Source organism: Balaenoptera musculus, chromosome 9 (assembly GCF_009873245.2).
Source record: "Balaenoptera musculus isolate JJ_BM4_2016_0621 chromosome 9, mBalMus1.pri.v3, whole genome shotgun sequence".
NCBI classification, from domain to species: Eukaryota; Metazoa; Chordata; class Mammalia; order Artiodactyla; family Balaenopteridae; genus Balaenoptera; species Balaenoptera musculus.
Genome location: NC_045793.1, coordinates 23,136,296 through 23,280,474, shown reverse-complemented (window position 1 = coordinate 23,280,474; position 144,179 = coordinate 23,136,296). Strand labels below are relative to the sequence as shown.

Here is a 144,179-nt window from a genome sequence, read left to right as displayed (position 1 = left end):
CGTTTCCACTTCAGGACCCCTGAGATGGCTGTTCCCTCTTCCTGGAATGCCCTTCCCCTGGGTCCTCATGACCAACTCCCTCCTTCCTGCATTTATTCAAATGTCCTGCCTTCAGAGGCCTTCCCTGACTACCTTGTTTTAAAAGATACGCCACTTACTTTCATGTCCTTACCTTGCTTTCGGTTTTTTTTTGCTTTGTAATTTTTTTAGATTTTTATTTTGGAAATGTTCAAATATGCTGAAAATTTGAGAAAATAGTACAATGACCACCCAAATACCCACCATCCAGATTTAACAACTGTTAAAATTTGCCATATTTGTTTTACTTGCATGTAGGCATGTGTGTACCTTTTTTTTTTTTTTGCTAAATTTTTGAAAATAACCTTCAAACACCATGACACTTCAACCCTACATACTTCTTCAGCATGCATAACCTGCAAATAAGGACATTTTCCTTTACAACCATAGCATTAGCACACATACAAAAATGAGCAATGATTCCCTAATGTCATCTAATTTCCAGTCCACAATCAGATGTTTTTAACTGTCCCCTCTACGGCTTTTTTTTTTTTTTGAGCCAGAATCCACTGAAGATTCACCTAATGTATTTTGATTTTATATCTCTTTAGTCAGAGGACAGTTGGGGAATTACATTTATATTTATAGTTCTTTGGGTCTCGGCCCTCCTACATCCTTTCCCTCACCCCTACACCTATCACTGTGCTATATACACAAGAGGCAGTTAATAAATAATTGATAAAGACTAACTGGAAAGTCCTACTCCTCCATATAAAAACTTGTACACGAATGTTTATAAGCACCATTATTCATGATGCCAAGTGGAAACAACCCAAATGTCCATCAACTGATGAATGGATAAATAAAATGTGGTGTAACCATACAGTGAGATATTATTTAGCAGTGAAGAGAAATGAAATATTGATTCACCCTGGATGAACCTTGAAAATATTATGCAAAGAGAAATAAGCCAGTCACAAAAGACCACATTGTATGATTTCTTTTATGTCAAATGTCCAGAATAGAACTATGTATAGAGACAGAAAGTAAATTGGTAGTTGCCTAGGGCTGGGGGAATAGGCAGAATTGGGGGGCGGGGGGTGACCACTGAGGGGCACAGGTGTCTCTTCAAGGTGATGAAAATGTTCTAAAATTGTGGTGATGGTTGCACAACTCTGTGAATATACTAAAAAACACTGAATTGTGCACTTAGAGTGGATTGTATGGTATATTAATTCTGGCTCAATAAAGGTATTATTAAAAAAAAAAAAAAGTCCTACTCTTCCTTGTTGCTCCGAGTCACAGCAGGAACAACTGTTGACCAAACATCCTCTTCCCTCCTCTCCCATCTTCTCCCATCCTCTGTTCTCTCCTCTCCTTGAAGAGCCACAACTTTTCTTTTCACTAAATGTCCTACTTTACCCTCTCTGGGGCAGACACCCCATTTTGCCCCAACAAATATGGAGCTAGCCCTTTCCTACAGCTTGTGGGGCTGCGGCACGTCCAGGTCCCCTTCAAGGGCAGACGCAGCTGCCCATCTGCGGCCACCTGCTGGAGTCACAGGCAGGCTTGCCAGGCCCCATGTGTACCCAGCACTTCTATTTTATGGGTGTCACGTGGTTGGAATGGCTACTTGTTTCTGGTGCAGCTTTCCTGCTGCCCTGTGAGTAGGAGTTGTCTTATTCCTCTTTGTATTTTCTGTGCCTAAAACAGACATTTGCTCTTAAAAAAGGCAGAATGTGTGGAGTCAAGGCTTCCACGCTCAGCTCCCCGATCTGGCTCTCTGGGAAGGGAGGGAGAGGCTCTGGCCCTAAGGCAGATGGCCTCAAAATCAGGGGTTCTGAATTCCAATCCCAGCTGTCATGGGGCACCTGGGGAACTCATCTGCTCGGCCCCAATAGACTGTGGGGAAAACTGCCTATTACCAGGAAGGTTACACATAAGTTACTTTACATTGAGTCAGGACCTTTAAAAATTTTTGGTTAAGTCTGAAAAGACTTAGCCATTTTTTTCTTATTCCTATCAATGCCTGCCAAGTCTCTTTTGCTATGCAGGAGGAGAAATGAAGAAGTTGCATTAGGGGAAAGTGAGATGTATGAATTTGCTTAGTTGAGCAAAGAAAAAGAAAAAAGTGAGAAAATGGGACTCCTGTTTCCTTTTCCTTTCTAAATATCCCTCCTCTGACTTTCTCCCAATGTCTCAGGAGGCAGTTTGGTTTTCCCCAGGGCGCTCTGGCTGTCTTGGCCTTACTCCAGTGGTCAAATGGCAAAGGGTCCAGGAAATGTGCCCTCAGCTGACTGGCCCGCAATGGCGGAAGGTGGGGAGGGATGTTACCAAACTCTACCATGATAGCTTTGATTCAATCACATTCTTTTTGGTTAAAATGAACATTTCAAAATATGTACATATATCAAATCACTATGTTGTACATCTGAAGCGAATATAATGCTATGTCAATTATAACTCAGTTTTAAACAGTACACATTGATATATACATACATAAAGTAATAAAAAGATATGCATCAACTTTTTTTTTTTAAAATGAATGTGCCCATTTTGGGGTGTCACCCAGGGAAATACATATTGTGATTTAACCCTTAGAACTAACAAATCTCAGGAGTTTGTTTTTTTTTTTTTTTAATTATTTAATTATTTATTTATTTATTGATGGCTGTGTTGGGTCTTCGTTTCTGTGCGAGGGCTTTCTCTAGTTGTGGCAAGTGGGGGCCACTCTTCATCGCGGTGAGCGGGCCTCTCACTATCGCGGCCTCTCTTGTTGTGGAGCACAGGCTCCAGACGCTCAGGCTCAGCAACTGCGGCTCACGGGCCCAGCTGCTCCGCGGCATGTGGGATCTTCCCAGACCAGGGCTCGAACCCGTGTCTCCTGCATTGGCAGACAGATTCTCAACCACTGCGCCACCAGGGAAGCCCAGCATATTTTTTTTGATTTAAAAGTTTTGTACTTCAAAGGACATATCAAGAAAGCGAAAGGACAACCCAGAGAGCGGAGAAAGTATTTGCAAACATATCTGACATAAACACTATCCAGAATATATAAAGAATTCTTACAATTCAACAATACATAGACAAATAACCCAATTTAAGAATGGGAAAATGATTTTTTTAAACTTTTTATTTTATACTGGAGTATAGTTGATTAACAATGTTGTGTTAGTTTCAGGTGTACAGCTAAAAATGGGAAAATGATTTGAACAGAAATTTCTCCATGGCCACCTGAAGAGATGCTCAACATTATTTGTCATTAGGAAAAATGCAAATCAAAACCACAGTGCAGTATCACTTCTCACACACTTGGATGGCTATCATCAAAAAGACAGGCAATAAATGTTGGTGAGGATATGTAGAAATTAGAAGCCTCAGAGATTGCCGGTTGGAAAGTAAAATGGTACAACCACTTGGAAGACAGTCTGGCAGTTCCTCAAAAAGCTCAACGTGTAGTTAATGTATGACCCAGAAATTCCATTTTTAGGTATGTACCCATGAGAAATTAAAACACAAAAAGCTTGTATATGCATGTTCATAGCAGCATTATTCATAAGAGCCAAAAAGTGTAAACAACCTAAAGGTCCATTAATTGATGAGCGGAAAAATAAATGTGACATATCCATACAGTGGACTATTAATCAGCCATAAAAAAGGACTGAAGTTCTGATACATGCCACAACATGGATGAACCTTGAAAACAGGCTGAACAAAAGAGGCCAGTCACAACAGGCCACATATTGTATGATTCCACTCATATGAAACGTACAGAATAGGCAAATTCACAGAGAAAGAAAGTCGGTTAGTGATTTCCTGGGGGAAATGGGAAATGGGAAATGGAAAGTGACTGCTAATGGTTATGGGATTTCTTTTGGGGATAATGGTAATGTTCTAAAATTAATCGTGCTGCTGGTTGCAAAATCTTGTGAATGATCTAAAACCACTGAACTGTATATTTTAAAAGAATTAATTTTAGGGGCTTCCCTGGTGGAGCAGTGGTTAAGAATCCGTCTGCCAGTGCAGGGGACATGGGTTCGAGCCCTGGTCCGGGAAGATCCCACATGCTGTGGAGCAACTAAGCCTGTGCGCCACAACTACTGAGCCCGTGTGCCACAACTACTGAAGCCTGCGCACCTAGAGCCCGTGCTCTGCAACAAGAGAAGCCACTGCAATGAGAAGCCTGCGCACTGCAACCAAGAGTAGCCCCTGCTTGCTGCAACTAGAGAAAGCCCGCATGCAGCAACAAAGAACCAAAGCAGCCAAAAAATAAACAAATAAATAAACAAACAAACAAAAAAAGTCTCCCAACATCATTAAAAAATAGAATTAATTTTAAAGTACGTGAATTATATCTAAAAAAATAATAAAACCATATATAGCTTGAGATAAGTAAGTTAAAATTGATGCTGCTCCATCCCACATGCCGCGGAGCAACTAAGCCCGTGCGCCACAACTACTGAGCCTGCGCTCTAGAGCCCGCGAGCCACAACTACTTAAGCTCGCGTGCCTAGAGCCCGTGCTCTGCAATAAGAGAAGCCACCGCAGTGAGAAGCCCGTGCACCGCAGCGAAGAGTAGCCCCCGCTCGCCGCAGCTAGAGAAAGCTCGCGCGCAGCAACGAAGACACAACACACATAAAAAAATAAAACTGATGTTGTTCCAATGCCATGTTTTTGGCTGTCGGGTCAGCGATTAGACCAATGGTCCAGGCTTCTCTGGGGTTGCAGGCCCAGCTCAAATTTGCAAGGCCTTTGAGCCCTTGCAGACGGTTGCATCATTTCATCATGAGGAGAGAGCACATCCTTTTTTTCAACCAGCGCTTACCAAAGTTGCAGTCAAAAGACATCTGACTGCCCAGAGCATCAAGGGCCTGAGCAATTTCAGAATCAAAGACAGTTTTTTCCTAAGTTACTGTCTGGACCCAGTTTATATACCTTCCTAGATTGGCTAAGCCCCACCTTTTCTTCAGTCTCATCTTGCCTCGTCTTGCCCTGCCTCCCAGCTAGAGAGGTGCTGGCTTCTTTCTGCGGCCCTGCAGTCACAGCTGCTGTCCTTGTGCTGTCCTGTCAGGTGTGACCTCAACTGTCCCAAGGGAGCCAGGGCACAGCATCCAAGTCCAACCCAACTGGTCTCCAGGAACCTCTGGCTTCCCAGCAGCTGCTCAGAGGGGCTCACACGACCCAGACATGGGGAGTTAACCCCCAGGGGGTAAACTTTGACCAAAAAGGGAGATGAGACTGGGAGAGGCTGGCAGTTGCTCACTCTGCTTCTTTCTCTCCAACTGACTCTTCCAATCCCTGGAGACATCCCAAGTGAGTGAGTGAGCAGCTTTGTGTATTTTCTTGTGGGCCCGTAGCCAGTTTGATAATGCACAACCTTGTGTTTGCTTCCCCTCCTTCCCGGCCTCACCTCTTTTCCTAACTCTTGCTGCTCTGGGCTTGCAACCTCTCCACAGAAACATTAACCCTTAGGCTTTGTCCCAAGCTCTGTTTTCCAGGAAGCCTAGTCAAACTCTGCATTGACTTGAGGGTAAAGTGTTTATAAACCCTCAAAGGCTCTTTGGGCTGTTTTCATCACCCTGCATTCCTACCTTGCCCCATTAAATAGAAACTTCTGCTGGCTTCTCTGGGAGGGAATGGTACTGGAAAAATAACTTGAATTCTCGAGACCTCCTGCACTCCATGGGGTAAGCAGCCAGTCTTGGCAGGAAAGATGGGGGTGTTTGCCCTGCAGTAATCCAGCTGCTTTGCTGAAGACTGTGTGGGTAAGTTTAAATCTGGGTAGAAAAAATAGGAAGCCCGTTTGGATGTAGGTACCAGCCACATTTTCCAATCCAGCTTTATCAGAAATAAAGCTATGTTTTCATCTCAATTTTTCTCATTTCTCGGCCTTGTTCTCATTTGGTTCAGAACCTGTCGTGGTTGGAAAGGATATTCCTATGAATATTACAGTAATGATAATGAGCCCTCATACTCCCCCCATGTTAGAGTAAACATCTAGAGACCACCCGGGCTCTCTCCAGCAGAATCCAGGCATAGCAAGGAGACAGGGACTTCAGCATCATATTACAATGTCCTTGGGACTTCCCTGGTAGTCCAGTGGGTAAGACTCTGCGTTTCCAATGCAGGGGGCACGGGTTTGATCCCTGGTCTGGGAACTAGATCCCACACACATGCCACAGCTAAGAGTCCCCATGCCGCGGCTAAACATGCTGCAACGAAGATCCCGTGTGCTGCAACGAAGACCCAGCGCAGCCAAAACAAATACATAACTAAATATTTTTTAAAATAAAATGTCCTTGTTTTGCTTTGGGCATAAATTTAAAATGTGCTCACAATACTTAAGACATATAGTTTAGGTCTTTGCTGTGTCGCTGACAGACATGACTTCCATTTATTAATTCTAGGTGTTTTTGTTTTTTAGTGGCTGGCTCCAAGTGTCAGATTGGGGGTTCCCAATAGTGTGCCAACATGTGGGTTACAGGTGTGTGGAGGAGATGAACCCTCACAGCCCTGGAGTAGCTGGCGCCTGGTGACAGCGTCCAGCCTCACACAATCAGTTTATCCTTCATGTCACATAAATATTACAGTTTACCGTGATGTGTGCCATGATGTGAAAAAGTCTGGCAAGCACTGAGATACATCACGCTTTAATAAGGGCTGTTTTGCCTTTCCTGAAGTGGCCTGCTAATTGGAAATGTTTGGGAATTATTGATGGAAGAAGCAGGTCAGAGGAATATGTGTTGAATGAATCTGAGAGTCAGTGAGACAAAATGAAGACAACTTGTGTCTTCTTGTGGTCCCTTCTGGGGAAATAAACCCGATTTACCTGCACGGGGAGATCATTTGGCAAAGGGCAACAAGGGAGAATGAGAGGACATGCTAGAGGAAGGACAGCAGGGTGTCCAGAGTGTCCCCCTCAGACCTTTCTACTCCAGCCCCTAAGAGATCTTTCTTCCTTCCCTTCATTATTTGCATCTCCTTGACGTATAAGTAACTCTGTCTCCCTTGAAGTTAGTGGTAGACTTTCTGGTCCCCTGAGGCCAGTTTCCTTTTCCTCCCACCTCTAAATAGAATATCCCAGTTTCCCCAGGAGGCCCCAGTCCTCACCTTCCTCCTCCTGCCCTCAGTTGTTGGCTGTGCCTTTCTTTGAAGCCCTGTTCATCCCTGGGCTATTTGAATTTTGAACTCCTGAAAAGGAAACTTTCTGATATTCACTGGCACTGATTAAAGACAGGAAACACTCTTGTACTGTGGAAGGATCCTAGTATGTGCTACATTGTCTAAACTGTCTCCTGGCCCAGGATTTTTGACCAGTACGAAAACAGGGGATAAACCTCCTACATCCCTTACCCAGGAGCTTCTGAAACACACTAAAGGTCTCAGAACCACGGGCCTGGCCTCTTCCTACCAATGAGGCTGGTTACCAATGATTACCAGTTGGGTACAACACTTCACCCAGCCCAGACTCAGCCAGGGTTTATCTATCATCCTTGACATTTCCCTTGTTCCATTCCTGATTTCTAGGTTACCCAAAATTAGCAAATACTCCTTCCCTACCTTGAGAGGGAGGAAAAGGAGCACAGTCAGTAGCTGTTGGGAATGCCTGTCTTTAGCACAGGGAAGGTGCCAGGCAAAGTCCCCAGAGCCACCTCTGCTTCTCCCACCCCAGAGACTTCATTGCCCTGCCTCAGCTACCCTCCCTCACCCCTACCCCTCCCCTTCCCTCTCCCCCTCCCCTTCCCTCTCCCCCTCCCCTTCCCTCTCCCCCTCCCCTTTCCTCTCCCCCTTCGCCTGCTAGTCACAGAGCTATTTGCCCCGCCCCTGCAGTGTCTGGAGTCACCTGCTCTCCTCCCTGGGAGGGCAGCCAAGACCTGGGGATTGCTATTTTCAGGGAGTGCCAGGAGGCCCCTCAAAACTTACTGAACCAAATGCTCACCCGCACCTTGCCAGCCCTTAGTTCCTTAAATGGAAACAAAGGGAAGAGGGAGCAAGCAGGAAAATAGAGGAAAAACTTAGAATTCAGAACTCAACCTCAGCTGCTTATAGGCCTGAAATTACTGTTTTTCATTTGTAATAACCCTTTTCTGATTTTAAAAGTGATTTCTTCCCAGTGGGAAAAGCTTAGAACGTGTGAAAAAAAGTAACAGTCATCCGTAATCTGACTTCCCAGAGCAAGCTGCCTTAATATTTAGCATATTTTTGTTTTTATGTTCACATATTTTTACACAGTTGAAGCATCTTGTATATATGAGTTTGTATCAACTTTTTTTCACTTACTACATCATGAGTACCGGCTCCTATTGTTTTTAGCTGTTGCAAACTATTCCACCATAAGGATGTGTTTAACTGTTGATAGGTTCATGGATACGCATATCCCTTGTTGTTGTTGTTGTTATAATTAACACTGCATGCTTGTGCATACAACTAATTTTTAAGAATTTCTTAGGTTATATTTCAAATAAAGTGGAACTCCTGGGCAAAACTCTGTAAGATTCTTGATTTTCAGAAAGGTTGGACAGCCATCTGCCAGAATACTTAAATAAATAATTGACACCCCCTTCCATCCCAAATGAGCTTAATTTTGTTCATTAACAGTTTGCCTCTGTAGGACGTTGAGGGAAGAAAGATATCCTCTGAGATCTACAGGATGTTGTGTTCGAGCTGAATATGTCTTTGGCCGTAGCTGGAGAATACAGCTGGTGTGACAAAGGCAAGGCCCTGGTCAGTACCAGGAGACTAGAATATTTGTGGAATGTCAAAGTTCATGATTGTCGTTGTGGAATTAATTGACTGATGTCCAGCTCTCTCACAGTACTACAAGCTTCATGAGGGTGAAAACCAGATCTCTCTTACAATACATTCCTGGTGCCCAGCAGAGTCACTGGCGTATATAATCAAGTGCTCAATAATGATTTGGTTTTTTAAAAAATATCTTTTATTTTATTTTTTTCTATTTGTATTTATTTATTTATTTAACATCTTTATTGGAGTATAATTGCTTTACAATGGTGTGTTAGTTTCTGCTTTATAACAAAGTGAATCAGTTATACATATACATATGTTCCCATATCTCTTCCCTCTTGCATCTCCCTCCCTCCCACCCTCCCTATCCCACCCCTCTAGGTGGTCACAAAGCACCGAGCTGATCTCCCTGTGCTATGCGGCTGCTTCCCACTAGCTATCTATTTTACGTTTGGTAGTGTATATATGTCCATGCCACTCTCTCACTTTGTCACTGCTTACCCTTCCCCCTCCCCATATCCTCAAGTCCATTCTCTACTAGGTCTGTGTCTTTATTCCCGTCTCGCCCCTAGGTACTTCATGACCTTTTTTTTTTTTTTTTTTGATTCCATATATATGTGTTAACATACGGTATTTGTTTTCCTCTTTCTGACTTACTTCACTCTGTACAACAGACTCTAGGTCCATCCACCTCACTACAAATAACTCAGTTTTGTTCCTTTTTATGGCTGAATAATATTCCATTGTATATATGTGCCACATCTTCTTTATCCATTCATCTGTTGGTGGACACTTAGGTTGCTTCCATGTCCTGGCTATTGTAAATAGAGCTGCAATGAACATTTTGGTACATGACTCTTTTTGAATTATGGTTTTCCCAGGTTATATGCCCAGTAGTGGGATTGCTGGGTCGTATGGTAGTTCTATTTTTAGTTTTTTAGGGAACCTCCATACTGTTCTCCATAGTGGCTGTATCAATTAACATTCCCACCAACAGTGCAAGAGGGTTCCCTTTTCTCCATACCCTCTCCAGCATTTATTGTTTGTAGATTTTTTGATGATGGCCATTCTGACTGGTGTGAGATGATATCTCATTGTAGTTTTGATTTGCATTTCTCTAATGATTAATGATGTTGAGCATTCTTTCATGTGTTTGTTGTCAATCTGTATATCTTCTTTGGAGAAATGTCTGTTTAGGTCTTCTGACCATTTTTGGATTGCGTTGTTTGTTTTTTTGATATTGAACTGCATGAGTTGCTTGTATGCTTTGGAGATTAATCCTTTGTCAGTTGCTTCATTTGCAAATATTTTCTCCCATTCTGAGGGTTGTCTTTTTGTCTTGTTTATGGTTTCCTTTGCCGTGTAAAAGCTTTTAAGTTTCATTAGGTCCCATTTGTTTATTTTTATTTTTCTTTCCATTTCTCTAGGAGGTGGGTCAAAAAGGATCTTGCTGTGATTTATGTCATAGAGTGTTCTGCCTGTGTTTTCCTCTAAGAGTTTGATGGTGTCTGGCCTTACATTTAGGTCTTTAATCAATTTTGAGTTTATTTTTGTGTATGGTGTTAGGGAGTGTTCTAATTTCATTCTTTTACATGTAGCTGTCCTGTTTTCCCAGCACCACTTATTGAAGAAGCTGTCTTTTCTCCACTGTATATGCTTGCCTCCTTTATCAAAGATAAGGTGACCATATGTGCGTGGGTTTATCTCTGGGCTTTCTCTCCTGTTCCATTGTTCTATATTTCTGTTTTTGTGCCAGTACCATACTGTCTTGATTACTGTAGCTTCGTAGTATCATCTGAAGTCAGGGAGCCTGATTCCTCCAGCTCCATTTTTCTTTCTCAGGATTGCTTTGGCTATTCGGGGTCTTTTGTGTTTCCATACAAATTGTGAAATTTTTTGTTCTAGTTCTGTGAAAAATGCCATTGGTAGTTTGATAGGGATTGCATTGAATCTGTAGATTGCTTTGGGTAGTAGAGTCATTTTCACAATGTTGATTCTTCCAATCCAAGAACATGGTATATCTCTCCATCTATTTGTATCATCTTTAATTTCTTTCATCAGTGTCTTATAATTTTCTGCATACACGTCTTTTGTCTCCTTAGGTAGGCTTATTCCTAGATATTTTATTCTTTTTGTTGCAATGGTAAATGGGAGTGTTTTCTTAATTTCACTTTCAGATTTTTCATCATTAGTGTATAGGAATGCAAGAGATTTCTGTGCATTAATTTTGTATCCTGCTACTTTACCAAATTCATTGATTAGCTCTAGTAGTTTTCTGGTAGCATCTTTAGGATTCTCTATGTATAGTATTATGTCATCTACAAACAGTGACAGCTTTACTTCTTCTTTTCCGATTTGGATTCCTTTTATTTCTTTTTCTTCTTTGATTGTTGTGGCTAAAACTTCCAAAACTCTGTTGAATAATAGTGGTGAGAGTGGGCAACCTTGTCTTGTTCCTGATCTTTGTGGAAATGGTTTCAGTTTTTCACCATTGAGGACGATGTTGGCTGTGGGTTTGTCATATATGGCCTTTATTATGTTGAGGAAAGTTCCCTCTATGCCTACTTTCTGGAGGGTTTTTATCATAAATGGGTGTTGAATTTTGTCAAAAGCTTTCTCTGCATCTATTGAGATGATCATATGGTTTTTCTCCTTCAATTTGTTAATATGGTGTATCACATTGATTGATTTGCGTATATTGAAGAATCCTTGCATTCCTGGGATAAACCCCACTTGATCATGGTGTATGATCCTTTTAATGTGCTGTTGGATTCTGTTTGCTAGTATTTTGCTGAGGATTTTTGCATCTATGTTCATCAGTGATATTGGCCTGTAGTTTTCTTTTTTTGCAACATCTTTGTCTGGTTTTGGTATCAGGGTGATGGTGGACTCGTAGAATGAGTTTGGAAGTGTTCCTCCCTCTGCTGTAGTTTGGAAGAGTTTGAGAAGGATAGATGTTAGCTCTTCTCTAAATGTTTGATAGAATTCGCCTGTGAAGCCATCTGGTCCTGAGCTTTTGTTTGTTGGAAGATTTTTTTTTTTTTTAATTAATTAATTTATTTATGGCTGTGTTGGGTCTTCGTTTCTGTGCGAGGGCTTTCTCTAGTTGTGGCAAGCGGGGGCCACTCCTCATCACGGTGCGCAGGCCTCTCATTATCGCGGCCTCTCTTGTTGCGGAGCACAGGCTCCAGACGCGCAGGCTCAGTAGTTGTGGCTCACGGGCCCAGTTGCTCCGCGGCATGTGGGATCTTCCCAGACCAGGACTCGAACCCGTGTCCCCTGCATTGGCAGGCAGATTCTCAACCACTGCGCCACCAGGGAAGCCCTGTTGGAAGATTTTTAATCACAGTTTCAATTTCAGTGCTTGTGATTGGTTTTTTTTTTTTTAACATTTATTTATTTATTTAATTTATTTTGGCTGCACCAGGTCTTAGTTGTGGCACGTGGGATCTTTAGTTGCAGCATGAGGACTCCTAGTTGCGGCATTTGAACTCTTAGTTCTGGCATGCATGTGGGATCTAGTTCCTGGACCAGGGATCAAACTCAGGTCCCCTGCATTGGGAGTGCGGAGTCTTACTGGACCACCAGGGAAGTCCCAAGTGTTCAATAGTGATTTGTTAATCGGTGCTTAGACGGAGTTCTTTACCTCCTTTTTTTTATTTCACCAGGCCCCTTTCTCCAGTTCCATCTCAGGTGGCCATTGCCCACGTTCATGTGGAGAATTTTTCTCCCGGACTTCCTTGCCATCTAAGGAAGCCCTTGGGGATTCCTGTGGCAGAGCGGCATTCAATCCTCCAATATTCCCATCCTCTTTCCATTTCCCCATTCTGCTCTGTGCCCTCCTCATTGGATTCTGTGTGTGGCAGATACATAGTGTGCTGGTTTCCCATGTTGCCCCTCCTGTGGGGAGGCCTCCACTTGCCCCTACTGGTGCTCATCTTCCCCCTGCCCAAGTCACTATGGTAGGACAACCTCACGTCTAACCTGAGTGTGGCTGCTTTAGCATCAAGAGGGGAGTATTTCCGATTATGGTCAGAGGGCTTGCTTCCCACTGCATTCCAGCTGTATACCAGATCAGTAATTAAGTCGGGGAAAAAAAGAAAAGAATCTATAAATGTGTTTGGTATGACTTGTTTTGGAGAAATAAGTGTTTGTTAGTTATTAGATACCTTACTCTCAAACCCTGCTGTGTTTTGATTGGTATCCCTTGAGCTCCCACACACAGATCTCTGGAATTAAATTCCTCTCACTGAGGGATAACAATCTGTCTGTTACTGAGATAACTAAGTGCCTTTCCGAGCCCTTCTCTGTTTCTAGGGGAAGGGAAGGAGATCTTGAGTCACAAGTACTAAGAAGAGTGTGCCAAGGAGCCCTCCTTTGGCTGCATGCCTTCTGGAATGGAATAACCCTACTTGCCGTGGTCATTTGGGCTAATAATGTTCATTTTCAGCACAGGTGGAAACATTTCATCCCATGGCACCTCGGTTTCTGGGGCAGTGCTGATTCAGCTGTTTATTATTTGGTCAGTTTTACTAACACCCTGAAGCCAAGGTTTTGATGGAGCAAGCCCAAAACAAAACAAAGCACGACAAAAACAAGACAAGCCCCCCCCCCAACACACACACTTACACAAACAAATGAACAAACAAAAGGCCTGCCCAACCACATGAATGGTCTTCCAATGCTTTCCTCAGGTGAAAATATTCTCAAGTCTGTATTTGCTAAATTATTAACACCTTGGCTCTTAACTGCCTGGACTCAGGAAGGTCAAGTCTATTGACTGACCATGGAATTGATGTTCACAAGTTGGCAAAGACTTGGCCACATATGATAGAAAATTCCAGTACAAACATTCTGCCTCATTCAAACTTGTCCCCAGTCTAGAAGACAAGCTGCTGTCACACTCTGAAAAGCAGGAGTTCTGTGTTGGTAAAAGGGACTGCCAAGCAGGCCTTGGTATTTAATCCTTGTAACATGGCTGGTAAGTACAATATTGTACTGAGTTCTGAATTCCACAGGCAATTCGTTTATTCATCCAACATTTATTAAGCACTCATCTTAAAAATACAAAGGTTTGTAATATGGGGTATCTCTCCTCAAGACCGGCCTAAGGCTATTTATTAGGGAGACTGAAACATACATAATTACAGTACAGGTGAACGTTCTTTTTCTTTTTTTCTTTTTCTTTTTTTCTTTTTCTTTTTGGTTAGGGTGAGATGTAAATGTGCGACATGAAGCAGAGTAATCTATTAAGAATCAGCTTTTGCTGCTGTGGACGCCATAGGAGGGAATGGAAGGCATTTTTCCCCTTTCAGGATGGTGAGCAGGCCTCTATTCAGAGTCCTGAGAAATCTTTACCTCCAGAAGGTGATAACAGGAGGGGGTGAGGGTCATTTGCGTAATTGCCTATCAGTGAAATTAGATTTTATTATCTAAGAAAGGGGTGGGAGGTTCAGGGGGTAGGAAAGGGGCAGCAGCCAGACCCCAGGAGAGTCTCAAGGACTAGGAAGAAGAACTGGGTTGGGAGAGCTTTTGGAGCCTAGGGGAGGCGGGGAGATGCTGTGGAGCCGGCCTCCATGGGGGAAATCCTTAAGCTCTGAGCAGGGAGCTGGACCAGGAGGCTGCAGGATCCATGGGACAACAATGACAAAGAGGCGGTCGCGAACGGGTCCTGAAGCAACACAGCCAACCAGGGCCTCTTCCGACTGGAGGACGGGGAGCCTGGGGGACCCCTTCTAAGCACTCCAGGGTTGACTGATGATCCAAGGGAGTGGAATCCATCTCTGGAACAACTGGTGTTGAACTTCTCTCCAATCTAGGTGGGTGGGCTTGAGGTGGTTCTAGTTAATGTCAAGATCATGTTTTAAGTAATATAATTGGTGTCCTCGTTGTTGTTGAACAGTTCATACCTGCTACATGTGTGGGAGGCTTAGTCTGGACACCTACCCCAAAGTGAGGACTTCAGGGAGGGCTTCCTGGAGGAGGAGGTCCTTTAGTAGAGACCTAAGAACAGATAAGTGAGCCAGGTTAAGGCATGATTTGGGGCATGGGAAGAGGTATTCAGGGAAGAAGGAGGAGAAGAAGCACAATTAAAGTGCAGGAGGGGGGGAGGGATAAATTGGGAGATTGGGATTGACATATACATACTACTATATATAAAACAGATAACTAATGGGGACCTACTGTATAGCACAGGGAACTCTACTCAATACTCTGTAATGACCTGTATGGGAAAAGAATCCAAAAAAGAGTGGATACATGTGTATGTATAACTGATTCACTTTGCTGTACAGCAGAAACTAACACAACGTTGTAAATCATGTACACTCCAATAAACATTAATTTAAAAAATATATATACACATTAAAAAAGGGTTGGTGGGGCAGGAGGGAGACCTAAAGAGCACAGCGTGTTAGATGAATTCCTGATAGTTTAATGCGGCTGGAGTACAAGGAAGGAGGAGAGAGGAGGTTCCACATCCCATATTCCAGCATCTGCATGTAGGTCAGGTGACCTCAGGACTGCTCCCATAAGAGTATCTCAAAATTCACTATGAGCTCTCTCTGTGAACTCAGACCCAAACCCTGACAGTCATTCTTTGTTGAATGAAGAAGGGTAAGAAAGTCCTCTGGACTTTTCCACCCTGGAAAATCCCAGCCCTGAAGCCAGGTGAGGTCTGCCCATGTATCTCTGCTTCCGTCCCTCATTCTCCCTGTCTCTCTGTCTCTGTCTCTTTTAGGCTCCAGCCAAACAGTAGACAAGCTGGTACGGCTTTGGATCACTAGCAAGCTGAGAAAATAGGCAAACAGACACTCTGGACAGAGTCAGGAGCTAAGTCACACAGGGTAACCATATAATCTTATCTATTTAGAACCCCTTTATCTATCTGTAGAACTCTTGCCTTTCCAGTGCCCCAGATAATAATCACAATATCTCACATTGTATAGGATTTTTCACACTTTACAAAGGGCTTTTACAAGTGTTTCCATATTTAATTTTCACAGGAATCCTGTAAAAAAAAAGGCAGGACAGGTGTTATTTATTCTAATTTTTTAGAGGCGAGAAAGTGGATTGCCCACCACATAGAGTGAGTGGGAGAGCTGATCTGAACCTCTGTCTTCTCACTGCACACCACCCCTGCTCAGCAAGGCAAGCAAGGCCATGACCCAGATTTCCATCCACTTAGATGTCGAGATTCCCATAGAGAGATGACTGTGTACCAGGCTCTTGAAATGTATTTAATTTAGACATATTACCTGTGTTCAAGGAGTTTCCAATCTAGTGATGACCAATCAAAGGAAGACAGGTCGTTATATGGTTTTAGAAACATGCGTAGAAATGGTTTTAGAAACATTCTGAAGTAGAATGTGACAGGGTCAAAAATATTAGAGCACTGGTATTTGCAACCCTACTCTTCTCCCATGCTCAATCTAAGAGCCTGAGTACTAGGAGCTGAATGTTTGTGTCCACCCCAAATTCATGTTGAAAACCTAACCCCCAATGTGATGGTGTTTGGAGGTGGGACCATTGGGTGGTAACTAGGTTTAGATGAGGTCATGAGAGTAAAGCCCCCATGCTGGGATTAGTGCCCTTATAAGAAGATAAAGAGACCAGAGCCTTTTCTCCCCATCATGTGAGGACACAGCAAGAAGGGGACCAGGAAGAGGGCCCTCACCGACACCTAATATGCCAGTGCCTTGATCTTGGACTTCCCAGCCTCCAAAACTGTGAGAATGAATGTAGTTTAAACCACTTAGTCTATGGTATCTTTTTTTTTTTTTTTTTGGCTGCGTTGGGTGTTCGTTGCTGCGCACAGGCTTTCTCTAGTTGCGGTGAGTGGGGGCTACTCTTCATTGCGGTGCACGGGCTCTAGGCACACGGGCTTCAGTAGCTGTGGCACACAAGCTCAGTAGTTGTGGCTCATGGGCTCTAGAGCGCAGGCTCAGTAGTTGTGGCCCACGGGCTTTGTTGCTCCGAGGCATGTGGGATCTTCCTGGACCAGGGCTCAAACCCGTGTCCCCTGCATTGGCAGGCGGATTCTTAACCACTGCGTCACCAGGGAAGTCCAGTCTATGGTATCTTGTTATAGCAACCTGAGCTGACTAAGACACCCAACCTCTTCAGTTGTGTGGGATGGAGCTCAAGGGCTGGAAGAAGCTTGGAGAAGGCATGGAATGAGGGGAGGAGAGGGAGGTGATGGGGGGAGGGGCAGTATCTGCCACAGGGAAGCACCAAAGGTAGAAGCAATAGAAGCAGAGACTTAATAGTTAGCGGGGGGTGGCATGAGAGCAATGCTCATTTCCATCTCCCAAACTTGACGGGAGAACCTGATTTAAGTGCCGCTATAACCTCCTTCCAGGTCCTGTGTGTGTGTGTGTGTGTGTGTGTGTGTGTGTGTGTGTGTGTGTGTGAAATTCTTGGGGGCAGGGGAGGTGGTAGAGTAAAGCTTTCCAAGGTGGAACTTCTACCCAAGCATCAGAAACATCCCCACTATGGGCCTGAGGAAGGCAAGGGAATCCACATACAGGTTTCAAGACCAGCTAGAGGGAGAGTAAATTAGAGCCGCGGCCACTCCCACTGCTACCCTCTACACCTGCTCCTTCCTTTCCTTTCTCCAGAGGGCTGAGAGAAACTCATCCTTTGGGCTCTTCACCCAGGCTGCAGGACTGTTACTGAAGAAAAGGGTCACAGAAAGGAGAGGCACTCAGGTAATTTGGAAGGATAAGAGGAAGTGCTATGAGTTGACTGAACAGAAAAAACTCAAAGGTTGGGGTAGATTTTGAAGGATAAGATACAGAATCACAATCCCTCCTGGGCAGAGACCACAGTTCCAGGTTCAGACATCAGCTTGAGTGAAGGATCTGAAGGACATCAAAACCATCCGTGGTTATATTGATGGAGCACATAACTTATAACATCTTTGCTGAACACGTAGAATAGATTGAAGTGGGGGGGGTGTGTGTGTGCAAAGGTGAAGACTTTTCTCTTGAACTCCAGGTCCGCATTTCCAACTGCCTGTTAGAAATCTCCAGACAACATGCTCAAAACCTCATCCAACATCTTCCTCCCAAGCCTGCTCCTTCTCCAGGGTCCCCTGTGTGTGTTCTAGCACCCTTCTCTTCCCACTCACCCAGGTTAGATGCCTCTTCTCTCTGCCTCACCCTCACCTCAGCAGTTATCAAGTGCCACGGATCCCACCTGGAGAATGTCTCTCATGCCACACCCACTCTCCTGCTAGCCTGGGTTAGGTCTTCCTTACCTATTGGTTGGATCTCGCCGATTAGAGCAGGTGCCTAACTGACCCCTCTTCTTCCAAGCTCCCCTCTAATCTAACCTTTACACTGCTACCGAGCTTACTCTCTTCTTAAATATGGGGTGCCCATCCCTTGGGTCAAAAGCCCCATGAAACTCCTGGATATCTACTAGAACCCCATTCACAATTGGAGACATGTATAGATACTTCTGGTGGGTTTGGGAGTGGGGGGACAGAAGGCCCTCATCACAAAAGAAAGACCATTCCCCCATGGGATAAGGAACCCAGTGCAGTAGCCTTGATGTTTTATCAGAGCCCAACCATGGCAGGAAGTGGTGATCCTATGAGCCACGTGGAACCAACTTCCAGAAAACAATGGATCATGTTACCTCCCTGCTTAATAAACATACACTGGCTCCCATCACCTATGGGATAAAACCCCAACTCCCTAGCTCAGTGTACATACAAGGTCATTTGCAGTCTGTTCCCACCTGTCTTCCCAGCTTCGCTCCCATTTTTGCCACCCACTCTCATTCCAGTCTCCCTGCACTCGCCTCCGTGCTCTGAACAGGTCACGACCTTTGACAACAGCTTCCACGTGCCCATACATTCCTCCATCTCGAACGCCCTCCTTTCCATATTTCTCTGGCAAACACCTGCTCCTCCTTCACATGATCTTTTCCTCTACAAAGCTTTCCCTGACTCTCAGGCCCGGGTTCACCTAGGCCTTGGCTCATTGTTCAGCACCAACTATAGTCTACTATAATTTATGTGTTTACTCGTTGACGTCTACACTTGGTATATTTGAAGGACCCACCCTTCCATGTGGGTCTGGGAGGACACCTGTTCTCACAGGCACTGAGGGAGCCATAATTCGTTCTTCTTTTTTAAATTGAAGTATAGTTGATTTACAATGTTGTGTTAGTTTCTTGTGTACAACAAAGTGATTCAATTATATATATATATATTCTTTTTCATTATGGTTTATTACAAGATATTGAATATAGTTCCCTGTGCTTTGCAGTAGGACCTTGTTGTTTATCCATTCTATATTTAATAGTTTGTATCTGCTAACCCCAAACTCTTTTTTTAAAAAATTTATTTATTTTATTTATTTATCTTTGGCTGCATTGGGTCTTTGTTGCTGTGCGCGAGATTTCTGAGTTGCGGCAAGCGGGGGCTCGTCTTCATTGTGGTGCACGGGCTTCTCATTGCGGTGGCTTCTCTTGTTGTGGAGCATGGGCTCTAGGCACACAGGCTTCAGTAGTTGTGGCACGCAGGCTCAGTAGTTGTGGCTCCCGGGCTTAGTTGCTACGCGGCATGTGGGATCTTCCCGGACCAGGGCTTGAACCCATGTCCCCTGCATTGGCAGGTGGATTCTTAACCACTGCGCCACCAGGGAAACCCTTAATCCCAAACTCTTAATCTATCCCTCTCCCTACCCTTTTCCCCTTTGGTAACCATAAGTTTGTTTTCTATGTCTGTGAGTCGGTTTCTGTTTTGTAAATAAGTTCATTTGTATCATATTTTAGATTCCAAATGTAAGTGATATCATATTTGTCTTTCTCTTTCTAACTTCACGTAGTATGATAATCTCTAGGTCCATCCATGTTGTTGCAAATGGCATTATTTGCACATATATATGTGGTATATATATATATATATATACATGTGCCACATGTTCTTTATCCATTCATCTGTCGGTGGACATTTAGGTTGCTTCCATGTCTTAGCTATTGTAAATAGTGCTGCTGTGAACATTGGGGTGCATGTATCTTTTTGAATTAGAGTTTCTAAGAAGCCATATTTCGGACAAGACTCTGCTACCCGTGCCCACAATTAATTGGACTGGAGCTGCATACTGAACAATCCATAAGCTGCCCAGCAACTTGTGACTGGCAGCTGCCTCAAAAAGGTAAACTGAGCCGCTCTGATTTCTTTGTTGGAAATTGGAAGTTGGAAAATTGAGAGACTGAGGCAGTTAGCGGCAGGGACAGAGATGAGACATGAAGACTGCGCCAAGAACTGCTGTCATGCAGAGCAGCTGTGGAGTGGGAGGGCCACTGGGGTCATGTTCAAGCTGGGACTCTGCAAAGGTGCAGGGCACTGGGCTGCGGGTGCGGCAAGAAAGGGCAGGCTGGCCGAGACCCAGGGATGCCATGAGATCTAGGAGAAAAAAAAAAGGGCTCCGTCAGTTTCTGGCCTGGTCCAGTTTCTCCTGGGTTCCTCTTTCAGCAACACCCCACCTTTTCTCTCTCTTGAAAGAATCTCTGTCTCTTGTAACCAAAAGAACCTGGAACATTCTGCTCCTGCAGACTGTGAGAGCATCAGTTTTTTCTGCAGCACTGCACTGGAGTAGCTGTTATGATCCGGCAAGTTTTCTGTCTTGCTGGGCTGTCCCTTTCCTGGTCTTTTGGCTAGGGAGAGCAGGGCATGCTGGGGCTTTTTTTGTCTGTGCCCATTCACGGCTCTGGTTGCTGGCTCCTTTAGCTCCGCCTCTGGGGTACAGGAGGCAACAGAAAACCCAGGGAGCACATGAGCGTGTCCTTCTTGGAGGCCTGACGTCCCCAACCGGCTGGGCTTCTTCCCTCTACCTTTCAAAGTCTTCTTAAATTTCTCTTTATTTAATGTCCAGGCCTTTTAGTTATAGTGGTGGGAGGATAGGGAAAAGTTTGTCTACTCCATCTTTACAGAAGCAGAAGTTCCTTAACGAACAATTTTACAAAATGACCACCAATGCACCTTCCACCCCACCTAATGAAGGGCACACCACCAATGCCTTTGTGCTCCTTTTCCTCCAACCAGTGGGAACCTCTTCCCTCCACTTTCTTTAGTTTCCCATATATGTATGTATTTATGTGTAAACATTACTTGATTGTTTTTGAACTTTATATTAGAACCATTGGAATCATGCTGTATTTTCAGACTAGTTTTATCACTCAATCGTGTTGTAAGTTTCACTCATGTTGATGAGTGCAGCTATCATTCATTCATTTTACTGATGTATAGTAATCTTGAATATACCACCATTTACAGAGGTCTTCTATTTTGGATGTCCTTTGCATGGTTGCCAGTTTTGCACTCCTACCAACAATGCCACCACGAGCATCCTTGCACCCATCTTCTGGTGCAAGCACATGAGTTTCTCTGGGTAGGTACCTAGGAGTGAGATTGCTGGGCCACGGGATATGGGCCTGCCCAACTTGACGAGGTAAGGTTAATTCCAAAGTGGCTGTATCAATGTGCCAGTGGGACTTTACCTTTTTGACTCTATTTATGACTGCTTTATGCTCACTGTTTAAGAATGAGAATATAAAAACATATTATTAAGTGAAAAAAGAAAAATAGTAGATAAAGCAGGCAGACAGATAATCCTGGACATCCCTTCCAGCCTGACATCCGGTGAGACCATACATTTTCCCTGATGCTGGAGGCACACTCCTGAGTTCTGAGAGACTGGGATCTGCTCTCTACACTCTCCCCGCCTCTCCCTGCCCGGGCAGAAGTGATGTGAATGAGTTGGAGGGGGATGTGGACAGTTGGCATGTGAAATTTACTTTCTCCGAGGACCTACACACACGTTTCTCAAAGTATATGCCTTTTTCTTCATGAAACTGCAAATTCTCCCCCTGAAGGAAAGCTCAAAGCTCCAGGTACTTGCTCACCAGGACCCTTGGACTGGCTTCCATTTGGAGTTTTCCCATCCTTCTTGGAAGAGAACACCTGCCTCTTTGTTCCAGGGCTTTCTGCTCTTGTGACATTGTTGTGGAAGCCGCCAGACTGGTGTCCACCCTGGTGAGGACTCAGGCACATGGAGACGCCTGACCACCTTCATTAAACCCCCCTTTCAGGTAGGTAGACTGAGGCAGAGAGGGAGGAGAGGAGGGAAGGGAAGGTCTTGTTGGAGGTAGTATAGTGCTACTTCTTTCTGACGCTGGAATACAGCCAGCTTGCTTCTACCTCCAGGCCTTTGCAGTTCCACTGCCTGGAATGTTTTGAGCCCCAGTGTTTGCTTGTTGGCTCCTTCCTGTCAATCGGGGATCAGCTGAAACATCATCTCAGAGAGGCCTTGCCTGACCTCCTGGTCCAACCCTGTCAACTTCACCCCACCTCCACCGCTCTTCAGCCTGCATTTATTTTCTGCAGAGCACTTCATAGCAGGCACTGTTAGCTGCCTCCCCAAAGCCCATTTCCCCTTCTGCCTTGCCCACAGAGCTCTAATTTTGTTCAGGTGATGATTCCTACCCCCCCCCACCCCATTCATCTCAGGAGTGAATCCTAATTCATCTAAGGTGTTTGCAGTCCCATTGCCAGTGCTTGGTTTGGGACTAAACACAGGATGACATTCTGGCCAATGAAATGTGAGGGGACTCTATTGGGGGGCTGCTGGAAAAGGCTTTATTTTTCTGCAGAGGAGATACATGGCATGGAACGGTGCCTCTTTCCTTCCAGGGAGAGTGTTGTCCTGTCTGAGTTTGATGCCTGGAACTTTACCAGCCAACTTACAACCAAGTGAGGAGCTGAGGGCCAGGCAGAGGATGGCAGAGTAGAAGGATGGAAGGAATGAAGGGGATGAAGCCACTGAGCCCCTGAATTTCTCAAGCCCGGAGCCGTCTGACCTCAGGAGTTCTTATTGGGCAAGAGTATTAGTCTGTCAGGGCTGCCATTACAAAGTAGCACAGATTGGGTGGCTTAAACAACAGAAATTTATTTGCTCACACTTCTGGAGGCTTGAAGCCTGAGATCAAAGTGTCAGCAGGGTTGCTTCCTTCTTAGGCCTCTCTCCTTGACTTGCAGATGATGTCTTCTCCCTGTGTTCTCACATGGTCTTCCCTCTGCACTTGTCTGTGTCCTAACCTCCTCTTCTGATAGGGACACCAGTCACATTGGATCAGGGCCCACCCTAAAGACCTCATTTTAACTCAGTCACCTCTTTAAAGGCCCTGTCTCCAAATATAGTCACATTCTGAGGTACTGGGGGTTAGGACCTCAACATAAGGATTTGGGGCAGGGGCCAATTCAGTCCATAACAGTAAGGTAAGAAATCACCCTTATCATTTAAGCCTGGTCAGTTGGGATCTTCTGTTACTTGTGCTGGAGATCAACCTGATTCAACTGCAGCCTGACATTATCTTATTTACTTATTTGCTCATTTATTGACTGTCTCTCTCACTAGGATGTCGGCTTCATGAGGGTAGGGACCTGGTCTGGCCTGTTCAATGCTGGACCCCTAGTGCCTAGAATCATGTCTGGCTTACAATAGCTGCTCAAGCAATACTTCTTGTATAAATGAACCAGATCAGGCCACCTCTCCTGACTCTGTTACTCTTGCTAATAACCCTCATGTTTTATATTTAAAAAGCAGAGTCTGATATGCAGAAAATGCCAATCCTAGGCAGTTAGGAAGTTCTTCATGTTGGGGATCTGGTGTCTGCATAATTTCAACAGAAAACTTCACTTTTTAGAGAGGCAGAAATTACTGTGTGGCTCCAGTCCGAGCCTCAGGGGTTTCGAGTTTCAATCAAACAAGGAAGTGAGGATCAAAGGGAATCTGACTGATGAGGGCACTGACTCTGAGTCTGGTGTGAATCAGGATCACCTGGAACTTTGTTTAAATAATTCAGACACCTGCCTCCACCACAGAGACTCTGATTTAATGGGTTTAACATGGGGCCCAGGCATCTGGATTGTTAACAAGCCGCCCAGGTGATTTTAACAAGCCACCCAGGTGATTTTAACAAGCCACCTGTGTTTTGAGAACCAAGTGACTAGAGCCTGCAGGAGGAATCTGAACTGAGGAAGGCGGGGAAGGGCCAGATTCAGCTGCTCTGAGGCCTGGACCTGTGAGGGGCAGAGGCTTGGGAGACTGTGGCCACCTCTCTGTTTGGGTATAGTTGGGCCAGATCAAGCATGAAGAGCAAGCAGTCACCGCAAGTCAAGACCTGTGCCCTCCAAGAGGCAGCTGGACATTTGACCTTCCACCCTGTACTGTGATCTTTATGTTTTTTGATTTCTGGTCATTTCTGGGGAAGAGACAGACATGGCCTGAGTTGCGGTAAGTTCTGCTGTGCCTTGGGAGTATGTTCAGGACTGGAGATAATCCAACCTACTGTAAGTGTCTAAAAATAGAACCAAGCCAGTGAGAAGCCAGCTGGTTAGGGATCCAGAGGCCCTCCGGGGTGGTGGAGAGGCCCCTGAGGCATTGCAGCTCTCTGGGAGCCACAGCCTTCTTTCTAGCTCTGCCCCTGGCAGCTCCCACCGTGGCAGGTAGCTATACCACCTGACCCCAAAACAAAGCCACTCTTCTTCGGAGCAGCTAGTCAGGCCGGCAGGCTGCAGGGTTCAGCCTCGCTGCCACGATGGGTCAGTTGGGCCCCAGTGGGCCTTGAGAGCCTGCCCTGGCCACCTGGAGGGCCCTATTTTAAATCGTGATGGGATGGTCCCCTTGGAACAGCTGAAGCAAGTGCTTAAAATAGAGGGCCCTGTTTCCTGCTCCCACCCCACCCCTGGCTCACCCTGCTTCCAGCCCCCCACTGCTGTCCACCTGCCAGAGAGCAGACAACTGACTGCACCTAGGCAGAAGGGGAGACATCACAGTGAAAGTACCCAAGATGAAGGGAGCTTAAACAGATGTGTATGTCAGGACACAGAGCTCTTGGAAGTGTGTGTGTGTGTGTGTGTGTGTGTGTGTGTGTGTGCACTTTATCCTGGAATAAGTTTGTACTGAGCATGTACCATATTGATAGCTCCATGCTAGGAACAGTGAGACCCAAAGAGCATGCCTGGTCCCTGCTCCCGAAGAACATCATTGGAAATCACTCATTCACTTACTGAGCCTGACCGTGTGCCAAGCACTGTTCTCAATGCCATACAATGTCCTAACTCATTTCATTTTCACAACTATCTTATGCAATGGTTACAAGGCAGTCCCAAATTTTTTAAAAATTTTATTTATTTTTGGCTGTGCTGGGTCTTCATTGCTGTGCACGGGCTTTCTCTAGTTGAGGCGAGCAGGGGCTACTCTTCGTTGCAGTGCACAGGCTTCTCACTGCGGTGGCTTCTCTTGTTGTGGAGCATGGGCTCTAGGGTGCGTGGGCTTCAGTAGTTGTGGCACGTGGGCTCAGTAGTTGTGGCTCGCGGGCTGTAGAGCGCCAGCTCAGTAGTTGTGGCCCATGGGCTTAGTTGCTCCGTGGCATGTGGGATCGTCTCCAACCAGGGATTGAACCCGTGTCCCCTGAATTGGCAGGCAGATTCTTAACCACTGAGCCACCAGGGAAGCCCGGTCCCAATTATTATTATTCCTATTCTAAAGATGATGCTGGGGCAGAGAGAGGCTAAGCTATTTGCCTTAGGTCTCAACTAGCAAGGGACTGAGCTGAGATCTGAATCTGGCACCTGAGGCTGGGCCACCACCCTGGCACTAAACTGTCCTTAATGTGCTTGGCACAGACTGGGGGCTGGGAAGATGCGGCTTAAGGCCCCTTCCTCCTCCTGGGAGCTCATAACAACGAAATAATGAGATTGTTTTTGACACAAAAATAGAGCCATAGGCACTCAAGTTTAAAAGGAACTCAAAGGTTGTGGAGTGAACAACCCAGCCATTCTCCGGAACTTCACATCCAAATAACTGTCGCCCTTTTCACCTTTGGAGGGCTGAACAGTGATGCCATTGTGGCTCCAAACATTCTTGGCTTTCCAGCTTTGGAGATGCTTCCAGAGGCAGTTTTTGAGCATGACAAGAATCAGTCACCAGAGAGTTACATTTAAAACACATTTTTTTTCTACCCACAATGTTATTACCTACTTTATCACACAAATTATTTGCCAGACGTAACTCTTAATGCCTTTTAACTACTTCTGAAAGTCAGATCTGCTGTAAACCATTTAAGCCTTTGCCACCACTGAGGTTATTCAAAAGGATACACCAGAGGCTCTAAAAGCTATTTCATGGGAAAAGCTAGAAAAAACAAAACAAAACAAAACAAAACCAACCAACCCTTCTGAGCAGCGGCAGCTTTGTTAGAGGTGGGTGGGAGGGGGCTCATCTCCTGTTGGGGCGGTTGGAAGAGAGCTGATGTCTCAATTCTGCATGTTGGTTAGAAAGTCAATCTCACAGCCTTATGGTCATCTTTTGTCCAGTAGGTTGTCTGCTCTGGAGGGCACATGTCCGTTTTGCCAACTATTGTATTTCCAGCACCTAGCACAATGCCTGACGCCCAGTAGATGCTCAATAAATGCTTGTTAAATGAATGAATGAAATGATACACCAAGTAATAATAGGAGCTGTAACCAGTAAAGGAAGATTGTAGGCAGTGTATGTCTGTGGGGTATCCTCAGAATTTGGAGATGGTTACCTTCCCAGAGAAATGAAAATGAACACATTCGCCAGACGCAAAAGTATTTCCCTTCGAAATGGGTTGTGTTGCTGATGAAGACTTGGGAAACCCTCAAGGCCATTCAAAGGTGTCAGATCTAGAACTAAAAGGGCTTATAAGTGAATTAATGGTTTTGTAAACTTGGCTAAAGACAGACTGTCCTATCAGGATGTAGGTGTGGGGAAATCTACCTGCAATTTGGAAAAAAGGAAGTTGAAGGGCAAAAAAACTAGTTGGTGTGATCTCTAGTGACAGGTCCCAGGGAGAGGGTGCCCTGAGCAATATAACTAGCAGCAAAAGCCATCCCTGCAGAGGGTGATGGAACCCTAAGCAACCAGTCCCTAATGCCACCAGTGGTTAAATGCTCCTGACCCCTGATCTCTGATTCCACATGGTAAGGAATTTTTAGACAACAGATTGTTTTTCTAGGAGGCTTTCCGAGAATGTGCGTCTGAAGATCTAGTTGATCAGTTTCTAGGGAATTGACTTAACGAGTCAATTTTCCTGAGCCTGATCAACCCCAGAGGCACTGACAATGTCATACTTTTGGATCTGTGTGGTCCAGCCTTGGATGACCGTGATCTCCAAACCACTCTCTTTGACATCTATTAAGCTTTAACAAAGGCAGTAATATGAGAGATGATAATAATAGCTTACAACTATTAAACACTTATATATGCCAAGTATTGTTCTAAGCACTTTGTGGGGGGGTTAAATTGTGGTAAAATATACATAACATAAAATTTTCCGGGACTTCCCTGGTGGCGCAGTGGTTAAGAATCCATCTGCCAGTGCAGGGGACGTGGGTTCGAGCCCTGGTCCAGGAAGATCCCACATGCCACGGAGCAACTAAGCCCGAGCACCACAACTACTGAGCCTGCACTCTAGAGCCCGCAAGCCACAACTACTGAGCCCGCGTGCCACAGCTACTGAAGCCCACGCACCTAGAGCCCATGCTCTGCAACAAGAGAAGCCACTGCGATGAGAAGCCCGTGCACTGCAATGAAGAGTAGCCCCCGCTCGCCCCAACTAGAGGAAGCCCGCGCGCAGCAACAAAGACCCAATGCAGCCAAAAATAAATAAATAAAATAAATTTATAAAAAGAAATAAATAAAGGACATCATTGAGACTATTGACAAAATTAGGATATGGACTGTAGGTTAAATAAAAGTATTGCATCAATGTAAACTTTCCTGAATTTGATAACTGGACCGTGGCTATGTAAGAGAATATCCTTGCTCTTAGGAAATACACTGAAGAAGTACAGGTCTAATGTATAAAGGGACACAAGACATGTAGTTCACTCTAGTATAGTTCAGAAAACAAGTGTGTGTGTACACACACACACACACACAATATTAAAAACTGGTGACTCTGGGGAAAGTATATGGGTGTTTTCTGTACTAATATTGCAACTTTTCTCTAAGTAATATTATCACAAAATAAAGTTAAAACAACAACCACCACCTGACTCGAGCTGGCTTAAACAATGAGGTCGTTTACCATCTCATGTGACAGCAGGTCTTGGGGCAGGGCAAGCTGCAGGTTAGTGGTCCAGGGACCCCTCCACATCAGAGCATTTCGTTTCTTTTTATCTCTCTGGTCTACAGTCTTCAGCACGGACTTCATCCTCAGGCAGCCACAAATGGTCCCAGCAACTGTAGGGATCACATGCAGACCCGAGCTCTGTGAAGGAAGGAGGGAGCCAGTTGCCTCCCGCTGCTCTCTTTTGCTTGGATGCTGTTCCCTCCTTTCTACTCAAACACCTTTTGCTCCGGCACTTAACTCTCTCCCTTTTGTAGCAGCACTTTTCATCGTCAGTTTTTCCACCCCTACTGGATCATTCCTATCAGCATAAAGACATTCGGTAATGTCTTAATCTTGCAACAAAAAACAAGCAGAGTCCTCTTCTGGCTACCGCTCCAATTCTCTTTACAGCAAAACCCCATCATGGTGTTACCTATGCCTGTCTCCGTTTCTCACCTCCCCCCATCGGTCTTCCTAATCCTTTCCAGTCAGGACTTTGCCCCCATCACTCTGCTTGCCTAGGCCATGGCCAATTCTCAGTCCTCATCTTATTCAAATGGTCAGGAGCATTCGATATTGTTGATCATTCCCTCCTTAAGACTCCTTCATCACCTGTCTTTCAGGACACACCCTCTTCATGTCTGTGTCCGTCCATCTCTTATCTTCTTGACTTTTAAATATCAGAGTTCCCAGGGCTTGATTCCTTAATTCTTCTAGGTGTCTTCCTCCAGGCCCATGATTAAATACTAAGTGTATTCAGATGACCTCCAAGTTTACATCATCTTGTAAGAAGTTTCCAGCTCTTCCTGGAGTTCCAGACTCATATGCCGAACTGTTTTCTTTTTTTATTGTTATGGAAAAATGCAAATATATAGAAAAGTAAGGAGAACAGAATGGTGAACCCCATGGTCCTAAGTGCTCTCATGCTGTCTCACCATGGATTTCTAATGAGCATCTCAAAGTTATCTAGGGTCAAATTAAAACTCTTGACTCCCCCTCAGATATGCTCCTTTCTCAGTCTTCTCCTCTCTGAGCTCAGACCCAAACTCTGATTGTCATCTTTGTTGAATGAAGGGTAAACAAGGCCCAGACCATAAAGATCCTCAGATACCCACCTTGCAAAATCCCAGCCCTGAAGCCAGCAAGGGCTGCACATTCAGCTCTGCCCACAGGGTAAGTACACACCCTCAATAGATATGAGGCTGTAGAGCCCTTACCTTCCAATGCTGGGAGGTAGATACACAAGCCAACCCCTGGATCCAAGAAAAGCTGAGTCCTTTTAGGAAGGAAGAAAGGGAAATGTGTTCTGGGTGGATGACGACTAGTCCACTATCCTGGAAAACTAAGGGGAAATATGCGCATCCCCAGCACCCCCTCCCCCATAAAACAAAATAAGAACAAAAGGCAAAACAACAGTTATAGTTTTTATATCTATCTATATCTATAGATATATAGATATATACATACATATACATACATACATACATACATACATACTGGGATAAGTCTTTCCTCACCTGTAAAACAACATTCCTGTAGTATCTTAACTCACTTAATTCTCATAATACTGTGATAAAGGTAACAGCATAATTAATATCTAAGTTTTATAGATGTGGAAACTGAAGTTCAGCGAGGCAAAATGACCTGTTTACTGTTGCAAAGCTAATAGGGGAAGAATTGGAACTAAACCCCCAGAGTCTGCGACTTCACATCCGTTGCTACGTTCCCCCATACCCCAAAGATACACCATGTACTGCTGGGCAGGTTGTTCACCATACAAACAGCTCATACTCTGCTAGAAAGACTTCATATGGACCAGCAGTAGCCCTGATCATATGCTGTATTACAACTAAAAAAACATTTTGTGTATACATAAAGCTTTGTTTTACAAGGAGTTTTCAAAAAGATCTTTTTGTTTAATTCCCTGTTGTAGAGTTGTAATGCAATCAGTACAAAGTAAAATACATATAGTAGAAAGAGGACAGGGCTCTGAGTTGGATAGACCCTGGTTGGAGTCTTTATGCCCTTAACTGACTCTGCAATTCTCACTTTTCTCATCTGTAAAAGGAAGGTGAGACTAATATATGCTTACCTAATTCTATGAAGTTCTTGTAGGGTCAGATGACATAATTGTATGGGTTAGGGTTTTGTGAATGGTAAAGTTCATTGCAAGGTTAGTTACCCTTATTTTAATTAAAACAAACAAACAAACAAAAACCCAAGCACTTGCACATCAGTTCTCTCATTTACCTGTGCCATTTTGAAACTATTAAATGAGACGGTGAGGAGCTATAGAAGTGCATGTTGTGTCAAATTTTTCCTAATGTTATCAAAGTCAGGCTGCATACTTGGTGGTGCACATGGTTCCCCTCTTCATTTCTCAGCCTAAACATAGCCCTGAATTTCCCCTTTCCAGCCCTTGGGTAATTTCCCCTCCCACTTCTTAGACCAGTCTGACTTCTTCTCATCAGGAGGAGGGCAAATCACGTCTTCCAGACCCCTTTCAAAGTAGCTTCTTCCAGGGACCAGAATGGGACCCCTCAACCCCACACCAGGGTTGCAATACAAAGTTCTGCCTTCAAACACCTACAGCAACTATAAACGTTCATTTATGCAAAAAATCCTTCCTGAGCGCTTTCTCTGTGCCAATCACTGGGAATATAGCACTGGGGAAGATCCACGTGGCAGAGGGTAGATGAAGCAGCTGAGAATTTCTGTGAGATCAGCGTGATCTTATGCATGGTTTCACATCTTTCAACACTCAACGCGTGCCTCGTCTTGTTTGTTCCTCCTACCATTATGTAATGTTGTGCCCTGCTGAAACTCAGTCCTGAGATTTTCAGAGCCCAGGGGAACAATCCGAACCAATTTCTCATTGGAAAGCTGTTCTTGTATACATTGAGGGCATCCAGTTTTTTGTTTCAGGAAAAAGCACTAAAATCAATCTTGTAGATACAGAAACATAAAGAACAGCTTCTTCTGAAATGGAGCTCTTTGTGTGTCCTGGCTCTAAGAAGCGACAACAGCCTTGGGGTGCCAAAGGAAGAGGGCAGAGGGAGGATCTCGGTGGAGAGAAGGAGGGTGGACCAGGTAGGTGTCCCCTCCCCATCAGACCCCTGGTCTCGGATTAGGCCCTCATGGTCGAGGGGTAAGAGCCAGAAGCTAACCAAACCGACAACAAAGGGCTTTGAGGCTGGACCGTGCACTGCAGCTTTGGGGTGCACTGACAACGCTGGCACTGAATTGGGGAGGGGGTTATCATCCCCACAAAGACAGGGAACTCAACTTCTTGGGGTGCCCGAAGCATGGCAGCTTCGGCTCCCTCAAGTGGCTTAGGGGTCTGTGAGGTTGGCCAGTGGGAGCCGAAGCCAGAGACAAAGATCTTGACGGAAGATGCCCCGTGACAGACTGGCTTGTGGACACGTGTGAAGCACCCCTTTGGGACTCCCCAAAAGATCTGAGGATCCTGGGTGGCACTAATTTCCAGCTTGGGCAGTCGAGGGGGCAAAAATCAGAATTTTCTCAAAGGCTTGTCTTACTTGCCTAGGATGGGCCCCAAACCCGGGCTTTGTGAGCTGTTCCGCAGAGCTGGTGTCAGTTCTGGCATTCAGGGCAGTCTGTTGGCCTCTGCTGCTTGCTTCTGGCTCAGCAGGCAGCAACTCTGAGGCCCGCACGGCCTGGGAGCCCAAATATCTTGTTCCTCAGTTGGCAGGCAGGGCACTGACTGCAGGCCTGCAGGCATCCCAGAAGGTGCAGGGAAAGAGTGTCCTCTGCCCAGGTCACCACCTCTTTTGCTTCTTTCTTTCAACCCATAGCCCCAGGGCTGCTCGGTCTTGTTTCTCAGGGCTTTCTCCCTGGTCCTTGACTTTCCACCCCCATCTCTCACTTCTGCTCTTTTCCTGTTCTTGACACAGCTGTCCCCCAGCTGCTGTCCCCTGTCCCCTCCCATGGTAGCACTTCCCATGCCCAAATTAAGTCCTTATTTTTTATCTTCATTTTTTTAACAAACTTGCAACTAGTAGATATAAAAATTCTGGAGATCTAATGCACAGTGTAATGATTATAGTCAACAATACTGTATTATATACTTCAAAATTGCTGAGAGACTAGATCTTAATTATTCTCACCACAAAAAAAAAAAAAGCCAAGAAATGATAATTAGATAATTATGTGAAGTGATCGAGGTGTTAGCAAACTCAAAGGTGGTAATTGTATTGCAATATATAAATGTATCAAATCGACACATTCTACTGCTTAAACTTACACAATGTTATGTCAATTATATATCAATTTTAAAAGTACATTGGTTTTGATGAAGTTGATAATTATTGACTAAGATTTGGTAGAAATATAGTATGAAGAAAAGAAAAAATATACAGATCAAATTTTTCTGAGGATTAAGACATATTTCATAATTCTCTAATTCTTTAATTCTTAAGAATTCATGGGGCTTCCTTGGTGGCTCAGTGGTTAAGAATCCACCTGCCAATGCAGGGGACACGGGTTCGAGCCCTGGTCCAGGAAGATCCCACATGCTGCGGAGCAACTAAGCCCGTGCGCCACAACTACTGTGCCACGACTACTGAAGCCCGCACTCATAGAGCCCGTGCTCCACAACAAGGGAAGCCACCACAGTAAGAAGCCTGCGCACCACAACGAAGAGTAGCCCCCGCTCGTCGCAACTAGGGAAAGCCCGCGCACAGCAACAAAGACCCAACGCAGCCAAAAATAAATAAATAAAATAAACAAATTTATTTTAAAAAATTCATAATTCTTTAGAAGAGTCAATATAGATTAAAATTTTGGACATATCAGAGAGAAGAAATAGAAAAGTTATTTAATGAGATATCAGAGGAACTCAAGGATCTATGTGGAGGAGATAGTTTTGAACAACAGAATAACAATATTTGAACCTGAGTTGGACAAGAGAAGTGGGTTTCAGTGTAGGATACAAGTCTCAATTTGAAAAAGAAATGGAATGTGCACACACACTGCAGACGCACCCACACATAGAATGGGGAGAGGAGGAGTTTAAAGTATATTCTACACAGCCCTTAGCATTTCAAATGTTTAATTACAGTTTTAATTTGTATATAGTTTTAATTATCTAAAAAGCTATAATAAAAACAATATTACAAAAAATTTAAAATATCAAAAGACATGTCAAGGTATGTTCCCCAATTTAAATCTGCTGGAGAAAATTGCTGCAGTACTATGTGCTACTGATTTAATTTTTTGGGGAGGACACCTTGTAATAAAATCTCTCTGCATACCTTTGTTAAATTGAAGTGTATTCTGAGATTGCAAGTTGAATTGTTAATAAAAAAAATAAAACAGCTATCATTTGAAGCTAAAAAAGAAAAAAAGAAAAAGAAGTGGAGGTTGGTGTTGGTTTGGTATTTATCTATCTATATGTATACATATATATTTATTTATGGGAAAGGGTACAATGACCTGATGCATCTGGGGTCCCATATATAGCTATAGCGACACTTCTTTTAACATGCACAAACATGTATGAACTTTTCTCAAGATTCAGGAAATATAACAGGATAACCACAACAGCACAAAGAGTATTAAATAAATTTGAGTCAATTGACAATGTTACCCATCCCCCAAAGACATGGGACTATGAAAGAAATGGTAAGAATGTCATATCATGGCTAGAAAATTCCTTTGTGTACATTACTCTGAGCCAGATGTATTACCTTTCCCAAGGTCCTGAGGCCAAAGTCTCTGGGAACAATTTTTATTTTTAGTTGTTGACTCAATTTTGTTTCCTTTGGACATAAACTGTTATTGACTCCAACTCTAATTTTGAGTAGACAACTCCAGACCCAGTTTCTTAAATCATAGATGTCCTGTTTGGCATCTGATCTTTAAAAAGCTCGTGAGTGAGCCATGAGTTCAGTGCTTGTTCTATGGTGATATATGTAGAATAAGAGACTCAGCTGCTTTTTTTTAAAAAAGAAAATTCTATTTGAAATAAAAAACAAAACAGAAACAGTTCACCTGTTTCTCCCATCCCCCAAGCCCCACCTCTGGCAACCACCAATCTGTTCTCTATGTCTATGAACTTCGTTTTTTAAATTTTATTTATTTATTTATTTATATTCCACATATAAGAGTGATAATATGGTATTTGTCTTTCTGTCTGACTTATTTCACTTAGCATAAGGCCCTCAAGATCCATCCATGTTGTCACAAATGACAAGATTTCATTATTTTTAATGGCTGAATAAGATTCTATTTTATATATATCCATTCATCCATCTATGGACACAGGTTGTTTCCATATCTTGACTATTGTAAACAATGCTGCAATGAACATGGGGGTGCATATACCTTTTCAAATTAGTGTTTGTTTTCTTTGGATAAATACCCAGAAGTGGAATTTCTGGATAATATAGTAGTCCTATTTTTTATTTTTTGAGGAAACTCCGTACTAATTTCCATATTTTCCATAGTGGCTGCACCAATTTACATTCTCACCAACAGTGCACAAGGGTTCCCTTTTCTCCACATCCTTGTCATCACTTGCTATTTCTTGTCTTTTTTTTTTTAAATTTTATTTTATTTATTTATTTATGGCTGGGTCTTCGTTTCTGTGTGAGGGCTTTCTCTAGTTGCGGCAAGTGGGGGCCACTCTTCATCGCGGTGCGCGGGCCTCTCACTATCGCGGCCTCTCTTGTTGCAGAGCACAGGCTCCAGAAGCGCAGGCTCAGTAATTGTGGCTCACGGGCCAAGTTGCTCCGTGGCATGTGGGATCTTCCCAGACCAGGGCTCGAACCCGTGTCCCCTGCATTGGCAGGCAGATTCTCAACCACTGCGCCACCAGGGAAGCCCCTATTTCTTGTCTTTTTGATGATGGCCATTCTGACAGGTGTGAGGTGATACCTCACTGTGGTTTTGGTTTGCATTTCCCTGATGATTAATGATGTTGAGCATCTTTTCATGTACGTGTTGGCCATCTGTATGTCTTCTTTGGAAAAATGTCTATTCAGATCTACTGGCTATTTTTTAATTGGATTATTTGGTTTTTTGCTATTGAGTTGTATAGGTTCTTTATATGTTTTAAATATTAATCCCTTATCAGATATATGATTTGCAAATATTCTCTCCCATTCAGTAGATTGCCTTGGATGAATCTTGACTAAGTTGATGGTATTCAAGCTTGAGTTCTATCCTTGAGCTCCTTAGATGTCCTGTTTGAACTCACATAGATGATCCCACTGCATTCCAAGACTTCGCATATCCCTTTACCTTCAGGAAGTTGGCCTCTCTCTCTCATACCTTTGTTCTAACTGAAGGATTCACTTACACCCTTAACCTTTAAGGTTTTCATCCCAGAGAAGTTGACAAGGGAGGTGTAGTGTTTTAAAAGATGTCCTCAAATTGTGTGACATTTCTCTCTTTGAAAGGGGGGGGATCCTTGTCTTTGGATTTGAGTTGACCTTCATGACTTGCTTGTAGCCAATACAATACAGAGGAAGTGATTCTGTGTAATTTCTGAGGCTGGTTCGGAAAAGACCATGCAGCTTCCACTTGGTGTTCATGGCAAGCTTGCTCTGGGGAAGGCCACAATATTCTTTATAAGGCTGTCGAAAAGGTCAGGGCTGGGAGTCTCCCTAGGCTGGGAGGTTAACCAGAAAGCCAGTTATTAGGAGACTGAGGTCCTGTTCTAGCCCGCCAGGTCAGAACTAGGTCTTCCCCCTCCCTCCTGCCTCTCCCTTCCCTCAGGGGACAGTCTGTCAGCCTCACTTCCTGCCAAACTAGAAAGCTGAGGGGCAATGGGTAGCAATGGAAATGCTGAGGCTTTAAGTGCTCATGGATTGCACAGCAGGGGGTGCCACCACCAATCCTCCAGTTTCTTGGGGAGAAGGAGCCCAGCAATAGCCACAGCTGTGGGGAGCGAGCCTGACGCAATCCCCATCTCAGGTCCCCCAGGGCCCAGGGAAGCTGACCTCTTGACCAGTGCTTTGTTTTATGGGGTTTTTAGCTCTCCTTCCTGGAGGAGAGCCGCATACCTAGGCCCATGGGATTACTGCCTTCACGCATTATTTCCTGTGACTCCTGTCCCATCCATAGGTGTCTTCGCTAGGCCTTTTCAAGTTTCCCTTCACCAGCTGTACCACAGATGGTCCCCACCATGGAGATCACCTCAGGGCTGTAAACTTCTTCCTCCTGGTCCCACAGAAGGGGCCCACACCTTTTCTCCTCTGTCATGTCCTTCTTGTCTCCCTCACCCTTTGAGTCAGAGAGAGAACAGGGGACTTTCATTCTCATTTATTATACCTTTTGAAAAAGTATTATCTACTTCTATTGTAATTAAATTTGTGTGTGTGTGTGTGAAATATAGCTCCTATTTTCTTCCTCATTTTACTTTGCAAAAACCCCAGATTGAGCTAGTGGGAGGTGACTCAGATCACTGCGGATCTGTGGGGTTGGCCTGGGGAGTGCTGGGGCTTGGCAAGAGTGCCTGCCTGCCCCGCTCCCCCCACCAGGGCCAGTGGAACACAGAAGTGGCTCAGTGGTGTAAAGGGTGGCATGCAGGGAGGAGGAAGCTGCCGCCCCATCCGTTTTCTACTTTTTGGTTTCATGTCTGATCCCTGGAAGTGATTTTCCAAAGGCTCTGAGGCCTCAGGTCTGGTTCTGCTCATCCCAGGAAGGGTCCTGGGGCCTTTGGCCTGTTGTCAAGGACCCTCTAGGCTCTTCACTCAGTTTGGAGCTGTGTCTCTGAGGCCAAACTGCCTTGACTTGCTTTCTGAAGGGAGAACAAGCAGAAAGTGCTGGCACTCGCCAGTGCAGGAGGCAGAAGGTGACCCAGCCTCCCGGCAGCCTGCTGGTCCAGCTCCAGGCCCAGGTGGCTACAGGCTACAGGATGGATGACTCAGGTAAGCTGCGCTGGACCAACAAGCCAGTATTCTTACCCCAGCACGGTGATGACTGTAATTAGCTCTCCTGTTGTCATTGCACCACCACTTTCTGAGGGTGGGCTTGCCAGGCCCGGAGCCAGGACCCGAGGAGACTGGCAGGAATGTGGTTTTCTTGGTCTGTGTCTTCTTGCCCAAGATGCTTCCTGATGCTTCTTGAGCTGGGCTTGGAGCTGAGTCACCAGCATCTGCATTGTCTGATGATGTCACCGAGGCTGCTAGGCTAAGAGCCCTACTCAGAGCAAGGACCGTGTGGTGCAGAGGCTCCGGTATGTCTCGTCCTCTTGACCCCAACACCTGTTGTTTCAGTGCTCTCTTCCCTCAGGAGACCCAAGAGACCAGGCGAACTGGAGAAACTTGGCCAGAGAGAGCATCGAGCTGAAGCCAATAGGGTGGCTGCGTGGCCAGGTGTGCAGCTAAGGATTGTCATGCCTGCCTTATCGAAATAATATTTTTAAAAAAAGCTAGTATTTACTGAGCACTTACTACATGCCAGACACTATTCTAAGCACTTCACATATCTCACTTAATTCTCAAATGTCCCTATGACATAGCAACTAGCATTATTACCTTTTTACAGATGAGGAAACTGAAGCACGGAGTCACTGGCACAGAAGCACACAGGTAACCTGGGGGATCCAGGATTTGAACCCAGGCTACTGGATCTGGAGCCAGTGCTCTTACACCCCGTGTTACTGCCTCTTCTGCTGACAGTGGGGCTGTAGTGCAAAAGGACTGAGCATGGATCCTCAGGGTTCCAGGCCTGGTGCAGCCACAACACCCAGTGTGCGACCTTGGCCCTCACTCCCCAGCTCTGGCCTTCAAATTCCCCACTGTAGAAGCAGCAGGTGAGGCCAAGTAGTCTTTGCAACTCCTTGTTGTTTTACATAACACTGTAGAGTTGTATGGCTCTACCCCACATGGAACTAGCTCGAAGAAAATGTCCCTCTCTCCTCCTCCTCCTCTGTACCGCCCTCTGGGAAGTATTTGCTCCTGATTTTCAAGGGCAGCTTCATGGGCGTTTGATCAGGGCCTGGTGCCACTAATGGAGCAAAGCTGCTTCCCCACTCCACACCTCAGTTTCCCCACTCAATTCAGTGGAGACAATGACCTCGTTGTGCTCAGTGCTACAGTGAGTCAGGGTTAATTAGCATGAGTCACAGCCTTTGGAATCCTCACAAGGAAAGGGTCATCTCCTGAGTCCAGCTGCTCTGTGGCCTTGGTGACACACCACTCTGGCCCGTGCTTCGAAGAACATGTCCTCAAAGCTTCGTTAGTGGCTTGCCTAACTTTGTGGGTTGGCCCTGGGGTGACCCAGCCCCGAGTCCCAGTGCTGAGATGGGGTACAAAGATGCCACCTCAGAAGGGCTGCCTCATGTGTGCCAATGTGCCCTGCCAATGGCTTATCTTGCCCTGGGTTTCCTCTTGCAGCTGAATTCCCATTCAATCAGCTTCTTGTCCTTGCTACTTGTTCCCCTAATCCTGGACACAGTGTCCTAACCCTGACCTTGGAACTTTTTTCCTTCTGTGGCTCCATTTTCTCCCTTTATCTCTGTCCCTACCCATCTCAGTGCTTTCAGTCTGTCTCTCTCGCTCCACACTGTATAAGCCTACGGTAGAAATAAGGCAGCTTCAGCCTTCAAGGAAGTTTGGTTAGGAGAAGACCTGTAACAAAATAAGGACAAAGTAGGAATGATGCTAAAAATGAGAATAAGCCATTTGAAAAAGTAAGTGCTGTACTGTCCCCCACTGTTGATCTGCTAGTGATTAGCAACAAAGTGTGGAGGCCATGGGTCCTGTCTCTGCAATGTCACTCAGTAGGGAAGTCAGGTGTGGCGCATGGCAGCCACCTAGTGGCTCTGGTAGGTACTGCTGCATTACTGCTCAGCATACCTGATCTTGACTCTGTGTAGCTACTTACTCTGTGTGACTTACTCTTCCTGATGTGGCATGATAATTAGGGAGGGGAGATGGCTCCTAGTCACTTAGTATCTAAGTTGCCTTTCGCTTGACATCTCATTTCTTTGGATCTACAGAAGAAAGCTCTCACATCTGGTTTCACATCCATTTTCTTCCCATATTAGAGAAAGAGCAACTTCAAGCTCATGGAAAACCAGGGCCATGGCACAGCTGGAGAGCCTCAGAGCAAAGACATACCCAAACATGTCAACAGAAGGAAAAGGGATGATGAACAATGCTGCCCACACCTAGACTGGGAGGATGAAGGGGACAGAGTTCAAGTTGTGATCCTGCTCTGTACATATAAAAGGTTGGTGGCAGTAGAAGTGGCCATTTCTTTTTAATGTGGTTAAAAAAACACATAACAAAATGTACCATCTGAACCATTTTTGAGAGTAAGTAGTGTTAACTACATGCATATTGTTGTGCACAGATCTTTAGAACTTTTTCTTCTTGCAAAACTAAAACTCTAAACCCAATGGACAACTCTCCGTTTCCCCCTCCCTCCCAGCACCTGGTAACCACATTCCACTTTGTGTTTCTAGGAGTCCGACTCCTTTAGATACCTCTTTTAGATGTAAGTGGAACCTTGCAGTATTCGTCTTTTCTCGACTGGCTTATTTCACTTAGGAGAATGTCCTCAAGGCTCATCCATGCTGCAGCGTATGACAGGATTTCCTTCTTTTAAATTTTTATTCATGCTGAATGTTCCATTATATATTTTCCACATTTTCTTTCTTTTTTTTTTTTAATATAAATTTATTTATTTATTTTTGGGTGCGTTGGGTCTTTGTTGCTGCGCGCGGGCTTTCTCTCGTTGTGGCGAGCAGGGGCTGCTCTTCATCGTGGTGCTTGGACTTCTCATTGTGGTGGCTTCTCTTGTTGCAGAGCATGGGCTCTAGGTACGTGGGCTTCAGTAGTTGTGGCACGCGGGCTCAGTAGTTGTGGCTCGCGAGCTCTAGAGCACAGGCTCAGTAGTTGTGGCGCATGGGCTTAGTTGCTCCGCGGCATGTGGGATCTTCCCGGACCAGGGCTCGAACCTGTATCCCCTGCATTGGCAGGCGGATTCTTATCCACTGTGCCACCAGGGAAGCCCCACATTTTCTTTATCGACTCATCCTCCATGGACACTTAGGCTGCCACCTCTTTGCTACAGTGAATAATGCTGCATTGAACATGGGTGTGCACCCATTTCTTTTTTAACAGCTATGAAGATACTCAGCTCAGAAAGGATTAACTAGATTCTGCATTCGAGTGAAGGTGGATTGAAGGTGAATAGAGGAAGGGAGGAAAGGAGGGCATGTCTCCTATATTACTACAGTAAGTCCCCTACATACAAACCTTCAAGCTGCAAACTTTCAAAGATGCGAATGTACATTCGCATGTCCAATCACATAAGTTAGTTCACGTGTCTGGCGTACATTGTCACATGCGTGCATCCTCTACAAGTGGTTGTGCTTTTGTGTACTTTATTGTACAGTACTGTATAGAGTACAGTAGTACTCTTCTTTATTTCAAGCCCAGGATGTCCAGAAGCAAGTGTAAAAGCAGCAGTGATGTAGCTGGTACTGCTAAGGAGCGCCAAGCAATAACGATGGAAACATAAGTGAAAATAATTGAGAGAGTGGATCGAAGCAAAAAAATGGAATTGGAGGCCCAGAGAAAGGACAAAGAGAGACAAGAGGAAGAAGAAGTAACTGAAGAGCCAAAGAGATTCATGATGCAGGAAATGGCAAGAAGATTTTCTTTATTTGAGGAGGCACTGTTAGTTTTTGAGGCACAGGACCAGAACGTAGAATGGAACACGAAGGTTGCAGCAGCCGTTCAGAATGTAATACAGTGCTACCGTGTCATCTATGGTGAGAAAAAAAGACCTACTACCCAGATATCATTGGATTGTTTTTTTTGAGAGGGTAGATAGAATTGAATCTAGCAAGGAACCAGAACCTGTGCCATCAATGTCAGGCATGATTGAAATTGCAGCTTGCCCTCCGTCTCCTATTGCTGATGGCCCTTCAGCTCTACCATCTCCCCGCTCCTCTCCCTCCTCCAGTCAGTAACTCGTCTTGCTGTTCACTCGATGCCAGTCCCTGTATGCCAGCTGTTGTACTGCACTACTGTACTTTTCAAGGTACTGTATTGTAAGATTAAAAATGTTTTATTTTTTGTGTTTGTTTTTTATGTATTATTTGTGTGAAAAGTATTAAAAACCAATGACAGTACAGTACTATATAGCCAATTGTGTTAGTTGGGTACCTAGGCTAACTTTGTTGGACGTACGAACAAATTGGACTTACGAACACGCTCTCAGAACTGAACTCGTTCGTATGTAGGGGACTTACTCTATATGATATAGAACAGGTAGCTTTCCTGCCCAGTCTATAAACTGTGTAAAATGATATTTAGTATGAGCTAGTAAATTACGAAGAATGGTTTTTTTTTTTTTTACTTGTTTGCATAAAAACATTTACCAAAACTAGGCAATATATTTTGCAGCTTTCAAGCTAAATTCAAGCTATTAATTACTTCTATTGTTTCTCACCTACCCTATATCAAATGCATACAAAAAGTACAGGAGAAACAATAAAATATAAAAACTTTTAGATATGAATTAAGGAGGGAACAAAAAATTTACCAGAAATCTTTGCTAGGCCACAGACTACTGGTTATCGAATTATAAAGATGAAGGAAACAAAAAAATTTTCATTGCACAAACAGTATGTATGACCAAAAAATCCAAATAAAATTATATAACCCCATTTTAATAATTTGGCTTTTCATTTTCTCAAGTTTTCTTCTAGTCATGGGTATATAAATCACAGTGGAGATATATGCTCTGGCATTGTTTTTCATGTGTATTGCAAACAACTTTCCACACCAACGGAATCATTACAATTACCATTTTAATAGTTTAAATTATATTCCACCAATTTAAACTCTATGTAGTTAATCACCCTCCAACTGTTAGATGTTTAGGTTATTGTCAACTTCTTATTATAAGTAACCATGTATCGAACATCTTTCATGTATGTAACTTTCTTTTTTTTTTTTTGGCTGTGTTGGGTCTTCGTTGCTGCACGCAGGCTTTCTCTAGTTATGGCGAGTGGGGGCTACACTTCATTGCAGTGCACAGGCTTCTCATTGTGGTGGCTTCTCTTGTTGCGGAGCACGGGCTCTAGGCGCGCAGGCTTCAGCAGTTGCAGCACGTGGGCTCAGTAGTTGTGGCGCATGGGCTTAGCTGCTCTGCAGCATGTGGGATCTTCCCAGACCAGGGATCGAACCTGTGTCCCCTGCATTGGCAGGCGGATTCTTAAACACTGTGCCACCAGGGAAGTCCAACTTTCCCTCTTTTGAACTAGGTTCCTGGTTAGGAGACAGACAGTACATTGTTGGGAACAGAGGCTAAGCAGGCTAAGCACTAAGCAGTGTTGAATATGTACTTGGAGTGACAGCTCTTTGTCGTAGTAGTAAAATCAATTTTCAGAGGTTCTCCTGTTCTAGACTGTTCCTCTCTCCTCTCTCAGGTCTAAGATGCAGACTCCACCTGCAGTATTTGCCTATCACTTCAAAACGGCTCAAAATCCATCCTGCCACCCAAGATTTCTTTCTCCTCCTTTGGTTTTGTTAGGCTGGACAAGACCAGCTAGGAAATGGATGGGGAGGCTAAAAATGATTTTGCCTCTGTGACCTTGGCTTCCTCATGAGAACAGTGAGGGACCTGGAGGTAAACTTAGAATTCCTTCCAGGTCTAACATTTTATGTCCTTACTTCAACCCTTTTGAGGGCTTTTATTGACCTACCTGGGAAATAGTCCATTTTTTTTCCATATCTCATCCTAGGATATTGCTAGGTAGCTGACAGACGTAAGGACAAAAAGCTGAAAAGTATATTAAGGTGGTCTGAATCTTTGGATAATCTTCCGATACATGACCAATCTCCATGGCCTACCAGCCCTCCCCAGAGGCCCTCATACAAGTTCCCCTTTCCCTCTCTTCCTAACTGGCTTCAGCAACACGACAGTCGAGTCAACCAGAGAGGCTCTGTGGAGAGAAAAACAGTAACCACCACCAACACTTCAGCCACGAAGCAATGAGAGAAAAGAGAGCGTGGGATAAAGATAGACGGATGGTCTCTAATTAAAGGGCTCGGGTGATGCATTCGCTTCCAAGGGCATGGGTCACCCGACCCAGATAACAGCTATATAAAGCCCAAGAAAACCCAGAATAGGAATAAAACTAAAAATAGCAAGGAAAACTGAGGAGGAAGAAGTGTTTGTACTTTTGCTCTTGGTCAAGCTGTACATGCAGCTGTTTCTGTTCCAAAGATGGAAAAGGGTGCAAGGGATTTAAAAGCTGGCTCTGAAGCAGCCACAGCTGGTCTAGGAGTTTGATGAGTAAATGAGGAAAGCCCCTAAAGAGAATGTTCCCCCTGGTAAGTCTATTCAAGTTGGCTAAAATCTAAAAAGAGCCAGGTGAGAAACTCATTCTGGATACTGGTGTCCCATGAATGGTTGTAAGATATTCCTTTCTGCTGTGAGAGGCAGATCTCGACTTTATGTTCAGGAAAGGAAAATCGTAGACTCACTGTGCTGAAAGGTATTCCAAGCTGTATTATAATGGAAGGAACAGAAGGCTGGGGAACATGGGTTTAAGCGTGGCTCTGCCACATTCTAGCTGTATGACAGAGCTTGTTATTAAATGTCTTTGAGCTCCAGTCTTAACCTCTGAGAAAACATAGTCTACTTGGATGGGAAATGCAACTTTTGTGAAAACAAGACATAGAATCCTAGAGGTCTCAGTGAAGAAAAATAATACATGGAGAATCTGAAGGTTGGCAGGGCTGGCCAAACTAGGCAGTCTGAATAGCCTTGAACAGCTGGGGGTCTTCAAGGCACCACCTGCCTTGATCCCCGGGACCAAGACTGCAAAAGAAGGTTCTGACCTGGGAGGTAGAAAGGAAGGTATTGGAAATTCTATTTACCAGCGAGAGAGCCAGCAGGAGACAGTTAACACAGAGATTACACAGTATCCCCATAAGCTACCTGGTCTGGCTAGGTCCAAGTGGGAAAATTCCTTATAATGATGATTTATAATGCTATCTTTAAGATAGTAAAGTAGCAAAATTAAAAGTTTAGGCAATTTCCTTCTTTAAAAGAGTCTGCCAAAAGAAAAAAATTATTTTTCAAATAAAGAATCAAATCAGGAAAAGTGGGTTACCAGAAAGGTCAAACCAAACACTTCTAGAGGAACAACCCACAAGAAGAATGAATAAGAGCCTGGGGTTGAAGTGATGTCCTAGTGTGTGGAAGAGAACAAACACTTTGGGAAATGACGCTCATGAGCTCAATCCCATCTGTATTAGTCAGGATTCTCCAGAGAAATAGAACCAGTAGGATACATATAGATATAAAGAAAGGTTTATTATGTGAATTGGCTCAAGTGATTACAGAGGCTGAGAAGTCCCATTATCCACCATATGCAAGCTTGGAGGCCCAGGAAACCAATGGTTCAGTCCCAGTCCAACTCCAAAGGCCCAAAAACCAGGAGCTCCGATGTCCCAGGGCAGGAGAAGATGGAGGTCCCAGCTCAAGAAGAGAGCAAATTTGCCCTTCCTCAGCCTTTTTGTTCTATTCAGGCTCTCAGTGGATTGGATGATGCCCACTTGCATTGTTGAGGGTGATCTTTTTTTTTTTTTTTTTGGTCTGCATTGGGTCTTCGTTGCTGCACACGGGCTTTCTCTAGTTGCAGCGAGCGGGGGCTGCTCTTCATTGCGGTGCGAGGGCTCCTCATTTTGGTGGCTTCTCTCCTTGCGGAGCACAGGCTCTAGACACGGAGGCTTCAGTAGTTGTGGCGCATGGGTTCAGTAGTTGTGGTTCGCGGGCTCTAGAGTGCAGGCTCAGTAGTTTTGGCACATGTGCTTAGTTGCTCCACAGCATGTGGGATCTTCCTGGACCAGGGCTCGAACCCACGTCTCCTGCATTGACAGGCGGATTCTTAACCACTGTGCCACCAGGGAAGTCCAAGGGTGATCTTCTTTACTAAGTTTACCAACTCAAATGCTAATCTCTTCTGGAAACACGCTCACAGACATATCCAGAAATAATGTTTTACCAGCTATCCGGGCATATTTAACCCAGTTAAACTGACACATAAAATTAATCATCACCCCATCTGAGACCACCCATTACTATTTGAAAGTATACTCAGTCCGTCCTCATAGTATATTCACCATAAACTTGACAGGTAGTGTGGAGCCCTCAGGTACACTGTTAAACAGGCTGGCATTAAGATCCTTGTGAGATCATGAGGTTGACAGCACCACTCTATGTGGCTTTAGGTTCTATAGGTTCTGAGCATTTGAAACAATGATCCTTGACTTTAATGCAATGAACCCTCCTCTCCTGACCTCTAAAACACCATTTCTAGACAGATATTTTTACATAACTGAACTCAAAATGGTAAAAATAAAACTACTATCTTCCCTCCCCACCTGCGTTCTCTATCTTGATTGGGCAGGCCACAAACCTCAAGGCCATCCATGACTCCTCCCTTCTTCCTCACGCCCAAACTGACGTTGAAGTCACCACTGACATTTCTATCAAGGCATCCATTTTCCCTGCCATCACACCTCACTCAGACTCCTCTGTCTCCCCTACTGTGCGTTATATAGACACCAGGATTATCTTCCTGAGCCTGAACGTCATTTCCCTGCTCAAAAGCTCTTCAACGGCTTCCCTTTTCCCACAGATTCAAGACCAAAGTCCTCAGACTCCAAAGTGGCCCAACTTGTATTCTTTTATCCTTTCTCTTCTACTCAATGGAAAGCTCTAGCCACAGCAGAATACCCGCTCTTTCAAGAACATATGAAATTCTGCTCATTTGCTCAATGTTCCTTCAGCCTCAAATATCCTTCTTGTATTTAGAGTCTACCATGTGCAGGGCAGTTTTAAGTGTTGAGATGATGAACAAGACAGACAAGGTCCCTGTTCTCATGGAGCATACATCTCCAGCTCATCTCCAAGGCCCAGGCCAAATCCACACCTTCCCCCCAGTTCTCTACAATTCCACATATTCAGAAGATGAGAATTCTTTTATACTCCTGGAGTATTTAGCACTGTTTGTCTTGTGTAACATTTATGTACAAACGTTATCTTCCAGGCTGGACTATAAACATTTTTTTTTTAACTTATTTTTGGCTGTGTTGGGTCTTCGTTGCTGCGTGTGGGCTTTCTCTAGTTGCGGCGAGCGGGGGCTACTCTTTGTTGCGGTGCACGGACTTCTCATTACGGAGCACGGCCTCTAGGCTTCACTAGCTGTGGAATGTGGGCTTACTTGCTCTGTGGCATGTGGGATCTTCCCGGACCAGGGGTCGAACCCGTGTCCCCTGCATTGGCAGGTGGATTCTTAACCGCTGCACCACCAGGGAAGTCCCTGGACTATAAACTTCTTTACGGTGGAAACCAGGTGGTCACTCACCTTTGCATTATATAAGGGCTTGGACAGTGCCACACACATGGAAGAAACTTAATGTTTCTTGAGTCACATCAAGTCTATCCCAATCTGCTTCCATTTATGATTGAAAAAACACAAAACCAAAAAAAGTGTGGAACTTTGCCTATTTTAAAGAAAAGTAAAAACATTTTTTGGAGGGAGGTCAAAATCAAAAATTGTAATGGAAAGACAAAAAAAAAAAAAAACCCACATTATTATAAACTGAAACTTAGGCTTGTAGTCCATTTGAATACCTTGTGTTAATGATTCTACACTACTCCTTAAGAAATCGTGATCTAGAGGCTATGAGCTTCTAGTGAGCAGACTTCTACATAGCCACTTGTCAGCAAATGGCTTCCCACCCTGGGCCAGAAGTCTCATTCCAGAAGCTCTCATTAGAGAGCTGCCCACTAATCAGCCTCTAAGGGGACCATGGAGACTGGAGAATGAACAGTCAAGCCTTTCATTAGTGCCAAAGGCAAAAGAGCACCCCTAGAAAAATAACTTGGAAGCAGCCTCTAACAGGCTTATCCATGGATGGAGGCTTGATTTGGGAAAGATATCAACACTATTTACCCTTTTAAAAAGTCAGGATTGAAAAATGACAAATTTTAAATCTGACATATATGAGAAAAAGGGACTGTCCTTTAGACTAAAGAGATTTATGCAACCCATGATCTTGAATTGGATCCTGGTTTGGACAAATCAAATGTAAAGGACATTTTTGGAACAACTGGGAATTTTGTATATGGACTGGGTATTAGACGATATTAAGGGATTATTAGTTTTTGTTGGCTGTAGTACATAGAAAAAATGTTCTGTTTTTTAGAGATATAACCTGAAGTTTAGCATGGGTGGAATATTATATTACATATGTTCTTTAAAATACTTCAGTATAAAAGAAGTGAGTTATAAAACCAACCAACCACAGTCACTAAAAGAAAGTACGACATTCTGAAGAATAGCTAGTTTCCTTCATGGTCACTTTCTCAGTGGGTAGTCTATTTAGTTGGGGCAGGTCAGGGTCAGCTTCTCCACCATGGACACCAATGCTCTCCACCAGCAGTGAAAGAGCCTTGGGGAGCCCCACTCAGGGGAGCCTTGCATTAGAAGGCGCATGGAGAGGGGTCTCTTCTGAAGAGCCTTCCTCCCTTTGTTATAGTCTCTTATTCTGTTATTATCAAAGTGAAGAGAGAAAATTATCAGCTTACCATTCACTATAACACATCAGGAGATCTCCTGGTGATATAATGAACAATGTCTTGTCTCTGGTTTAGGAATACTTCTTTGACTAGAATCACAAATAAATTCACGGCTTTGCAGCCAATCTGAAAACTGAAATTTTGCCTTTGTTTACTGCTCCACTGTAGTTTTCTCAGTCTCAACTTCCTTTATGTCAGCCCATTAGACAAGGAGGAAAACAGTTCTCCAGCTGTAAGAATCTTAACAAATATTTTATTAACACATACTGACGTATTCCTGGGATATGAATCCTCAAAACACTGTCCCCGCTAAAGACACTAAAAATGCTCAAGTCCTGGGTCCTCCGTCGAGTTTCGTAAGGAGCCCTGGGTCCTCCGTTGAGCTTTGGAACCACGCACCCCTTTAACAGAGCCAGGGTCGCCCTACCTCTCCCAGCCCACATCCCTGTGTTGCAAACAGGTTTTCCCCTCAGTCAGATGCAGATGATGACATGCATACCTTTGCAAGGGCAGGGGCTCCTTATGATTAAACCAGAACGGAGAAAAACTTAGCATCAGCTGCTCAAAAGGGAATTCAGGCTTCATTTTTCAAAGCCACTCTTTCCACTTCTCTGCAGGAAGGGCTGGAATATCTTCAGGATGAGCATAAAGATTCCCACTGCCGGAATATTCGGAATACCTTCCTTGATTTCTCAGAGAGACTCTATAAATAGAAAAGCTCATTATTAGAGATTAAATTCTTTTATAGAGACAAAGGATGGGTAATAGCTTTAAGGCGTGGTCTGTAAATTTCTCCCACAATGATCTACATATGTCTAGCAGTGAGTAAAACCAGTTAATCTTATATTGTGCTACATATAATATACACCTAAAGCCAGACTAAAAATCAAGAAGCTTGAGTCTACTGTTAGATTACTGCTAACATACTCGGAGCCTCTAAAATACGGCTTACGTCCTCCTCCAAGCATCCGTATGTGTCCTAATCTTTGAATGTGAGGATGACACTTGTGACCCAGCATCAGTGCAGCACACATTTTGCACTGATTTCGCATCTGTGATGCTGAACTGGCCCTATTCATCATCTCTTGTGAACAAGGATTCATATTTACAAGATGCCTAGCTGGTGCTAACAGTATAATCTCAGGCCAAGGAATGAAACAAAGTTAAATGACCCTTAAGAGTTTAAACTATGACCTTGGCCTTCTCAGATTCATGATTTAGCCAGCAGAGCTAATAATAGGAAGAATCTCACTGCCACTTGATCATGCCTGTGAAGTGACCTGAGATTCTGAGAAATGGTGTTACAGGGAGACAAAACAGTTCACTAAAAGATAAAAGTTCTCAGTGAAGCAGAACACTTGGTTCTCTCTGCCTTTGAGAGTCATAGTGAAAAGCACAGGGTCTCAGTGAGAGCACAAACGTATCTAGCAAGATAATCCATAAAGTTCACTCCAATTTCTGACAGAAGATGACATTTTCACTGTTTTCTTATACTCTTTGCGGCTGAATGTCTCAATAAAATAAAGTTACAGGGGGGAGAAGTTTGAACTCTTACTTGTGACTGAGGGCAATTTAGTTAATACAGTGACACAACTGAAAGAGATTTAAGTTGAAAAATAGTATAAATTTTTTTCTAACTTCAAGATCCTTTACTGCAGAGCTTCTAAGTTTTGTACTTCCCAGTCACAGCAGCTGTGGGGAATCTTAAAAGACAAGTTGCTAAAACGGACCTTCAAAGGTCCCGCATGCCACGCAGTACGGCGCCCCCCCCCAAAATTAATTAAATTAAATTAAATTAATTAATTTATTTATTTTTGGCTGCAATGGGTCTTCGTTGCTGCATGTGGGCTTTCTCTAGTTGCGGCGAGCGGGGGCTACTCTTCGTTGCGGTGTGCGGGCTTCTCATTGCAGTGGCTTCTCTTGTTGCAGCGCACAGGCTCTAGGCATGCGGGCTTCAGTAGTTGTGGCTTGCAGGCTCAGTAGTTGTGGCGCACGGCCTTAGTTGCTCTGTGGCATGTGGGATCTTCCCAGACCAGGGCTCGAACCCGTGTTCCCTGCATTGGCAGGCAGATTCTTAACCACTGCGCCACCAGGGAAGCCCCTGAATGCACATTCTTCGGCTTCTAGCATCACTATAGCTCCCTCCAGTGGAATTCTGTGACCCTACAAAACCATGAATCTGGGAATGGTTCTGATAAACATCTGCTGGCAAGTATTATTTTACTTTGTCCTTGGAGGGAACAGAGGTCAGAAATTATTATATTTACACTAAGCAGGTTACATGGCAAATTTGGGAATGAGCCAGTAAAGGAAAGAGAATGCAGTTTTTGCGATTTCTTGATGCCCACCCTCCTCTCACTTCCGCCCTTTGCACAGAGCAAACACTTGAGTTGTTTTCTCAGCTGTCATGACAGGTTTGCATTTACCCACAAGGGTCACCAGCAGCAGTCATTACTGTGATGGCAGCTGAGGGTCAGTGCACAAGGCTGGGGCCGCGGAACACAGCAAAGTCACGTGCCCACCATGAGGAATGAAATCGAGGCCGTGGTGGCAGAGTACAGTGCTCCGTCCTGACAGCTAAGTTAACGGCCAGGCTCCAAGTGCAAGTGACAGTGACTCAGATGGAAAAAGCAGCTGCTCTGCAACACTGGCAGCAGCCTGTTATCTCTTTCTGTTTCTGTATTCCTTTTCTACTTCGAGTCATTTGAGTGGGGAAGACAAAGAATTTATCAGAATTTGGTGGAATGCCATATGCTAAACTGCAGAAAGAATGAACCAGTCCCATGCCTGTTCTCTAGGATGAACCCAGACTGAGTCTACCTTGACTTATGAAAGCTGTGGGCAGGCAGGGTGCTAATTATAGGAGCAGCCTCTTCTCCTCATCCCATAAACAAGAAGTGCTGCACATGATCGGGGCAGTGGCTTATCTCACCATGGAGTCGGCTTCAGCTGGCTGGTTAGACTCTTTGTGGGCCAAGAGGATGTTCAGCACTGCCTTCCAGCCTGGCTCTGCCGGGGTGCTGGCATCTACCTCAGTTCCACCATTCTCCCTGGTTTCTTTCCCAAATGTGATATTCACCCAAGGACACCAGTCTCGATGCTGAGAAGTGGGATCAAAGAAGCTTCGGGAAGATGTGTCCTGAGAGAGGAGGAAGAGGAATCCGTGTTAATGAAGGGCAGATACTATGTAAGTTCAGGGAGGCATTGCTATAAATTCTCAAATCCAGAATCTCACAATGCCCACATTTCTAGTTTTATGTTCTCCTTTAAACTTCGCCTATGTATTTCCCTCTCACTTTTAAAATTCTTTTACTCCCTTCGTGTTAAACCATCCCTTATCAGGTCTATCCTCTTTTCTCACTACTGTCCCTTGGGCAAGACAAATTTATTACGTTGCCAGAAGACGTCCCAAAGAAACAAATGGCAAAACCCTTAAATTTTTTTTCCCTCTGGTCACCCAACTGTCCCACCTTTAAACTTATTCTCATGGCCTCCTTGTAGCCACAGGACCAGGCTCAGCTCATGCCTGCTTCTCTGTGCTGCACGGTGAGGGCTTGGGCGCTGCTGTGCTCAGGGGCCTCCACACACGCAGGTGGACTCACCGAGCTGCTGGAAGAGCAGAGGCGAGCCCGTTTGGCTCTCCGAAGAGGACTAGATGGCACTTCCAGGCCAGTGGTGTCTCCTGTTCCCATGCTTCGGGTCACTGGGCGGGTTCTGGTGGTGGGGCTAGCGGCCTCTGGCTCAGGACGGTCGACAGGACTGGAAGAGTCCCAGCTTCGAGTTCTAGAGACAATGGGACCTGGGCTCCTTTCAGCCTGAAGGAAAGGGGAGATGATGGAAGTACCCTAATGACATTAATGACTACAGTCAGGAGAAATATTTCTAGAAGCATGTGAAAGCTAGTATTTTTAAAACTATAAGAATTTAGTTTCTGAACTGTCTGCATAACTAAACTCTTCAAAGAATATTAGATTTCTATACAAAATAATGAATTTAGCATCTCCATTGCAACTGGTGATAAAACCACTCTGTAATATTCTGATCAATGCGGTTATAAGTGAAGCTTAACCTAAGTTAATTATATAACCTAAGTTAATTTCCAACTTTTCTGCCAACAACACTTTTGGTAAGAATGCTGTTTTTAAAAAGTCCACCCTGGGACTTCCCTGGTGGTCCAGTGGTTAAGACTCCATGCTCCCAATGCAGGGGGCCCGGGTTCGATCCCTGGTCAGGGAACTAGATCCCACATGCCGCAACTAAGAGCCCGCATGCCGCAACTAAAAGATCCCACACACCTCAATGAAGATCCCGTGCGCTGCAACTAAGACCTGGCACAGCCAAATAAATAAATAAATATTTTTTAAAAAACAGAATAAAATTTGAAAAAATAAATAAAAAGTCCACCCCAAACAAGCCAACTAAGTCTATACCTGCTCTGAGCCTGGGGAAAACGAGGCATCCTGGCTCCGAGTCATCATCCTCCGAGGAGACTCAGGCACCAGAGAGAAGCGCTCTGGCCGGCACTCAGAGCCTGGGATGGGGGAGCTGGTCAGACCAAAGGAGGCATCCAGGTCGATCATGGATGACTCGATCTGCTGGAAGCCCCAGAGCCCCACCTTCCTCATACACTGTGAACATGTTATCAGGGAGAGCTGCATGGGTTCCAATGAAGAACTAGGTAGGAATACAAAAAAAAGTGCGTTTTCTCAGAGGATAACATTTTCAAGGGACTATGCATAATGATCTGTGAGTATGCTTCATCTCATCAAACAAATCTCTGCAACAGGCCAGTGGGCTGGGAACCACCTCCTCTCAGGGCCCCGTCCTCCGATGCTAGGACCCAGCTTCGTCATCTCTCACGTATTTCCTACAGAAAGATCTAGGGGTCTTAGCATGCTCTCTATAGCAAGCCTATTTTAAAGGTAAGTTTTATAAATTTCTCATGTCCCTTTTAAAGTTTTTCCGTGTAAATGAAAAGTATTGCTTAATCTACCAAAGAAAGCATATTTAAAGTAAATCAAAATTGGTCTGACACTCTTCTGTCTCAGAGGGAGTCTGTGCTGAACTGAGCAGCTGGAATGCAGACACCAACTTGGGGCCTAGAGGGTTCCAGCTGGTGCTTCCTTCCGTAGTTTTTATCAATTAAACTGATTTTTCCTTTCTAAAACTAGAAAGGAGCTTCACTGTTTATAGGAACACGAATTCCCAGCTGGGAAGTGATAGTAAAAGAAACAAAGTTCAGGCGTGTTCAAGAATTCCTGAGTTCTAATTCTGGTTTTGTTACTAATTCTTCCTATCCCTCCTCCACCCCCTTAGTTTTTCTTTGTCACTGTTTTTCTCACAGGAAACACCATGTGATCTCCAAATGCTAGGAGTAACTGCTGTGTATGGGTATATAATGTTGTCACAGTTTACGTCCCCAGGCAAATTCACTAACCTACACGCCCAGCCACACAGGGAGAGAATACAGGAAGTGACGTGGATTTGGATGATGTCTGAACCTAGTTTGGTTGCAGTTTTTCTCTCATCAGTTCGGTGATCAAGTTCATCTTCAAGCAGGTTCAGGAGAAGACTGATCTTGTCTTCTGTCAAGCACTACAAAGGAACCAAGAGAAAAGACTTAAAGTTTCAACCACCATGAAAAGTCATAGATAATGATGTACCTAGGTGGTACAAGGCAAAAATCATGAAAAAAATGACAAACACGAAGACAATTCTCTTCACTGGAGAAGACTTACTATCCAGCACAGGCTCAGGTATCACACAGAAGCTTTCTGAACTGCCCTGGATCTGCTGATTGAGAAAGGGGCAGTGTTCCTGGAACTACCACATCTTTTCTTAGTACTAACTTGTTTTCAAATTACCAATTGCATATTTTCCCTGAAACCTGTAAATTTCAAACCCAAATAATCACAACAGACTACTACTAATTTCTTGGCCTGGCAATGAATTTACTTTTGACACCACAAAAGAGCTTGCCACAGTCTTTACTTTTGTTCTAAGAATAAGAAAGCACTATGACAGGGTGAAAAAACTTTCATTGGCTAGAGACAGGAGGATATTTATAACAGGCATCAGAGGCTAACAGTTTGGTGCTAAAATCCATAATAGCTTCTCAACTTGAAGCAAAATCATAGCTTCTATTTCCTACAGTAAAGTTTGTCTTGACAGAATACCCACAGGATGATGAAATGGGACAGTAAATATTCAGTTTCAAAGTGCAGATAGGACAGAGCATTTCAAAATTTCTATTTACAAGGGAAAAGGGAGTTTATAACTTCTCCAGCACTTTCTTTGGGAAAATGGTATGCGATTAACCATATGAAGCCACATTTCAGTATCTTCTGTTAAATAGTTTAAGTAACAAATTGAGATAAAATTGAATTTACGCCACTTAAAGAATCATATCTAAAAGTTTAAATGGAACTCACTTATTTAAACCCTCAAGTCCTCTTTACGGTAGAGATTGAAAAAGGTCAGTTAAGAGACAAACAAGTAGTTCTCTTCTTAGCTATCTGCAGCCTCTTGTCATTAAAAGAAATGCTTCATGCTGGCGACAACTGAAGGCCACTGTATGCTAGCCAAGAAAAACTCACCATAGTTTTTAAGTCCTCTGGCCTCAGGGAAGGAAGCTGGAAGTCCAAGTGACAAAGGCTTTGAAAACGATCTACAAATTCACTAACAAGAACCGCAGGTTCATCCAATGGCAACATCCCAAATCGATCTGTGGAAAAAGTAAACTGGGAGATTATATTGGTACAAACTATAAAAAATAAAAAGCATGTATAGAACAACAGGGGAAATGTAAATTGATGATATTCGATGATATTAAGAAATTAACAATAACACCTAGACTTGTGATAATCAATTAAAATAATGTAACTGAAGTGCTAAAAATAGTTCCCAGTGCACAGTAAGTGTTGTGTATCACAGTTACTTCATCATTATCATCATTATTTATCACTTGTTTTTTAGGATTGTTTTAGGTATTGTTTTTAGGTTTAATCTCAATAATGTTTTATTTTCCTTAAGGGCAGAGACAATATCTCACATAATTTACAGATTTCTCATTACTCTTACCAATAGATATTTGCTATTATCAAATAATATTAATTTTCTGATGCTAAAAGATCAGTTATCAGAGTACTGATTTTTATTTCTCAACAACAAAATGATTACAGTATGGTTTTTAATATCATTTGATAGAGCTAAACTTCTAGTACTTTGGGTCTTAAAATGATTACAGTTTCTTGAGTCCCAGAATCAAATGCCCTAATATTTAAAATCCTTATCCTCTCACTCTAATACTATACTTTGGTTCCTAGAAACCCCATAATGCTATTTTCAAAAAAGAATTAATTTACTTGATGGGGGCAGGGAAATCCTTTCACAGTGTATATGTATATCAGATCATCACATTGCATACTTTAAGTATCTTATAATTTTGTCAATTATACTTCAATAAAGCTGGAAAAATAAACAATAAAAGAAAAAGAAATTACTGATTTTTTTGGATAGAGCTGTGATAGTACTTTTGTGATTATGTTTACGTTTTGGCCACACTGTGCAGCATGTGGGATCTTAGTTCCCAGACCAGGGATCAAACCCGTGCCCCCTGCATTGGGAGCATGGAGTCTTAATCACTGGACCACCAGGAAAGTCCCTGAGATTATGTTTAAAAAGCAGAGTCTCAGGAAAGGTTTCTCAGAAGAAGTCAGGTCTAAGCTGAATTGGAAAGACCAACAACAGTGTGTAAAAGTAAAGCCCTAGAGGATAGCACATGTGGGGAATTCTAAATAGTCTCACAGGGTTGGAACACAGTATTCCTGTGGGGAGACTAGTCGGAGAGAAGGTTAAAGTATAGACAGCAGCCAGACCATGATTTTATTAATGTATGTGATGAGAAACTACTGGAAGATTTTTTAAAAGAAAGAAGTGAAAGTGATATTATAGACAACATGCATTAGTTTAGAGCAGAGACTAAGGGGTCAGTCTGGATGCAAAGAAATAAGCTTAGCAGACATTAAGGTGATTTAAAGTAGTAATCCCTCTAAGATACGAGTGGCATAAGGATGGAGAGAAGGAGCATCAATGTTGAATGAAGGAACACTATCAAGCACACCAACATCTACATAATGGGAGACACAGAAGAAAAACAGGGAAAGGGGCAGAAAGAGTATCTGAAGACATAGTAACTGAAAACTTCCCAAATTTTATGAAAAACAGTAATCTATACATCTAAAAGCTCAAAATCTGTGTAAGCAGAGAAGGGAAGAGTGAATATGCTAAATAGAATCAGAGTAGGTAGGAAGTGTACCAAGTACAGGAAGGATTGATTAGCACTTGTGATGACACATAACTTGGTAAAAAGGGTGTTCAAGTTATAGTCACACACAACGATCATGTAGAAAGAGGGTTTCACAGGAGGTTCTAAAATGAATAAGCTGGTTTTCCCAAATGGAATGTTAACTAGATAAACACTATCTCTCATCTCCTAGAAGACTAAAATTTTAGATGGCCCTACTTATTATAAAGCTTCAAACATGCTACATGTGACAACATGGATTAATTTAAAAAAAGTTGACTCCCCCTACAAAAGTAGGTTGCAGAATATATACAGAATGATAACATTTATAGAAAATCTTAAAACAAATAAATAGTGCCATATATATTGCTTCTAGATACATGTAAATGTTGTAGACATAGAAACCATGTAAGCAAATCATGGACACCAAATTCAGGATAGTAGTTATTACAGGACAGGGAGGCAGGGAATGAGATTGGGGAAGACTACACAGCTGTATCTGTAATTCTTCCCGATTAACAGAAAGAAAGCAGGGTGGGGTGGTTTTGCAAGGATAGCAAAATGTTAGTATTAGGTGGGGTTGGGTGGTAGATACAGAAATGTTTCTTATATTATTATTATCTACAATTTTTTCTATACTTGAAACACTCCACAATTTTAGAAATTACTCAAAAGGTTAAAAATAAAACAAAGAGACACTTTCTGTATTCAAGGGCAACAAAATATTCCTTAAGAGTTTATCAAATTATTTAAAGTTGGGACTTCCCTGGTGGCACAGTATAAGAATCCGCCTGCCAATGCAGGGGACATGGGTTCGATCCCTGGTCTGGGAAGATCCCACATGCCACGGAGCAACTAAGCCCATGTGCCACAACTACTGAGCCTGCACTTTAGAGCCCGTGAGCCACAACTACTGAGCCCTCGTGCCACAACTCCTGAAGCCCGCGTGCCTAGATCCCGTGCTCTGCAACAAGACAAGACACCACGATGAGAAGCCTGCGCACCACAACAAAGAGTAGCCTCCGCTCACCGCAACTAGAGAACACCTGCGCACAGCAATGAAGACCAAACGCAGCCAAAAATAAACAAATAAATTTAAAAAAAATTATTTAAAGTTGTTGCAAGCAACCAAATAGGTCAAAAAACGTCATTAATTTTAAAAGATGAATCATTTTACTAGAAAAGTCAGGTAATAAAAAACTGAAATCAATGAGAAAGGTGTGGACTTTAAAAAAGTGAGGTTTAATAATAAAAAGGAAACATGTCCTGATGACCAGTGGCTTTGGTTTAACAAAACTTGGGAGAAGAAACCAGGTCCCAACACCTATCTGATCATCTTCTAATTCAGGATTTGGTCTGATTGTTACAACCCTAGGAAAGTACCAGTAAAAACCTATGAAGGGAAAAGAATGAACAGAGAAGAAATTAATCCCATCATGAAAATGTCTTCACATAAGTTTAAATATGTGTTTTACAATTAATGTAGGTGTATATTTTGTCTACTTTAAAGTATATGATATACTCAAAATAATCAGTCCTAATAAATTAGTAACTGTAATTTAAAATGTTTACAGGGATTTAATTTAGTTTGTAATTATTGGTAAATGTTAGAAGAAAATTACCTTCACAATTTTATTAGATATGCTTAATAAATGCAAGCATTAAAGTATAAATAGTTGAGGTGTTCCTTTCTCCACACAAAAGTCTCTTGAATGTTAAAAAACCAAATCAAGGGATGATATAATTGGAAGGTCATATCTGAGATGTATTTAGGAGGCAGAATGGGTAGGACCAGCTGGTGAAGATAAGGAGGGGCATCTAAGGTGACTTTCAGGTTTTTGGGTAGCATACTGGAGGGGGAGGTAAGTAACATCTACCAAGATGGAGACAACATAAGAAGTGAATAAAGTTTTAAGCATAAGATGAAGAAATCAGTTTTGTATATTTTGAGTTCTAGGTACCTGTAAGATTTTAAGTGGAAATGTTTAGAAGGTAGTTGAAAATATGAGTCAAGTTCAAAAGAGAGATCTGAATAGAAGTCAGAAGTCTTCAAGTAGGTGGTAGCTTAAGTCACAAATGGGACCAAGAAAGTAGAGTGTATTGTACAACATGGGAAATACAGCCAATATTTTGTAATAACTGTAAATGGAAAGTATCCTTTAAAAATTGTACAAAAAAATTAAAATGCAAAAAAAAAAAAAGAGAAAGAAAGAAAGAAGAGTGCATGGTAGCAAGAGTTTGCAACCACCAACATAGGCCTTAGCAGATAGAGAATCTATCTCTGCCCTGGGTGTACTGGACAGAGAAGATTCAAATACGCATAGGATTGAGTTTTGTTATACAACACAGTGAAGCAGCTAGGCCAACAGTAGGAAATCCTTGTTATACAGTCATTTTCACTTTAAAAATTCTATTTCTTAATAATTCCTTTTCTATCACCTCTTCATATATCAGTAGATGGCACTCTACGGTCACTTTCCAACTATTTTTTCCTCTTAGTGGTCACTCATGGAATATTCCTGGGCATCAGTGACCCTGGAATTAGCCTGAGCTGTCCTACTGAAATAAAAGACATACCTACATGGCGCTGATTTCTGGTCAAGCATGAAATATATGGATTAATAGTGCTGCATTGTAACCATGGGTCCAAAGAGTTTTGCCCCTGGTCTTGGTGAGCCCCCTGGCGGGCTCGGCTGTTGAGGTTGGTTACTCAGCAGGAATATGCCAACACGACCAGCAAAATAAAAGTAAATCCCACTTGAGACTACAACTTGGGCTCCCTTGTTCTGAAGCATTTTGTGCACACATCAGTGGTTTCTGATTCGGGAGAGAGTGCGTACTGCCACAGCCCTTATACGAGGACAAGAGTAACCTGCACCTGGCCTCTCCAGACCCCTTACCGTGGGGCAGTCTTTGGCTGTGACGATATCCTTACTTCAATGCTACTGATATATTGTGCTGTTTTACTGTAACAAACTGCAGATTTGTAATCACTCTCATGTGGGGTCCTGTGAGTCTTCTTTAGCAACTGAACCATATTTAACTGCCACCATTAGTGCCATTAGTGTACCAGGAAGCCTGGGTAGAACATGGGGCTGTTTGCTCTGGTGGGAAAAGCAGAGAGTCTGAAATCAGATAAAACCATGGTCATGGCTCCTCACTAGCTGGTTTTAAGACTTCTGATTCTTGGGACTTCCCTGGTGGCACAGTGGTTAAGAATCCGCCAGTCAATGCAGGGGACACAGGTTCCAGCCCTGGTCTGGGAAGATCCCACATGCCATGGAGCAGCTAAGCCCGTGCACCACAGCTACTGAGCCTGCCCTCTAGAACCTGCGAGCCACAACTACTGAGCCTGCGCGCCTAGAGCCCGTGCTCCACAACAAGAGAAGCCACCGCAGTGAGAAGACTGTGCACCACAACGCAGAGTGGCCCCCGCTTGCCACAACTAGAGAAAGCCCGTGCACAGCAACAAAGACCCAATGCAGCCATAAATAAATAAATAAATAAGTAAGTAAATAAAATAGTAAAAAAAAAAAGATCTCTGATTCTCAGTTTCCTCACCTAAAAATCAGGTTGATATCTACCTCCCAGGGCCCCTGAGAGGATTAAACGGGATAATGTATGCACGATTAAACCTTTGGCATGTCAAATGCACTTAATAAATAACACAATAAGTGAATGAATATTAGTTCTCTTGTAAAGCGCAAATAGACAGGAGGAAAAAGAAACTTCAAAGGCTAGATTTTTGCAAAAAAAAGAAAATATGAGAAACGCAATGACTGGGGGTAGGGATGAACTGGGAGATTGGGATTGACATATATACACTAATATGTATAAAATAGATAACTAATGAGAACCTGCTGTATAGCACAGGGAACTCTACCCAATGCTCTGTGGTGACCTAAATGGGAAGGAAATCCAAAAGAGGGGATATATGTATACATATAGCTGATTCACTTCGCTGTACAGCAGAAACTAACACAACATTGTAAAGCAACTATACCCCAATTAAAAACAAATAAACCAACAAGCAAAAAAACAAAACAAAAAAACCCCGCACTGACCAAGAAGAGATGGTAAATGGGAAATTTTGTAAATAAGTACCTGGAGAGGGGCTGTCTGGCCAGAAACAGAACTTCTCATGGGCAGTACACAAGGCTTTCTTCAGCTCAGCACATCGTTCCTTATCTGAAACCCACATAGGTAACAATGCCTTAAAAACAATGCCTTATATAGACTCAAAATCCAATGGCCAAAAGCCTTTAAGAGTATAGATACAACTAAGAATAAAATAACTCAGAAAAATTTTAAAGATATGAAATATTAGCAACTGAATAATCTTAATATTTTTCACAAAACAAGTTCTAAATCAAGATTCTAAAAGCAATAACAAAGGAGATATCATGTATCTTATAAGGCAGGCATTCCAAAGTGTGAGCCTTCATAAAAGTCCTGTGTCTCTTAGCCTAAGTATAAATTTCGGAACTATAAAATAAACATACTGCTGTTAGTTTCCCAGAATACACAAAGTCAGGTTCACTCTAAAGTAGCTGAGCTTTAAAAAAAAAAAAAAAAAAGTAATGACTAAAGCTAGTAATTAGGGAAGACAATCACAAATTCACCTTGTTATATACAGAAGTACACATTCTTTGATCAAACACAAGTGACTGGTCGTTTCAGAAAAACTAGTATAGATATCTTTTGAATATGGAGAAAAATGTAATTTGTACTTTATACTTACATCTGTCAAAATCAAAAGCTGGTTGTAAAGTGGCACAGAGAAAAGCTTGACAGCTGGAGCACTTCAGCATATCACATTCAACTGTGACCCAGCCATATTTTGCACAGACCAGTGGAGACAGCTCAGGGGGCTTACCTGCCCATTTCAAAGAGTATTCACGTTAAGAAAAACAACATGCATGTGCATTAAAATGAACAAGTCAGAAATGAAAACTTTAAGTCAATCTATATAGGAATAAACACATTAAGAGGAAAAGCAACAGGAAGCCGTATGTATTTTATATGTTTAAAATGTTTATTTTATTATTGGTTGTGGGGTACAGTAGAAAAACCATTCACTTTTGCTTAGTATGAAATACCAGGGATTTGAAAACACTAGTGAAAGCACTGGGATTTGCCTAAGCAGTAAGGGATGGTGAAGGTCAAACAAGCTGAAATATTTTATCACTCATCTCTGCTCTCCTATTGTATCACATCCACTTTTGCCTTCTGAAGAATAAAGTCAGTAAAATTGATAATATTCATTATTCCTCCCTGCCCCAAATTTGACTGTTATATACTAATGTGTGTGTGGTATGTGAGTTTTAAGTGAGCTGAGAGCATCAAGAGCATCTGTAAGTATGTGCATGGGAAATATGTCCTAAAATATTTATTGATCTTTAATATTCAACACTCAGCTTTTTCTATTTTACCTATAGAGCTCTTGTTTTACAGAGCACAGGAAAAAAAAAAAGGATAAAACATAAAAGATGCAGGAAAGTTCTATATTTTTACAAGGGATATAGGAACTTGAAAACATTCTAATAGCAGCAAAAGGAGGACTGAAGGCTAGAAACAGAATCTAGATATAAATGTTAAAGGAGTTTGGATTATGTAGAATAAAAGTAATAGAATCACTTAACTAGCTTAAGTTAAATAAATGATTATCATATCAAAGTGGCAATCAATTTATATCCAATGGGAACAAAAAAATAACAAAAGAAAATGATTTTAAATGCTTTATCAATATCAGGAATTAATCCAAGGAACAGCAGTAGAAGCATGGTTAAAATACTTTCCCCTTCCTGAACAATTTAGTCCTAAAGCCACCAGGTGGTGAGCAAGGCGGAGGACTAAGCCAGGAGGGTAGGGGAGGCAGCTCATCGCATGGTGTCAAAAGTCAAGTCGGGTAAAGAGGGAGTCCATACAGAGGGGGACCTACCTTGGGGTGCTGTAGCCAAGTGGGGTATAAAGAGCATCTACATGGGGCTCCCACTCACCAAATCAGGGGCAGCTGGAATCTCAAAATATATAATAGTAATGGATTATAACCCATTGAATAAAAAAGGAAATCATGAGCCCATGCTGCTACAATAAGTTACATAAAGTTTGATGAGGAATGTGGTATTTACACGGTTTCAAAGCACATCCCCACAAAACAGTTTAATTACAAAGAAGGAAAAAGCTACTTTACAATGGAAAACACCAACAGACACTCCCTTAATCAACTGATCAAAATGATGATAGCTGGTAAAGGGACAGATCAAAATCATGTGCCACCTGACAGGATGCAATGAGAACACAGCATTACTTCTGTGATATTCCTACATAACCTGAATCTAATCATAATGAAACATCAGACAAATGCAAGTTGAGATACACTCTATAAAATACTGGCCTATAAGCTTCAAAAGTATCAAGGTCATGAAATTCAAGGAAAAACTGAGGATTCTCAGCTGGATCCTTTTGCTATAAAGAACATTATTACTACAATTGATGGAATGATTATGATGTAAGGGTTATATGGTAGTAATTTATCATGTGAATTTCCCAATTTTGATGGTTTCATTGTGGTTATGTAAGAGAAAGTCCTTGTTTGTGGGAAATATTTGGGGGTAATGAGGTGTCACTTTGACAACTTACTTTCAAGTACTCACAAGGAAGTTCTTTGTAACCTGTGCAACCTTTCTATAAGTCTGTAATTGCTTTAAATTAAAAACACTCTAGCAAATAGAAAATGGCAAAAGTGATGTGATGTCAGTTGAGATCTAGCTTCTATCTTGCTCTCTCTTGCTTGCTCACTCTGACTGAAGCCCGCTGCCATGTTGTGAATTATCCCTGTGGAGAGCCCACGGAGCTCCAGCCAAAAGCGAGTATAGAACTGAAACCCTCAATCCAGCCATGAGGGAATTAATCCTGCCAACAAGCACGTGAGTGAGCTTGGAAGTGGATCCTTTCCTAGTCTAGCCCTGAGATGACTGCAGCCCTGGCCAACACCTTGATTACAGTCTGAGAGAGATCCTGAACCAAAGGACTCAGCTAAGCTGTGCCTAGATTCCTGATCCACAGAAATTGTGAGATAATAAGTGCTTGTCGTTTTAAGCCACTAAGTTTTAGGGTAAATTGTTGTGCAACCATAGATAATTTACAAAGGAAAATCTTGAAAGAGATAGGAAATGTAGTATAATGTTAAAAAACATTAGGTTTGGTGCTAAAAGCCTTACAACCAGGGGACCCCCAACCCAATCCCCAGGCCTCGGCCTGTTAGGAACTGGGCCGCACAGCAGGAGGTGAGTGGTGGAAGAGCAAGTGAAGCTTCATCTTGCTCAAATTACCGCCTGAACCACCCCCCCCATCACCCACCCCTGTCTGTGGAAAAACTGGCTTCCACGAAACGGGCCCCTGGTGCCAAAAAGGTTGGGGACCGCTGCCTTACACTGTAATTCCAGCTCTGCCATTTGCTAGCAAGTTGACCCTGGGTAAGTCACATAACCAACTTGAAACTGATAATATACATGGAAATACTATATACAAATGTTAGTTATTATTCCTTCTTCTCTCAGGCTCTTAGTTTTTTCTTCTGTAAAAAAGAAAGGTTAGATCTCAAATATCCCTTTGAGGGATGACATTTTATGATGCTAATTTTCCTAAAAAATTTCTTACCAAGTTTAATTCTAAAAATTAAAAACATCAGAGTAAGTGGTGTTACTCCTAGAAGAATAATTCCAGAAGCAGGCAGAAAGTGCAACTCACTCGAACCAAAAAGGATATAGAAAAGGTTTCCACTCTGCTAAAGAAGGCTTCTTTGCTTGTAGATTCCAATGGAGGTTCTTCTGCTTGGGGTGATCCATTAACTGACTGGAATGTGGCAGATGTGTCCTTCCTAAAATAAAGTGGCAGAACTATTGGTAATCCTTTCAAGGCATCACTTTGCCTAAACGTTTTTTATCTAGCTTCTCTGCACATTGTATCATCAATCACGCCACTCTGGATTTTAACCTTTCTAAATATCATTTCAGTCAGGTAATTTTTCTGTTTAACATTGTCAATAGTTTCACAGTACTTACTAAGCAGAATCCAAATTCTTCAGACTGGCATTCAAATCTCTACAGTTTGGCCATAACTAAATTTCAAGCAATTTCTACCTTGACCATGCTCCACTAATCCTATACTGGCAAACTATGCTACCTCACTCACTGCTCTCCAACAGTATTTTGCATAATTTTCGTAAACACAAAATAAGACTCAAGGCTTCTGTGCATTATCCAATTTGAACCACCTTAGAAATTTAACTATTTTAACAGCAGAAAATGACAATTTTGATATTTCTACCTGGATTGATCCTTGATATGCACTTCTTCCCCAAAGGAACTAATTTGAAAATTTAAATCAAAGTAAAGAATTTTAGCTATTTCATGAAAAAATTCAAGGAGAAAAAAACCAGCAAAACAATTCTTTTATATTCAGTGAAAGGCATTTCAACAGCACCTGGGAAGTGTAGACACAGGAACTGCTGAAGACAAAAGTAATTTTAATGGAAGTAAGATTACACCAACTATTATAACTCAAAATAAAGGAATTTATTCTAAGAATCCTTCTGAGAGTGACAGAGAGCCTCAGGGAGGTGTGGATCTTGGAAAAAATTCAGAGCTTCCATAAACTTGTATAGAAAAAAATGACATTTACTTTGGTAACCTCTCACTGAAATGTAGCATTTCCTTCCATTATGAATGAAGATAATTTAAAAACCCACAGTAGCATCAGCAGTACCTGTAAATTTGTCATCAATGGAAATCACAGGTATTTTGTCACCACATTATGGTTGTTGCACATGTTTTGAAATACCGTTTATGCTCTCGCTACTTCAAAATTATGGTAGATAACAGACCTATTACTAGATATTATTTAACTCTTAAGTAATGAAGCGTTTTACCGCATCACTTTTTTTCTTTTACTTCTTGATAACTGCATTCCAACGTAATTGGTATCCTTTATAATCCTATGCAATTTACTTTATGCATTTAAAAATATAATTCTGAGAAGGTGTTCATAAACTTTACCAGGCTGCCAAAGGTGTCTAGGACTAAAAAAGGTTAAGAAGTCTAAGAGAAATCAGGTGCGCACATTCAGTTAGCGGTCCTGTCTTTTTCCTTCCTCCCAAAACCTGTCTTAAGGCAAAATTGCACCCAGTGCCTCCCGAGTAGAAGATTAAAGCCGACTAAGCGAAGGAACCCGAGTCTCTTCAAGATCCCGAGTCGCAGCCATTCCCACCGCCTGAGTTACAGACCCAGGGTATCCTACCCTGGCCTGAGTCCCCCAAACCCTCTCCAAACTGCCGTCGCCAGACCCAGGGTGGACTCGCAGACTCACGCTTCGGCGCCTCCCTCTTCCGGGGCAATCCCCTCATCTATCAGCTGCCGGACTTTCTGGGGAGTCCCTTCTGGGGAGCGAACAACCGCACTACAGTTCTTTTCGACCCCCGCAGCAAACATTAGCCCCTCACTGGGCGCCGCCATCTTGGTCCGTTTCCGAGTTGCTTCCCCGCGCGTGTGAAGGCTCAGCAACTTCCGTTCTGAGCGGTTAGGATCCTCTTTTGGCTTCCCACGCGTTGGCCCAAGCAACCTGCCGGGTCTCACCGCCGGTCCCAGCCCTTCCTGGCCATTTTAGAACGAGGTAGGGACTTCCCTGGCGGTCCAGTGATTAAGACTACGCGCTTCCATTGCGGGGGGTGTGGGTTCCATCCCCTGGTCGGGGAGCTTAGATCCCGCATTCCCTGCGGCGTGGCCCAAACAAACAAAACCGAGGTAGACCCTCGCGGGAGGGCTCTGGTTAAACGCCAAGAGTAGTCGTTTCCTTTATGTACGAGCATACTTGGGTTGATAAGAGGTTTTTAGAGCGCTGTCTCTCCGAGTTCAGCAGGGCTGAGGGGCCCAATTTAGTCTTAAGGTAATTAACTGATAAGACACTCCTAAGTTTATCTTTTTACATGTGAGGGAATGGCGACCGTCACTTAAGAGTAAATAATTTAGAATCCTTAGAAACCGTGTTACGGGTGGGTTTAGAAGTCTGGCGTTTGCCGTTATCGAACACTTCTTCCCTGCTTTGTCCAAAAATTATTTATTGAGGGTGTCCTACTGACGCTGTCCTCGGCGCTGGCAATGACAGCAGTGAATAAAGGAGACGTAATTTTTAGTGGAGTTAGACATTAAACAAATACGTTTTCCTGAACTTTTGAAATTACAAGTGCTCCAAAGAAATCCCAAGGGTTAGGGTAAAGGAGGACCTAATTCAGTCTACAGATTCTCCTGAGAGCATCAGTGCTGGAGTTAAAATAGATGAGATTGTGGGAAAGAGATCTACACAGACTCTTCCAGCATCCCAAACTGGAAGGAGTTTGCCTCATATAATAAACAGAAAAAGGAGACTGATGTGACTGAGCAATGGGCAAAGATAAAAGTGGGACCACCCCACCCCCCTGCCAGCTCACTCTCTGTGGGCTCCTAACTCCAGTAGTTTTTCCCGCCCACCAGGACTTTCAACCTATTGATCTCAGCCTTTACATTGTTCCGAACAACACCACCTTTCCTTGTTTCTTCTCTCCTTAGCCAGCTTCAGTTAGTTGCCAATCATTATCATCATTCCTTTGCAAAATTTGAATATGGACAGAGAATTAGTTAATATTAAAGACTTATTTAGTTTTGTTATATGTGATAATGGCACTGTGATTATGGTTTTTAAAAGTCCTTACTGGGAATTCCCTGGTGGTCCAGGGGTTAGGACTCGGTGCTCTCACTGCTGAGGACCCAGGTTCCATACCTGGTGGTGTAACTAAGATCCCACAAGCCTCGCGTCGTGGCCAAAAAAAATCCTTACTTTTAAGAGATACGTCTTGAGGTGTTTATGGGTGAACTAGTATGATGTCTGGGATTTGCTTTAAAGTTCTGGAGGAAAAGAAAATGTGAGGAGAATAGATGAAAAAAAAATTTTTTTAATGTTTATTTACTTACTTATTTGGCTGCTCCAGGTCTTAGTCGCAGCACTCGGGATCTTTAGTTGCGGCATGCATGCAGGATCTAGTTCCCTGAATGGGGATCCAACCTGTGCCCCCTGCATTGGGAAAGTGGAGTCTTAACCATTGGACCACAGGGGAAATTCCATGATGAAAAATGTTTTTAATTGTTGGGTTTGGGTGATAGACTCATGCGGGTTCATTATATTATTCTTTCTATTATTGAGTATTTTTGACAATGTCATAATAAAAAAGCAAAATATATAACTGAAAATAATACATTCTCTAGAATGTACTCTCAATTTCTTTGGACCTTTCTTGCTTTGTAGTACTCGTTTGGCAAAACCTCAATCACAGTAGAGTTCAGCGTTCCACCACTCTGCTCCTGCACCCTGTCAGCTGAATACGGTTAAAGAAAAATGCATGGCATGCTGACTTGTCTCTCTGTATTGTCGACCTCAAGTGGGCCCTTAATTCTGCCCAGTAATCATACTACATTTCCCTAGTGTACCTCCTCTCCTACTTTCATAGATGACTTTCATATTTCTCTCCTCAAATCTTCAGTGTCTCTTCGAATCCATCCTCCCTGTCTGCTGATGTCCTTGTTTCCTATTTCACTTAAAAAATTTAAGCAATCAGAAGAAAACTTCCACAAATTACCACCACCGCATCTACCCACTAGCATGTGGAATACTGAGAATTTTTTAAGTTCCCACATTCCCATGGTAGTAGCCAGAAATCAGAGCCAGTTTTAAGTTCAGTCTATTGATAACTCACCCCAGTGAACATGCTTTTGCAAGCCCAAAGACAACCCATTGATTCTGAAAATCAGCCAATCACAGACTCACTTCAGTACACACACCTCCAAATGCCAACCAATCAACAATATTCTCACGCAAGTTATCACTTCTGCAGAGAATGTCAACACACTTAGACCTCTGAAAGGTCACCAATCCCTGAACTCCCCACTTTCTGTAAATCCAATATAAGATTAGCAGTTTGGTCTTCTCTAAACATGTGCCTGACAAGCATGACCCTCACTGCCTATAGTAAGCAATAAATGCAGCTTTGTCTTTTCATTTCATATACTGAGTGGTTGTCTTATCCTCTGATAGTACTTTACCTTTCCTCCTGTTAATATAGATCAGTGGCTCTCAAATGGGTGCAGTTTTGCCTCCCAGGGGACATTTGGCAATTTCTAGAGACATTTTTGGTTATTGCAGATGGGGTGATGGTAGACGCTGGTGTTGCTGCTAAACATCTTACAGTGCACAGGACAGCCCCTCACAACAAAGAATTAGCTCACCCAAAAATGTCAGACGTGTAGAGATTGAGAAAACTTGCTGTAGTCTGTGCTCCTACATAAGGCCAACCTTGTACACTCGGCCTAGTCCCCGCTTGCCTACTCAAGGACATTGCCCAGTGATTCTCCCCTCTACTGAACATTCACGTCGGCATTAAGATATTATTTCTCCCGTCTTCAAAATGAGACAAAACAAAAACCTTCTCTGATTGCAGTTCCTCGTCCAGATACCACTCCATTGTTCTGCTCTTCTTTACAGCAAAACTCCTTGAAAAAGATTACCTATTCTCACTGATTCCAATATCTTCCATTCTCCCCCTCATTCCCTCTGCTTCAGCTACACTGGCCTCCTTACTAGGCCTTGAATTTGACAGATGTAGTCCTGCCTTGAGACATTTGCACTCCCTGTTGCCTCTGCCTGGAAGGCTCTTCCAGACACCCACGTGACTTTCTCCCTTACCTCCTTCAATTCTTTGTGACTTCTTTATTCAAATGTCACCTTCTCAGTGAGACCTACCCACATCACTCTATAGAAACTTGCAACTCCTCCCCACCCCACACAGACACCTGGAATTCCTCTCTTCCACTTACCCTGCTCTGTTCTTCTCTATAGTGCTTATCTTCTTACAGCATATGTAATTTTCTTATTATGTTTACTTCTGTCTCTCCCCATCCCCACTAGAGTATAATCTTTATAATTTTCAGAAGAGTAGGAGTTTTTGTGGGTTTTTGTTGTTGTTGTTCATTGCTGTATTCCCATTGTTTACAACAGTGCCTGGACCAGAGTAGATACTCAATTAAGAATTGTTAAATAAATGTATGTTAACCTTCTAAAGGATTTAGACTTTATCCTAAAAGCCAAATGTAGCCATTGAAAGACTTTAAGCAACACAATAGCATGCACAGTTGTGCATTTTGGGAAAAATCACTCTGAAGACTAGGTGATGAATGGATTGGAGCCAAGAGAGGATACAGAATGACCATTAGGGTGTTGCTAAAGAAACCCCAGCAAAAGATGATGATGGGCAAAGATAGCTGCAAGTGGGCAGATTCAAGATACATTTTGGAGCTAGAAACAACAGGACGTGGTGATGGGTTATACATAGCAGGTGAGGAAATAGATTTCAAGGAGGACTCCAAGCTTTTGGCCTGAACAACTATGTATGTATATATATACATATGTGTATATATATATATATACACACACACACACACATATATATACACACACATAGATGTTTACATATTTACATACATGTGTATTTCCACACATACATATATGTGTATATTTGTGTGCATGTTTGTGTATGGCAGACATTTTGTCTTTTTTCTATAATTTCCCAGTGCCTGGACATAATAGGTGCTCAGAAAATGCCAATTTTAAGTCATGAGTCAATAAATACTTTTGAAACTTACAATTGTCAAAGAGTCACTTGGCAAATGTGATGTGGAAGAAAGAGTTTTAGAATCAGAGATGGCCCCTCTTCCCACTTCCATCACTCACCTTGTGACCTTGTGTTCGAGGGACCTCTGGTTATGCGATTAAATGGGATAACGTCTATGAAAGTGGTTGGCACGTAGCAGTAGGTTCTTGGTAAGTGCTAGTTTTCTTCCCAAGCATTTTAGTATAGGTGCTGGAGGCAGTGATGCACCACCCAGATCCCCCTTCAGGAATGAGGAACTATTTCCTCCCGCCACTGGGAGTACCACCAACAGGAAACCCTCGGCTGTCAGTTCCCTTAGGAGTTATTGACTGGAGAGGGCCATTTTGCCTGAGGTCGCCACCCCCCTTTCTCAAGGGCATCCTTCATCCAGTGATTAATCAAGACAGAGGTATAAAAGGCCTAGCCCCTTGCCCCAACTCTGGACAATGCTAAAGGGCCATTAGCTTTAGAGTTTCCAGTAGGGTCCCCTGGGGCCTTCCTTGAGACTGCATCACAGTACAGCCTCTCCACCTGCCCAATCCTGCTTCCTTCCCCTCCTTTCCATGGTCTTGGTCCCATGTGCCCTCCCCCCAAACTTTGATCATGTTAATCGCCCTCTCAGAGTCACCTTATCCATTTTGTTTGTCCCTGTGAAGCAGACAGCTCTGCTGATAGCTCCAGCTGTCAGACTGTCTTTATTGTGTTTTTTTTCAGGTGAGAATATACAAAAAATGTATGCAGATAAGCTTTTTATGCTATGTAAGACCTCTCTTCTTAAGTCAAACATACGATGTTTGCTAATATAATTCCTTCATGAAGTAGAAAAATGTATCAAACAGCAAAATTTATATTTGTAGTGAAAATTTAGTTTCTATAAAACATGATACTTAATAGGCTTTTAATTGGGCACACATTTATCAAACATTTTGAATTCTTATGGGCTACTTTTTATTGATATATAACTAAAATAACATAAAATTCACCCTTTAATAAAGTGTACCTGTCAGTGACTTTTAGGATATTCACAGGTTTGTGCAACCATTATCACTATCCGCTTACAGGACATTTCATCACTTCAAAAAGAAACCCTGTCTGTACCCATTAGCAGTCACTCTCCATTCCTCCCTTCCCCTAGCCCTTGGCAACCACTAATCTTTTAATCACTATGGATTTGCCTGTTCTGAACATTTCATATAAATGGGGTCATACAATATGTGGCTTTTTGTGTCTGGCTTCTTTCAGTGAGCATGATGTTTTCAAGGTTCATCTATGTTGTAGTATGTATTTGTACTTCATTCTTTTTTATGACTGAATAATATCGCATTGTATGGATAGATCATGTTTTGTTTATCTTTTCATCTGTTGATGGACATTTGGGTTGTTTACACTTTTGGGCTATTGTGAATAACGCTGCTATGAATGTATACAAGTATTTTGTGCAGACATATGTTTTCAGTTCTCTTACATATAAATCAAGGAGTAAAATTTCTGGGTCATATGGTAACTATGTTTTTTTTTGTTTTTTGGGTTTTTTTGACCGTGCTGTGTGGCATGTGGGATCATAGTTCCCAGACCAGGGGTTGAACCTGCGCCCCCTGGATTGGAGGTGTGGAGTCTTAACCACTGGACCACCAGGGAAGTCCAGTAACTCTATGTTTAACTCTCAAACTATTTTCCAAAGTGGCTGTACCATTTTACAATCCCATTAGCAATATATGAGTGTTCTAAACTCTCTGCATCCTCGCTGATATTTATTATTGTCTATCTTTCTGATTTTAGATATCCTAGGGAATGTGGAGTGGTATCTCAGGTGTTTGTTTTTTTTTTAATTAATTTATTTATTTTTGGCTGTGTTGGGTCTTTGTTGCTGCCCATGGGCTTTCTCTAGTTGCGGCGAGCGGCGGCTACTCTTCGTTGTTGTGCGTGGGCTTCTCATTGAGGTGGCTTCTCTTGTTGCAGAACACGGGCTCTAGGCGTGAGGGCTTCAGTAGTTGTGGCACATGGACTCAGTAGTTGTGGTGCACGGGTTCTAGAGCGCAGGCTCAGTAGTTGTGGTGCATGGGCTTAGTAGCTCCGCGGCATGTGGGATCCTCCCGGACCAGGGCTCGAACCCGTGTCCCCTGCATTGGCAGGCGGATTCTTAACCACTGTGCCACCAGGGAAGCCCCTCAGGTGGTTATGATTTGCATTTCCCTAATGACTAATGATGTTGAATGTCTTTTCATGTGCTTATTGACCATTTGTATACCTCCTTTGGAGAAATGTCTATTCAAATCCTTTGCCCATTTTTAAATTGGGGTTTTTTGTTGTTGTTGCTGAGTTTTAGGAGTTCTTTATGTATTCTTGATATTAAACCCTTATCAAATGTATGATTTGCAAATATTTTCTTCTATTCTGTAGGTTGTCTTTTCACTTTTCTGATAATGTCCTTTGATTCATAAAATTTTAAAATTTTGATGAAATCCTATTTATCTATTTTTTCTTTTGTTGCTCATGCTTTTGGTGTCATATCTGAGAATCTATTGCCAAATCCAAGATAATGAAGATTCACCTCTATGTTTTCTTCTAATAGTTTTATGGTTTTAGCATTTATGTGTAGGTCATTGATACACTGAGGACTAATTTTTATATATGGTGTGAGTTAGGTGTCTAGCTTTATTCTGGAAATCCAGTTATTGCAGCACCATTTGTTGAAGAGATTATTTCCCCATTGAATGTATTTGACACACATGTCAAAAGTTCATTGGCCATAAATGTATGGTTCCCTGCCTCTTTTTAATGAGGAATGTTGACTAGTGTTTTTAATTTCATTGTTACGTGGCAATTGTAGTTTGTGTTTATCCAAGGATGCCTTAAGTCTAGGAGACTTTGATCACGTTCCTCTTATACTAAAAGAATTAAACATGACTCTACATTTTTCTTTGAGAGAGATTTTTCAGGTCAATCTGCAACTTCACAGATGTATAAAACCACGAGCCTGACTCCGCTTACCTGCCCAGACCCCTTTGCCTTTATGTTGGTGAAATTATCCAAGGTCAAATTAAAAAGAAATTAATATCTAAAAAGTTGCCAGTGCTTAGAATCAATACCATAATCATTTCTTTATTAATTTTTTCCTAAAAGTAATATAATCATATTCTAGAACATTCTGAAAATAGAGATAAGAAGAAAAAAATTGCATAATTTCACTCTCCAACACAGTAATCATAAGCATTTTTCATCATTTCTCTCTTTCAGACTTAGTACTGATTCCATTTAAGCTAGGGAGTCTGTGAACTTGAATGGTATACTGGGTTGAATAGTGTTCCCCCTGCCCCCAAAATATATGTCCACCTGTAACTTCTGAATGTGACCTTATTTGGAAATGGAATTTTTGCAGACGTAATAAGTAAAGATGATGTCATACTAGACTTGGGTGTGCCCTCAATCCAATATGACTGGTGTCCTTATAAGAAGTGGGAAATTTGGACACAGAGATACACAGGGAGAGAGCATCGTATGGTGATGGAGGCAGAGCTTGGAGTGATGCCGCTGCAAGCCAAGGAATGCCAAGGATTGCCAGCAACCACCAGAATCTAGAAAAGGGGCTCAGAACAGATTCTCCTTCAGAGCCTCCAGAAGGAACCAATCCTGTTGATATCTTGATATTAGACTTCTAGCCTCCAGAACTGTGAGAAAATAAATTTCAGTTGTGTAAGTCACCTAGTATGTGTTATTTTGTTATGGCAGACTTAGCAAACTAATACACCAAGGAAACTAATATAGATAGGGAAAAAATACTATTATTTTAAAAAGTCCTCTAACTGAAATTCAGCATTTCCATCAGTTATAAATGTAGGCAACAAACTACAGTGGTATTAACTGTACTGTGACTTTGTCACCAGTAGAAATCCAGGTATTTTCATATCCCATTACAGTTACTGCAAATACCTTGAAATATTGTTTATGCCCTATTTTAAATTATAGTAGTTATTAGATTCCCATTTGACCTTGTCATAATATGTTAATAGGGAGGCACATGAATTACTATATCACAAATTTAATTCTTTTAATATTTTGATAGCTACATTTTAGTATAATTGGTTTCCCTGGTCAAACATTTTGTTTTATGCATTGAAAACATTATTCTGAAAAAATATCCATAGGCATCACCAGACTGAAAGAGGTTCAAAACGCCCAATTTAAGTGAAATTCACATGGAGAAACCAGAATATTGTCCTGTGAACAAATCTCTCAGGGAGATGAAAAGTCAGTGGGGCTTTTTCAACCTACTAAGCAGTGCAGTCAACAAAGGTATTCCCAGATCCACTGAGACCTTGACAAATTATATTTCTCATTTGGAGAAATTCCCCCTCCCAACCCCTACTTTTTTTTTTTTTTTTTTTTGGAAGCAAAAGATTGTTCAGGTGCTGAAGGCAACTCTAACTTTGCTTGAATTTGTTTGGAGTCCTTGGATTTCTTTAACACCTTTTTGTTTGTTTTTGCTGTGTTTATAAACTTACATTCCAAAAGAGTGTGCTGATTTGGGGCTAAGAGGCCTTCACTCTTATTGTTTCCACCAAAGGGGACAGAAAAATGGCTGCAGGTTAAAAAAAGAATGACCTGTTAAAGAATGAATACCAATGTATTTACTGTACCTAAGACATATTGTATAAAAGAACAAAAGCCATGCAGGAGCTATGAAAAAATAGAAAATACTGAAAATGAGATAAGAAGAAAAAATTGTACAGTCCCATTTTTGTAACGAACTAAGATAGAATAGCTTCAAGGGTCCGCACATGCTTATGTCAGTACATAGAAACCATCTTGAAGGATAGACTTCAAACTGTTAACAGTCTTTTGGAGTGGGGACTAGGATTGAGTGGAGGGTGAAGGGGGGAGTTTTACTTTTTACATATATTCTTCCACTTATTGAAGATTATACAAGAAGTTTGTATTTATTGTTTTTACATTTTAAGTTTAATTCAAACAGTATAGTTATCCATATACCTCTTGAGCCGTATAGCTATTTTAGGACTATTACAACTTCATATATTATTATCTTATTTTGCCTCTCTCATGTGACCAATTAGAAAGTATTTCTTAAGAATCTACTTTGTGTATAGCTGATTCACTTTGTTATATAGCAGCAACTAACACAACAATGTAAAGCAATTATACTCCAATAAAGATGTTAAAAAAAAAAGAATCTACTTTCTGTAGTAAATATCTCACATTTGTCATTTACTTTATGGTTTGCATCTATTTCTCACAACTCTAGAGGTAGTGTATTAATTAGGATTTTATTGGCTTCAGGTAACAAACCCAGTTTAACTTAAGAAGGAGAATTTGGTAGAACAGTATTTCTTAAAATTGAGTAATGTTCTTAGGGGGGGAGAGGAAACTGGATGAAGGTCGTCAAAGGTACAAACTTCCAGTTATAAGATAAATAAGTGCTAAGGATAGATAATATACAACATGACAGCTATAGTTAACACTGCCATTAGTATATATGAAACTTGTTAAGAGAGTGGATCCTAAGAGTTCTCATTACAAGGAAAAAAACTTTTTTTGTATCTATATGAGATGATGAATGTTAACTAAATTTACTGTGATAATCATTTCACCATGTATGTCAGTCAGATCATTATGCTGTACACCTTAAAGTTATACAGTGCTGTATGCCAATTATATCTCAATAAAACTGGAAAAAATAAAAATTTAAATTGAAAAAATTGAGTAATGTTCATTCCATGTTTTAATTTTGTTCATCCTCTTTCAAACAGAGAAAAAGTCCCCTCCTCAATGTTGACAAGTTATTTTTATCAAAATGTTACTTAAATGCATAAATTATTTAAAGCTCCTTATGCTTATAGTGCTTATAAAACATAAAATCAGAATACACTTGTAAATTAAATAGCCATAAACTCAAAACAGTTCACATTAACAACATTACTCTGATGAATGATGTTGCTTTGCCGAACTACAATCACCAGCGTTGGAGAAAAGTAGAAAAATATGTCCTAGTTTAGGTTCTCTATTTAATTTGCTTGCGTAATTCAGTTTCACTGGTATTAACACATGCAGAGAGTGCTTGTTCACATAAGCCTGTCACACCAAAAATACAAAATGATATTAATAATTTCAAGGCTTTGTTTACTTGTTCAGGATCATCCAACTTAATACTTCACAAATCTATGCCAGACAGCATTCCTCTAATGTCAATTTAATGAGATGTTAGTTGATATCTTCATAAAACTGTCTCGTTCCCTTGTAGTTAAGTTAGTGTTTTTTAAGTCTGCATTAAATGAGTATATAAGCCAATTATTCTGGAACTGGGAACAAGAAATAATATCTGGACTTCAGGTTCAATATTGCAGATGTTGGAAAAAATTGTCTAGTTTTAGCCCAGACTTTCTTTTAGATTATTGAAGGAAATAAGTAAACACTCAAATGACTCATTCATATAACTTTTAAAATGGTTGACCCTTATTCAATTTTCTTTATAAACTTCTACTTTTTATTGGACTTGGAACATTAAGACCACTGTGAAACTTGCTTTTGGGTTGCCTTCTGTGATGTCATGCAGTCCTTCATTTTTTAAGAGTGCACATTTAAAAAAAAAAAAAAGAGTGCACATTTATATGTTATATGGCAGCCCTTGTCCTCTTCTCATTAGCCTGCAACAACTAAAGTAATATATTACTGCATTACATTATGTCATTTTCCTGATGTCAAGTAAAAAACTAAACATTAAATAACAATAAACTAAAGTTTAATTCTGTTCAGTCTTTCAGTTACAGAACACCACTACAAGAACGTTGTCTTCATAATTGATGGTTATAAGACTGCACAGCTTAGTGCTAGAACAGTATTGCATTTAAATCATAGCCTAAACAAGAATTCCAATCTGTAGTTACATTGCTTGCAAACACGCATAATGTGACCTGATAGATCTTTAGTGCAGCAGATAGAAGATATTTGGGATCAGAGGTCTTTTCCCTGAGGCTGCTGCCTATAGGCAGGCGGACCTGTGGTGGTGGACAGCCTCTAGGATAAATCCTCAACCCAATTCACTGGAGTAATCTTTGAAAACATAAATCTGATCATGTCACCTCTCTGCTTAAAGACTTCAATGGCTTCTCGCTCCATTAGGATTCAATCTAAGCTCCTTGATGAGGCTTACCTTTCCAATGTCATCTCAAGCAGAATTGTTTAATTCCTTCCCCACTCCAGAATAAAATCTTAGTTTCACCTTTGCAAAGCCCAAGGTCATTTTTCCAAACCTCAACAGCAAATTCAGGCCTTTACGTCCAGACTACACAAAGAAACATGAAAGCTTTGAAATTCGTTTTGTTTTGTTTTAAGCAGTGGTAGGAGAAAGACAAGGAGTTGCCTTCACAATTAGCAGATTCATTTCTGAAACAGGGCTCATGTTACTGGGCTTCTGGGAACCTAAAACTATGCTAAACATATTAGTTGCCTGCTCTACCGTTGATCAAATACCTGCCTGAGAATCATGACAGGGGAGCTTAAGGGCGGTAGAGTCCACCCATTCTTCCCTGGCAGGCCCTTCCAACTTGAATACCTATAGGCAACATGTTTTAAGACCTCCCAGGTCTGGGCTTCCCTGGTGGCGCAGTGGTTAAGAATTTGCCTGCCAATGCAAGGGACACGGGTTCGAGCCCTGGCCTGGGAAGATCCCACATGTGTGGAGCAACTAAGCCCGTGCACCACAAATACTGAGCCTGAGCTCTAGAGCCCGCAAGCCACAACTGCTGAAACCACGTGCCACAACTACTGAAGCCTGCACTCGTAGAGCCCGTGCTCCACAACAAGAGAAGCCACGGCAATGAGAAGCCCGCACATCGTAACGAAGAGTAGCCCCCGCTCACCGCAACTACAGAAAGCCTGCGCACAGCAAAGAAGACCCAACACAGCCAAAAATAAATAAATAAATAAATATATTAAAAAAAAAAAATCCAAAACCTTCTCGGTCCTTTTCTCATGCTCATATTTTTATTCTTCTTTTTCCACTGTATTTCATTTAAGAAATTCTGGTCACCAGTCATGAGTATGGAATGTAGAGTGTGGGGGATATAGTCAATAACTGTAATATCTTTGAATGGTGACATATCATAACTAGACTTATAGTGGTAAAAAAAAAAGTTACTGATTATAACCCACTAAACTAGTTTCATGACTTAATGTTTCAAAAAATACCATAGTGATAATATACATAAAAGTACCTAGTTCACAAAAGGTGGCCAATAAATGGGAGCCCTCTTCCTTTTTTCCCTTCGGCGGCCTTAGCTACAATTTGTACTTTGCGTTTCTATGACATCTATATGTATGATGCATATGTGTGTAATGCTTGTATGTGTAATGCTTATAATTTTTGTAATTAAGTAAACTAAGATATTAGTTTGGGCTTCTAAATGTCAATGCTCATTTGATCTGGGCTGATGACGAGCAGTTAGTCACCTCTGACTATTCACCAAGGAATTTATATGATCCTGGGTTATATTTAATCTACAACAATAACCAACAGTCCAAGAAGTAAACATTTTTAAAGGATTGTATACATTGATTGCTAACGTGAGACTATGACCTTACATTTAGGTGAAACATTATACTTTTCCATGTACTTTCACATATCCTATTTCATTGGTCTCTCACAATAACGCTCAGATGTTGCTAAAACAGAAGATATTACTCTCATTTTGCATGTGATAAAACTGGGGTTCAGAGGATTGCATTTGTTTTCTCAACTCTGGCTATAGATTAGTATAATTTGGAGAAATTTAAAAGTATGGCCAACATCTGTGCTCCAGAGATTCTGATCTAATTAGTCTGAATAGAGTCCGAACATCAATATTTTCCAAGATGGCCTAAGGTTAGTCCAAATTGCAGTCAGGATTGGGAGTCACTGGGTTACACAGTGCAGTGTTGAGTTTAAGACACCAGTATGATAAGTAAAACTAGCTTTCATAATATAAATAGTGCTTTTCACCACTTCCCCAATCCTCTACTTCCTCACTACATCAAATGTTGTAATTACAGAATCTCTTTTGGAAAACAATTGGAAACTTGTTTGAATCACTGTGTGTATTTAACATTTACAAAACAGAATTTCCTGGAAAATATTCTCAATGCAGACTTCTTGCTAATTCCAAATGACTTGCTTTCTGAGTTAGTATCAACTGCGAGTTCTAACTGCTTATCATGCTATCTTCGTAGGTAAGCCTCAGGAGGGTAGACATGGTCCTGCTGTCTCAAGGCGTAATGATAGTCCATTCTTAAATATTTTAAATATTTTATTATGCATGTCTAAAAAGTAGATTTTCTTATATAACCATGATATAACTATCACACCTAACAAATATAACATTAATACCCTAATATCCTCTAATACCCTTTCCAAATTCCAGTTTTTCCAGTTGTTTCCCCCGATTTTTTTTAAGGTTGATTTGTTCAAGAGGACCACATACATTCTGTTGTAAATTTCCTTTAATCTGAAATTGTTCTTTTAAGAATTTTTTTTTTGGCCGCGTGGCACAGCATGCGGAATCTTACTTCCCCAACCAGGGATGGACCCCGTGCCCCCTGGAGTAGAAGCCCCGAGTCCTAACCACTGGACGGCCAGGGAGTTCCCTTAAGAACTATTTTTTAAAAAACCTTTCTACGAGGGAAAAATTCAGATATTCAAAAAAGAAGATAATAGTGTAATGAACGCCAAGTACCCAACACCTAGCAACATTAAGCATCAACTCATGGACATCCTTGTTTAATCTACATTCTCATCCTGTATCCCATGCCCAACTTCCTGGGTTATTTTGAAGCAAATCCTAGACATCATAACATTCTACCTGTACATATTTCAGTCTGCTTCTTCAAAAGATAAGAGCTCTTTAAAAAATCGACAGTACCTAAAAAAATCTAACAATGATTTCTGAATATAATCCAATGTCCAGTCAAATTTTCCCATTAAAAAAATACTTGGCATGCTATAAAGCACAGGAAGCTCAGCTCGGTGCTCTGCTTCGACCTAGATAGGTGGGATGGGGGGTGTGGGGTGGGGAGGTCCAAGAGGAAGGGGATATAGGTATACATATAGCTGATACACTTCATTGTACAGCAGAAACTAACACAACATTATAAAGCAACTATACTCCAATAAAAAAAATATTTGGTTTATTCTAATCAAAATGCAAAAAGGCTCAAACACTACGTTTGGTTGATATGTCTCTTAAAACTCTATTAATCTGTAGGTTTCCTTTTCCTCCTTCTCCTTGAAATGTAATGTTGAAGAAAACAGGCTATTTGTTCTGTAGAGTTTTCCACATTATATATTTTCCAGGTTACATCCCTAAGATATCATTTAACATATTCTCTGTCCTTTTATTTCCTGTGAACTGGTAGTTAGAGCTAAAACTTTGACTTTATTCAGATTCTGGTTTTATTTTTTTGGTAAGAATACTTCATCAACTTAATGTCTGCTGGTTTCTTTTTGCTGTGCTAGCAGCCATTGATTATCATTGCTTACATCTATTATGTCATTAGGGGTTACCACCCTCCCATTTTGTTTCTGTGTTATTTCATTTTGTTTTTCATGACATTGACTTATTGGCAAGATCAGTCTAGCTATTATGGAGACTGTCCCTCTGGATTTGTTAGATCATTTCACATGCCATTTAACTTGTTCCTTTGTCCCCTGAAAGTTCCTATAAACTGGACATTAGCACTTATATCTTCATTAATTCAAGTTAATGTTTTTGGCATAATTACTTCATAGGTGATATTGTGTACTTCATATTACATCATGTTAGTGGGTACATATTGTCTGCATGCACTTATTTTGAAGGCCCCTCTCCAAATCATGTCGATACCCATCAGTGTACCCACACTCCACATTAAAAATCAGCTGTAACCTTTTTAAAAGGCTTTTTAAAAAATAATTAATTAATTAATTAATTAATTTTTGGCTGCATTGGGTCTTCATTGCTGCACGAGGGCTTTCTCTAGTTGCGTCAAGCGGGGGCTACTCTTCGTTGTGGTGCGCAGTCTTCTCATTGCGTTGGCTTCTCTTGTTGTGGAGCACGGCCTTTAGGCATGTGGGCTTCAATAGTTGTGGCTTGCGGGCTCTAGAGTGCAGGCTCAGTAGTTGTGCAGCATGGACTTAGTTGCTCTGCAGCATGTGGAATCTTCCTGGACCAGGGCTCGAACCCGTGTCCCCTGCATTGGCAGGCAGATTCTTAACCACTGAGCCACCAGGGAAGTCCTAAAAGGCTTTTAAAATAATTTAATAATTTTAAATTTAGTTCAGAATAAATCTTTCATTTTGTTCTTGGAATTTAAATTGGTTATATATTTATGTAACTATATGAGATGGTTTTCAGTTGATTGGTTAATATCATCTTATCTTTGTAGATTTTTTTCCTTCTTATTATGAAGAATTTTTAACATATACAAAGGTGGGCTAGCTCCCCATCCACTTCTCCCTCCTTATCAAAAGGATTGATAAGGATTGTGTCATCAAAAATTGTTTTTAATGAGATATAATTCATGTACCATAAAATTCACTTTTCCAAGTGTACAATTCAGTGGTTTTTAATATATTCACAAAATTGTGTAACCATCACCACTATCTAATTTCAGAACATTTTCGTCACCCTAAAAAGTATCCCTGTACTCCTTCTTCTCTCCCCCAGCTCTTGGCAACCACCAATCTCCTTCTCTATGGATTTGCCTATTCTGGACATTTTTGAATAAACAGAATCATATAATATATGGTCTTTTGTGATTGGCTTCCTTCACGTAGCATAATTTTTCAACATTTATCCATGTATCAGTATTCCACTTTTTAATTGCCAAATAATATTCCATATTTTATTGCCAAATAATATTCCATGTATGGATATACCATATTTTGTTTATTCGTCAGTCCATGGACATTTGGGTTTTTTCTACTTTTGGGCTGTTGTGAATAATACTGCTATAAGCAGCAATGTACACATCTTTGTGTGGACGTATGTTTTCATTTCTCTTGGGTATACACGTAGGAGTGGAATTTCTGGTTCCTATATTATTTTGAAGCAAATAAGTGACTTATATAATTTTATCCACACGTATTTCAGCATGTATATCTAAAAGATAAGGACTCTTGGGGAGTTCCCTGGCGGTCCAGTGGTTAGGACTTGGTGCTTTCACTGTCATGGCCGGGGTTCAATCCCTGGTCGGGGAACTAAGATCCCACAAGCCATGTGGCACGGCCAAAAAAAAAACCCGAAAAGAAAAGGATTCTTGTTAACATAGCCACAATAATATTATTCCACCTAAAAATTAACAATTCTTTAATGTCATAAAATATTCAGGGTTCAGATTTCTAGTGGTCTCATCAATGCTTTTTGCCCCAGTTTTTATGAATCAGTATTCACATAAGGCTTACTATTGCACCCTAGGGGTCTTCCCAGGACAGACCCCCCCCCCCCACCCCATGTCCTCTGCCTGCTGCTTGTTTGTAGAAAAGCTTTAGTCTCTCAGGCCTCCCCTAAGTCACAAAAGGCTGGCTCAAGAGTTAATGTCTGGATGAATGTGAACATGTAACAAAAGATAGCAGTTGGGCCAGGAGAACTGGTGACAATTTAAACAATAGATCAGCCATATAGTATAGTTACAGAACCTTTAGTTCCTCCCTGAAGGACATAGACGACAGTGTCTGATGTGCATTCCTGAGTTGTTTTACAGATACTGAAACCCCCACCAGATGGAAGAAGCTAACTGCATGATAACCATGAACACTTAGCCCCCAGACAGGCTGGAGCCTAAAGACTGATGATGGTAACCCCTGTGACATCACCCTGTTACCTCACCATCAACCAATCAGAGAATTATGCACAAGCTGATCACACACCCTGTGACTCTCCCTCACCTTGCCTTTAAAAACCCTTATCTAAAATCCATCTGGGAGTTCAGGTCTTTTGAGCATTAGCTGCCCCTACTCCTTGTTTGGCACCTGCAGTAAACGCTGCACATTCCTTCCTTGGCTTTACTGTGCATGGGTGAGTGGACCCAAGTTTGGTTTGGTAATGCTACTAAAGGGTGAATGTTACTGCAATTCATTGATATGCCTCTTAAGTTGCTCTCTTTTAAAACAGCTTTATTGAGATATAATTCACTGATTTAAAATGAAGTCAATGTTGTTTCATCTATCTCACCATCCACTCCTCCCATGTTATTTAAATTTTTTTTGAGATATAATTCACATAACATAAAATTCTCCCTTTTCAAGTGTACAATTCAGTGGTTTTTAATATGTTAACAAAGTTGTGCAACCAATGCCAGTCAAGATTTTTAATATATTCACAGAGTTATACAATCATCACAAGTCTCTTTTTAATCTATAGATTTTATTTCCCTTCAAATCTTTTTCCTCTGGAATTTTTGTTGAAGAAATTTGCTTGTTTATCCTGTAGAATATCAATAGTCTGGATTTTGCTTCTGCATCTCTGTAGCAGTTTTTTAAAAATTTTTTTTTTTAATTTTTATTTATTTATGGCTGTGTTGGGTCTTCGTTTCTGTGCGAGGGCTTTCTCCAGTTGTGGCAAGCGGGGGCCACTCTTCACTGTGGTACGCAGGCCTCTCACTATCGCGGCCTCTCTTGTTGCGGAGCACAGGCTCCAGACGCACAGGCTCAGCAACTGCGGCTCACGGGCCCAGCTGCTCCGCGGCATGTGGGATCTTCCCAGACCAGGGCTCGAACCCGTGTCCCCTGCATTGGCAGGCAGATTCTCAACCACTGCGCCACCAGGGAAGCCCTGTAGTATTTTTTAATGTTCCTCTGTCCTCCATATTTCCTATAAATTGGTGGTTAGATATAGAACTCTGATGGGATTCAGGTTCAATTTTTTCCTACAAGACTACTTCATAGTCATGTTTACATTCTAGAGGCATGTATGTTTCAACTTTCTTTTTGTGATAACAGCACTGGTTGATGCTCAGTGGGTTGATCTCTGAATTCATTAGAGGTTGCAAAATGGTGATAGTCTATCACTCATTATTTATTACTTGGAATACTCCTATAAAAAGAAAATTTTCTTCATCTACTATTTGGTTACTCAATGCTGCAGTTTCTTTATAAAAATTAATATTGATTAATTTTGATTTTCATATTTTAGAGCCATAGACTTTTTTTTTCAGGTCTCAAACATTTTTGTAAGCAGTGCTTTCTAATGCTTCATGGGTAAAATACCTGCCCACAGGGCCTGAAAGTAGCAAAATAAGGAGGCGGGGCCAGTGGGACATGAAATTTGCACCAAGAGGATACGCATCCTCAGCTCCAGCAGATTTTCTTTTTTCTTTGCATCACATAAGGTTCTCCTACATGAAACGTCACGAAAAAAAAAAAAAAGCCACCAGATCTAAGAATCTTGGAAAGTTTTGTTTCCCTTGAGGAATTAATATGGTTTTCCCTTACCACTCATAAACGTCAGTGAACAATCTATTTTCCCACTTTGCACTGTGCCCAGTAAGTTCAAAGCCAAATTTTCTGTTTAATTTTGGAACAATAGGAATTCCTGATCTGTACATCTACATTTTTCTTTGATCTTGATCCTCCGTACCTGTTCCTGTCTTCCAGCTGATTCAAATTTTCTATGAGCAAAAAGGAATTTGAACAAAAACATTTACATAGCCATCAGTCATCTATGAAAGAACATTTTTCTTGGGACTCTTAATTCACTGCTGGGTGTTACTTTAACAATCCTTCTAACGTAATAAGCCTGAAACGGCTTCTCATTGGGGTCTTAATTTGTATTCTATGATTACTGGTGAGCTTGAACATCTTCCCATGTTTGTTAACCAGGTTTAAAACTGTTTGTTTGCTTGGGACGTGGCTTATATTGAATTAGGGAGGAGTTCCGCCAGTCGACTGAAAGACAAGACAAATGAAACCTCATTCTTACAGTTAAGCTTTGACTCCGCCCCCTGTTTCTTTCCCCTCGAAGAGACCTCTTTGTGTAGTGTGGGAAAGGGATCTCAGCCTGTAAAGCTGGCAGAACACAGTACTGCCTCAAAATATCTGTATTATGTGCGCGTCCCGTTCCTGAATCCTGACACGCCTGGAGTCGCCACTGGGACTCTTTCTGCAGGCGTGGCCTCTCTCACTCGGCCTTCGATTGGCTCGCCTGATCCCGCAGGAGTCACCGCGACGCGGGCTTGCTTAGCGCGGTGGATGCGAGTGATGAGTGGCTGCTTCTGCCTTTCTCTCCCCCCACTTTTTTTTTTAGCCATAGCTATGGTTACCACGTCTCTCCCCGCCTCCCTCCACCTACCAAGAAGGCGACCGGCCATTGGTTCTCTGTCACCAAGTCCGTCAGTCATTGGCCGCTGGTGAGACCGGGCGCTCCCCCTTCCCCTGTCTCCCGGGTCTCTTGAGGAGCCCAGGAAGGAGGCTCGGGTAGTGCCGCCGGGCCACGGGCTGCCGCGACCGGATTGCAGCCGTTGTTAGCGGGTCATGTCGGCCGCCCAGGGCTGGGACAGGAACCGCCGGAGGGGAGGAGGCGCCGCAGGCGGTGGCGGCGGCGGCGGCGGAGGTAGCGGGGCTGGCGGGGGCAGTGGGGGCAGCGGGGGTCGGGGGACCGGCCAGCTCAACCGCTTCGTGCAACTCTCCGGGCGGCCGCACCTGCCAGGTGAGTCGTAGGGCACGGTCCTGACAGCTCGCGGGCGCGGCGGGAAGGTGACTGCTACCTTTTCTTTTCTCCCTGTCTTTCTTTTCCTTGGGAGGAGGAAAGGCAGGCCCCACGCAGAGCAAAGCGACTGGGGCTTAGAGAAAAGGAAAGGTGTCTTTGAGGTTGGGGAGGGAACAGGAGAACAGCGGGAAAAAAAAAGTATTTTTGCTCTGTTGAAAGCTCTGTGCTGAGAGTTGTGTTTTCTTTTCAAAGGAGAGGCCGCTGTCTCATTGACATTCTCAAATGTTCGCTTACTCGGTTCCCAGTCTCGTCCTCTTCCGCAGTTTGATCTTGTAAAAGAAAGACATTGGCGCCTAGCTGTGGGAAATTATTTTTAAGGAGAGAAAAGGGAAGAGCATCCCAAAGAGTGATTTTTGTAAAAAAACCACCTCTAGTGTGTAAGAGTTAGGCATTCTGAAACAAGAAAGGAGGAGGAAGTGGGGTGGGTGGGAGGTGGGTGGGAAGCAGAACCAAGAGAATTAGGGAAAACTAGTTGAATTATTAATATTCTGGAAGGTACAGAGACAGAATAGATAGTGTGTATGGATTTTAACGGGAGAAAATGAAGATCAGGAATATACTCAGTGACAAAATTATGCTGTGTCTACCATATGAAAACAGCTGATTGAGAACTGGAAAAATGTACCCAATGTGATAATTTCACGTTTTTGCCTACAATTTCCTATCCTTGTGTCCTTGTGTTCAGATGCCTTGAAAGACAGACAAATCAAATCGATGTGTGTGTGCAGCAAATTTAAAGAACTACATTTGTAAGTGAATATTCAGTATAGTAGAATGAAGGTGTACTGCCCAGAATGTCAAATATTATATTGGGCAAGCTTATTTTTACCATGACAAGAACTATCAAGAATGTGTGTTAATCTTTCACCATGTTTTTTGTGAATAAGATTGAAGTTGATTTTATCAGTGATATATTTGTTTAGCTGATGAGTTTTGAGAATATGAGGGTTTTTGAATTGTGTTTACTACCATGCCTTGTACTTCTAAGTAGTCAGAAATTATTTGATTAATTTGAAGATAAAGGGAATTTTGCATATTCAATGAGACAATTGCTTGTGTTTGTGATAAGGTTATTGATGTATGCTAGAAATGCACATGAATTCATTTATATGCGCCATTAAAATTAACAGTGAAGCAGTTTTAGTCAAATATATAATACACCAAAAGTTGGGTTTGAGATGATAGTATCAAACTGGGTATTCTTAAAATTGCTAAATATATGCTCTTTAACATGAAAAAGAAAAAAAGGAGAAATCTTTTTTTCTTACCCCAAATTAATAGCAAAATATTTCATTTTTGTGTATTGACAGGTTAGAAGATAAATCTGTTACCAAAGACTATAACTAGTTTGTCCTCTACTGCAATCTTAGGTCTTTGATCTTAGATTAATTATACCATAGGCTTCATATAGGCATTCCCAGGCTCGAAGAAACTGGTTGGTGCACTTCCTCACTGCCACCACCTGATGGCAGTGGAGGCCATAATTTCTGAAAAGGGGGTTAGGTGTGGAGCTATTTCTGCATTCTCTTAGCACACAAGGCCAAGAACACCCATTTGTCCAGAGGTAAAGATAAATGTGTTTAAACTGTGAAAATTCATGCAGTGGGGCCATCAGCTCTTCTTTTCTGCTTTCTTTTCTCCTTTCTTTTCTCCTTGACTGGCACTTAATCCTTCCTTCCCCAAGTAGGAAACCTCTGTCTTCTCTTCACTCTCAGAATTAAGAACATCTGATATTTCAGTATATACTTTGAAATTCTTTCACACCAATTCTTTATTTTTACAAGTATTGCATTTTAAGCCTTGCCTCTCCCCTTGACTGAAAGATTTTATTTTGATATGTTTAAAAAGATTTTAGGTGATGGGGAGGGGTAGAAATCTCTAGGCCTGTTTTATGGCTGACCATGGAGGTTAAAAAATAATAAGTTTTTGAGCTAACTTTCTCCCACCTTTGAATTCTAATCCCATTTTCCATTTTTCATCCTTCTCTAGCAAGATTTTCAGATACTGGGCACTCAGAACCCTTTCTTACTTTTTTGCCTATCTACCCTCTCTCTAGCCTCCAAAGAAACAAAACAACAAAATCAAAACAACCTGGTCTTGGAGTGTTCTCTCTTTCAGGGATAGCATCTTTATTCCTGCAGTTATACAAACCTGAAACTTGGGCATCCTCCTTAAGGGTTTCCTCTTCCTTGCATTTCAGGTGTAATCAATCACCAAGTCCTATTTATTTTATTTGTGCCATAACTCCAGTCCCTGCTGCCATCATCCCTGATTTAGGTCTCCTGCACCAGCTTTCTAAGCAGTCTTCCTGCTTCTACTCTTGCCCTCCAGTTTGTACAGCACACTAATCTTTTGCAAGCACAAGTCTGTTCTCATCTCAGCTTACAACCCTTTACTAGCTTTTCATCGCTCTTAAGATGAGGCAAAAATCCTTAACATGGCCTAAAAGCCACCGCATGGTCTGGCCCCTCTCTAGCTCTCCAGATAACCCTACATCTTGTTGTCTTGCTCTTTGATCTTTTTCTACCTCCTTAGATCATGCTCCCTTCTGCCACAGTGCCATTGTACTTACTATTCCATCATCCAGCAACCCTCTTACTCCTTCTGTTCTTTTTTTAAACTTATTTCCCATTGGATCTCAACTTGATCACACTGTGTTTTTCAGGGAAGTCTTCTCTGACCTTCTATTTGTTCTCCTCCCTATACACACTCATGCTATCATGTGGCTCTCCTTGGGCATATATTACCATTTGTGTGTGATTCCTTGATATGCATGATTTGCTACTCTTTATATATATACACATATGCATCAAATATATATGTATATATACATGTATACATACACATACATATATATTCTTAAATTCTAAATTAATACATTGGCATTATGTGTAAGCAGTTAAGTTCTTGTGAATGTGATTGGTTAGTGTGGTTCAATTCCCTGTAGCCCCATTGACTCTGGAAAAATGGATACAATCAATTTCTTAAACATAAAAATAGTGGACTAGACTCTGCATCCATGGTGGCAGCACAAGTAATGTTTCGTGAAACCTTGTTTGAGCAGCTTCTTACCTTTTTTCTGTCTCCTAAAATACAATAGTGATTAAATGTTTGCCCCATAGGCCAAGAAATTCGTAGCTTCTTAGTCCTGGATTTCTCCTAACTCATAATCTCTGTATACGCAGTAAAGAACAGGGACAGTGCTCTCTGTAGAATAAGTATGCAGGTGTAGAGCTCAGGGGCAAGGAGATCATGGGGACAATGAACCCACATTACTATTGTGATTTAACTGTGTGAATTTGAGTAAATGCCATGTGTTGCTTGGGGAAACAGTTAAACACTGTTGCTAATGTAGGAACTGGAAAACTGACAAAGAGGAGGGAAAATATAACAATTGGTAAAGCTGGGTAAAAATAATACTGAAAATCTTAAAAATTTTCAATGTGATATATGTTTATGATATAAGATACAAATGGTACAAATGGTAAAAGGCAGATTTTCCTTCTTCCTTTGACCCAAGCTAATTGGCTTCCTTCCCTAGAAGCAACTAATTTCTTGTGTATCTTTCAGAAAGGTGTGTGTGTGTGTGTGTGTGTGTGTGTGTGTGTAGGAGGGGAGAAAAATGGTAGCATTTCTTTGTTTGGATGGGCATTTAAAACGTTTACAGTCTTGCTAAAGCAAAGGATGATACAGTTAATATCCCTTTAGAGTAAATTGCTAGACATACAATTGGTGGGTCAAAGGATATGTGCTATTTAAATTTTGATAGATATTGTCAAATTGCTCTTCATAGATGTTGTACCAGTTTGTGTTCCACTACTGGTGCTGGAGTTCTGGCTTTCCATACCTTTGGTAACGGAGTGGGTTATTAAACTTTTTTTACATTGCCAATTTAAAAGGTATATTTTTCTTCATCTTTTCAATAGGTATAAGAACCATACAGCCATATTTGTTTCCTTTATTTAAAACATCTGTTTATCATTCTTATTCATCTGGTTATATTTTTTGTTCATTTTTCTACTGGGATGTTTAATTGTTTATAGGAGCTCTGTTTTACGGAAATTAGTTGCCTTGGTTATGTGCTGCAGATATTTGTCACAGTTTCATTTAGCTTTTAACCTTGTTTATGGTATATTTTTTCAGCAGAAATTAAAGTTTTTTTGTAGTTGTAATTATTAATCTTTTTTTGGATTTTAGGTTTTTTTGTCATAAGAAAGGCCTTTCCTATTTCAATATTATTTCTAATTAAAATTAAAATTCTTGTGTTTTTCCTGGTAATTTTATCTTTTTTTAAAAAAATTAATTATTTATTTATGGCTGTGTTGGGTCTTCGTTTCTGCACGAGGGCTTTCTCTAGTTGTGGCAAGCGGGGACCACTCTTCATCGCGGTGCGCGGGCCTCTCTCTGTCGCGGCCTCTCTTGTTGCGGAGCACAGGCTCCAGCAATTGTGGCTCACGGGTCTAGTCGCTCTGCGGCATGTGGGATCTTCCCAGACCAGGGCTTGAACCCGTGTCCCCTGCATTGGCAGGCAGATTCTCAACCACTGCGCCATCAGGGAAGCCCTATCATTTATTTATTTATTTATTTTTAAAAATTTATTTATTTATTTATTTATTTATTTATGGCTGTGTTGGGTCTTCGTTTCTGTGCGAGGGCTTTCTCCAGTTGCGGCAAGTGGGGGCCACTCTTCATCGCGGTGCGCGGGCCTCTCACTATCGCGGCCTCTCCCGCTGCGGAGCACAGGCTCCAGACGCGCAGGCTCAGTAGTTGTGGATCACGGGCCCAGCTGCTCCGCGGCATGTGGGATCTTCCCGGACCGGGGCACGAACCTGTGTCCCCTGCATTGGCAGGTGGATTCCTAACCACTGCGCCACCAGGGAAGCCCCATTTATTTTTAAGTTAAGTTATTCATACAAAATTTAAGTTATGTAAAGTATTCAGGTAGGAATTTATTATTCTTCTAGGTGGCTACCCAGTTATCACAGTATTGAAATATTATCTATAGGTGTGCTTACTTCCTACTTATAATTTGGCATTCTTACTGGACTTTTTATTGTGTTTCATTGATCAGTTTACCTATTTATACCTAGTGACCCCATTCTTTGATTATAGTCCTCTCTCATTCTACTTCTTGGAGTTTTCCTGAATATTCTTTGCTTGTTCTGTAAAACTTAGAATTAGTTTATCGAGCTCCCCTTCCCCATCTTTTGGTATTTTTATTGATACTGCATTATATTTGTAGATTGATTTAGAGATCATTGATATCTTTTTGAGGTTCAGTCTGCTGTTCAGGAACAGGGTGTACATTCATTTCTTGTTGTTCAAGAGTTCTTTTGTAGCCCTCATAACATTTTAAAGTTTTTTTCATGTAGACCTTTCACATTTCTTTTATGTTTATTCCTGGTGTTTTATCTTTTTTGTTGCTATTGTAAATGGGGTTTCTATTGCTATTATATCTTTTATCTTGTTGTTTGAATATGGTAGTGCTATTAATTTCTGAGTATTAATTTTGTACCTGGCCACCTTTGGAATTCTCATACTATCTGTAATGGTTTCCCAGTTGTTTTTCTAGGGTTTTGCAGTTAAATAATCATATCATTACCAAGTAAAGATAATTTTATCTCCTCCTTTCCAGTTTTTATACTTATTTCTTTCTTTTGTCAAATTGATTTGGCTAGTACTTTCCAAAAATATTAAACGATAAGATAGTAGTGGATCTTTGCCTTATTCCTGACATCAATTCGAGTTTTTTTTAGTGCTTTCCTATTAAGATTAGACCTGACTTTAGGTTGAAGTACACATATTATGTTAAAGTAGTCAGCTCTTACCATTTTATTAAGATTTTTTAAAATATGGAAGTGAAATTTAGCCTCTGTGGGAATTATGTAATTTTTTTCCTTTGGTTACTATTGTGGTGAATTGTACTAATAGATTTACTATTACTGGACCATCCTTGCTTTCCTGAATCAGTTCACTTTGTTATTATGTATTATTATTTTAAAACGTGCTGTTGGGTTCTATTTGCTAAACTTTATCTAGAAATTTTGCATCATTCTTCTTAAACTAAATTGCTTTGTAGTTTTCTTTTATGTATTTTATCTTTGTTAGATTATGCCACTTTCATAAAAATAATTTCAAACTTTTCTTTATTTTTCTATGCTTTTTTCTTTTTCTTTCCCTGTCCAGTTAAATGGCATTGAAGTTAAAGATTTGGTTGAATTGCCTGTGAAATTACTTGGACCTTGAGTATTTTGGGGGGAGAATAGCTCTTTGACAATTATCTCTTTACTTCTATGATAATTCGACTGCTTATAATTTATATCTTTGAGAGGAAGATTTGCTAACTTATATCATCCTAGAAAATAATCCGTTTCATCTAAGTTTTCAAAATCATTTGTGTGAAGTGAGCAAGATACTCTTTAATGATTAAAAAAAAAATTTCCTGTGTCTGTGACTACATTATCACTTTACTCATTATCACTTCTTATTTTGTACATGTGAGGCCTTGCCCTTTTTTTTGTTTGTTTGTTTGTGTTTAGAACCAGCTCTTGGATTTTTTTTTTTTAATAAATTTATTTATTTATTTATTTATTTACTTTTGGCTGTGTTGGGTCTTCGTTGCTGTGCACGGGCTTTCTCTAGTTGCGGTGAGCGGGGGCTACTCTTGGTTGTGGTGCACGGGCTTCTCATTGCAGGGGCTTCTCTTGTCGCAGAGCACGGGCTTTAGGCGTGCAGGCTTCAGTAGCTGTGGCTTGCGGGCTCAGTAGTTGTGGCTTGCGAGCTCTAGAGCGCAGGCTCAGTAGTTGTGGTGCACGGGCTTAGTTGCTCCATGGCATGTGGGATCTTCCCAGACAGGGGCTCGAACCCGTGTCTCCTGCATTGGCAGGCGGATTCTTAACCACTGTGCCACCAGGGAAGCCCACTCTTGGATTTTTAAAAAAATTAGTTCTATTATTTTTCTCTTTTTTCTTACTTATTAATTTTTTCTTTCATGTTTTAAATCCTTCCTTTAGGTTTCCTTTGGTTTATTTTGTGGTTGGTTTTCTCTCTTCTTATGTTAGATGCTTAATGTTCTTTTCATTCTTTCTAAGTGTTTAAATTATGAGTTTTCTTCTGAATACTACTTGAGTTGTGTCTTATAGGTTGTAGGCTTCTTGTAGTTATTTTCTAAATATTTTGCAGTTCAATTATTTATTTATTTTCTTTGGCACAATAGTGGTTAATCCTTTTAAACTTTAACATTTCCATTCCTGTGGTTTTAGTAGCTTTATTGAGATACACTTCACATACTATACAATTCACCATTTAAAGTGTTCAGTTCAGTGGGTTTTAGTATATTCAGATTTGTGGAATTATTACCACAGTCAATTTTAGAACATTTTCATCACTTCAAGAAGAAGCCCCATGTCCTTTAAGCTGTCACTTCCTTATCCTCCTATTCCCATCCTCCCCTACCCACTATCCCAGCTCTAAGCAACCATAATCTACTGTCTGTATAGATTTCCCTATTAGGGACTTTTTCATATAAATGGAATCATAGAGTCTTTTGTGACTGCCTTCTTTCCCTTTCCATACTATTTTCCAAGTTTATTCATTTGATGCAGGTATCAGTACTTCATTCCTTTTTCTGGTTAAATAATATTCCATTGTATGGATATATACCACATTTTGTTTATCCGTTGATGGAAATATAGTTGTTTTCGCTTTTTGTCTATTATGAATAATGCTGCTGTAAACATTTGTGTACAGATCTGTCTGTGGACATACATTTTCCTTTCTCTTAGGTATATACCGAGGTATAGAATTGTTGGGTCATTTCGTAACTCTGTGCTCTATGTTTAATCATTTCAGGGACTGTCAAACTGTTTTCCAAAGTGGCTGGAATTTTACATTCCTACCAGTGGTATAAGAGGGTTCCAGTTTCTTCACATCCTTGTCAACACTTGTTATCTGACTTTTTGATTTCAGTCATCCTAGTGGGAATGAAGTGGCATCCCATTGTAGTTTTTGATTTGCATTTCCCTGATGTCTAATGATGTCAAGCACTTTTTCTTTTTCTTTTCTTTCCTTTCCTGCTTTCTTCCTTTCTTTCTGGTTTTTTTTTTTTTTTTTTGAGGTATGATTGACATTGAGTATCTTTTCATGTGCTTGTTGACTAATAGTGTGTCTTCTTTGGGAAATGTCTATTAGATCCTTTGCTTAATTTTTAATTGGATTATTTGTCTTAATAAAGACAATAATAATTGAATTGTAAGAGCTCTTTGTATATTTTAGGTACAAGTCCCTTGTCAGATATATGATTTGCAAATATATTTCCTGTTCTGTGGTTGTCTTTTCACTTTCTTAATTGTGTTCTTTGAAGCATAAAAGTTTTAAACTTTGATGAAGTCCAATTTATCTTATTTTTTTTCTTTTGTTGCTCTTGCTTTTGGTGTCATATCTAAGAATCCTTTGCCAAATCCAGGGTCATGAAGAACTCACCCCTGTGTTTTTTTCTAAGAGTTTTAAAGTTTTGCTCTAACATTTATGTTTTGATTCATTTTGAGTTAGTTTTTATGTTTGGTTTGTGGTAAAGGTTATCTTAACTGACTGTCCTGTGTGCCAGCACCATTGTTGAAAAGACTGTTCTTTCCCCCATTGAATGGTCTTGGCATTCTTGTTGAAAATCAGTTGACTTTAAACATGTATAAGTTTATTTCTGGATTCTTGATTCCATTAATCTATAATATCTGTCCATGTGCCAGTACCACACTGCCTCTGTTACTGTTGCTTTGGAAAAAGTTTTGAAACCAGAAAGTGTGAGTTCTCCTACTTTATTCTTTTTTTTTTTTAATATTTATTTATTTTTTATTTGGTTGCACCGGGGCTTAGTTGCGGCTCGCTGGCTCCTTAGTTGCGGCTCGCTGGCTCCTTAGTTGTGGCATGTGAATTCTTAGTTGCAGCATGCATGTGGGATCTAGTTCCCTGACCAGGGATTGAACCCCAGCCCCCTGCATTGGGAGCGCAGAGTCTTATCCACTGCGCCACCAGGGAAGTCCCTCTGCTACTTTATTCTTTTTCAGGTTTGTTTTGGCTATTTTGGGTCCCTTGCAGTTCCATATAAATTTGAGAATCAGCTTGTCAATTTGTATGAAGAACTCAGCTGGGGTTCTCATAGGGATTGTGTTGAATCTGTACATCAGTTTGGAGATACCACCATCTTAATAATGTTAAGTCCTTTAATCCCTGAACATGGGATGTTTTTCCATTTATTTGGATCTTCTTTAATTCTTTCAACAATGTTTTATGGTTTTCAGAGTTTGTTTATATCTTTTTTTGGGGGGGGGTGAAAACAGTATTTTAAAAAAAATTTTTTATTGGAGTATAGTTGTTTTACAATGTTGTGTTAGTTTCTACTGTACAGCAAAGAGAATTGGCTATACTTATACATATATCCCCTCTTTTTTGGATTTCCTTCCCATTTAGGTTATATCTTGCTTGCCTTTCTCAGTTCTGTTGTCCAGGTCCTTTACTGTGTTTTCAGCAGTGTCTGTACTCCTTTGTGCTACTTACAATGAAGATTTCATTTCTGCATTGGTTTTATTTTTTTCCTTCCATTTCTTTTCTGCTCTCTGCCTGCTAATATTTCATCTTTCTCTATTATCTATCTTCCTCAAGTTAGAATCACTTAAGTCTTTTCTGCCCCTGAAGTATCATTAATTTTGGTAAAGCTTATTGTCTTCCACCTCCTACCACCACCACTATAAAAGGAATACAAGCTCTCATAGCAGCACTATTTACAATACCCAAGATAAGGAAACAACCCAAGTGTCCATCAACAGATGAATGGATAAAGAAGTTGTGGCTTATATATACAATGGATTACTACTCAGCCATAAAAAAGAATGAAATTTGGCCATTTGCAGCAACATGGATGGACTTGGAGGGCACTGTGCTAGGTGAAATAAGTCAGACAGAGAAAGGCAAATACTGTATGATATCACTTATATGTGGAATCTAAAAAAACACCTCAAACTAGTGAATAAAGCAAAAAAAGAAGCAGACACAGATACAGAGAACAAACTAGTGGGTACCAGTGAGGAGAAGGAAGTGGGGAGGGGCAACATAGGGGTAGGAGATTAAGAAACTATTAGGTAGAAAATAAGCTACAAGGATATATAGTACAACATGGGGAATATAGCAGATATTTTATAATAATTATAAATGGAGTATAATCTTTAAAAATTGTGAATCACTATATTGTATATCTGTAAAATATATAGTATTGTATATCAACTATACTTTGATTTAAAAAAAGGAATACAAGCTCATTATTAAAATTTGGAAAATATTGAAAACTTGAAACAAGGGGAAAATCATCTATAGTAATTCCACATAAAGACAACTGTGTCAACATTTTGATATTTTGCTTTCCTTTTAGTTCTTTATCAGTGAATTATGTTTTATTTAATACAATATAAGTAAGTACATATTACTAGTAGCAACTTGGGATTCTCCTAAAGCTGTTCTATATTTAAATGTTTTACTCATAAACACTTATTTATGTTTTCTGTTATTTTATCAAGTAGAATCTGTTTCTTCTCAATTTATCATATTAATAACCTTTTAGGCTTTTTTCTAGCTGATGTGCTATTTTACTTCTTTCCTTCACAGCCAAGCTTTCAGAAAGAATAGACTCTGTTGTTTAATTTCTTTTTTTCCTCTTCAGTCTATTGCAGTCTCACTTCTACCTCCATCATTCTACTCAAGTGCTCTTGGTAAGGTAATAACTTACCTTAATCCATTAGTATCTCTTAGTCTTCATCCTACCCAGTTTCTCTAGATTTTGATTTTGACTACCTCCCGTACTAAAGCATGGGAATACATAACTAGACACAGTCTGTATTCCTAAAGAGCTCTTAGTTACTAAAGAGCTCTTTGTTATCCTTTTTAATCGCTTGAATTTCTCATTAGTTTTTCTTTATCTGCCCCTTAGTATTGATATCCAAGAGTATATGTTAGTTTGTTTGTTTCCCTCCTTATTCTTATGTTTTCCCCTGGGTGATATTACTATCCTGACAACATCCAAATCTGTCTCCAATCCAGACCTCTTTTCCTAGCCTGTTTGCCATTGCCACCCAAGTGACTGATGAGTGCCTTAAATTCAGCATGTCTGAAAACAATTTCATTATCTTTCCTGCCGAACCTGTTCTTCCCTTTATGCTCCTAATTCTAATTTAATGGCTACCTCATCAGTTTAGTGAATCAAGCCAGAAATCTGAGAATCACATTAGATTCCTTTCTTTTGTTCACCCCTTATCCAATTGGTCATAAAGTCGTGTCAGTTTTTCCTCTTTACTCTAACTTTTCTGTCTGTCCTGTTCTACCTCTCCAGCCTCGCCATTTATGTCTTTCATTTTATATTTCAGCTATAGATCTATTTGCCGTTAGTTGCCTTAAATTCTTGGAAGAAGTTAGGTTGGGAGAGATTTTTTTTTTTAAGTTGCAGTTTCCTGCAGTACCACACTGTGTCATGATTCTGCACATAACAGTTTTTCTTCCTAGATTGCCACTCTCCTACTGTCTTCTAAGACCCACCCGAGTATACTTTATACAGCTTTTTTTCTATTCTCTCTTTTGATACAAATAAGTTACTTGTACTGAGTAGTTACTGTGTGTCTGCCTCTGTTCAAGGTGTTTTGCAGGTATTAATTTATTTAATCCTCATAACTTTGTGAGGTAATTAACTTTCTCATCCCCTTCTGTGATGAGGAACTGAGGCTTAGAGAGAAGCTACAGAACTTGCACAAAGTTTATACAGCTAATAGATGTCAGAGTTAGGATTCAGACCCAGTCTGTTAGACTTCACAGTCCATGCTATTGTGCCTCTTCTTTGTGTCACCACCTTCCTTTCTGTTTACAAAGGATCACAGTAATTACACTGAATTGCAAGTATTTGTTTTCACACTTATCTGCTTACTAACAATGGGTTTCTTAAAGACAAAAATAATGTCTTATTCTCTGTCACCTTCCACAGAGACTAGAACACTGCCCCGCTTATAGCAGACTTTTACTAAATGTTTATTGAATGAGTTAGTAATTCTCAGTGTCTATAGTTATTCATGCAAAAGAGTTGAGTTTAGATTATTTTACATTACATAAGTCTAAATACACTTTTTTAACCTAGGAATTTAGCACGTACAATTTTTGTGTGGTTTTTCCAAATACTTTTTTTCCAAGTACAATTTTATGTTTAGTATTATCAGAAATAGTTGTTGCATCCTTCCATCTGTGCCTTGATTCCATCCCTTCCTGCCTTTTCAGAAAATTTACATTTTTGTCACTTATCTGTGTCTTCAACCTCATTCTCTCCATTAAATCATCCCTATAGCATTTGAGCTTGCTCAAGCTTTATATCTCTGGTCTCTCCCTTTTCTTTCATAATCAAGTTCGTGAAAGCATTGACTAGAGTTGCTGTCTTCGTTGCCATATCTCCTCATTGTCTTTGAAGTAGCTCTTGCTAAAGTCGCAGATGACTTATGTATTGTCAAATCAAGTGGTTGATTTTCAGTCTCCATCTTACCTGATCTCTCTTCATTTTGAAACGTCCTTTTTCCTTGGCTTCCTTGGCATCAGGTCTGGTTTTCTTTTTATGTGTCTGGCCTCTCATACTTAGTCTTCTTTGTTGATCCTTCTTCTGTTACCAGAGCTTTAAGTTATTGGAGTTCTCAAGTCTTGGTCCCTTGCCTCTGCCCTTCTTTTTCCACTTATTTTAGGTATTCTCTTCCAAATCCATGGTTTTCATTTTTCATTCATATGCTAATAAGCAAGGCCACTTTGTAACTTCTGCCCAAATCTCTCTTGAGGGCCAAATACTTGCTTTCTCCATGTCTCCACTTATATGGCTTTTACCCCTCAAGTTTATCATGTCTAAAACTGAATTTGTGACCTTTCTTTATTCTAAGAAGGGGAGCTATTGGACAGTTTTAAGCAGGGGAGTATGTGATGTGATGTGATTTACATGTTTTAAAGCTCTCTCTAATTGCCGGGTGGAGAATGGATTGTGGGAATTGGTAAAAGTGAAGCATCAAGGCCATTTAGAAAAGTATTGCAGTAGTCTCCTAAAAAGATGATGGTGGTTTGGAGTAGGGTACAGTGGTATAGGTGGTGAGAAGTCATGGAGTATGAGATATATTTTGAAAGTAGCATTAACAGGATTTACTGTGAAATATGAAGGAAAGAGAGGAATCAGGATGACTCCAAAGTTTTTGTCTTGAGCAACTTGATGGATGATGGTGTCATTAAATGTGATGGAGCAGACTGAGAGAAGCAGGATTGTGAGGGGTCAATCAAGAGTTCTGTTTTGGCTGTGTTAAGCTTGAGATGCCTGTTTGACCTCCAAGTAGAGGATATAGGGAGGCAGTCTTCATATATAAATCAAACTCAAGGGAGAGGTGGAGGCTCAGGATATAAAGTTTGGAATTCTTAGCATACAGATGGTATTTAAAGTCACTGAATTAGGTGAGATCACCAAGAAAGATTAAATAGAAATAGCGGCAGAAGACTATAACTCTTGAAGGTGAGAAGGAAAGGAGAAGCAAGTGAGGAAGGTCAGTAAAATAGGAGGAAAAGCAGGGCTGCTTGGTTTCACAAAGGCCAAGAGAAGAAATTGTTTCAAGGAGGGAGAGCTCACCTTGTCAGATGTGCCTGAGAACTTGAGTAAGATAAGGTTCTAAAATGGTGGACTCTCTTTATCTTACTCAGCTTTCCCATCCAGCTAGTCTTTAAGTCCTTGTGTTTTATCCCCAAATAATATTCTTAGCTAAGCATTTTATAAACATTTATTCATAACCTAATGAGGAGTAGGTAATGTTATCGTCCCCTTTTCATAGAGAAAGAAGCTGAGGCCCAGAGGATAAGACATTGTCCAAGGCCATATAGCTAGCAAGGGACAGAGCCAGGATTTGGATACAGGATTTGGATACAGCAGTGTGGTTCCAAAGTCCATGCTTTTAACCACTGTGCTGGCCTCGTCTCTGTTGCCTGTCCTTCCCAGTTCTGCTGTAATTCAGGCCTTCACTGCCTCAAATTATTAATATAATACAGGTATCCCCTGCTTTACAAAGTTTGCTTTACGCCACTTCATTTTTAAGAAGGTATCTGTTTTCACTAACTGAAAGAAATCTGAAGAGGATTTTCACTTTTATAAAAAAAGGTGAAAAGCAAAAATTGGTTCAGCGTTTGTTTTGCAGCTAGCTGTTATAGAGGCAGGGCGCACCCCAAGCAGCATGAGTGGCCTTGCCAAGCTCCTTGCCTGGGAACTACTCATCATCTCAGCATCAAGCCGTATAGCTTTGCACTGTGTCTGCGAGCATCTGTGCTTTTTCAGGGTTTATTTTGTGCATCGGTTAGCACAAAGGTAATTAAGGTAATTGCTTCTGCGCATTACACCATTTCGACTTAGGAAAGGTTTCATTAGGAACACTCTACTTTAGGATAACGGGAAACCTGTAATGTTTTTGTCATTCTCAGTCTTCCTATTTCATTCTATATACTGAAAGAAGATTAATCTTCCCAAAGCATAACTATGATTATTGCTTCCAGGATCAGAATCCTTAGTGGCTTCCTGTTGCATTTAGAATTCAGCTCGATCTAATACTCTTCCTTTTTATATATGCTATACTGTCAGTGAATTTGCTCCAAGCTTTATCTAAAGTGTGATCATTGAGTTTGTCTATAAGACTAGATAGTGAAATTAGAAGTAATTAAGCCAAAAAAAAAATGAGGTAGATAGTCATTGGAGTTGAATGGTGCTTTTTGAAAAAGTTGTTTCCCTTTTTACCCACAGTAGTTCTTGCCATTATGGTTTCATCAGCAAACTGTCAACTCAGTTAATTTGAATCAGATGTGTAATTGATCAAACCAAAGCCAACCGCAAACATCTTGGTGTCACATAGAATAAATTCCTTAAAACACACACAAACACACAAACTTGATGCAGGAATATGAATTTTATAATGTGAACTGTGTACCTTAGAAAGAGGTAATGTATTTAGCTTTAGTAACGTGCATATACAAAAGAAAACACTGAGAAAACCATTCAGGGAGAGAAATAACTTCTTAAAGCTACATCAAAATCTTCTATTCAATTATGATTTTAAGTCCAAAACTGATCTGTGCACTTATAGAAAAAATGCTTCAATGCAAATGTTCTTGTGAAATGTTATTTTTTGAAATTTTTGTTTCTGAGTAAAGAATAGCTGTTATTTCTGAATATAATGCTTCATGCAAATGTCTTACTAGAAATCATGTGTACTTTGGCCGTATTCATATCTGGCATTTTTTGGTTTTGCATTTAAGATGTTCTTATTGGCTCTCTGCTTTTTACATAACAGGATTATTATCAGTTTCTCAGGATAGCTTGTTTCTTAATATTAGACTTTTTAAAACAGTTCTTAAAATATCTGGTATTAAAAATTTGTTATTTAGTGAACGTTTTGTTGCTTTTTGCCAGATTTAGTCCAACACAAGTTCTCATTGCCTTTGGTCAAGTCTAGGTATTTTTTTTGGAAGACACTGCAGTTGCCAACAGAAAATGGCTACCTGAGAGAAGGGAAAGTGAGTTCATATAGAACAACTGTGTCTTCACTTTCAAAACTGATCACTTTTCTAGTTTTAATCAAGGAACAGAATGAATAGCAAAAGTAATAAATGACATTTCTGGATACAGTCATTTAACTATTAGAATTTGCAGATTTCCTTCTCTTTAGTTTATCAGTTTCACTTGCAGAAATAGGGTGGACTCTGTGCCTCTAAAGAGCTACCCATCTTTGGTGCTCCTTAAAGGAGGGAGGTTGCAAAATTTTAGATCAGCAGGCTTTGTCAAAATGTATTGATTTAAAAATCTGTTTTTCATATTTAATCTCCTACATCTATACTCAGCCAGTATATAGTCTTTTTTTTTTTTTTTCTCCCTCAGGGATGTTTTTGGGGAGAGAGGTTATTCTCTGGAAACTCAAGTTATAGAGTACAAGAAATCCAGGAGCAAGAAAAGGTCAAATAATGTAGTCTGGCTCTTTGAGTGAATTATTACTATAAATTTTTATTTCAGTATAATTAAGATTCAAATACATAGTTGTTAGTAACAAAACTGATTGGGTTATTTTCTAGGGTTGTAGGATATATTCTATATGCTTTTTTTGTTTGCTTGTTAATGAAGTTCTGCTTGAGATAAAAAGGAAGGAGGCAATATTGAATTAAGAAAAACAGATCCTTTGGCTATGGTTTACATTTCAAGACAGGCACACATTAACACAACATTGTAAATCAACTATACTTCAATTAAAAAAAAAAGAAGACAGGCACATTGACACAGGTAACATAGAGCACAAATGCAGACTTTTTCTTTTAATCTTAAATATGGAAAACAACCTATAAGGAGTAAAAAAAAGTTTTGAGATTGACTTTTTATTTTTCCCTTTTCCCCTCTTCTAAAATTCCTTAGAATCATAAAATACTAAAATTGAAAAAGACATTGGAAGTCATCTTGCCTTATCTTCCAGCCAGTGTGGGAATCCTTTCCACAATAGCTCTAATCTTTTTTTTTAACCTCTATTTTAAAGAGGTCTACTTATTTTGACCTCTTAAATTAATGGGCTGCCTATTTGTGGAGAGAGCTGTCAGATTATTTGTTGCCTCTAATTGTTGCCTTAAATTCAGCTGCAACTTCATGAGTTTCTCCCAGTTGTGTCTTCTGGTAGAATATGGAATAAGGTTATTCCTTCTTCCATTTAACTACCCTTTGAGAACAATTACAACATTCTGGGTCTAAATTCTTTCAATTTTTTAACTTGGAGTCCCTCAATTCACAAGTCTGTGAATAGTCTTCAGAGGATTGTATCATATGTAAAATTGTGAGCATATACGTGCATTTTTCTGGGAAGAGAGCCAATAATTCTTATTAGTCTCAATAGAACCCGATTCCCTACCGAAGTTAATATACCAGACCTACTGGGATGGACCTGATAATCTGCTTTTTTTTGTTTTTGTTTTTATTTTTATGTTTTTTAATAAGCTTGCAATGAGCCGTCTAGTCAGCATCCCAGGAACCATTGCACTGGGTAAGTTCTAAGATTCTTAGAGCATTTCTGATTCCACTGAAAATTGTAGAATTTTTAGAGCTTTAGAGACCATCTAGTATACATATAGTTTGTGGTGTGCTTATAGTTAATTTTTCCTATCAAAAGATTGAACTGGTCCCAAAGGGTGGGGTTTTTATTTAAAACTTTATTTCAAAGTCTTGGCAGCCATTCATAAACATTAGGAATGTGATGGCGCTATTTTAAGTCAGGAGTATTCCTAGAATTTTTGTTTGTTAGTCCCGATTTAATATTTTAATCTAACACAGGTTTATGAATTATAATACTTTTTGATTAATTTTTAATCTGTAAAATTTTTAGCCTCTTTCATTTTTACTATTTCTAAGGAAAGATAGTATAACTTAGAATTCAGTCATTTATGAACAGTGGTTTCAGTATCACATCTGCCTTTTGGAACAGTTTGAGCCTGATACAATTCCTCCTGTGCTCTCTCCCTCCCCCAAAGACAAAACTACTCACCCTACAAGGCTGTTTTTTCTCAGTAAAGTCATACTTGAATAACTAACGATATAAACCAAAATGACAAAGAATATCTTAAGGTTTGAAGATGTCTCTCAATGTGCTGTGATTACTTCATTTTTATAGGAGGAAAGAAGTCTAAAAATAGCCCTTAGTCATAGCCTTCATAGCCCATAGAAGGCTATGACTTACTATGGTTTTTATTCTTTTTTTAAATATTTATTTATTTATTTGGTTGCACCGGGTCTTAGTTGTGGCTCACGGGCTCCTTAGTTGCAGCTCGCTGGCTCCTTAGTTGTGGCACATGGGCTCCTTAGTTGAGGCTTGTCAGCTCCTTAGTTGCAGCTCGCCAGCTCCTTAGTCGCAGCACACGGGCTCCTTAGGTGTAATATGCAAACTCCTAGTTGTGGTATGCATGTGGGATCTAGTTCCCTGACCAGAGATCGAACCCGGGGCCCCTGCATTGGGAGCGTGGAGTCCTATCCACTGTGCCACCAGGGAAGTCCCTGGTTTTTATTATTATTATTTTTTAAAATTTATTTTTGTATTTATTTTTGGCTGTGTTGGGTCTTCGTTTCCGCGCGAGGGCTTTCTCCAGTTGCGGCAAGCGGGGGCCACTCTTCATCGCGGTGCGCGGGCCTTTCACTATCGCAGCCTCTCTTGTTGCGGAGCACAGGCTCCAGACGCGCAGACTCAGTAGTTGTGGCTCACGGGCCCAGTTGCTCCGCGGCATGTGGGATCCTCCCAGACCAGGGCTTGAACCCGTGTCCCCTGCATTGGCAGGCAGATTCTCAACCACTGCACCACCAGGGAAGCCCTGGTTTGTATTCTTAATTAAGTGGCAGTATAATGATACCATTGGCTCTTTGTATCCGCGGGTTCCGTATTCATGGATTCAGCCAACCTCGGATCAAAAATATTTGGGGAAAATAAAAGTTCCAAATAGCAAAAATTGAATTTGCTGCACTCCAGCAGCTATTTACAGATCATTTACATTGTATTTACAACACTTACATAGCATTTACATTGTATTAGGTATTATAAGTAATCTAGAGAGGATTTAAAGTATACTGGAGGATGTGCGAGTAGGTTGTATGGAAACACTTAGCTATGTTTTAGAAGAAGGGACTTGAGCGTCCTCGGATTTTGGTATCCTCAGGGGTCCTGGAACCAAGCCCCAGTGGATACCAAGGGATGACTGTATAGTGGAGAATAATACCAGAATCTTGGGAGAGGAGAGCAACTTCTTTAGGGAATTGGGAGAGTGTACCTTTGGTTGAGAATTACTGCCATAGTATTCATTCATTTAACAAGTATTTATCAAGTGCCTCTGTTAGACATACTTTTTCAGGTCCCAAATTGAATTGTGACTATGAGCATTATTGTGAGTGGTTAAGAGTGATTTGGATCCAAACTGCATGGGTTTGAATACCAGAGTTTTTACTTGCTTACTTAGCTAAGTGACCTTGGTCAAATTACTTAATCTCTCTATGTCTTAGTTTTCTCGTCTGTAAATTGGGGATCATAATTTTATCTAAGAGTTGTGGTGAGGATTTAAATGAGTTCTTAGAACAGTATTTTTATTAAGGAATGCAGCTGTTTTCACACACATAAACATACATATATATAATGCCATGACTAATTAAGCCATAACACAGTACAATATTGCACTGTAATTCATATTTTGGTTTGTATTAATTTATACACCACTTTGTTTCAAAAACGATTTGAGACAGAACCAAAGCCTCCTGAGGAATACTCTATACCCGAGCAGCACAGCAGAACTAAGATATGGGTTCAGATCTTATTTTGAAAGGCAAAGGCAGAAATTTAAAAATGAGTGTATATAAGTGCTAGGAATAGATACTCAATAAATGTTATTTCTCTTATGTTTAAAAAGAAAGTCATTCACTTAACAAGTTGGTCACTGCCAGCCCAAAGTGTGCCATGGTGCATGTAGACATAGTTCTGTGAGTACGTTGGGCAGCAGAGTGCAGGCTGGATTTTAGTCCCCATTTAGCCACTTGGCATGGAGTTCTCGTGCAGTAAGCAGTCTGCACAACCATGCAGTGATTCTGAATAGAGTGTTAATTTGCTTCTCTTTTGAAATTCTTTATAGATACTGAATTGTATAATGCAATAGGACCATATCACCTAAACCAGAATTCTTAGATCATGTTCTCTATCAATAGTTCTAATTGTTAAAATATTCATAATTGTTTCAGATATGTCATTTTGAATGCAATCTGCCCCATATCAACATAGTCAGGTTTTTTTTTCTCTGCATTTTGGTTTTTATTTATTTAATTTTTCATACTTTTCACTTTGAGGTATTGTAGATTTATAATGCAATTGTAAGAAATAATACAGAGAGATTCATACACCCTTCATCCAGTTTCCCAGATGATAATATCTTGTTACTACTGCACAGTAACACAACCAGGACATTGACATTGATACCATCAACTTACTTTACTCAGATTTCATTAGTTTTACATGCATTAATTTGTGTGTCTGTGCATGTGTTTGTATTGAGTTCTGTGTAATTTTATCACATGTATAGATTTGCATGGCCACCTAGACAAGATATGGAACAGACCCATTTACAAGGGCCCCTCATGTGCCCTTGTTTAGGCACAGCCACCTCCCCCTGGCAAGCCCCTGGCAACCACTAATCTGTTCTCCGTCTCTATAATTTTGTGATTTCGATAATGTTATATAAGTGGAATCATGTAACCTTTTGACATTGGCTTTCTTTATTCAGCATAATTCCCTTGAGAGCCATTCAAGTTATTGCCCCCATCAATTGTTAGTTCATTGATAACTGAGTAGTCTGCCATAGTATGGATGAACCACAGTTCATTTACCCATTCTGATTCATTGGAAGGTTGTTGCCAGGTTTTGGCTATTATGAATGAACTTTCTATGAACATTTATTTATTATTTTTTTAATCTTTTTAAAAAAATTAATTTATTTATTTTTGGATGTGTTGTGTCTTCGTTGCTGCACGCGGTCTTTCTCTAGTTGCGGTGAGTGGGGGCTACTCTTTGTTGTGGTGCGTAGGCTTCTCATTGCTGTGGCTTCTCTTGTGGAGCACGGGCTCTGGGCACACAGGCTTCAGTAGTTGTGGCACACAGGCTCAGTAATTGTGGCTCGCGGGCTCTAGAGCGTGGGCTCAGTAGTTGTGGCGCACGGGCTTAGGTGCTCTGCAGCATGTGGAATCTTCCCGGACCAGGGCTCGAACCTGTGTCCCCTGCACTGGCAGGCGGATTCTTAACCACTGCGCCACCAGGCAAGTCCCTCTATGAACATTTACGTACAAGGTTTTGTGTAAGCATAAGTTTCTTTTTTCCCCCAGTTGGCTTGGTGTTGAATTTTATCAAATGCTTTTTCTGCATTTATTGAGATGATTGCATAGTTTTTCTCTTCATTCTGTTTTTGTGGTGAATTATACTGATTTTTGAATGTTATATCAGCCTCACATTTTTGGAACAAATTTCACTTGGCCATGATATATTATTCTTTTTATGTAACTTTGATTTGATAATATTTTGTTTAGAATTTCTGTGCCTATGTTTATAAAGGATGTTGACCTGTAATGATCTTTAATGTCTTTATCAGATTTTGATATCAGGGTTCTACTAGTTTCATAAATGCGTTTCTCTATTCTCTGAAAGCGTTTGTGTCTTCTTTAAATGTTTGGAGTGAAGCCATCTTAAATTTTTTACATAATACTTAAATTTATATTTTCTATCAGTATCTGTATTAATCACCTTCTGTATCTTTCTTCTGAACAAGACAAGGACTTTACCATTCACCTGCTTTCCCTTCTCCAGCCCTTCTTCTTACCCTCATAATTATTCCTGTCGGTATCACTGAGATTATGGTTTTGAATGTTAGTAAGCTTTTGTGTTTTGTTTTGTTTTCCAGTCAGCACTTATTTAAACTTACTTTACTGATTTCTCTGCTTACTCTTTTCTTATACCTTGATTATTATTCTTGGATTATTTTTTTAAATTCCAGATGTATATCTTTGAGTAATTCGTTCACTAGAACTCTGAGGGAAGCAAAAATTTTGTGTCCTTGTACATTCAAAAATGTCTTGGGAATTCCCTGGCCGTCCAGTGATTAGGACTCTGCACGTCCACTGCAGGGGGCACAGATTTGATCCCTGGTCAGGGAACTAAGATCCTGCAAGCCATGTAGCATGGCCAATAAAAAAAGAAAGTCTTAATTTCACTCCCCCAGTTGACTGAGAGTTTGAGTAGATATAGAATTCTAGGTTTAAAAGTATATCTAGTTGTCCCAGGGCCATCTGTTGAAAAGACTATGCTTTCCCCGTTGAGTAATCTTGTCACGCTTGTCAAAAATCAATTGACCATAAGTCTATTCTATGGGGATATATGTATATGTATAGCTGATTCACTATGTTATAAAGCAGAAGCTAACACACCATTGTAAAGCAATTATACTCCAATAAAGATGTTAAAAAAAAATCAATTGACCATAGATACATGGGTTTACTTGTAGACCCTTCAATTTCTGTCCCATTAATATACATGTCTATCCTTATGCCAGGACTACAGTTTTGAATACTGTTATCTTTTTAGTAAGTTTTGACACCAGGAAATGTGAGTCTTCCAATTTAGTTCTTTTTCAAGATTGTTTTGGTTTTCTGGTTTCCTTGTGTTTCTGCATGAAGTTTCAGATTAGCTTGTCCGTTTCTACAAAAAAGGCAGGTGGCGTTTTGATAGTAATTGCTCAGTCCCCTTTTATATCTTAACTTCTTAAAATGCTTCCCACCTCTTTTTCCTTCTATATTATAGTCTGGTGAATTTCTTGGCTCCATTTGTTAGATTACTAATTTAATTTGTTCTTTATTTTCTTCAATCCTTAATTAGTTTTTTTATTTAAATGATCAAAATTTAACTTCTAAGAGTTCCAATTTATTTCTTTTAAAATAAATGTATTATCATCTTGCATATCTCAGGACAGTAATTGTACCAAATCTAAGGTTTTATTCTATTTAATTTGTCAACTCTCTTTCTTTGGGTGTGAGTTCTGCTTGTCACATTAATAACTTTTTCATTTTTGAGTCTTGGTTTTGTGCTCATTCACCTTTATTTGAGAGTCCTTGTTAGCCTTCCTGTGAATGTTACATATGTTTATTGCAGCAGGTCTCCACTGACTGGGTAGAGATGGAATGTGCAATGAGATAGAGTGTACCAATTGCCAGACTTCTTTAGTGTCTGTCCCCTCTTTTTCCTGGGATTTAATATCCACCCAGGGCTCTGTCCTGTCTGTCTGATCCAAGGGTTTATACTCATTGTTCCTACCTGGGGAGTGACACCTTTCTTGTTTGATGCCACTGTTCCCATCTAGGAGCAAATTATGTACTTCTATTCTATAATGCTTGAACCAAAATGGTAAATGGTGGGACAGGTTGACCTGCTGTGTAACTTCCATGCCACCCCCTAACCAGTTATGCTGTAAATTCTATAAATTATTTCAGTTCTTTCTGCTGTCTTCCACCTCTGGGCTTAGTTTACTCTGAGGGCTGTTCAGATCACTTGCAGTAGCCCTCTACTCTGGGTGTATAGCACTGTGGTTTCCTTCTTTAAGCTGATTCTGTCAGCCTTACATCTTTCAGTGATTGACTGAGACCATTTCTTGCTTTCTTTTGATTATATATATATATTTTTTTTAAATGGCTTTTGTGTTACTTGTTGGGCTTTGGGGAGAGGGGAGCTTGCTTGCAGTGTGCTCAGCCTACCGTCTTGACTGTCAATGACTATGTCATATTTATAGTGAAATAAATAAAAAGGAAAAATTGAAAAGCTAGCAAAAAATAAAATATTGATGAAATGATTGAAAAAATTATGGTTTTGAAGAGTATAAGCAATCACAAATGAACATTGGCATTCAAATATATAAAAATTAAAGCTTCAAGAACAAAACTTCAGGAATATATTTACATGAAATTGGAGAGGCATATATGTGCCATGTTGCTGGTTTCTCTTTTTTTTCTGCTCTTTGGCTGAAGGAAGAAAACATGGATTCTGAAGTTAGTGCCTACTTTGCGTGAATAACCTCTGTAGAGTCAACATTAGCCTGTGCCTGTGACAGACTTACGTTGGTTGCTGAGAGAAAAGTAGGCCAAAGATGTTTGACAGAGCTCTGAGAAAACATCAAAAAGGATTTTTGATTACAATTTTGGTTCAGTAATTTTCAGTATTACTCCCTCACTGTTATCTAAATTTGTTTTATATTTTTCCATTATAAAATAATATATGTCTTAGAATTTTTGGATAATATAAAAGGTGATAATCCTCAACCTGAATCATAACCACTGTTAATACTTTGGTATGTTTCTTTACAGTATTTTCTTATCATAGCTTCAAAAAAAATTAAAGTAATACGGTATTGTTTTTTTTTCCAGTCCAAAAGTAATGCCTACTCAATGAGAAAGCTTGGAAAATAAACACCAGCACTAAGGAGAAAAAAACAAAATCACTCATAATAACTGCCCAAAGATATCCACAATTAAAATTTGATGTATATCCTGCCTGTATTTTTCATGAATATATACTTTTTTCTTTGTTGATATGGTATCATGCGCTACTATTTTGTACCTTGCACCTTTCATTTGCAATATATTGTGAATGTTTTCTCATGTTAGTAAATATTCTTGTATGTACTTTTTTTAGTGGTACGTAGAATATGAATATATTTAAATATGTTTATTTAGCATACCTAACCATCTCCCTATCATTGGACACTGAAAGTGTTTCTAATTTTCTGCCATTATAAATAATATCGTAGTGTGTATCTTTGTCCATACATCTTTCCATGCATCTATGATTATTTCTTTAGGAATAAATTCCTAGAAGTGGAATAGCTGGGTCAAAGGGTATGTACATTTTAATGCTTTTGATACATAAAATGTCAAATTTTAAGCTAATCACTTGTTATATTCTGTCTTGTATTGCTATCTAATTGTTTTATGTGTTTGTCTTGTCTCCCTAATTAGAGTATAACTTCTTGAGGGCAAGGGAAGTTTCTTATACATCTTGTGTATCCTTTGATAGTGTGGTGGACAATGTTGGACTTATGAGTGATCGACAAATATTGTATTGATTTAAAGCTGTGCTTCTCCAGTCTTTGGATGCCATAAACCTATAAATTTAAATATATGTATATTTTGGGGATACACATAGGCTTGCAAATTTTTTATTTTTCCAAGAAAGAATATTAAAAAACAAAATCAAGTACCATATTCTATCACCTTCATCTCTTAAAATAAAAGAAGATTTAATAACAAAAGTTTCTAATTTCTGAAAAAAGGACAGACTTTTAAATGGAACATTTTAGCATTTTTAAAAACTCATTGGCTTGTCCATATTTTTCTCATTTTGTGTTGGACTGGTGAATCTTCACCTTAGCCCACCAGTGGTCTGTAGACCAGCATTTGGGAACTACTGATTTAAAAGACTTGGAGGATTAATAGATAAACCCTTTTGCAACCCTTTTGCAAAATAATTCTTTCCCTTGCTCACGAGTCTGTCTCCGCCACAATATTAAGTATACATGTGCAGGTAATGCTATTTCATGACACTGAATTTATGTATCTCTATGTACAAGTGCTATAGTAAACAGACCAGACCTTGCTGATGAACATCTCAGATATTTCCAATTGCCAAAACCAAAAACTATATATGCTTTCCAAGGAATTTGAGACAGGTTAAGTGTGGTATAGTAGAAAGAAGGCAGGTGTTAGAGTCAAACTGCCCAGGCTTGACTCCTGGCTTTGGCATTAAGTCACTTAATTTTTTTTTAGCTTCATTACTTGTAAAATTAAGATGATAATATCTTCCTCAAAGTGTTCTTATAGCCCCTGTTATAGCAATTACTTCACTGTAATGTAATTATTAGTTTAGGCACCTGCCTTCCTCACAAGACCATGAGTTCTTGAGGCTAGGAGTCATATCCTCCTTTGGCTACTGTGGAGCCTAGTCTAGGGCTCAAGGCATAGCAGGTGCTTAATGAAATGACTGTTGAATCCATACAGGGTTGTTGTGAGGCTCAAATGAGATAATACTTGTAGAAGCTCTTTGTAAACTTTAAATTCTGTACCAGTGTTAATTGTTTTTATTGCTTGTAAGAGCTGTCTTTGGGAGCTATCAAACCTTTGGGAAGAGACAAAATTATCCCATTTAACACTTCTACTATGCTTTGCATTTTTCTTCTATGTTATAAGAAAACAAGTTTTAATTGGGGTTATTGTGCAGTTAATTTGCTTCCTGTGAAGGCAGAGGAATTTCCTTTTTTTTCTCCCCCCACAGTGTAAGTGTCATGATATAAATGTTTGTTTTATTTGGTTGGTACCACAAAATTTTAATTATAGCAAGATCAGCTTATTTCATACTTAAAGAATGGTGCCCATTGCTTTATCCTCTTAACCATATAACTGATAAAAGAATACCAAACCTGGAAGAGAACAGGAGCCTACGTTATGCCAAATTAATTTTAGTCAGAGCTCCCTTTTTAACATTCACCGACTTGTAAAAATGTCATCGTTTCTAATCTGTTTATAAAGCTCCTGGTGAATTTTTGCCACAAGATGGCATTGGTGATTATTGAATGCATGTCTATTGAACAAGAATTCCGAAAAATGGTGCACATAATTGTTCTTATTCTTTTGGGGATGAGTTGAAAACCTTCATCACTGCTTATATATTAATTAAATTTTGTTTTGACTTCCAAAACAGGGTTAAATGCTACTTTACATCACTTCTTTCTGTATTCAAGTATTGTTTTGTTTCCTGTTTTTCTGTCTTTATAACTACAGTTACTATGTATTATTTGCCATGTGTTGTATGTGTCTGACTTATTGCTGATAATTGTGGTAACAGGTAAGAAGAAAATACGATGGGACCCAGTTAGGAGGCGCTTCATTCAGTCCTGTCCCATCATAAGGATCCCTAACAGGTTTTTGAGAGGTGGGTGATAACTAGCAAGAGATCTGTGCTTCATATGGGTTAAAGGGAACTTTGAATGAATTTTCTAAACTCAAAACTCTGGTTTTTAAAAATTGTCTAAACAGCTAAAATTGGATGAAAGAAAATCTAGAATTTAATTTTAAACCTGTGTTTCATAGTGACCACTGTTGGAATTGTAGTTACAAGTTTTAGGAAGTTAGAATCACTTAATGTGTATTAGGTGGTAGAAATAAATCATCTCATTGATGTCAGTATTATTCTACTGTAAACATATTAAAAAGAACTTTGAAAAATTTATAAAATATGGGGTATGGGAAATAATTTTCTAAATATGATTTTAAGAAATAAATAAAATTTATGTGACTATAAAACTAAAAACCTCATGTCAGAAACCATAAATAAAAAGATAAAAGGGGGAAATATTTGTAACAAATGGTTAATATCATGAATATATAAAGAGCTCTTGTAAATCAATAGTTTAAAAGCAAATACCCACTAGAAAAATAGGTAAAAGAACATGAATAATCAATTTGTAAAAAAGAAAGGTCAATAAATATGAACAAATGTTTATTTTCACTATTGTTATAAACATAATTAAAATAATAAGATTATCATTTTTACCTATTAGATTGGCAAAGACTAAAAATAAGAATACTCAGTGTTGCAAGGGTATGGGGAAATGAAGCTCATATATTGGAGGAAGTGTAAATTTGACACAGCCTTTCTGGATTTAATTTGGCAATATGTATCAAAAGCCTTGAAAATGTTCACATCCTTTGACCTAGTAATTCTTACTTTTAGAAATGTTTCATTCTTTCTATTTTTTACTTCTTCTAGTAAAACATACTCCCTACTGAAAAAAGAAAATCTCAGAAGAGGGTTGAAAACTCTGGTTCATACTATTTTTCTAGACATAATAAATTGTCAGACAAGCGTTTTTAATGTTATAGTTTAGACCTTATTATTTATAAGTCAGTGTATCTAATTTTGACTGAAGAGATTATTTTTAAAAAAAACAAAAAGACTAGAAAAAAGACCTGCAGCTGCTAAAGATGTTTCTATATCTAGTGCCTAACCTATTTTTAGCGGCCAAGGTCTGGATCATGAAAAAAATAAAATCTTGCCTAAATGGGTCAAGATAAGATACTTAGGGTGCTATGCTACCTTTTATTTTATTTCATTTTATTTTATTTTATTTTATCATTTGACCGCGCCATGTGGCTTGTGGGATCTTAGTTCCCTGACCAGGGGTTGAACCCGGGCCATGGAAGTGAAGAGACCAAGTACTAACCACTGGACCGCCAGGGAATTCCTGCTATGCTACCTTTTAGCATAAATAATTTTATTGATAGAAGCTAATAGGTAATTTTAGTGTTATGTGACAAAAAAACCATTGTGCACACATAGCCAAGCAGTACATCTAATTTGATAAAGTTTTTTCTTTTTTCTATTTAAAAATTAGAATGCTAATTTTTTGATTTACAATGAGAAGGCTAACTTGGGGGCTGACTAAATTTAAGTATAATTAAGAAATTGTTTAATTAGGATGTAAAATTCAATATAATACCAGTTTTGTACAAATATAAACATAAAAAACAAAGGAAATAGTGAAATAACATTATATCTGGATGGTGGGATTTTATTTTCTTTATATTCTCTGTTTTTCAATATTTTAATCATGGAAAAAAGAGATTAGCACAGGTAAGTTTCATATCTTTGGTTATTTTCATAAGCCCTAAATTGCCTCAAAAAATTGCCGAGGAAGATGGTCTCTGACAGTGCTGAGAAGAGTGAGGCGGGAGTAAACTCAGCATTAGCAACAGCAAGATCACCAGTGACCACTTCTAAATCAGTGGCCTTGTCTTAGTCCTCACCTTCTTTGACCTGTTTGTAGTGTTTGATCTGTTGACCACCTGTACCTTCTTAAAGTTTTCTCTTCTTTTGGGTTATACTTTGCTGTACAATCTGAGATGTTTTCTTCCTGCCTCTTTGATTGTTCATTCTGTTTCCTTTACTGGCTTCTTTCTTCCTACTCACTAAAGATGGGTATTGCTCCAATGTTCTGTCCTCTCCATTATCTCCTTTGGTTATCTCATCAGATTTCACAGACTTAACTAACCTCGTTCGTTCGTTCGTTCATGCTTTCATTCTTTCAGTATTTTTTGATTGCCTCCTGTGTAACAGGCTTTGTGCTAGTTCAATCATCTAGATTATAGAGAATCCAGTAAAGAAACAATTACAGAATAATTTGAGTGTAATTCTTTGTGAAAAGTGTCCTGATGAGGTAGTGTGGTATGGGAGCACACAGAAGAGGTACCTGACTCAGCATGTGGGAAGGACAGGGGAAGATAAGTAGCCATCAGGATGACTTTTCAGAAGAAATGTATTGAGTAGTCTGAGTATGTGTTAACAGGGGAAGGTTGGAACATCTCAAACCACAAGGACCAAACAGCTTAAATAAAGGCAGTTAGGCAAAACAGAGCACGGTCTTTCAGAGAACTGTAGGAAGTTCGGCAGAGTGGGAAAGAGTGTGGAAAGAAGAAGCTGGAGAGGGCCCAGATCAAGTGGAGCACCACCCAAGGGGAGTTTCTAGGATCAGTTTATTTAATTAATGAAGAGATTTAATTGGAAGACCAGTTAGGGTTATTAGAGTTATCAAGGTGAGAAATGATAGAGGCTGCAACTAAGGTAGTTATATTTAGTAGGAATAGAGAGTAGGTAATTGATTTGAAATATAAGGAAGTGGAATTAGATGAGACTTGATGACCAATTCAAGAGGAGGGAAAAGTCAAGAAAGCTTCCAGCTTTCTGTGTGGACCATTTTCTCTTTACCAGGTATTATATAGATGGATGGAAGAGCAGATTGAGGGAAAAAATGATAAATTCAGTTTAATCTCCCCAAGCCAGTAATAGCATATCCTTGAACACTCAGTCTACGAGTTATTTCTAGAGAAACCTCCTTGGAAGGCTTGTCTCTTTGTTTTGATTGCACCCTCTGTGTATCTGCCTGTATCATAACACTTACCACACTGAATTATAGTCATTTGTTTACTTGTTCCTGCCTGCCATAGACTGTAAGCTCTGTAAGGGCAGGGACAGTGGAACAGTGCCTTTCATTTCTTTATCTCCAGTTTGTAGCACAGTGCATGTAGTAGGTATATCATATGTATTTGAGTTGAACTGAATTATTTGTAAGGCTGCTGTCAGGGAATAGGATGGGACTAAAATTTTAGTACATTCTCAACTTCTCTCTGGTGGTGGTGACAGTAAACTAATAAGTTGCTGAGAATACGAAAATGCTATTTAGTGTTTCCTTAGATTTTTAAAACAACTTATCTATACTTTTGAAATTGCCACTTTCAAGCCTCTCGTTTTGGGACTCCTACACATTATCTCTTTTGATTCTGATTAAACAGTTTCATAGGGCTCATTTTCTGTCGCTAGATTCCTTCACTAGATCCTGCATATTCTCTAAAAGATGTTGCTACCCATTATAAGTGGTGTGAAAACAATACCAGTGTAGTGAAAACAGTGTGTTTTCATTACAAAATGATAGACCGATTACACCCATTTACCCTCCTGTACTTCTCACTTATTACTGAAAATGACAAAGCAGACCTACAAAAAAGAATGAATCATAATTATATTGAAAAACAGAAAAGGGAGGCTTTGAAGCCAGATTACCTATGTCTGAATCCAGGCTGTGCCATTTACCAACTGTGTGACTTTAGACAAGTTGCTTGTTCTTTTTTGCCTCAGTTTCCTCATCTGTAAAATTAGGATGATGGTAATAGTACCAACCTCCTAGGTTTGTTGTGAGTATTGAGAGGTAATATGTGCAAAGCACTTAGAAGAGTTTTTACATCTAGCCAATGTGTTTTTTTCCATAATTGAAAACTTTTATTTATCAGAAACAAAGTCAGCATAACAAGCCAAATTAATTGCCTTAACTCTAGCTTGTCAACTAGCTAAAGACCAGGATAACAAATATTTATACTGACAGTCTGTTTAGCCAATGTTGACTTAATGTTAGCTGCTGTCATTCTTGCTATCGTTATAATACCAGAAAATTTGAGGAATTTCAGGGTAACAGAAAGCAGTTGGAATTCTAATGATTGAGAAACTAGAACAGAATAAAATGCAACCCCAAATAGGTACTCCTGCTGCATGCTGGAAATCAGTTAATTTCTTAAAGAGCTCCTTTCCTGAAACTCAAGCCTAGAATCAGCAAGTGGAGGAGGAGGGAGCAGGTAGGGGGAAGATGGAACATCAGGGCAAATAATTAAGGGACTGCCTTCAGAACTGTCATTTCTCCTACTTCTCACCCTCCCTCCCTGGCAATGGCATTAGTTCTAAGATAAAGCTCTAAGAACAGTTCTTCAAGCAAAGTAGCGGATTTGTTTAGGGGGGGTTGAACAGGCAGTGCTTTCATGGACTGGGATTGGAAAGAGTGTGCGCACAAAGCAGAGCTTTAAGTAATGGACCTCCACAATAGATTGGATGAGGAGGGTGGAATAGGGGGAGCAGAAGAAAGCAAACTCCACCGAGGACTGATGTACGTTAAATGACCATGCTAGCAAAATGCAGCCTTCCTTATTTTAGAAAAACTGCTTTTTCTCCACTTCTAAAGAGAAACCTGTCTGTGAGTGTACCACTTACCTGCAGACACCCATAATCAAACACATCTCCCATTTGGAGGTTTGGAGACAGAGTAATACAACTGTGGAGGAAATTCCTTATCTCTTAGAATACTAATCAATGTAGCCCTTCATTTATTAATATGAATCAGTGATCAAGGCTTACTAGACACTTGAGGGAAACTAAACTTGTTCTGATCACAGCAGGTTTCGTCAGACTCAAGAGAGAATTGGGTCCACAAATAAAAAGACAACTGCCGTGCAAAAAAAAGGAATGGTTAAGGAATGAGTTCCATATTGAAACTTGCTGAGATAAAGATGCAGTTGGAGGATTAAATAATACACAGGCTTATGACCAAATTTTACAAAAATAAAGTAGAGGAAATTTACAGACCTTAAAGCAGGAGGACAAAAAATAGAAAGTACATGAGGAAAATTATACTTTGAGGGTAGATCTAAGTGATCCAGTATCCATTTTATAGAGTTACATAAGGAAAGACAGTGGAAGAGAGAAACTAAAGAAATAAAGAATATTTCCCTATGCTGAAGAAAGACTCTCGAGTTTTCAAGTATAAAGGGCCCACCAAGGAACAAGCTAGAAAAATGTAAAAGCAAAAAGCATCTATCTGTACATTACTGAACTACTTATGATTCCAAAGATAGAAAACAGGCTACGCAGAAAGACTCAAGACTGAGATTTCTCACCTGCAACATAGTTTGCTAGAAGATAAGTGCCTTCAGTGTTCTGAGGGAAGATTATTTTGAACACAGAACTGTACCCAGCCTCACTAATATTTAAATGTTTAAATGGAGGTCAAAATAAATAAGAACTCTGAAAGCTTATGAAGACACCCTTTTTGAGAAAATTACTTGAAGAGGTGTTCCCAGTAAAATGAAAAACAAATCCAAGAAAGAGGAAGGTTTGGGCACAAGAAGCAGTAGTGTACAAAAAAAGCAGAAAAACTTAGAGTTGTGTCTAAATACAGGGACTGTGAAGCCTGGTATAATTGATAAGAAAAGTTTTCTAAATATATAAAAGAAAAATGTAAATCTAGTATATGTGTATGTGTGTGTATGTATATATATATAACATTTCTGTAACTAACATTTCAGATGATTTAAACAAACGGGGGATAGGAAGAAAGTAAAACTCTGCTAAAGATCTTATAATTTTTCATTTTAGAATTTCTAGGTGTAATATATGCTTATTAAAATTCAAATAATATGGAAATATATAGGGTGAAAAATGAATGTCCTTATCTTAAGCATATATAACAAATTTGTATAAATCAATAAGAAAAAGACATCTCAGTACAAGAATGTATAAAAGGCTTGAGCAGGCACTTCCCAAAAGGATCAATCCAGTTGGCCAACAAACATGAAAAGGTGCTCAACCTCATTAGTAATGAGATAGATGCATGTTAAAACCACGGTGAGCTAGGTCTACAAACTCACAGGAATTGCTAAATTAAAAAGACTGATGATACTAATACTAAATATTTTGTAACCAGTTTGGCCTTTATCTAGTAAAGGTAAAGATTTCCATACATTATGACTCAGGAATTCCATTTCTACATTTATAGCCAACAAATATGGGCCCCTGTACACCTGAAAACACGTACAAAAATGTTTATAGCAGCATTAAGAGCCACTAATTTGAACAACCCAAATGTCCATTCACGCAACATAGACTGGATAAATTGTGGTATATATTCATACAAAGAAATACTATTTGGCAATGGAAATGAACAGACTGCCTCTAACCCCAGCAACGTGGATGAATCTCAGAAACATGATTTTGAATGAAAGATCCCATAAAGGAAACATACTATATCATTCTATACAAATACACTTCAAAACTAGGCCCAAATAAACAATATTGTTTAAGGATGCATACTTAGGTATAATAAAGCTATTAAAAGAAAGCAGGTTTTATGATTGCCATAAAAATCAGGAAATAGGTTTCCTCTGGAAGTGAAGGCAGTGGGATGGAGAGGGTTGTGATCAAAAGGGGCAGGTAAGAGGGCATCTGTGTGCTGGCAGTATTCTGTTTTTGACCTGGATGATGACGACATGTTACCTTTCTGATAATTTATTAAACTATACATTTATAATTATGTATGTTTCTATACATGTGTTATATTTCATAATAAAAGAGGTTAAATTTAAAAAGCAAGGTCCCATTTCGCATCGTTACTCCTCACCTTATTCCCCTTTCCAGAAGTAACCACTGTTAATAGCCAAATTTCTTTCCAGACGTGGTTTACTCTTACTGTTGTTAGAGAAATACAAATTTATGGGTTTTTAAAAAATATTAGGGGTAATACTATGTAGATCTCCCTAGGGAAAAAGGAAAGGAAAAAAGAAAGCTTGATTATTTCAGTAAAATTAGAAAAGTGGGAAAATGAAATAATAAGAAAGAATGGTTAAAAATATATATATATATGATGGCAGGGATAAATCTAAATAAAAATAGAAATTAAGATCAAATTGGGTTTATCTGTGGAATGTATTTAGTACTTTAAAAGGTTAAAAGAAACAGTTTGATTTTTCTGTTACCAAAAGCATTTAATAAAATTTGATACTCAGTGTGTTCATTTTATTAAAATGCATCAAGCTATACTCTTATGATATATGTACTTTTCTATATATACATTTTAATAAAAACTTTATTTTAAACCATTCCTGGTTAAGAAAAAAATTTGTAGGCATCCAGGAATGAAAGAAATTTTATTTTACTGATAGACTATCTACAAGAAACCAATAGCAAATATCATATATAATAGTGAAACATTACCAATATCCTCATTAAAAATGTAAAGAACAAGACAAAAATGCCCATTATCATCTCCACTATTCAACCTTGTTCTGGAGGTTTCAGCCAATACAATGAAGAAAAAAATAAAAGGTACATATATTGGAAAGAAAGAGCTGAAAGTTGTCTTTAATAACAGGATGATATGATTGTCTTAATGTAAAATTCAAGATAATTAACTAATGATAACTAATATTAGAGTTTAGAAAATTGGCTGGATAAAATTTAAACTTGCAAAGATAAATTACTTTCCTGTATATTAACAACAAGCAATTAAAAAATAAAAGAGATATCTATTCACAATTATATAGAAAATGATAAGGTACTTAGGAATAAAAAACAAGAAGAAAACAATGGAACTATACTGATGATATCAAAAAGATGAGGATAAATGGCTAGAGACTATATTCCTTCATGGGTCATCTCAAGTAAAATCCTCAAGGGACTTGCTTAAAATTTAGTTTTAAATTTTAGTGTGACGTAATTTCAGACTTACAGAGAAGTTACAAGAATGGTAAAAAAATTGTCCTGTATTCACCCAGGTCCCCCAGATGTTAACATTTGATCACATTTGCTTTATCCTGCTCCCTCTCTCTCTCCTCTCCTCTTCCCTTTCTCCCCTCTCTATCTGTAATACATATGCATATACATATTGTTTTTCTGTTTGAACCACTTGAGATTAAGCTGCAGACACTATGCTCCTTTACCCCTAAATATTTTGGTGTTTGTTCCTGGAAAACAGATACTCTCTTATGTAACTGCAGAGCAAGTACCAAAATTGAGAAATTAACACTATTAACACTATAAATAATGGATTAAATTAACATTATCATCAGATTTACAGACCTCATTTCAGATTTTGCCAATTATTCCAATAATGTCCATAATAAAGTCCCGGAATCATGTGTTGCATTCAGTTCTCGTGTATCTTTAGCCTTGATATTTTTGAACAGTAGGGACTAGTCATACTGTAGAATTTCTTTTAGTTTGGGTTTGTCTTGTGTTTTTTCATGATTACGTTCAGCTTATACATTTTTGGCTGGAATACTGCGGAAGTAATGCTGTGTTCATTTCACTGCACATGATGTTGATTTGTCCCATTACTGGTGGTGTTAACTTTGATCACCTGGATAAGATGGTGTCTGCCCAAGGGGCCTCTTAACAGATTTTAACAAACTGATTCTAAAACCCAATGGAAGAGTAAATGGGGAAAAATAGCTAAGAAGTTTTTGTAAAAGAGTAACAAAGGGGAATTTGCCCTACTAGATGTTGATAGATACTTCAGAGCTGTCGTAATTAAAACGGTGTGGTAATGGTACAGGAATCAATAAATAAACAGTGGGACTGAACAGAGCCCAGAGGCCCAGGCCGATATGTAGTGACAGCTGTCTCAAGTATGCTTTGCTCAGCACTTGAAACCAACTCATGGTAACACCAAAGTCTGTCAAAGCAAGTTTCTTTTACTGCTGCCAACTTAGACTTAAGATTACTCTGCCCTAAGAAGCCAGATCTTTATATATGAATCTCATACAGTGTATGGAGTCTCTGTGGTAGGAGATGCTTACATAACCAAGAATATTGTGTGCTGCTGTGGATGGATGGCCTTTGCCTGAGCAGCTTGGGCTCTGGGAGTAGTAAAACGGTCTGCATATCAGTCAGGGATGGGAACCAGCTGGCCCAGTCTTCCCTGGCTTTCCTGTCCAGGCTTCCAGGTGTACAATAGAAGACCTGTCTTCTCAGGTAGAGGTAATGCTGGGCTTTATATTTGGAAAGAAGGGACCAGTTAAGTTAAACTGAATTTATCATTTAGGCTGTATGATATTTGTAACTAGTTAATACTTTTAGCAATAAAGGTTTTAATTTTTTTTTTTTTTTTATAATGGCCTTATCACAAATGTTTGATAGCACATCTAGAGGTGGCTACATCTTGTGATAGGCTTATTAAGCAAAAATGTTATATGCTACTTTATTTGCAAGCTTTCGCATTTAAGACTGTGTGATGTGTCTTGATTGTGTGCATTCTTAAAGAGCAATAGATTTTGTGTCCAAGGTGATTAGACCTGGATACTGGGATTTTACTAATTCTACTGTAGAACATGTCAATTTAGTATACGATAAAGATGGCATTTCAGTTCAGTGTAGAAGGGATGACTTTCCATAAGGGGTTTAGGGACAGTAGCCTCTCCATTTTGCAGGAAATATTAGAGCCATACCTCATAAAATACACAAAAATATGTTCTGAATGTATTCAGGTTCTGAATATTAAAAATCAAAACTAAAAAATTGTTAGAAATAAATAAGAATAGTAATTTTATAATGATGCAGAGCTAAATGAGATGTAAAGCAAATGAGCCTTTTGTTGTTGTTGCAAAGGAGCCTTAAAAGAAAAGATTGAGAGATTCAATTACACAAAAACTTCCATATAGTAAAAGGTACCATAAACAAAATTAAAAGCCCAATAGCAGGCTGGAAGAAAGAAATAGAATAAATAAATAATTTCTACAAATCCATGAGAAGACAACACAATAGATAGGAAAGTGGACAGGGGATATGATCAGGCAATTCCCCAAAGAAGAAATACAAATGGGCCAATAAATATGTGAACTAGTAAAAATCAGAGAAATACAAAGTAACCTGACACCCATCAGATTGGCACAAACTAAAAAGGTTGAAGAGGGCATAAAGGAATAGACACTACCGTACACTATTGCTGGGGATATAAATTGTTGCAGTCTTTTCGGAAAGCAATATGGGTCTATAACAGTATTATATCTGTAACAGTTTTCGGGGGGGGGGTCTGCGTTGGGTCTTCATTGCTGCGCACGGGCTTTCTCTAGTTGCGGTGAGCGGGGGCTACTCTTCGTTGTGGTGCACAGGTTTCTCATTGCGGTGGCTTCTGTTGTTGCAGAGCACGGGCTCTAGGCGCGTGGGCTCAGTAGTTGCAGCACGTGGGCCCTAGAGCGCAGGCTCAGTCGTTGTGGCGCACAGGCTTAGTTGCTCCGCGGTATGTGGGATCTTCCTGGACCAGGGATCGAACCCGTGTCCCCTGCATTGGCAGGCAGATTCTTAACCACTGCGCCACCGGGGAAGTCCCCTATCTGTGTCAATTTTAAGTGTATATTCCTTTGACCCCAGAAATTCTGTTTCCAGAAATTTTTAGACATTTGCATATAAATCTACGTAAAGAAAGCTTTGTTACCAAATTATTTGTTAACGGTAATAACGTTGGCGCAACCTCATCATTGCCTTATCTCTGACAGCTAGCTTCTTTCTTCCTTTGGGCTGCAAACTAAAGCCCATGTCCCTGGTTACAGTAAGCTCTGGCTTACTCCCTGGGGTAAAGAGCAAGTGTGCTCATCATTGTGACATGATGGGCACACTGAAGCAAAAAGGTGGCTCAGTTACCACAGGTACATACTCCCTCAGCTGCATGTTCCCTTCTGGGTATTGAGTTCACCTCTGCATACAGGTTCAGTTTTAATTTTTGACTTCTGCATTTTCTAATTGGAGTTCCTCAATCAGGTAACCTGATTCTGTGGCTGATTTTATTAGTAGCAAATACTTTTTAGGAAAGTGGGGTTTGCACATGGAGAATTTGGGACAAGATTCAGAGAACTACTTTAAGAATCTAAAACCCAGTTAAGTTTTGGTCAAGGTTGAGGAGCCTATGCTATATTCTTCATAATGAAAATTAATGTGTAGTCTCCATGACATTAACCTTGATAACTCCCCATGATTTATTCAAAATAAAATATGGCTTTCTAATATGTTAGTCACTCTTGGGCTATAAATATGTACAAAGAAATCTTTAGTTACTGACTAAAGAGAAAGAATAGTTACCTCTTCACTCCTAGCTATAAGACTTCTTGACAGGATGTTTAATATTTATCAAACGTTGATCAGATGCTCTTTACCCAGCAGTTTAATTTGCATAGATAATGGCATTATTTACAGAAGCCAGCAATTGAGCTAGACAAGCGCTTTTGATAGACATATTACGTGAGTCACAAAACTTTAAATTTTCTAGTAGCCACATGAAAAAAGTAAAAAATAGGTGACATTAATCTTAATTTTTATTTGACTCGAGATCAAAAATGTCATTTCAACCTATATTCAGATATAAAAATTAGTAACTTTACATTTATTTTTGGATACTAAGTGTTTGAAATCCAGGGGGTATTTTACATTTAAAGCATAGCTCAGTTTGAACCAGCCTTATTTCAGATGCTCAGGAGTCATATGTGGCTAGTGGCCACTGTGTTGGACAGCACAGGACTAGACTGTAAGCTCCAGAGGACAGAAAGAGTAATGGTCTTACCATTGTATCCTCAGCAACTAGTACAGTACCTGGTATGTAGCAGGCGTCCAGTAATATTTTTGGCTTAATGAATGAATGAATGAGTGGGTAAATATAAAATCATCTTTCATTGACTCCCCAACCTTTAATCCATGTGAGTTACATTTGTCTCAAAAATAGTTGGCAGTAAACTTAGAATGGAATGTCTTCTCCGTTGTACAGTCATTTAGAGAAAATCCTGGAATATACTGTATGTCTTTTCATATTTGCCCAAAAGCAGTTTTAAAAAGTATCTTTTGGCTCCAGGTAATAAAGCAAATGACATTATAGAGATTCTTAGAGTTCCTGTCTGTTGACCATAGCAACTCTGTTAAGTTTTTTTCTTAAAATTTGTCTTGCTAATTCTTAGAAGCATTTGTGTTTTGAGAAGACCATTGCATAATCCAACCCCTGTCCCCAAAATTGTATCTCTCTTAAGCACAATATCAAAGTCCACTGAGAGCTCTACACTGTTTTGATCATCCCTGTTGCTGTTAACTTTGACCTGAAGTTAGTATCAGTGAAACTTCTAGTGTCTGTTACATATCTCTAACTGTTTTAGGTGTTGTGGGTGATGCAGGCTAATTGCTATACATGATTTTTGCCCTTTAGAAACTTATAATTATTTGGAGAAGAAAAATAAATATTAACAAAATGAGTAGAGAAAAATTAAATTTGTAAATTTGTTCAGTGTTTTCTGTGTGCCTTAGGTTTGGTAATAGAAAGGTGAATGCAAATAATTCCTCTTCCCTCAAATAGCTTATAGCCTCCTGGGAAGATACATATATTATTAACCAATAAACATTTTAACATAATAGCAAGTATAATAAATCTGTAAAGTACAGGAATAATAATCCATTCATACAAATGAAGAAGCTGAGACTCAGTGAGGGTCAGTGACTTGCTCAAGGAAGCAGTAAGAAAGAACCTGGATTCAAATCTAGATATTTGTAGAAGTTATTGCTCTTTCTTCCACACCACATTTTCTGTGTTTCAAGATTTTTAGAAAGAGAAATTGAGTTCACTTGAGGTAAATCACAGCTTGTGAGTAAATTTCCTCAGTGATTATAGTTTGCCTAAAATTATATTTATTATGTATTTATACAGTTATGGTGTAATCATCTTATTAATTGTCCATGTCTGTCCTATTACTTGAGTGGTATGGTACTAAATTGTAAGGGCTGTAGGTTTTTTCTTTTCTTGGCCGCACTGCACAGCTTGCAGGATCTCAGTTTCCCGACCAGGAATTGAACATAGGCCACGGCAGTTAAAGCCCAGAATCCTAACCACTAGGCCACCAGGGAACTTCCAGGCATTGAACACTAGGTAGACCAGGCCAAGAGCTAAGGAAAGGACTCGGCTTTCTAAGCAGAGAGACAGACTTAAACAGGCAGGAGTGTGAGGGATCAGGAAAGGCTCTGAATTGCTGTTTGAGGGCTTCAAGCTTGAGCACTAAGGAGCCATCAAAGATTCTCAGGACCAACAGGTTGGACTTGAGTGATTGGGTGATTTGTGGTTTGTTTGTTTGGTTTTTAGTTTTTCTAGCTCTGTGCAATTTCTTTTCAGTTCTTGTTTAAAAGCATAGCGTAGGAAGTGGGATTTTGATTTAAAAATATAAATATGTGAGGCCTATATTAGGCTGGTAATGTTTATATAACAAATGTTTATTAGGTGTCCAGCATTGTCATAAATATTAATATTATACTAGTATCTATTCCTAATATATGAAGGTAGATAAATCTGTAGGATAACAGACGACCATAGTAGCTTATTCTGTCCAGTGTGTATTTAAGCATCTTTGGTTCTGTAGCTATGTAAAGGTTTGTGTAGACTGGTGTAAAAATTGTAAGGATAATAGAATTAATATAAATTTTGGGGTTTTTTACTCTAAAATAATCTTGAAGTTAACTTTTAGTAAACTAGTTGACATAATTTAAACTTCAGAAAGCTTGCAAATACAAATTGTAGAAATAGCTTTTTTTTTTCTTTTCTTTTGGCTGTGCAGCTTGTGGGATCTTTAGTTCCCCGACCAGGGATCGAACCCGGGGCCCTAGCATTGGAAGCACCGAGTCCTAACCACTGGACCACCAGGAAATTCCCTGAAATAGCTTTTCTCAGTAAAGCTCTTAATAGGATGAAAGATGCTCTTTGAGATAAATACAGGGATATTCTTTGTTAACTACCATAATGTCTGGAGTGGTATTTAAATTCCAGACTTTGCTATAACTCTTTGAAAGCCAGTTTTCTTTTTAAGTGTATAATTATATATTGTGGAAAAATCACAGGTTTTATGTATGTGTATTTTTATTTATACATGACTCATTCACATTTGTGATTATATTTATGTAGTTCTCTAATATTTTCAGTTTAATTTCGTTGGCCTGTGTTTTTTTCTCCTCTAAGAAAATAGAAAATCTGTCCTTTTAGCTTTTGGATTATTAAACCCCTCCTCCTTCTTTTCTTGAAAACTCCAAGTTACCAGCCATTTTCTCAAGTTTATGACGTTATTTTGCCTCCCTTGGGAAAAATCTTCTTACAGTTATCAAAATCTGAAAATAGTCCTGTGAAATAGAAATGGAGACTAGCTCCTTAAAATCCTAAGTAGTATGTGTGAATGTATAAAATAACCTAAGTAAATAAAAAGTACATCCACATTATAAATTTTCCCTGATTTCCTTTTAAAGATAAAATGTTTGTTGCCAAATTTTGTTTGTGCTTTTAATCTGCTGGGTCATCTGTGGAAAACTGTCCTCTTCTCTCCTAGGCCACAGACCTCCACCAGCACGAAGCGGACATCGTTGTGTGGCAGATAATACCAATCTATATGTGTTTGGAGGTTATAACCCAGATTATGATGAATCAGGAGGGCCAGATAATGAAGACTATCCTCTCTTCAGGGAGCTTTGGAGGTATCATTTTGCTACAGGAGTATGGCACCAGATGGGCACAGATGGCTACATGCCCCGAGAATTGGCATCTATGTCACGTGAGTGCCAGCAGTTCTGAACTTTTGACTTTATGAAATGTCTGAGAGGTCTGGCTCAGTGTCACATGTTTTCCTTGTTAATAATGTTTAATAATAATAAATCATAATAGTAATATGATTAAACCCTGTTAATGGATAGACTCTTACTGTGATAATACTGTATCAATACTATAGCATGGTGATTCAGAATTAATTGTGAGCTGGATAGTCCTGAGTTTGAACTTAGCTGTATGTCATTTACTTGACAGATGATTTTTAGCTTCTAGTTCCTTACCTATAAAATGGAATTAATAATATCTCAGAGGGTTCAACATAAAGTATCATATATATGCTACGCAAAATGTAGTAGAAGATCAACAAATGGGGTTTAAAGCTCTTGAGCAAAGTACTTCACATGTGGTATCTGTTTAATCCTCACAACGTCTCTATGATGCCAACACTGGAATTATCACCATTGTACAGATGAGGAAACTGAGGCTTTAGAGAGGCCCGAAGGGCAGTGGCTGTGAGCGCAGGCTCTGGAGCCAGACTGCCTGGGATTGAACCCTAGCTTGGCAAGGTTCTTTTTAGGAAACCTTCAACAAATTATTTAAACCTCTCACCACTTCTATTTTATCATCTATAAAAATGGAAAAGATAATAATGGTTCCTACCTCATAGGGTTGTTGGGAAGATTAATTTAGAGAGATTAAATAACTTTCCTGAGGTCACACGAGACTTTAAACCCAGCTCTCACGGGCACCAGAGCTCATGCTGTTGACTCTTACACTACATCAATTGAATAATTGGTTAAAAAAAAAAAAGTCATTGAAATAATACAGTAGCAGTATTTTCAGAATATTTGCCATCAGAGAGAGAAAAAGTATATACAAGTGTGTGTGATGACAGGAACAGAAAGTTACCAGCAGGATATTCGTGTTCTTTTTATCTGGTGGAGGATTAAGATGACAGAAACTATAATTTAAAATGTAGAGATCATTCCCCTGGCAAAAACCGAATGATCCTTTTATGCCTTCATCCTGAGTCCCACTGGGTCTTTGCTAAGGCAGTGATGATCCTTCATTTTCTTTTGCTTTACTGTGTACTTGAACTGTGTTAAGCAGCAGCGGTGGATTGTAGTTCATATCATTCTGTATTGTTATATACAGTGTTTCATGAATTTCACAGTACATGTCACATATCAAACAGTGAGCTATGTGAAATAGTGTGAATTAGATCTTTTTCTGTAAAACTTTGTAGTAGTTATATGTCAGTGGTTTGAGCTATCTTCTGAAAGTATCAAAGCGGACATTTTTGAGTTTCTCAGATTTTCTGGGTTAATGTGGGAACACATTGCAGGTAGCCAGTACGAAAATGAAATTTGTGCTTCTCCTTTCCCAGTTGTGCTGCATGGAAACAACCTGTTGGTGTTTGGAGGAACAGGCATCCCATTTGGTGAGAGCAACGGCAATGACGTCCATGTCTGTAACGTGAAGTATAAGAGATGGGCTTTACTCAGCTGTCGGGGGAAGAAACCCAGTCGTATATATGGACAGGTACCAATCTATGGCCAGTAATTGTGGATGTATTTGTTCAGATTTTCTAGTTCCAGGAACAATGTCAGAATATTTATATTGCCACCAATTTTTTTTAATGGAGAATAAATTCATTGTGGTTACTATTTGATTTTTCAGTTCTGATGTGAAATTGTAGTTTGTAAATCTGGTTGCTTGCCTTCTTCTTTCCTTTTTTTCCCCTTACTTTTTGTTTCTGATTAAGACCAATGATCTAGACCTGTATGGAGGTTTCTATAAATGTCAGGACCTCACCCACCCCCAATGAGAGATTTGGCTATTTATGGCCCAGGTCCTGTAGTCTTTAGAGTGTTATGATGCTTTGAAGAGCTTTCTAACCTAAGTAATACAGTAGATGATCCCTGTACTTGGTTAAGAGACTTTTATACAGATCTGAGCTAAAACACAGATTATATAGAAATTAGTTTCCAGTTAGGTTCTAGTGCTTCAAACCTTAGGTTTGAAAAGTTATATCTAAAAAGGTAGGAAAGCAACTCACCATACTTCAGGGACCCTTTGGGAGTAATGTGCTAAGCTTAAAACAACCAAAGCTGTGGCTTCTTTCTTAACTAGCACTGGCTGGCACTGGTACTGATACATAGCTTCTGAACTATGTGTGAGGCACATACTGGATGACCGTATCCCACCACAGGAGGCATTTAAACTCTAAGAAATTACCATAACAATAGCAAAACTTACACTGAGAAGAGTCTGGTAGAAAATGTCAAGTTTTGGGGACTGCCAACTCTAGACTTCTTACTTAAGGGATTCTGGTGCCTTATTTTCATATTTGCTCCTTCTCCTTAAGGGCATTTTTCTTCAGACTGCTTAGAAAGTGAAGCAGCTTTCAGTGGAAATGCTCATGTCCATGATCTATAAATTCTTTGGTTGGCTAGGACCCCTAAGGATCATCTGACGCCCTTTGCCTATCTAGATAGAACTTTCTTTCCAGTTGAGCAAAGTTAACTTTTCTAAAAATAATCTCTGTTTCTCTAAAATCTTTAGTCCTTTTTAAGGGTCTGATTTTTAGAGCCCCCCAGGTTTTAAATAAAACCTGATTTGGGGATATCTAATAAGGTTACATTCTTCAATCAAGTGTTAACGAGGAAGTCTCGTTCACCTTTCCTCATTATCCAGGCCATGGCTATCATCAATGGCTCCCTTTATGTCTTTGGAGGGACAACTGGCTATATTTACAGCACAGACCTGCACAAATTAGATCTCAATACCAGAGAGTGGACACAACTGAAACCAAACAACCTATCCTGTGATCTACCAGAAGAGAGGTGAGATTCTAGGATTAAAGCATATTTATTCTTTCTTGCTAAGATTTTACTTTTTTTCAGAATATTGGGAGTATGGTTTGAAGAAGACCCTTTGACCTGGTTAAAATAGCTAACTGGCTATTAGATCCCAGTTCAGCATTAAAGAAGGGTCTTCTGGTGAGGGAATGGTATCTCCCTCTGAATTAAAGAATTTTTTTCCTGTTATTTCCTCTTGTACTTCAGTTTTCCTGCATTAGGAAAATAGTGAAACCAATGATAACAATTGTAACTAAATTTCATATTACAGGCAAAATAATTACATTCTAGTTAACTTTTTGATTTCCCTTCTTAACTTGCATATTAGGATTCTTTGGCTTATTTGCTCACAACTGTATCCCCAGTAAGAACACAGTGCCTTGCCCCGTAGTGGTACTCAGTGAGTGTTGGTTGGATGGATGGAAGAAAGGAAGGGAAGGTCATTTATTTTAAGTACTCTGTTAAACACTCAAACATCATGTGATTCTCTTTAGTTGCCTTCTAGTAGCAGTCGTAGATCTTTCACTTTTTTTTTTCCTAGTAGCAGTTGCCTCTTCTTAGAATTAAACTCACTGGAAAACTTAAAGAGGTTTTTTTGCCCTCTAGTTTAAAAGCAAAGACAGTAAATAATTTTTTATTCACTGTTTAGACTATTATGTCTTTGTTGCCTTTAAGAAAATGACATATGGGTGCCAAGGAAGACTTATTTCTATTGTAGTATCTTAGTGGGCTGATTATTGCAGAACTACCATGAGAGGACTTGGGAGATGGCTTGGTATGGGGAGCAATTTTGATGTAATTTATTTTATCAGCACCAGGGCCTCCAGGGAAAGGAGGAAATAGATTAAGTTTTCAAAGCATTTTCACATGGTTGCCTTCTTTGAATCATTTTATGGACATATTATAACTTGTTTCAGCTTTTAGCTAGACTGCTTGGATAAAAGTTCTGGTAGGTGTTTCACATTATATTCACAGTTTTATGTAGCATAATTTTTCTGGTATTTTTGTATCTGTTAAATAAGTGTCTTAATTTGAAAGCCCATAGTCTAAGCTTTCTAATTAAATGTAGGCAGATCACTTTTTAAAACTGTAATAATTTCCCCCCTTATACAAAGTTATCACAAAAAGATTATAGAAAATCTAGAAAATACCAATAAGCAAAATAAAGAAAATAAAAAGCAAAATCTAAACTCAGGGATAACCAGGGTTGACATTTTGCATGTATCCTTATAGTCATTTTCTTTGCATATTTGTATATCTATAAATTCTTAGTAGGATTATAGCCTATCTGCTCTTATATAACTGATTTGTTTTTTCAGTTAATGACATGAAAAGAAGTTCTCAGTATATTAACCATCCTCTGTTCCTACATTCTTATTGGTTCCATGCTAATCCATTTTTTATATATTGTATAATTTATTTAACCAATTCACTATTATTAAACATTTGGGTTATTTCCAATAATTTATTATTATAAATAATGATGCAATAAAAAGTCTTGCAGCCAAATCTTAGGTAGATCATTTTTCCCATAATTATAAATGTATTTTATTGTATATTTTCAGATACAGACATGAAATTGCACATGATGGGCAGAGGATTTACATCTTGGGAGGTGGTACTTCTTGGACAGCTTATTCCTTAAATAAGGTATATTAAAAAAGAGAGAGGAAGAAGGCTAGAGAGAGGCATGTGTTATACTAAACATAAGTAACAATTACTGTAGATATTGTAATTTTCAAGCAGTTTCTTCATCCACACCTATTTTGTGTTAGATGCTCTTTATAATATAAGGTTGAACTCTGTGCCCCTGATATGCTTTCCAGCTGACAGTTGCATAATCACACACTGAAAATACTTTATTAGAATTATCCCTTTATGCTAGATGAGAAAAGACATTAAAAGAAAGATACAGTAGCTTAAATGGAGCAACTAATTAGATTTGGAACCAGGATTCTCAGAATGTCACATCCCTCTCATTGTCAGTGCTGTGTATCTAAAAAGAACAGGCACATTTAGGACTGCACATCACTAACTTTAGAAAGCTGAGTTCTGAAGGGCTTTTATTCATCTGTCTCTGTGGCATTTCTAAATCCATGTCCCGGGGGAAATCTGTAGGCCTCAGAGCTCCTGATTTGGAACCTTAATGGTCTTTTTCAAGTTTTGTCAAAACTGCAGTTCCATGTTTTCTTACCAACACTTGCTTTTTTCTGTTATAAAAATGATACATGTTCATTGTAGAAAATGTGCAAGTTGCAGAATTCCACCTTTTTTCTTCACACTTTTCTGTGATTTAAAAATAATAAAATTATGTATGTGCTTAATTTTCAATTGCTTCATTTAATGTTTTGCCTTATATTAGAATTAGGAAAGATCAGAGAATGGCAAAGGAAAAGAAGGCTTTTCAACCAAGAATATGTTTGTACAGGCTGTTTTGAAAAATCCAGTTTTCAGGCTAGCTAAAATTTTTTGTGTATCCTCTTTTTTTTTTTCTCTCCAAGATTCATGCATATAACCTTGAAACGAATGCATGGGAGGAAATTGCAACAAAACCCCATGAAAAAATAGGTAAATTTAAAATATTGATTCATTTATCTTTAATAAATGTATTTTATAGTTTTACTTGTTCTGAAAGAGAAAAAGTAATTTTATTGCATTATATGAGAAGAAAAATATCTGTTGAATTGGTATTAGAAATTACTTGTGGGACTTCCCTGGCGATCCAGTGGTTAAGACTCCAAGCTTCCACTGCAGGGGACACGGGTTCGATCCCTGGTCTGGGAACTAGGATCCCAGATGCCGTGCGGCGTGGCCAAAAAGAAAAGAAAAGAAATTACTTGTATTCCTTAGCCCAATTATTATTCTTCCTCAGCAACTGAGCAGAGACTTTTATTTTTTTTATTTCATTTTTTAAAAATTTATTTATTTATTTATTTATTTATCTTTGGCTGCATTGGGTCTTCGTTGCTGGGCGCAGGCTTTCTCTAGTTGCAGCGAGCCGGGGCTACTCTTCGTTGCGGTGTGCAGACTTCTCATTGCAGTGGCTTCTCTTGTTGTGGAGCACAGGCTCTAGGCACGTGGGCTCAGAAGTTGTGGCTCGCGGGTTCTAGAGCACAGGCTCAGTAGTTGTAACGCACAGGCTTAGTTGCTCCTTGGCATGTGGGATCTTCCCGGACCAGGGCTTGAACCCGTGTCCCCTGCATTGGCAGGCAGATTCTTAACCACTGCACCGCCAGTGAAGCCCATGAGCATAGACTTTTAATGGGGATTGCTGAATTCTGTGGAAGAGGGGAAATCTGGGTAGGATAAAAGTAGGCACTTAAATGAAGATCTACCTGTCTCTTTGTGGGTAAAAGGGCTTGGGAAAGCCACTAGTAACCCCTGCCTACTGCCACCTCATTTTGTTTTCCTGACACCTTAACGTTATATCATTATGATGAAACTTACGATGGATTTATTCTAGTGTGAAATAAGGCAGGATTGGAAGGACTAGTCAATGTTTGCTTTAATGCGACAAAGGGATTGTTTTAAGCAAGTTATTCATAGTATGTCTTTTGCTGTGTCGGATCACCATTATTCCCAGTCTTTCTGTGAATAATGGAATTTCTGTATTTATGTGTTTGGCAGGTTTTCCTGCAGCCCGAAGATGTCACAGTTGTGTTCAGATAAAAAATGGTAAGGATTTCAAATAACAGGCTGGTTCCATTTTTGTAATTGTACATACTGAGATTATTTCATTTCTTAATGATAACTCTTTAAAAGAGGCATAACTTTGGGGAGAGTCTATTTCTTTTAGTTTATACTTAAAGGGAAATCCATAAAGTTCTGCATCTCTCAGCAGTTTTCATAAAGTAAACTAATGTGTTGTTTGGGTTCCCTCAGTTATCACAGAACTCAAAAATAAGTGATAAATAAGCTTCTACTCTACCACCTAATCGTTCGGCACCCCACCTCAACAGATGTCTCTGGTTTTGGTGGGTAACACTAATAATCCTGACATACAGTAGAGACCTTGGTAGACATTGTATTAAAATTGTAATAGCTCCTTCAGAGTGTAATTTCATAAAGTTTATTCTCTTCTCTATCTGATGCCAGATAGAACTCTTAGCTCATTCTTTGGCCGTATTAAAACACAAGCATTGTATGGCTTCAGAAAGCAGCTGCAGCTACTTTATCTGAGTGTAATAAATGACTCCTCTTTGGAAAACCGTCCTGTCTTTTAATTTACAGCTTATTTTATAGTTGGATATACCACCTTAAATTTTTGGAGGGGAGGAAGGTGTGTGTAAATGAGTTTGATAGCCTGTATCCTTTCAGCAGCTTAGTTCAGATTTTACTAGGATTATGCTGCCATCTCTAGTACAAAGGCGCTTTTTATTTTGCTTCTGCTCTTTGGACAAGATTTATAGATAGTGACGTTGTTCAGCTTTGCCTCTCTAAGAACGGAGCCATACTTTTTTTAAATCCTAGCCAGAAAAGTTTCCAGTGTATTTTATAGTTTAATTGTATTGACTTAAACTTGATCTAGATCTGAGTTAAGACATGTATTCGTTTGGTTCTTTGAGTCCAGGCACCATACAAATGGAATTCAGCTATAGTTGTGGGCATTTAGCTTGAAGGTTCACATAGCCTTTGTTACATGTTGTCTACTTAGTTATAACTAACTGATTTTATAAAAACAAAAAGAACAACAAGAACAATAATAAAAAAACCTTTGATTTTGGGAAGGTTTTGTTCCTGACGTAAATAACTGGTACAGATCAAATGGGACTTCAAACTGTCCTCTTTGGGCTGAAGAAAGCTTGGAAAAACCTCTTTTGTGCCCCCAAACTGAACATTGCAGGTTAATTGTCTAAGTAGAGAATGTTTGTCTCTATGGGCAGAAAAATGTCTATCCTTTTCAGGATGTTATTTAAAAGAAGAGTTTGCAACCTGGTGGCCTGCAGATGTGTTCTGTTTGGCTCATGTGTGTATTACAGTTTTTGAGTTAGTGGCCAATACTTAAAAATCAAAATGTTTCACTTTTCAAAAAACCTGGATTTCCAGCGTCTTTTAAAAAATTGGAAGATCTGGCAATTGCTGACCCTAAGTCCTACATGGCATTGATGAGCTGGAGCTGCATCGCCATCTTCCTCATTAGAGCATGTGCACTCCTGTTTGTTCCCTGGACCTATTTGTTTATTTTCCCTGAACCTTCTTGCTCATTCACTTCCTATGCCTGGCACTGTAGGTATTTGAATTTGAGAACCTAGACATGAAGCTTCCTCAGAGGCTTGCACCCTTAGCCCTAGCAAAGATCCCAACAGAGTGTCCGAACCCTAGTGAGGGACAGGACAGCAGCATGAGCGGCCTGCCAGCTGGAGTCCTTTATGGTATGGGGACTGAACTGCTCCCGTGTCATCTAGCCGTGAGAGCTACTACAGGACATGCTGTCACTGTGACCCTTTTCCTTTGTGTGATTTTGGCTTTCTCTTTTCCTGATAGATGTGTTTATTTGCGGGGGCTATAATGGAGAAGTGATCCTGGGAGATATCTGGAAGCTGAATCTGCAGACTTTTCAATGGGTAAAGCTCCCAGCTACCATGCCAGAGCCAGTTTATTTTCACTGTGCAGCTGTTACACCAGTAAGCTTTCATTTTCGTATCTTTTTTATGTAGCTGCAGATGATAAGGAGATATTTTTAGAGATATAGCAAGAAAAAAAAAATTCTGATATTAACAAAGCTTGGATTAAGAATGTGTTTTTAAAAACTTTTATTCCAGAGCTAGCTCTTCCTCTGAGAAAAGGGGAGAAAAACCATCACATACAAGCTTAAAAGAGCAACATAAATGTAAAAGAAATGCTACATGTGGCATTCAGGCCCTGACAGTGATATCAAAGGTGTTTCCTGGGAGGGCAGAATAGTTTTACCCCCAAGATGTCATGTTATTGAAGATTCTACTAGTTTCTTGAATGCAAAGACCTTTATTTTCACCTTGTACCCTAGTACTGGGCACAGTGGATACCTAATATAGTCTTAGTTTACCGTTGTTGGAGTTGTTGTTGAAGTAAAACCAGCCTCCTGCTTTTCCCTTAGTAACTCGTTCAGTATCTAAGCCTTTCTTGATCTCTGCACTGTGTTGGGATCAGTGAGAAACTTTTCTGTTTCCTGTCGTCTAATTCAGCCTACTATGAACTTTTTGGCTGAATCTTCAGCGTAAGTACCTGTTTCTCTCCCATGTGAATTTATCCTCTTTTGACTGCCATTTGTTCATAGGCTGGTTGCATGTACATTCATGGAGGAGTGGTGAACATCCACGAAAATAAACGGACTGGGTCGTTGTTTAAGATCTGGCTGGTGGTTCCTAGCCTGCTGGAACTGGCGTGGGAGAAGCTGCTTGCGGCCTTCCCCAACCTAGCAAACCTCTCCCGGACACAGCTTCTGCACCTTGGACTCACACAGGGACTCATCGAGCGCTTGAAATGAGGATTTCTGGACTGTTCATTGATACTGGAAATGTTAATTTAAAGAGACTCCTTTATTTATGGGCAGTGTAGAATGTGCTACAGAGAGGATTGGTTACCCTGATCAAGGCCTTATTCAGAAAATACATCAGATGCCTTTCTGTAAATTGTTTTAAGTTTATGGAATCTCACTTTCCCTCGTGCTTTTTTCTTTGCTTCTCTCCCTTCTGCCCCAGTACACACACACATACTCACATACTCCCTCTTCCTTGATGGAGTTGAGGGAAAGTCTGAAAGTACCTTAATAATGTTATGAATCAAGATAAGATAAAGAAAATTTTAAAGGAACTCTAAACATATGACCCTGTCAGGCAGTGCTCTATAAATTAAAGCAACATCATCAATAGAAACAAAAATTAAATTAAAAAAATTAAATCCAGCAACAACAACAGGAAGTTTTGGGGATAGAACAAGAAGGCTAACCTTGAGACTCTTGCAGATTATAGGGAAAGCTAGATGTTTAACTTCCTGTTTTCAAAGGTACATCTAATTGAGCAGCTGGATCTAATGGCAGCGGTGGTTGATGTCTTGCTGCCTAGGTGCCCAAACCGATCCTTTGACTTTAGAGAAAAGTCCAGCAGCTCAGCAGTTCTTGATTAGTGATTTCTTTTCTCATCCTTATGGTGCCAGCAGTGGTTAGAGTTGACTTGTCTAAAGACTTTATTGTGTGTTATAGTTGTGCTGTTTGTTGTTGCTCTTAGAAATTATGGCACCAAGAACATTTTAAATCAAGAAATTTATGGTGGTCAAAGTTCTTCGTTCTGGGCAGTTTTGAAATTCTCCTATGCTTATTAATCGTTTCAAGTATCTTTTTTACTTCATTGTGGGGGATTGCAGACCCTAAGTGTGTGGCATAAATGCTGTGGGACATAAATGTAAGTTCATGAGAGGCCGGAGTAGAGCAGGGCAGGGAGGGCTTCTGCTCTGGGCTGTGAGCTTTGACTGTCATATTGGCCATTTCCTTTCAGAACTGTTTCTTTTTTTTTTTTTCTTTATTGGAGTATAATTGCTTTACAATGGTGTGTTAGTTTCTGCTTTATAACAAAGTGAATCCGTTATACATATACATATGTTCCCATATCTCTTCCAGAACTGTTTCTTTTCTCACTCTGGGCCATGCACCTACTGTATTCTCAGGCAATGGGTTTTATCTCTAGAAAGCCAGTTGGCCCTTGATTTTTCTCTTAGCTTTTTGCCTCATTTTCTGTCTGCTTTAATGTGCATGGTGCTGTGAGTAATTGCCTAGTAACTGGATAAAAGGTCTTGGGGAAAAGCCACAGGTCATTCTTCCTGAAGGACTAAGTATCATTTTTAAAACTAGCATGAGGAAGGAATGAAACTGAGGATCATTCACTTTTTGGTGTGAAATTTTAGTTCTGGTTTGTTTTGTGTTGTATTTTAATTCTAAAAAAGAAATGACCTAAATTTTTACTTGCTTTGCCATCAGGCTGCTAGAGTGGTCACTGAGACATGAGCAGTTGGAAGTCCTTCGGTGTATGAAAGGTGCTAAAGGTGTGCAAGAGGGCACAGTGCTGATCATTCTGTTGGTTACGTCATAACAGGAGACTCAGAGGGGAGACTAGGGACATGTTTTTGCTTTAAGTGCCTCTTTTTCGCTTAGCTTTTAAAATTATTCTTCTTCTTCCTTCGTCCCAGAAGGGAATCTCTTAGGCTCAGTGTGAATTTAAAATCACCTTTGACTTATGGCTAAAAAGTTACCATCTAGTGTTCAGTTCTGGGGAAGAGAAAAATGTGGCCTCTAGACTTGGACTCCTAACCTCCAGGCCTTATTATAACCTCCCATCCATGTGGGGTTGAGTTCATAGAGCCTGTGTTCTGCAAGGTCTCGTAACAACCTTTCATCTGTGAGTTTGGGTCCTTTTGGGGGAGTGAGGGGGTAGGAGGGAGGCAGGGAAAGGAGCAACTACTCCAGAGGCCCCGCCCCCCTCTTGCCATGACCAGTCTGGCCTTTAACTTCTTACCACTCACTGCTAGGCTTGTTCCAGTGAGGAGCTCTCTCCAGAGCAGGTCAGTCTGAGCAGCTCCATTAGTTCAAAACAAAGCTTTGCTGCATGACTCCAATCTAGTCTCTGGATGTTTGGGCGGAAACTATCCATAATTAAACAAGTCACACTACCCAGGGTGGCAAAAGGATATTTGTCCTGGATTTTTTTTTTTTTAACATCTTTATTGGAGTATAATTGCTTTACAATGGTGTGTTAGTTTCTGCTTTATAACAAAGTGAATCAGCTATACATATACATATATCCCCATATCTCCTCCCTCTTGCGTCTCCCTCCCACCCTCCCTATCCCACCCCTCTAGGTGGTCACAAAGCACCGAGCTGATCTCCCTGTGCTATGTGGCTGCTTCCCACTAGCTAGCTATTTTACGTTTGGTAGTGCATATATGTCCATGCCACTCTCACTTTGTCACAGCTTCCCCTTCCCCCTCCCCATATCCTCAAGTCCATTCTCTAGTAGGTCTGTGTCTTTATTCCCATCTCACCCCTAGGTTCTTCATGACCTTTTTTTTTTTTTCTTAGATTCCATATATATGTGTTAGCATACGGTATTTGTTTTTCTCTTTCTGACTTACTTCACTCTGTATGACAGACTCTAGGTCCATCCACCTCACTACAAATAACTCAATTTCGTTTCTTTTTATGGCTGAGTAATATTCCATTGTATATATGTGCCACATCTTCTTTATCCATTCATCTGTTGATGGACACTTAGGTTGCTTCCATGTCCCAGCAATCCCACTACTGGGCATATACCCTGAGAAAACCATAATTCAAAAAGAGTCATGCACCAAAATGTTCATTGCAGCTCTATTTACAATGTCCTGGATTTATAGGGACCAAAGACTGAATGCTCAGCCTCTGTGCTTATCCTTCCATAGTCCTTGGGATATAAGCAGGTCTCTAGTTCTGTGACACCAGAGAGCTGAAAGAGCGACTGGTTCAATCCACACTTGCTAGCATCCTTTTTAAAACCTTCTGAAGGCGGTCTTCTTTGAGGTAGACTTTGGAGGCCTGACATCCAAGACCTTGTGTGTGACGTTTTCATAAAAGTACATATCTTTGGTCTAAAGTGTCTTCTTTTAATATAACACTAGTGAAAATGATGTAGTATGATCGGTTCTGAGTGCTATAGAACCACACATGTGCACGTGTTCTGAATGCCAAATGAGACTGTGTGTATGATGACTTAAATGTAGATGACTAGAATTTTATATAGGGAGTCACCAGGCATTTTAGTATATCTAAAACCAGCACTCTGAATTCCTGACACTGTTACTTGATTTAGGAAAGTTTATGCCTGCTGCTTCTCTGCCTCTTTGAGGTACTCCCAGCTATCTTACTGCAGTCCTGTAAGTTTAAGTGCAATATATAGAAACACATATGGATATATACAGATTATATATAAGGTGTGACTATAAAGCAGGTAGACTTCTATTTTGTATCTGTCTTGGGAAAGCCAGCTCATTACTTTAGAGTCAAATTATACCAAAAATTTGAGATGTGATTGGCTGGCTTAGGCCAACTCTTGGTAAAGCTGGACTTTCAAGTCCAGTGTTTCCTTACTCCAACTCAGAGACTTGTTGTTTCTTGGGTTTGTTAGAATTGAGACTTTTCCCCAGTCATCTTTGTACTATCTCATGTTTGCATATCTTCTTACATTTCTTTGCCTAGGAACAAGGAAGTCTACCTGTAAGGAGTTTTCTAAATGGAGAATTAAAACCTAATATTTAATACTATGAGTTCTCCCATGTATATACTAATTTATCTGTGAAAGTAATACTTTATTAAATGAAGAAAATGATGCTTTCTTCATTTAACAAGGTATTTTCCATATTCTGGAAAACCTATAAACCAATATAGAATAGATTGAAATTTTAACTGTTCAGGGGCCAAACTGAAACCCTCTCTACTGGCAGATCTTCTTTTTTCAGGGCCCTGGTGACATGATGTAAAAATTTGCTCTAAGCTATTCATGTCCATTACATAGCTAGATTTAAAAATATAATAATAAACATTAACATTTCTAAGCGAAAGGTATAGTAACAGTGATCTTTCATTACCCAGAGTAAAGCACAGATAATTGAAATCCATAGATAATCAGTGTTTCAACTTTTCTATCAAACAATTGATTGATTTATAGTCCTTCCTTCTCCCTACCCTTTCCCACAAGCACCTCCTTTTCAGTGGAGTGGGGCTAATGTGTAGTTAGAAATTGAAAAGCAGGAATCACAGAGGGGCTAGAAACCAGCAAACATATAAGCAGCCCAGTTAGCTGTAGGTGGTCAACCTGATGACAGCGGTTAATGGTGAGTTTAGATGTCACTCTTCACTCTTCTGCTTTGGCATAGTCTCCTGCCCTGAGTTCTAGGCTGTCTCTCCTATAACCACCAAAGAACTCTTAGCACATATTGGAAGAAAAAAGCTGTGTATGATGCAGAGGAAATCCCATCATTTGAATACATTTCTTTGGATCTTTGCAAATACTTGCTTTTCCACTATTCTTGAAGGAGCCTCAACCTTTCCTACAACCCATATAGCTTGGCTTGTAGGAGAGGTTGAATTATCCTCTAAGACTACGTTGGTCTTAATTCTGGAAAACCAGTTTGTTTTTATGTGGTCTTAAAGATGTTTAGAAGGTGGCATAGGTTACTGAATTGTCCACCTGCCAGCACTCTGATATAGCACAAAAAGTCAATTTCCTCATTCTTCATTGTTCTAGCATTGAGCTCCAGGATGGATGAGGGTTTATGGTCCTATGATCATAAGCTTCCAAAACTGGTCACCATTTGCTTAAATTGCTTAGGTTCCCCAAATGCCTCGGGGCTCTAGGAGCATTGGCAGGGCCTGAGGTAGGCTTGGTAGAGTTCTATAACCTGTGTGTGCATCGCCACCAGATCATGCCCAGCAGTGGCGTTTCCCTTCTAAGGTCGTTAGATTTGGTGGAAAGCGACCTCTTCCCTCATCTGGTGTTACGGAAAGAAGTTTTGAGTTGTGCTTCAAAAGTGGTACTATCTTTTTAACATAATTTTCATGTTTTTATCTTTTATTTTTTTCACTTTTTAGAAGTTTTTAAAAGGCCCTGCTTAGTCACTGTACAGGGTGAGTCAGAGGCAGTTTCACCAAGCTGTAGTAATTGCTGTTTTACTAGTTGCACATTTAGAATACAAAGGAGGCATCAGAAACACACTTTCTCTAAAGCCACTTCCTTGTACACAGAGTCTGAGCAGGGACAGCGCCAGGCATCTCCCTGTAAAGGCACCTGCCAATGAGGATCTTTCTGGAAGAACTAGGCAAGAAAGGGAAGCCTCACTCACATGCCGTCTCTGAGGCGAGCCTGGGCTTGGCTCTTGGTACAGGGTATGCTTAGGCCACACACGATGCTTGCCTTACTTTAAAGCTGTTTGCCACAGTCCTGTTAAATAGTGTGGAAGTCCTTTTGCAGTCTGGTGTGCATGCCATATGATCAGGACAGCTTTTCCCACCTTACCTGATTTCCTACAAGCAGGTAGGAAATATAGTGAATTTACCCTAAAATGTCCAATCTGTATTTATGTATCTTGTCAGTGTTTTGCTGTTGGTTTTCTAAAACAATCTGATCAATAAATCTTATCCAGATCTATTTGGTTCAAGGCCACGTTGATTGTCTGACAGTAATTTGTGTATGTGAGCTCACCTATACGACCCAAGCATCAGTCCAGCCTACCTCCACCACTCCCTTTACCACCCCACAGGGTCCAGTTTTCTCTCTGTGTCGTCTAACTTTCACAGCCACCCACTGTGGGCGCCTTCTCTCTGCTCCCCCTCTGGAACTCCTGGACACACGTAGTCCACTCAATGCAACGCGGCTCCCTCCAGGACATCAGCAAGGGAGTAACTGTGGGGCAAGGCATACTCCCTTTTACTGCCCCCTCCCATATATTCCGCAAACCACCTCCACACAAGTTTATATGGATGTATCAAGACTTCTGAAGGGTTGGAGGAGCTACAGGGAATTCAGAGGAAGAATGTGAACCTTTACATGCAGAGTCACGACTATCTGTATGATTCAAGGGAAAAGCCCCAGGAGGATCTGAGCCCTTCGCCAGGGTCCTTTGGGAATGAAACCACAGTTCCTAGTTCTGGAACTGGTGCTTCCTTCTCCAAGACCTCTGCTTTGTGTAGCTTCACTTCTAATGAGATCCCCTCTCCCAGTAGTACTTTTCTTCATGTCTCTTAAGTGCGAAGTAGGTGTGGGCACTCCCAAGTCTGGTCACTTTTAAGGTCTCCCATCCAGAATTGCACGTGCACCTTTTGTTTTCCAGTGTTTCCATTGACAAACTTTTGGATCAAATACACCTTCCCGGGATGAATAATCTTAGATATTATAAATCCACAAGGAGGAAAAGATACAATTTCTACCCCTTAATTAATTCATAAGCCTTCCCAGCCCACCTTACAGTTAACATTTTACAGTTATTATGCAGAGCAATTTTATTTCCTTTGGTTTATTTTTCCTGTCTCTTCTAAAGTATACTCCCCTCAGACCTACCAGGAATAAGAAATGGACCTTACACCTTTTAAACCAGCCAGAGCTTCGAAATGAACTCATGTTAGTATCTGATTTGGTTCTTAGATGAGACCCATCTTAGCTTAGGAGGAGAGTTTTCAGTGGCTTAGTTGGTTTGGGTGGGTTTGTTCTGCCAGTTTCATGCATAAAATTCTAGTTTGTCAAAATGCTATCTCTAAACTACTGTTAACTGAATAGTACAACCACATTCTCTTGAGTTACTCTTCTGCAGTAATTGTTTGAGGGGAGAAGACATTGATAAAACTATCCAGTTCCCATATTACCTTCAGATGAAAGGCCCAGGTTCCAGACCAGCCCTAGACTATAGAATTTTCCATGAGGATGGAAATGTTCTGTGTTTGCACTGTCCAATATGTAGTAGCCACTAGCTGCTGGCTCTTGAGCACTGCAAATGTGGTTCTTGTGACTGAGAAACTGAATTTTAAATTTGATTCAGGGCATCCCTGGTGGCGCAGTGGTTAAGAATCCGCCTGCCAATGCAGGGGACACGGGTTCGAGCCCTAGTTCGGGAAGATCCCACATGCTGCAACTAAGCCCGTGCACCACAACTACTGAGCCTGCACTCTAGAGCCCACGAGCCACAACTACTGAGCCCACGTGCTGCAACTACTGAAGCCCACGCACCTAGAGCCCGTGCTCTGCAACAAGAGAAACCACTGCAGTGAGAAGCCCACACACCGCAACAAAGAGTAGCCCCTGCTCGCCACAGCTAGAGAAAGCCCGTGCGCAGCAACAAAGACCCAATGCAGCCAAAAATAAAAAAATAAAAACAAAACAAATTTTTAAAAAAACATTGTTTTTTAAATTTTTGATTTAAATTTATTTAAATGTAAATAGTTACACGTGGCTAGTGGCTACCTAGACAGTACAGTTCTAGAAAGAGACAACCTGGAGAGTTGGGAGACCAGGGCTTGGCTCTTGGCTCAGTCCATAATGGTTCTGTATGCAATTTGCTTTCCTTTGGGCCTTGGTTTGCTCATCTGTCAAATGAGGAGTTTGGCTAGATAATTTCCAAGGTCCCTTTCAGATCTAACATTCTGTGATTATGACCAAAGGCCTGGAGCATAATGGTGAACATCATACGTGAGCATCAACACTAGGACTGGACTTGCATTAGCTCTTCACCTTGATCTTCATATTAAAATTGTTGATCCTACTTTGATAGGAGGTCTACTGCAAAAGCCAGGTAGTTCGTTAGTGAGTGCCACAGTAAAGGGTACCCACTTGCTCATTGCAGGCTCCGAGGAAGAGTGCTGAAAATGGAGTATGGAATAGAACAAGGCCAGCTGCCAGACTCACCTATGACCCACTGGTTTCCAAGCACGAGGCATGCTTGTGAAAAACAGATTCCCGGGCCCAAATCCCAAAGATTCTGTTCTTGTAGGTGAGTTATTTTAACATACTCTTCAGTTGATTATAACTTAGCTGGTTTGCAACATCTGGGAATCCTTGTCCTACAGCTGAGCTAACTGTCTGGTACTGGCTGAGATGACCAGGAGACCTCCGTACCTTACTTGTCACTGTCACACTTCATTGCCCAACAGGGAACTAGAGCAAAGGCCAGAATAAGTGCTTCCCAAAACTTGC

The 144,179-nt window shown here is 40.2% G+C and overlaps 2 protein-coding genes across 6 annotated transcripts; one reads left to right on the top strand and one right to left on the bottom strand.

The window, feature by feature from the left end:
- Positions 1–46,226: 46,226 nt before the first annotated feature.
- ZC3HC1 (zinc finger C3HC-type containing 1) lies at positions 46,227–65,361 on the bottom strand. Of its 3 annotated transcripts, XM_036864489.1 has the most exons (11): positions 65,177–65,361; positions 63,578–63,689; positions 60,549–60,699; positions 59,912–59,995; positions 54,099–54,226; positions 52,940–53,097; positions 51,933–52,176; positions 51,798–51,830; positions 51,105–51,317; positions 50,435–50,641; positions 46,227–48,205 (listed from the first exon to the last, which is right to left on the bottom strand). In XM_036864489.1, the coding sequence occupies exons 1-11, from the start codon at positions 65,320–65,322 to the stop codon at positions 48,137–48,139; spliced, it is 1,545 nt and encodes a 514-aa protein (XP_036720384.1). In that variant the 5' UTR covers positions 65,323–65,361; the 3' UTR covers positions 46,227–48,136. The 3 variants fall into 3 exon arrangements, with proteins under 3 accessions (XP_036720384.1, XP_036720385.1, XP_036720386.1); XM_036864490.1 differs by lacking the exon at positions 51,798–51,830 and having other exon boundaries at positions 51,105–51,347; XM_036864491.1 differs by lacking the exon at positions 51,798–51,830 and having other exon boundaries at positions 48,065–48,205; positions 65,177–65,360.
- A 19,434-nt stretch (positions 65,362–84,795) lies between these two features.
- Positions 84,796–143,946, top strand: KLHDC10 (kelch domain containing 10). 3 transcript variants are annotated; one of them, XM_036863287.1, is made up of 10 exons: positions 84,796–85,210; positions 111,781–111,867; positions 126,420–126,641; positions 128,022–128,176; positions 129,332–129,480; positions 131,061–131,145; positions 131,997–132,063; positions 133,123–133,170; positions 134,980–135,119; positions 135,752–136,125. In XM_036863287.1, the coding sequence occupies exons 1-10, from the start codon at positions 85,036–85,038 to the stop codon at positions 135,959–135,961; spliced, it is 1,338 nt and encodes a 445-aa protein (XP_036719182.1). In that variant the 5' UTR covers positions 84,796–85,035; the 3' UTR covers positions 135,962–136,125. The 3 variants fall into 3 exon arrangements, with proteins under 3 accessions (XP_036719182.1, XP_036719184.1, XP_036719183.1); XM_036863289.1 differs by lacking the exon at positions 135,752–136,125 and adding an exon at positions 143,830–143,946 and having other exon boundaries at positions 84,933–85,210; XM_036863288.1 differs by lacking the exon at positions 111,781–111,867 and having other exon boundaries at positions 84,933–85,210; positions 135,752–138,263.
- Positions 143,947–144,179: the final 233 nt, after the last annotated feature.

Excerpts from the sequence above, each read along its gene's own strand:
- ZC3HC1 (XM_036864489.1), bottom strand. The coding sequence starts at position 65,322 with ATGGCGGCGCCCAGTGAGGGGCTAATGTTTGCTGCGGGGGTCGAAAAG. Across the intron at positions 53,098-54,098 it reads CAGAGGACTTAAAAACTATG|TGCTTGACAGAAGACAAGAT; the intron begins GTGAGTTTTTCT and ends GTTCCTTTGTAG. Across the intron at positions 48,206-50,434 it reads CAGCTGAAGCCGACTCCATG|AGTCTCTCTGAGAAATCAAG; the intron begins GTGAGATAAGCC and ends TTCTATTTATAG.
- KLHDC10 (XM_036863287.1), top strand. The coding sequence starts at position 85,036 with ATGTCGGCCGCCCAGGGCTGGGACAGGAACCGCCGGAGGGGAGGAGGC. Across the intron at positions 126,642-128,021 it reads AGAATTGGCATCTATGTCAC|TTGTGCTGCATGGAAACAAC; the intron begins GTGAGTGCCAGC and ends CTCCTTTCCCAG. Across the intron at positions 131,146-131,996 it reads CAGCTTATTCCTTAAATAAG|ATTCATGCATATAACCTTGA; the intron begins GTATATTAAAAA and ends TTTCTCTCCAAG.